The sequence below is a fragment of the Ctenopharyngodon idella genome, chromosome 1 (assembly GCF_019924925.1).
Source record: "Ctenopharyngodon idella isolate HZGC_01 chromosome 1, HZGC01, whole genome shotgun sequence".
NCBI classification, from domain to species: Eukaryota; Metazoa; Chordata; class Actinopteri; order Cypriniformes; family Xenocyprididae; genus Ctenopharyngodon; species Ctenopharyngodon idella.
This window is the reverse complement of record NC_067220.1, coordinates 39,687,144-39,809,312: the sequence shown is the minus strand read 5'-3', so window position 1 is coordinate 39,809,312 and position 122,169 is coordinate 39,687,144. Positions and strand designations below refer to the sequence as shown.

The 122,169-nt window shown below is 36.7% G+C and overlaps 5 protein-coding genes across 10 annotated transcripts; 2 read left to right on the top strand and 3 right to left on the bottom strand.

The window, feature by feature from the left end:
- Positions 1-1,678: 1,678 nt before the first annotated feature.
- mast1a (microtubule associated serine/threonine kinase 1a) lies at positions 1,679-62,287 on the bottom strand. Of its 3 annotated transcripts, none has more exons than XM_051892073.1 (27): positions 61,505-62,287; positions 52,137-52,168; positions 28,248-28,336; positions 28,082-28,157; positions 23,646-23,718; positions 20,955-21,112; positions 20,767-20,842; positions 20,153-20,362; positions 19,098-19,199; positions 17,952-18,084; positions 14,504-14,571; positions 14,121-14,197; positions 13,824-14,032; positions 13,595-13,733; positions 11,892-12,024; positions 11,648-11,813; positions 11,266-11,367; positions 10,029-10,151; positions 9,834-9,943; positions 7,880-8,040; positions 7,485-7,750; positions 7,116-7,364; positions 6,606-6,835; positions 6,375-6,497; positions 6,074-6,207; positions 5,797-5,984; positions 1,679-5,686 (listed from the first exon to the last, which is right to left on the bottom strand). In XM_051892073.1, exons 1-27 carry the CDS (start codon positions 61,553-61,555, stop codon positions 3,912-3,914), a joined length of 5,253 nt encoding a protein of 1,750 aa, XP_051748033.1. In that variant the 5' UTR covers positions 61,556-62,287; the 3' UTR covers positions 1,679-3,911. The 3 variants fall into 3 exon arrangements, with proteins under 3 accessions (XP_051748033.1, XP_051748038.1, XP_051748039.1); XM_051892078.1 differs by having other exon boundaries at positions 52,137-52,165; XM_051892079.1 differs by lacking the exons at positions 52,137-52,168; positions 61,505-62,287 and adding an exon at positions 44,874-45,124.
- A 14,689-nt stretch (positions 62,288-76,976) lies between these two features.
- kif16ba (kinesin family member 16Ba) lies at positions 76,977-98,477 on the top strand. Its single transcript, XM_051892733.1, has 31 exons — positions 76,977-77,307; positions 78,776-78,845; positions 78,929-79,042; positions 79,475-79,591; positions 79,757-79,854; positions 80,535-80,644; positions 81,945-82,087; positions 82,256-82,424; positions 82,551-82,682; positions 83,424-83,599; positions 83,754-83,819; positions 84,819-84,878; positions 84,962-85,081; positions 85,215-85,266; positions 85,581-85,718; positions 87,398-87,480; positions 87,929-88,017; positions 89,728-89,781; positions 90,006-90,207; positions 90,495-90,718; positions 91,693-92,077; positions 93,031-93,291; positions 93,490-93,827; positions 94,147-94,305; positions 94,422-94,528; positions 96,456-96,466; positions 96,667-96,822; positions 96,902-97,024; positions 97,164-97,253; positions 98,060-98,143; positions 98,248-98,477. The coding sequence occupies exons 1-31, from the start codon at positions 77,261-77,263 to the stop codon at positions 98,407-98,409; spliced, it is 4,140 nt and encodes a 1,379-aa protein (XP_051748693.1). The 5' UTR covers positions 76,977-77,260; the 3' UTR covers positions 98,410-98,477.
- A 1,292-nt stretch (positions 98,478-99,769) lies between these two features.
- On the bottom strand, positions 99,770-105,038 carry ndufaf5 (NADH:ubiquinone oxidoreductase complex assembly factor 5). Of its 4 annotated transcripts, none has more exons than XM_051861131.1 (11): positions 104,731-105,038; positions 104,606-104,646; positions 104,038-104,101; positions 103,636-103,680; positions 102,949-103,052; positions 102,833-102,872; positions 102,555-102,752; positions 102,413-102,473; positions 102,248-102,331; positions 100,158-100,240; positions 99,770-100,046 (listed from the first exon to the last, which is right to left on the bottom strand). In XM_051861131.1, the coding sequence occupies exons 1-11, from the start codon at positions 104,896-104,898 to the stop codon at positions 99,945-99,947; spliced, it is 990 nt and encodes a 329-aa protein (XP_051717091.1). In that variant the 5' UTR covers positions 104,899-105,038; the 3' UTR covers positions 99,770-99,944. The 4 variants fall into 4 exon arrangements, with proteins under 4 accessions (XP_051717091.1, XP_051717023.1, XP_051717181.1 ...); XM_051861063.1 differs by having other exon boundaries at positions 103,636-103,683; positions 104,731-105,032; XM_051861221.1 differs by having other exon boundaries at positions 103,636-103,683; positions 104,043-104,101; positions 104,731-104,805.
- Positions 105,039-105,684: 646 nt separating this feature from the next.
- On the top strand, positions 105,685-112,220 carry esf1 (ESF1, nucleolar pre-rRNA processing protein, homolog (S. cerevisiae)). The gene is made up of 14 exons (XM_051860840.1): positions 105,685-105,844; positions 106,324-106,783; positions 106,975-107,282; positions 108,706-108,819; positions 108,922-109,031; positions 109,404-109,556; positions 109,753-109,867; positions 109,957-110,113; positions 110,251-110,409; positions 110,839-110,963; positions 111,051-111,147; positions 111,240-111,328; positions 111,398-111,547; positions 111,726-112,220. The coding sequence occupies exons 2-14, from the start codon at positions 106,360-106,362 to the stop codon at positions 112,026-112,028; spliced, it is 2,304 nt and encodes a 767-aa protein (XP_051716800.1). The 5' UTR covers positions 105,685-105,844; positions 106,324-106,359; the 3' UTR covers positions 112,029-112,220.
- A 1,799-nt stretch (positions 112,221-114,019) lies between these two features.
- btbd3a (BTB (POZ) domain containing 3a) lies at positions 114,020-121,238 on the bottom strand. Its single transcript, XM_051860951.1, has 5 exons — positions 121,122-121,238; positions 120,279-120,482; positions 120,061-120,151; positions 119,468-119,586; positions 114,020-118,508 (listed from the first exon to the last, which is right to left on the bottom strand). The coding sequence occupies exons 2-5, from the start codon at positions 120,419-120,421 to the stop codon at positions 117,476-117,478; spliced, it is 1,386 nt and encodes a 461-aa protein (XP_051716911.1). The 5' UTR covers positions 120,422-120,482; positions 121,122-121,238; the 3' UTR covers positions 114,020-117,475.
- Positions 121,239-122,169: the final 931 nt, after the last annotated feature.

Below are 122,169 nucleotides of genomic sequence, written 5' to 3'. Positions count from 1 at the left end.
CACAGCCTCGTTTTCACACCTATCATGGCGCTGCTCTGAAAAAGGTCTATTCCTGCCACACCTAAAATCGTCCTCATCATGATACATTTGTGTTATATTTAGTTATAATGCTCATTTATACACAGCATTAATAAATAAACGAATTTAAAGCATGAACAAAAAACACTGCAAAAAATGACTTTCTTACTTAGATTTTTTGTCTTGTTTCTAGTGTAAATATCTAAAAATTCTTAAATCAAGAAGCATTTTCTAGACAAGTAAAAATTACTGCATTGTTTTCAGAAAAAAAAGTCAAAATTAAGTAAGTTTTTGCTTAAAGGAATAGTTAACTTTCAAATAAAAAATTTCCTGGTAATTTACTCACCCCCATGTCATCCAAGATGTCCATGTCCTTCTTTCTTAAGTCGAAAAAAAATTAAGGTTTTTAATGAAAACATTCCAGGATTATTCTCCTTATAGTGGACTTCAGTGGTCTCCAAACGGTTGAAGGTCAAAATAACAATTTTAATGCAGCTTCAAATGGCTTTAAACGATCCCAGATGAGGAATAAGGGTCTTATCTAGCGAAGTTTCTAAAAAAAAAAAAGAAAATGTATATGCTTTATATAAACAAATGATCGCATCACAAGTGCATCCACCAGAACGCGATTCCGTATTCTTCAAAAAACTTGCGCTGAATGTCCTACGCCTTCCCTATTCAATTTACGGAAAAAACGGAAGCACTTGTGATGCGATCATTTGTGCCTATAAAGCATATACATTTTGATTTTTTTTAAGAAACTGACCGATCGTTTCGCTAGATAAGACCCTTATTCCTCAACTGGTATCGTTTAAAGCCATTTGAAGCTGCACTAAAATTGTTATTTTGACCTTCAACCGTTTGGAGACCATTGAAGTTCACTATAAGCAGAATAATCCTGGAATGTTTTCATCAAAAACCTTAATTTCTTTTCGACTGAAGAAAGAAGGACATGGACATCTTGGATGACATGGGGGTGAGTAAATTATCAGGAAATTGTTATTTGAAAGTGGACTAATCCTTTAATACAAGCAAAATAATCTGCCAGTGGGGTAAGCAAAATAATCTTGTTTTTGGTTTGAAATAAGATTATTTTGCTTACCCCATTGGCAGATTATTTTGCTTGTTTTAAGCAAAAACTCACTTAATTTTGACTTTTGTCTGAAAGCAAAATAATTTTTACTAGTCTAGAAATCGCTTCTTGATTTAAGAAGTTTTAGATATTTAGACTAGAAACAAGACAAAAATTCTAAGAAAAGCATTTTTTGCAGTGCAATAATGTCCTCATGTTTTATAATTTGACTAAAGTGTCAAAATCTGATAAATGACTGAAAATGCTTAAAAGCAGTTGATTCCTTTGAATACACAAACATTTTTGTCTTCTAAATTTGTTTACAAATTAGATTTACTTGATAATACTGAGACAAATGCGATTTATACCATTTAGTTATTTTATGCCATTTCTTTACCATGTTTTACTACTAATACCATACATACAATATGGTTACTGTAGTAAAACCATTGTTCATCTTCACGTTCAAATGATGTTTGAGGCTTTACACAAAAAAAAAAAAAACGCAGCAAAAAAACATCAGTCACATCTCTACAAACATTTTTGTTTTGCATATGCTGAAGTGAAAAAAAAAAATTACTGACAAACAAATGTTCACTGATATTTTCTTTGCATGGTAGTGAACAACATTCAGATCACAAAGAAACGCCAACAGACGGCAGGCTACACCAGGTTGCCATGACAACAGTGACATTTACTGATGCTTGACTAACTATAGAATATATTTACCATACAATCCCTACAACCATCATAAATGTGCTGATCCAACAATGTCTGTAATCAGAACCTGTTATGACTCATGAAGGATGTCATTTAAAATTGTGATATGCATTATCACTTCAAAACTTAAGGTTCTTCATTTATGGTCTTGTTTTGAATAGTCACTGCACTTTAAACATATCCAGTGCCTTGCACAGATGTTCAGACCCTCAACCAAATTCTCTCACTTTACTGATTTACAAAACGTATTAGCATTAATTTCAATACACAGCTATTTTTGAAATGCTGTCAAGGGAGAAAGATGTTCTCTTTGCAGCCAGATGCTGTAGTTATTACATGTATCAGTAGAGGCTAACTGCTCCATGCTAACCGGCCAAACCATGTCCTCTTGCTCTAAACAGATAAGAAACCCTGCAGCTCAAGAATTATTATTCAGGTAGTGCATATGACACTTGAGCGCTAGAGTCAGAGTGAGGTCAACAAGGAGAATTCAGTAGCACAGAACAGAGTCAAGAGCTGTGCATAACACTGACCTACATGCGAGAAAGAGTCAAATCTGTCTTTTAACAGCTGCTGGATATTTACAGAGAAACTGTGAGGCTTGAAATATACTCTAGGCAAGTATGCAAACATAGAGATGCCTGCTTGACAGTGCATTGCAAGTGAAATCCTGCTGAGCATCCTGCAAGCTTTATTTGTGCATTGTGTTCTTAAATGTGATTACAATTCATAATGCTGCACAAATATGCATTGCACTCTGTTGCTGCAGGATGCGCTATAGTGTCCATTAACATAACTGTCTTCTATATGATTAGATAAACGATTTTAACTACTGTCACATTGCAACCATGTCTTTTTAGCTTGGCCAGATGGCTAAATTTAGCCAAAGAAGTGACATTTGTGATATTCAACTAGATAAAAGCTGCACTTGCGTGGCTGCTGAATGCACCAACTTGCCTTAAAGGGCCTTTGATATGTACCTCAGAAGGCATCAAGCTATCATTGCAGAAAAAGATGGCTCAAGCAAACATTAAATTGAAGACTAAATGCTTATGTAAACCTTGCTTGGAAATTAAAATAGCAAATCAATAAAATGTCAACAATTTTAACATTTAGCATTTGTAATTAATGAGAGAATCTGTATAATGAGAGAATTGGCCAAAGGCCTGTTCACACCAAGAACAATAACTATAACAATAACTATATTAGCGTCCACAACAGCGGACGATATCGTTCTAAGCGCGTTGCCTGCTGCTTTAAAAGCTCGAGCTCGTTTAAAGTTGTAATTGGATTCTGATTGGCTGTCAATGTTTTTATCATTCATCAGCTGGAAAAACTCGTTCTGAAAGTGATTCCAACGATATCATTTCTCTGTGCCGTTATTGTTATAGATGTAGTGTAAACTCTGCTATTCTTTTGTATTTAGAACGATTTTTAGAATCTTTATCATTATCTTTATAGTTATCATTCTTATTGCGAACAGGCCTTTAGAGTGAATTTAATAAGGGGAATGAATCTACAGTTTAGCCAACATCCCCCACATGGCTTAAGTAGTATGCGCTAGCTGCTAATGGATATGCTAAACCTGATTAGACACTCCCGAATAAGGTACAAGCCAAATAACAGCTACGGAAGTGTCCTTGATGAAGTTCTGTCTATGCCAAATACTTGTCATTACCTTGAACAACTCTTTTCAGTTTTTGTGTTTTAAGGAAACTATGTGATTGGTCACCTTAGAAAATGTAGGAACATTGTTTTGGTGTTCACAGTATTCAGCATTGTTTGATCTGTTAAAGCACTTTGCGCTTGTCATTTTTTTTACCTTGTTGCATAAGCACCACGAAACATGCACCCATTCACCTTTTCACAAACACCCAACACACATTCTTGTATAATACATCTATCATAATTTTCTGACACAGCTCTGCATGTACAATAAATAACAGCCTTTAAAATAACCTTGGAATTGTTGTCCTTTGTTCAGCGTAATATGATTTAGTCACTTGTTTTCACTGGCTGGAATGTCCACTAAATGTCTAAGTGCTCAAAAACATCAAATTCTGCTAAACCCCCATTAAAGGCATTTATCTTTCCAACTAGCTCAAGAGCCATTCTTAGGAGTAATGACAGTCTTCACCTGTGGAGAGGTGCTAGTAGGACTCTGACTGGATCCTTTGGAGCTTGGCCTACTCCCAGAAGCAGGCTCAAGTCTTCCTGGTGCAGAAGCCTGGGTGACCTCCAACAATTTGCTGGTATCTTTGGCCTTGGGCCCCTCCTGAGTTCCACCTTTACCAAGCCCTATAGATTTCCCTGTGCTTGTCGACTGCGTAACTATACCAGGTCTTTCACCAGGAGACTGAGGCTGAGATCTGGGCAGATCAGGAGGCACTCCAGTTGGAGAAGGAGTAGGAGATGGAGAGTGTTCTTCAACAACCTCCAAGAAATATTTGTCCTCCCAATCAAATGTTCCACGGTAGCAGCTGACCGGAGCCAGGCCCTTGTCCTGCCGAAGTTTTCCCAAAACAGTGGACTGCGTCTGGGGTGGGTGGGATGGCACAACCCCTTTGGATGGAGCTACGGCAGTTCTCACCCTGACATCTGAAGTTCTGGTATGGGGATCTAATACGCCCTTTTTGAGACCCTCTCCGTCACCTGATCCCTTACTTGCTTTGGTTACCTCTGTGCTTGTGGTCTTCCCAGGAGCACTACATGGTATACTTGGCTTGACTAAAGTTGAAGTCTTCCCAACTTCTGGTTTCACTTCTTTCTTCCCAGTATCCTTTCCCCCTTCTTGTTCCAACATGTTTTTGCTGATAACACCTGATGTACTCACTGAGCATGAAGGCTTAGTAGTTCCTTGTGCCTGGCTTTGGGGAATCTTTGTAAGACTTCCTTTGTCATCAATTCCTGCTTCCCGGATAAAACTTGGATCTGTTGTTTTGGCAGACGGGGAAGACGCTGTGGTCAGAGGTGATGGAATAGAGGTAACTACACTATACTTTGACTCTGATGCTACTGGAGAAGATTTGGTCAATGGAGGCTGCCAAGTTTGTGGTTTGGCTAGGCAACTTTCCTGTAGAGTAAAAGGGGGCCGCTGAGATGCTTCAACACTTGGAGATTTTTTACTACCAGGTGGAGTAATGCCACCAGGAGGGAGTGTCTCTTTGACCACCCCTGGTTTAACTTCGCTAGCTTGACTTGGTTCACCAATCCTCTCCTTGTCTCTATCCCTTTCTCTTCCAGCAAGCAAAGCATCTCTACTCAAAGGTGACTCCTGCCTGCCCAGTTTCCTGACCGGCTTCAGAACGCCTGTTTCAGGTGGTGACGGAGTCGGTTGTGTTGGTGAAGGAGAAGTTGTTGGGGCAGATGCCAGATTCTCACCCTCAATTTCCACCAAACTCTGCAGGCCAAGCTCACAGTGGAAACCATCCTTTCTATAATCCGAATGTCCAACCTCCAAACTGTGCTTCCTCATCACCCCAATCCCACCTTTCTTTTCAGATGAAGATGAAAGCGGTGACCCAAGTTTCTCTGCTGACTGCACTCTTTTGAGTAGCGGTGATCTGGGTGGCTCTGCACTCTTGGGTCTAGGCCTTATGATCGGTGGGGACGAGTGTAGTTTGGCAGGAAAGGTTTGGGTGGTGTTGGAGCTTCCCACTGTGTGCCCAGGCAAAGGAGGTGGCGAGGATTGAGTTGGGGATGGTGTATGAGCCAGCGGAGACAAAGGAATGTTGCCAGCAGACTTGCAGCGAGCTGAACGATATTGGCGGTGTAGTTTGGGGGAAAGTCCGTGCAGGGAGCTAGGCCTCATATGCTGGGTTGTTGCGGGGGAATTTGGGGTACTGGTGGCAGGAGAGCTGTTCTGGGAGGAGGCACCTGGGTCAAGAAGATCAAAAGCCAGAGTAGGCAATCAAAATTGTGTCCATTAAACATTTTCATTGTTGGTTTTCCATTTTATATCATAAAATATGCTTTGATCTACTCACCAAGGTGGGACGACTCGGGGGTTGAGCGGTAGCTCTGGGTGGGGGAGTGACCGGACAGGCTGTGAGTTGGAGAGCCAGGAAGACTATCGCTGGACGACAAGGACCGGTTCAGAGAAGACAAACTACGGCTTGTATGCAGCAGGTTGGACTGCTTAGTTATTTTGCGGAACAAAGATCCACGCCTCTTACTGTGAATGATCATGGAAGGAAAAAGACAGAGGTAAGAAAAAAGATTCTCTTTATATTGACGATCTTAACAAATGGAGGCACATCATACCTCTCTTGTCCCTCTTTCACCGTCCTCTTACTGCGTCTAGCCATCTTGGACTTGTAACTGGACTTTCGTGCTGGTCCCACTTTAATGGATGTGTTCTCAAAGGGTGTGGTGGTCAAGGTCACCTTGTTTCCACTCTGAACGAAGAGAAAGCAAAGAAACAGATTCACTGATAGAGAATCAAACGGGTGAACATTTCTCAAATCATGTGGATTCATGGAGGTGTGTTACTACTTTTCCAAGTGGTCTAACTTGTGATTTTTGTCTTGCTGATGAGAACATCTCATGCAATCTCATGTCTCACCTTAAGTATAAGCTCTACCACCTCAGTATGGACCAATCCATGCACAGATTCACCATTGACATGAGTGATGAGGTCACCAGCACATAGTCCTGCCTCCTGGGCAGGGCCTACGTCCTCAACATGCTGTGATTGGATAAGGACAGAATTACTAATTATTGCGTCAATAAAACTATTTCTGCATTTCTGTTCTGTACTCATCCAACTTTATCTCATGGTCTGTTGCTTTCTCACCCAGACTATGTGGTGCACACTGTAGACGTCAGTGTCTCCAATGTAGACCCGAATGGCACGGAGTGTGAACCCATACTTTTTGCCAGAGCGGTGGATGGTGATTGGTGAACGGAGCACCATGACTGTAGGGCTGTAATCACGGCTGGGAGAGGAGTCTCGCGATGAGGGGTTGGACGAGAGAGACCGTGGAGACATAGGACTGGCCAGTGGAGAGCTACCGTGCTGCTCAACTAGATATAATATAAAAATGCCAAAAGTGAAAAGCTAAGGTTTTTAGCATTATGTTATAAGCTATATATATATATATATATATATATACACACACACATATTTGCTTAGTTGTTCTGAGTTTTTTTTTAGTTGCTCGTAACAACTAAGCACAGAATTTCTGCATTACGGTAATGAGAATTAGAGGAAAAATGTATGGAAATAATGTCACAATGTGAAATCTCATAACAGTGCTCACAAGGAATGGATAGCTCCCCCTTGTGTTTGGAGGCTGAACTTTACCTCCGGGTATGATGACAGACAGCGCGGTGGCAGATGCAGATTTGATGACCTTGTTGCTGGGACGTGAGGTGCGTTTCTCCCCATCGCTAGACAGCTGCTGATGACGCGCTCGTCGAAGTACCAGATCCTTGGTTGCCCGCTGACCGATGGGATCACCGATGGCAACCACGTCCCTAGCGACTGCTGCTATGGCCCCTGTAGAAGGTATGGCCTGTGGTGCTGATATCTCACCTGGCCTTGATGGCTTGTCTGCCAAATTTACATTCACAGAAAAAAACGTATAAGCAAAACTCTATATTCTATCTATATTCAAATTAACACATACATACTGTACATACATCTTTTTTCATTCAAGTTTTCTTCCCTCACCTGCCCCTTTACTGGCACTGGTTGACATCACTTCCTTCCCAGCACTTCTCTGTTCGTTAGCACTGGGCGATGATGGAGCAGTGGCTCCCTCTACTGATGATCCAGGGGCTTTACTGGCCCCCTGTCTTGCGGAGAGCTCTCCATTGTCTTCTTGAGTAGCGGCAAACCGGTGTGTGTCCATTAGGGCTGAAAAGCGGCGCCGGGCACCCATCGGAGGACTGAAGTCTCCCTCCATATACAGTGACTCAGAGCACGACAGACGTTTCCTGTGAAAAATATTGGAACGTGCCACATAATTGCCACCTAATTAAAAAAGCATCTTTATGTGCCATATTATACTGATATATCTAACAGACATGGTTTGTCAGGCTGGTTTGAATCAAACTTTGACATACATCTCAGGTGAGCTCGTCCTCCAGCTCTTGTCCCTCATGCTGAAGCTTCCCAGACTCTCCCGCTTGGCCATCTTGTCATCGCGGCGACCTTTGTGCTCTCGACGGGTGACTACAGGGGACTTCTGCTCCAGCTGGGACAGGTGCTCCATGCTGCTGTACACCTGAAAGACAGAGAACAATGCCAAAGGCTGCTTTGTTTACACCTCACATGTGGTGTAGATGTAAACAAGAAGTCTGATTTTTTTTTTTTTTTTTTTGAAGAATATCCTGGATGCAGTTTTCTATAGAATGAAAAGGATTGGGGATTGGGGCTGTCAAGCTACAAAATGTCCATATGACTTTTGTGGTATTTTACAAGTCTTCTGAAGCCATACAATAGCTTTGTCTTGGAATATAGAGCACAAGTCACATGGTCACTACTATTCAAAAGTTTGGGGTCAGCAAGTTTTTTGTTTATTTGTTTTTGAAGGGAATAATACTTTTATTCAGCAAGTGCACATTCAATTTATCAAAAGTGACAGTAAAGACTTGTTACAAAAGATTTCTATTTCAATTAAATGTTGTTCTTTTGAACTTTCTATTAATAAAAATCAGTTTCCTCAAAAATATAAGCAGCACAACTGATTTCAACATTGATAACAATAAGAAATGTTTCTCGAGCAGCGAATCATATTAGAATGATTTCTGAAGGATCATGTGACACTGAAGACTGGAGTAATGATGCTGAAAATATAGCTTTGATCACAGGAATAAATTACATTCTAAAATATATTCAATTAAAAGTTCTGTTAAATTACTGACCCCAAACATTTGAATAGTAATGTACAACTGCATATACTTATGTGGGGCTTTTTTGCTACTATGATGCTTGAAATCACTGATATTGTTCATCATCCAGTCATTTTGCTGTTTGCATAATTGTGTTTGTCTTGTTGTTTATATAATCCAAGGTCTTTGTTCAGCAAGTGCTCCTTAAGAGGGTCGCGCATCTTGAGAAGAACCCTCAGCATAAAGAAGACCAGAGGAGGTTTATTATGTAAGTGTGTGATTGTGTTCGCTTATCTGAAGGCCACTGCTTAACACAAGTGTTTGTATCATTTACCTGCGTTCAAAACAAACACATTATAATTCCTGCCATTCGTGGGAAAAGAAGGTTTATGCAAAGTATATTAACTGGAAGAGGAGATTTTTTGAAAATTGTTTGTTTAACGCCTTTTCAATAGATACATGTAGGACAGGTGGGATTAGTTTTCTAGGTCCTCGGTCTCTGCTAAAATGAATTTATAAAATTAAGACAGATAAAAAGGATGAGTGTTATTAAAGACTTTATATATAGAAAGACGGTGCACTCGCATTTTTATGAATGGGAGAATGTTCAATGCGCAATATGGCGGAATAAGTCCCGCCTTCTAAATAAGAGCCAATCACCGATTGGTAAAGTCATTGCATCACTGCAGCTGCCGTTAGAAGCTCCGGTTCCTATAGAAACAGTCAGACGCACGCTTCCTATAGAGACGCGCAGTTAGGACTGCACATTAGCTTGATCCAGCCTGAAAAATGCAGTTTTTTGTCATGATTTGAGCTTTTAGAAACAAAATTTATGAGACAGTTGTTGTCAGATTTCATTGGTGATTTAAAATATAAAATTTAATCTAAAGCTTGGCGAACAGCATTGGAGAATTTGATGTTTCCCTATTCAAAGAGACAGAAGCTGCACTTGCATGCCCGAGAGGCGTTACAAAGATGGCCGCCGAGTGAAATGACTTGTCTTAAAGGGATTTTGGTGTTATTCAATTCAATTCACATTTATTTGTATAGCGCTTTTTTTACAATACAAAAGCAGCTTCAAAGAAAATGTTTCAAATGTTGTTTCAGTGTTAATGAGTGTGTTTACGCATGCGAGTGTTTCTGAGAAAGAACACATGAAATATGGATGCAGCCATGTGTTACTGACCTTGCTGAAGCGCGGCGAGCAGGAAGAAAACTGTCTTATCTCCACCGGCTCATCGTCATTGGTGTCGTCCTCGTCGTAGGAGTTGATGTGCCGATAGCGCTCGGACCGGGCTGAGACAGAGGGAGAGTGAGATGATGGTGAGAGATAGAGACGCCAAACAAGGGCAGACTCAAAAACAAATGTGAGTGTCCTCACTGTCAAAATAGCTGGTGTCCTCCTCAGACTCTAGATTAGGGATGAACTCGGCCTTTTGTCGGAGTAAACCGTTCCAGTCCAATCCCGAGAAAAACGAGTGCTGCTTCAGTTCAACAGCTCCACCTGTTCACAAGGGTAAAAAGACATACATTTATAGACAATGTAAACAGATAAACATGCAATCTTGGTAAGATATTAGGTGTTCTGGTCATGGATTGTGATGCAAATCACTCAAACTGTCTGACTTGCTGTCCCTTTCTTTTTTAGAAATGTTTTAATTTATCAGAATGTCCAAGTAATCATTTTCCATTCAGTGAAAAATACTAGGGACTGGGACTGTATTTATATTGGTCGCTCAAGTCTAAGTCTTCTAATGTCATACAAAGTTTTGCATTGATTCAAATATGATGCATCAAGATAGAGTCAAGGCAAACTTGAATATACACAAACACAAATGAGATTTAAGAATTATGGTGAAGTGCAAACTTTTCTGTACTATTTTCTGTAAATTTCAGTTTTTCATGTCCAATTATTTTGATTGTATGGTAAACAGTGACTCAAATTTCATATTCTGTGACAGAAACCATCATGAAACTGAGTAAACAATGACAGAAGTAAAATTTTTTGGCTGAACAATAATATATACCACTGTTCAAAAGTTTCGGGTCAGTAAGATTTTTTTTTCAAAGAAATAGATACTCAGGAGGATTCAGCAAGGGTGTATTAAATAGATCAAAAGTGACAGTAAAGACATTTATAATGTTATAATAGCACTGATAACAATAAGAAATGTTTCTTAAGCATCAAATCATCATATTAGAATGATTTCTGAAGGATCATGTGACACTGAAGACTGGAGTAATGATGCTGAAAATTCAGCTTTGATCACAGGAATAAATTACTTTTTAAATCATTTTAAATAGTAAAAATATTTCAAAACATTACTGTTTTTACTGTATTTTTGATTAAATAAATGCAGCCTTAGTGAGCAGAAGAGACTTCTTTAAAAACATTAAAAAAATCTTACCAATCTCAAACATTTGAATGGTTGTGAAACAAAAAAATTCCACAAAAAAGTAAAAATGTAACAAAAAAAAAATGAAATAATAATATGCACAAATGAATTGCTCACAGTAAGACCAAGAACATGTATTAAATTAAAAAGGGTCCAATTTGATTTCATGTTTAAGTTGTCACGACAGATCACATAAGTTTGTGAAATCGTGGTAATGTGTACCTGTGCCCAGTCGCACTAGTGGGTTGGTTTGCAGCAGGGCAGAAATCAGGCTCTGAGCATCACTAGGCAACGCTTCGTCTCCCTCAGGCCACTCAATATCATCTGCACAAACAAACACACAGAAATCTGTTGGCAGCACTGAAGCTCTTTATCCCATTTCAGTTTATGGAATTGCAAACCATTTTAAAATAAAATGGAGCACTTTGGAAGAGGTCTCTGGAGGAGAAAACGGGTTTGTTTTTGCATTAATCAACACCGCTGTTGCTAATATTAGCACAGGTGTTGCTTTTGAAGCCAGATTAGCAGAAGAGACGTGTCAGGACACAATGTGTGATTAAGCATTAGGATTTACCTCTGCGTGAGACACAACATTCAGACTCACCTGTGATCACCTGACCAAAGAGCTCTTCAGGCGTGTCTCCGAAGAACGGCACACAGCCAACTAGGAATTCGTAGAGGATGATACCCATGGCCCACCAGTCCACTGGTTTCCCATAGCCCTGTCTGAGAATGACCTCTGGGGCGATATACTCCGGTGTGCCGCACACCTGAGACAGAGACAAAGACATCACGGCCGTGTGTGCACCTGGTTTGTAATCCCTTCACAATAGGACAAGCTTCCTTACTTGTTTGTCCAGGAACTCCCTGGCGTCCTTCTCAACGTGTCCCTCGTACAGGTTAGTGGTGAGATTCATGAGCCCCATCTTTGACAGGCCAAAATCAGTCAGCTTAATGTGACCCATCGACGTGATCAACAGACTGTGAAAAACAACCGGCCGTGAGCGTTCGCTTCAAAAAGATGATGACGAGATGAGCCTTACACAAGTCAGGGGTGGCATCTGTTTTACAGCTTGTAATGGAGCGCAACAGTTGGTTCTGGAAGTAAAAATCCCATTCATCTTCTCCATTGGGGAAGTGATTTTTAACGATAATTTATTCAACTTTAAACACAGACCTACTGTGAGCTATGATGTTGTAAATGGATGGTATATGCTTTTGTTGAAGCCATCAGTCCATATTATTTCAGCCTATTTTTTAAATAACATGTCTAACAGCAGAATTCCTAGTGAAAAACTACATTACAAATGATTCTGCAGAGAAATCTCCACCAATTAGAAGTGAAACAAGCAAATCGTGCCAAAAGAGCCATCCACTCCCATGAAGCACTGCGAATGACCGGCATCAGCCTCCCAGCGCTCTCAAACTACTTAAATACTTGAAAATGTCAATTTTTCCATTTGTCAATTATGACAATTATGTAATTCACAATGCTTCATGGGATTGTAGTTCTTTCCATCATTAAACCCCTTAAGTGTACAGTCTTATACCTTTCTCATTTTGTCCGATTTTCAAATACTTTTTTGCTTTACCCTCTGGTGCTATTCGTGTGTCTGTCAAAAATTACCAAATTTTTTATTTCAATGAAATGATTGTACTATATTTTAGTTCAATAATATTTTTTATTTAATATTTTGTATTTTTAGGGGATTTTATGGTATTAAATTATATTTATGCAGTAGTTATAAGCTATTTATTCACTTTTTGAGCAATGAAATGAAAAAATTAAATTTCCCACTTAAACTGTCATAAATCTTGAATGCTTTGGAGCACAGACTGAAGCTTGGTCTCTTTTTAAAGACGACACATGGCAGATTATTGCTGAAGTGAAAGAAGTTATACAATTTTTTGTTATGAAAAATGCACAAAAATACAATTTTTATATGAAATATTTATTTTCCAAAACACATTTTACTCTAAAACTGTGAAAATCAAAGCCATTGATCTAAACAAGTTGTGCTCCAAATTTGAGGTTGATATTTCAAAAAATGAGCTTTCAGTAAGATTTTGTTTGGGCGCAGTACCAAACATTTTCAATAGATGAAATTCGTCTCACATTCATTTCAATGTGGTCAAAAACAATACAAGTGTGACTATTTTTTTAGGACCATTTAACCTTTTCGAATCATGTCCTTTACCAAGTTTCGTACCATTCCAATGAAGTAAAAAACTCCAAAAAACAAAACGTAAAAAAATGACCCAATAGCACAAGAGGGTTAAACCTCGTAGTCAGGGTTGTGATTCACCTCGTAGCTGGTTGGTTTGGCTTATAATTCTATCATGAGGATTTTTTTTTTTAAATTCCTATGAGAAAAATACTTCCAGAACCAAGGCTTCTGAAAAAATGTGGACGGGAACTTTTTAACATATTTGTGGGATACATGCGCTTGTCTGTTGGCATTATAATAAGTAAAACATCTTTTTTACTGACTGTACTTTCACTATTTTACTTAACAGATGACCTCCACTCCAGCAGGGTGCGCTGACTTACTTGTCTGGTTTCAGGTCTCGGTGTACGATGCCATAATTATGAATGTACTCCAGCGCCAAAACAGTCTCAGCAAAGTACATCCGAGCCATCTCCACAGGAAGTGCTCCGATATTCTTCAGAAGGGTTGCACAGTCGCCGCCTAAATGGGAAAATAAAGGGGATTTTAAAATGGCAGAATAACATCCGTACATGTTCTAAACCAATTGCAGTGTGTGTGATGTTTTCTTACCCTCTACATACTCCATTACCATACACAGGTGACGGCGTGTCTCAAAAGAGCAGAACATGCTGACCACGAAGGGGTTCTCAGCGAAGGTCAGGATGTCCCGCTCCACGAACGCCTGCTGGATCTGGTTCCGCAGGAGCAGGTTTTGTTTGTTGATCTTCTTCATGGCAAAGCGCTGCCGCGTCTCTCTGTGTCTGACCAAATACACAGCTCTATGATCCAAACGAGAGGGAGAGATCCATATTTACACAATAGCTTTGCGTAATTTCAGACTGAATAACGGTGTTAGTGCATTCTCACCCATACGCTCCGTTGCTGATGAGTTTGATAGTCTGGAAGTCTGATTCACAGGGCGGTTTGATGGCTTTGAGCTTCCCCTGAGAGATAAAAGTGTAATTCAATGCAGGGGAAATAAGTAGACTCACTGATGCATAATTTCACTCCCTATGCCGTTTCATTTCTACCACTTTCATCCTGAATCCCTGCCGCTGCAGTTGTGCTTCAAGAGTTAGCTGAGTCCTTAATTAAAAATATGTTTCCATGTTGAAGAGTGAGAAAATTGCAGGCTTATATAACACATCTTATTTTCTTTTTCCCCCTCTTTGCTTGAATCACACACTTTACTCTAGTAGGGAAAAGTTATGAGCAAAACAAAATATACATGACTACATCAGTACACTCACTTCAGCCGAGTCGTCCGTCTCCGGCGTGTGTGGGCCCTCACTGTCGTAACTCTCCAAATTCACCATTTCTGTATGGGAGGATGATTTTGGTTAATAATTTTATTTTTATGTTTTTCTATGCAATAAATATGTACTACGTTTGAGGAATTAAAATTACATAAATGTGTTGAGAAACAATTTTATGTTTTGAACTTGTATAAACAAGTTTTTAGTCCAATTAATGGCCTAAATTTCTTGTCAAATGAAACTAAATTAATTAAATCAATATATAATTCATGAATATATTAATAATATACACTACCATTCAAAAGTTTGGGGTCAGTAAGATTTTTAATAATTTTAAAAGAAGTCTATTCTGCTCACCAAGGCTGCATTTATACAGTAAAAACAGTAATACTGTGAAATATTAATACAACTCAAAACTACTGTTTTCTATTTGAATATATTTTATAATGCAATTTATTCCTGTGATCAAAGCTGAATTTTCAGCATTACTCCAGTCTTCAGTGTCACATGATCCTTCATTCTAATATGATAATTTGATACTCAAGAAACATTTCTAATTATTAACATCAATGTTGAAAACAGTTCATATTTTTGTGGAAACTGTGATGCATTTTTTCAGGACTCTTTGATGAAAAGAACAGCATTTATTTGAAATATAAATCTTTTGTAACAACATATCCTGTCACTTTTGATCAATTTAATGTGCCCTTGCTGAATAAAAGTATTTATTTAAAAAAAAAAAAAATCTTACTGATCCCAAACTTCTGAATGGCCAAAAATGGTACATTTGCATTGTAATTCTATGGTATATGTCCAAAATTGTGTACTTGTAAGCATGAGCAGCATGCACAATTTATCACTCTCAACAAATGAAGAGTTATCTAAAATTAATAAATAATTAGCCATCTGCCTTCCCATGAGCAATTCAGCAGCATATTGCCTAATCGCGTCTAAAAACAACACCTCCAGTCACCACAGCAACCATCCATTCTAGAGAGGAAAATGAGGCATCGCTGATCTAAATAAAGACTATGATATAAATAAACATCAACAACAAAAACTTAAGAAAACACTGAAAAACACTCAAACAAGCACTAGAACAGCAATTAAAACAGCACTTTCTTTATCAGCCTCTAGCTGAGTTCAGCATGTGGAAAAGAACATCTTCAACACATCTGGGATTTTAAAATTCATTTTCTCTGGCAACTTGTGAAGCCGGAAAATTAAGTGAGGTGACTGAAATGAGTCTTCGCAATTTCACACTAGATTTGAGTGACCTGAGGTAAACCTTGCAGGGATACAGTTTCACAGTGTCCAACTCAAACTGGATGAAATGCAGAGTGGCAGGATTTAAATCTGCATCCGGATAAATGATGTGCTGGACTCTGAGATGGAACACTGACAGAATAACAATAAACACAAGGCCAAACGAGACTGCATTACTCTGTGTCCCTTTTTCACAGAGCTGAAGTGCAGGAGGTGGAGAGTGGGGTTGCTGGAGGTGTTGATGGGTGTATGGAGAGAAGGTCAGAATGGGTGTGTCATGTGAGACAGGGTTTCAAAACTGCAATAAAACTCATTCAAATCAACGGCCAATGGTTGATTCGACACAGTGCTGTGTTGTAATTGGTGATGTATTTCAGGCCTTTACACATTGATGCAGGGTCGTTGACTGAAAAACTGGTTTTTCAGCTTTTCAGAATAGTTCCTCTTAGCCACACTATTCTCACTCGATAAAAACGCCAATGTAAATGATTCACACAGTCCCAACAGAAATGGATTAGGTATACATTTTATACTCACTGCATGCAATGAAATTAAGTTTAAAAAGTTAAAAAAATTCAATCTAAAAAATTTAATTAAATTAAATTGTGCAATATCTGTGCCAACAGTGGCACTACACTGAATTGCAAAAATAACGACTGTTTTTCAAATGCTACGTCTGTCTGCCATTGGTTAGACAAACAGATAGTCCCGCCCCAAACTTACACCATTGGTTGAGCCAATGCTAATAATTAGGGTTGGTGGGACGCTGAAACTAACAGACCAAAATCGCATATTGTATAGTTGGTATCACATTTTGTTTTAAACTTCAAGACCGTTAAAAAGTATGTGCTATGTATGAATGAAATTCGGTCATACTACATCCGCCATGTTGTAATTTAATGTGACCTACAGTGTCAGATATCCACCATCGAATGAGCACTTCAGTATTTCGGTGGAAGTAATAGGTCATCCGGGTACTTTTCGCCTGCTGTTTTTCGAATACTGCGAATTGAAATATACTACTCTGTTGGCGTACTTTTGTTTGCATACTATATAGTGCTGGGTAGATTACTTACAAATTGTAGTCCGCTACTAATTCCAAATTACATGACAAAAATTGTAGTTAGTAATGTAATCCATTACATTACACATTTTAGGTAATATATAATCGAACTACTTTTTTAGATTACTTTTGACCTAACTCGATTATCACATTGAATGGAATTGAATAGGATAATTCTGTACCATACTGAGCATCCCAAAGTCATAGCAATACATGGTTAAATGATTTACTGAGTGATAATTTAAATAATAATGAATGTGTTTGTCAGGAGTTAATTTGATATGCAGTTGCTGATTAAAAGTGAAATGATTTTTGTAAATCCAGGCATCAAATGCTTTGTGGCCTATCAATTTTCCATGTAATTATTGCCACCTGACCAAAGACTTTCTGAATGTATATAAACAATATGCTTTTTTAGAAAGGAAAATATAAAACATGAAAAAGAAGAATCAGGGAGAATCAATAAATTTGAATGATTTGAATGCCATTGTGTGAATAACATGTAATCAATAAAAAAGCAACTGTAGTCTGATTACGAGTATTTTAAAACATAATATAATCTAATTACAAGTACTTAATTTTTGGAATCTGATTACGTAATCCAGATTACATGTAATCAGTAACTTCCCAGCACTGACTATATAGTAGGGAAGTATTTGATTTCGGAAGCAGCGAGAGCATTTACACTGCTGGAAATCAACATACAAATGGCTTACATATATCTGTAAATAAATTATTTTAACATTCACTCTTCAGCTTTGACTAAATAGACTGAGCAGCATTCAAAAAAATCAGAGTGGATTTTTTGCCAGAGAAGTGTTTTATTGTGTGTAGTTCTGCAGTGAGAGAGAGAGTAAGTGTATGTTTTTATCAAAAGCCCCATTACTCTGAGCCGGCTGCTGTTTGCCAGGTTCACAGCAGTGCTTACACATTTCCCTGCGTTCTTGGCAGGAATACAAACTTCCCACTGCTTGTGCGTCACCTTAACCTGTTCCATAATGTCTCTCAGTATGACCTACATTTCCCCTCCGCTCTCGGCTTCTTCTACTCTCTTTCCCTCTAGAGACTAACACGCTCTTTGTGAAGATGTTCAGTCGTCTTCGTCTCTCTCACCTTCCAGAGGGTCTCTGGTCAGGCCGAGCTGGCTGATGATGTATCGTGGGATGTCTGCTTTCATTAGCTGGCCCTCTTTAGCGTGATCTTCTGCTGCCTCAAGCAGGTGGTAGAACTCTTCAGGGTTAAACTCCTGAGGAAACAGGGGGAAATGGCATTTTTGGTCAATTGCAGTATTCTGTAGTCAAATAAACTACTGTTCTAAAGTTTGGGGTTGATATTATTTTTTAATGTTTTTGAAGAAGTCTCTTCTGCTCAAAAATTCTGATCAAAAATTCAGTAAAATCAGCAACATTGTGAAATATTATTACAATTTAAAATAACTGTTTCTATTTGAATATATTTCAAAATGTAATTTATTCCTGTGATCAAAGCTGAATTTTCAGCATCATTACTCCAGTCTTCAGTGTCACATGATCCTTCAGAAATCATTCTAATATGATGATTTGATGATCAAGAAACAATTCTTATTATTATCAGTGTTGAAAACAGTTGTGCTGCTTCATATTTCTCTGGAAACCATGTTACATTTTTTTCGAGGATTCGTTTATGAAGAAAGTTCAAAAGAACAGCATTTATTTGAAATAGAACATTTTATGAAAATTAAATTTCCTTATAATGTGAAAAAAACATACCTATTCTAATATTTCTAATGATATAGTATATCATTAGTGTATATATACAGTATATAGTATAGTTTTGTTTACTATGCATCTTGAATATTTGTTTCTGATTGCTTGCTGATTTTTGTTGTTTTGTTTTGTATGATTGTAATGGACTATTTTTTCTTCAGTGGAAACTTTAAACTTTATAAACAGATAAAATAATTCTCAACCCAACTCAGTATTTCATGTCCACATATGTATTTGTCTGGTGATCCATATTATTTATTTATCCAGTGATCCATAGTTCCAGTGGTCGCACTACTGGAGGTCTTTTATGTTTGATAATACCAGTCGAGGGTTTTGTTACGTGGAAGCCTTTCAGCACACTGTACTTTCTTCTCCTGACCCTTGGTGACCCCATCAGCCAGTTGCTATGGCGACTGCACAACGTAGGCTGAAGAAGCGACCAAGCCCAGCGACAGGCAGATCAAGTGTGTGTGTGTGTGTGTGTGTGTGTGTGTGTGTGTGTGTGGACTCTCACCAGACATTCAAGCAGTCGGGCAGGGCGGGAGATGATGATGAAGAGTTTCTTCACCAGCTCTGTGATGAAGGTCAGCTCCGAGCTCTCTGATCGCTCATAGGCCTGACAGATAACAGAAGAGCATTAAATTAAAAGGAGCATATATGGGTGATTCTTCAATTAGGACCACTTTTAACTACTTACAATCTTAACTGGAAAATTAAACGTCTTTAGGCGATTTCATCTGACCATCTACATAGTCAATAGTTTGGACACACTAGAGTGAATTTATATTTTTTTCTCAGGACTCTTAAAATTAGGTTTGTAGACAAACCTAATTTCGTATATAATTTTATAATATTATATAATAATTTATAATATTAATTTTGTATATAATTTCTTTACAAAAATCTGAAGCTCAAAGAAAATATTTGCTCATGGCTGTAGTGAAATGCAGGGCCAAATTAATCAAAATTAAATCATTAAATAAATATTTTCAATGTTTAAACAAATGATTAAAAACATAATTAAATACTTAATAAAAGTATTATAATAATAAAATGAATGATTGAATTAATTATTAAATCACCAAACAAATGAATAAATATCCTTTGTATTTAATTTTAACATTATCTAACAATGATCAATGATTAATTTTTATCATTATCTTTAAATTAATTTTTCATTGAAGCATGAGCTTGTGATGTTTCATTTTCATTTTCAGGGTTATAGTTGTCACCACATCAGTCAACAAAATTTTAAAAATCTAAATATTTAATTTAATTATTTACTTTTAAGTAAAATGGATTTTGAATTAAATTTATTTCTTAAATATTATTTTTTATGTTTTAAGAAGAAGTGAACAGTAATTTAGGCAAATTCTGATATTTTAAACCAATTTAATTTAATTTAACTAAGTAGAGATGCAATAAAATAATACACAAACATTGAGCTAATGAAATGTTATGGTACTAAGGAACGGTTTAATAATCCAGTTAAATGAAGTGATATGTTAATTCATATCAGTTGAAAGAAACATACTCATTTCCAGCCCACACATTTATGCTCATGCTCACTTCATGCAGTAGTTTCTCGAGATTTTCCTGCAGCTCATAGAAGTAGACGGTGGTGATGAGGCCTTCACGAGATTTGGTCAGGCAGTTTCGGGACAGCTCTGCGATCTGGTGGTGGATGAAGCTGAGGACCCCGTCGGCCAGCGGCAGCACGTTCTCAGGTGAGTACGACTCGATGAAATCAGCCAAACGCTCCTCCATCTGAGCCGTGGCCTGAACGGAACGGATAGACAACGTTTAAATAATGTTATAATAGGGAATATATTGTGGACTGCAGTTGCAGAGACAAACTAGGGGTCAAAATTAACACCTGACAGTATTTCTGGGAAATAATACAGTGCAATCACAATGCAAACTCTGGATTTTCTTTATTCAAAATACGATTTCATATTTTTTTCCCCCTTTTGATTTTAGAGTGAAGCATGACCGGGACATGTTTTTTGACATGTTTTATGAAGTTCGCCCTTTGACTAGTGTGACAAAAACGTATGTGCAATGCTCAAGTAACGTTTAACAAATACAATATGTGCTGCAAGTGCATGGAATCACAAATGATATGATTTTAAAAACACTGAAGTGTCTTAATAATCTGATATTAGTGTTTGTGTTTTGCTAACCTTAGGGAACCGCTCCTTATAAACATGGTTCATCATAACAATCTCATTGTCGTAGCAGGAAGGTGATCGCCCTGGACTGTCGAGAGAAAAAGAGAGGATGAGAATAAAGCAGAAGAAAGAAGACGAGTAAGTGATTTTGGCATATACTGGTTTTAAAGTGCTTAAGACGTTTATGTGAGTATGTGTACCTAAGACTCCGCGAGCGTGGCCGCACATGTGGCGATCTGCGTCCGTCATCATCAGTGATGCTCTCAGTGCTGCCAAAGTGTTTGGACAGGAAGTGCAGCTCATCCAGTGTGGGCTGGAACGGCAACTGATGGAGCCGCTCCTGAGACGAGCTGGAAGACTAAACAAACAACACAGCCGAGTGACAACACATTTATATACTTCCACTGACGCTCAAGACATGGAACAAAGCACGTCTCACAATGTTACCTGCCATTAGGTTTGAAAATAGCAACAATTATACATATAAAAAATAAGAAACAAACCAAAAACCAGATGTTCTCAAAGCATAACTCACTCAAATTTCACTTAAACTTAGGAAACAGAAATAGAAACGTGTCTTTCAAAGAAACATTGCTACTAAAAAAAATATATATCTTTATAAGATTTCACAGCCATGGCATTTTATAAGGTTTAAGGCACAATGCTGTTATTAGTGTATGTTCTCCTCTGTGTCTTGTGTGCAGTAAATCCAGGACAGACTTCTAAAAGAACATTACCGACCCAAATGAGTGGAGTGAATTGTAAACGTAACACAGGCCTGTTGTAATGATTTTCATTACCACTGGACATTCCCCTGTGTTAGTGAGGGAATGACTTTGGTTTTAACAACAAATATGCCACTGAAGAGTCAATAAGAGGATGAAAATCAACTTAAGTTTATGAGAGAAACCAGATGAACCCTCTCTCCTCCCAAGATCACACAGCACAACACATTCATCAATGAACATCCACCAATTAAACCATCATTTCCACTATCCGCATCCTCTGAAAAGCATTTCATCATTGAATACTCAAATACACTAACATGGTTAGAAATTATTATTTAATGACAAACAACAACTGAGCAGTTCAAACAGCACTGAAATAAATGAATAAACTGCTTTCCTGAGTGGACACCAATTGTGAATTCATGGTCTCATTAAAAAATGTAAAAGAACAAGAAATGAAAGAGTTAATATGTTTAAGGCTGCTTGTGTTGTTTACTGGATTTTCTTGGCTTCATTCTATCAACTGTGGACTGAATCTCCTCCTCGACTTAACATTGTGTTTCTCTGACAGGTGCTGCTACAGTCAATCAGCTGATATATATATGTGCAATTATTGCATATTATATGCAATTAATGACATTAATTTGTTTTTATATAATTTTAATTATAATTAAAAATTCATTTTAATATTTAATTATATAATAATATTATATAATTATGATGCAAGACAGAGGCATTTTTACTTGTGGCTTCACACTTTTGAATATAATAATGTAACTTCACTCAGATATCCATATTTATGAGTGGAATGTGAAGTTGAGCTCATTATTTTCTGAAGTTTGAGAAAATAAAAATGTTTTTTTTTTTTTTTTTTTTTTTTTTTCAGTTTTAGAATTTTTATGTAATTATTGGGGCCAAGCACAAAAAGGAACAATGAGATGGCTGGGAGCTTCAGAAAAACTGCAACAATAAGTAATTAAAGATGTTTTTAGGTTATTTTAGTCAAAATGGCTGAAAAATCACAAATGCAATCACTTTACTTTTGACCAATAGGTGGCGCAAATGGATGATGTGTGGTCAGTGTGAGGAGAGAATGACACATAAAAAGTCTGGTCAGAGTTACAGCCTCAGAATCAGCTTGGCACCATGCCATCAACCAATCTATAAATCACTAAATCATTAATCATTAAAATAGCAAAATTATTTAAAAGCTATTAGCATTTTTTAAATTTCATTATAATTTTTGACCAAAAGGTGTTGCTGTTTTTGAGTACCTTTAGGGCATGGTCCCGATGACACATACCGAGTTTCGTAATGATACACTAATGCGTTCGCAAAATACAGCATTTTATGTCCAAATTTAAAATGGCCGACACCCAGAATGGCCGACATGGGAACATTCGAAATTCGACAGAAGTTATAAGCAAAAATAGCCATTTTTCATATCTCCTGACCAGTAGGTGGCACTGTGCCGAAACACAGCATGTAGCCTCTGGTCATGCTTGTGATTACATGTACCAAGTTTGGTCTCAATACCCTAATTATATACCCGAAATATAGCCTCGCATCCAATTTGGCGTGCTTTTCGTCACATTCGTTTGTGCGTTATTCGAGAACAGTTAAGTTTATCAAAAAAGGTTTTGATAACTTTTTGCAAGCATGGTCTGAAGATGATACGATTCAATTTCCATGAAAATTGGACAAACCATCTAGGAGGAGTGGAAAAAGTAAAAATTCAAAATGGCGTAAAAATGACATAGGGTGCATTAGAATCGGTTCAAAAGTTATTAGCATAAACGTAAGTGAAAATTTGGACAGTTGGTGGTGCTAGAGGGATCGAGTTCATATAAGTAATTCATATAAATTTACAATAAATATCTGTTAATGTAACCTTTTTATAAAATATAAAATTTAGAATTCTTGCATTGGATCTAGACAATGCACTATTTATTTTACGTTTTCCCATCTTTGTAACTCTTCATTCATCATTCTCACCCATTTGATTCATTTGACTTTCTATTTAATATATATCCACATATGCTTAAGCGATGGCAGTGGTGTAATTCAGTGTCTGCAATAGTTTGCAGCTTACAGCACCTTTAAGAGACTGTTTAGCCAAAAATATAAAAGCAACAGCATTTTATGAATTCGTTTCTCATGTACCGTTGAACTGGGTGTGTTGGTCCCATATCCAGAGGAGGGAAGAGAGGCCAGAGACCAACGTCTGCCATCAGCCCTGTGGAGAGAGACAGAGTCAACCTCCATAAACCTTACCAACATCTGCCAGACTTTACACAGTAACCATAGTTTATCTGAGCTTACATGAAAATCAAACAAGTTAAACATGTTCATTTCAAGCAAACGGAATGTTTAAAAGCTAAAGTTTAGATAAATGATTCATTGTCCCTCCCACAACACAATGAAATGAATACAATGAAATGACTCTGTAGATGAATCATGATTATTTAAAGGCTTTGCAAGCATCATCAAGTACACTACTGTTCAAAAGTTTGAGGTCAGTGAGATTTTTTTAAAAAAGAGAATAGTAATTCAGCAAGAATGCAATAAATTGATAAAAAGACATTTGTAATGTTACAAAATATTTCTATTTCAAATAAACGCTGTTTGAACTTTCTGTTCATCAAAGAATCCTGAAAAAATGATCATGATTTCCACAAAAATATGAAGCAGCACAACTTTTGCAACATTGATAATAATCAGAAATGTTTCTTGAGCATCATATTAGAATGATTTGTGAAGGATCATGTGACACTGAAGACTGGAGTAATGATGCTGAAAATTCAGATTTGATCACAGGAATAAATTACATTATAAAAACATATTAAAATGCATCAAACAGCTACTTGAAGTTATAATAATATTTCACAATATTACTGTTTTCTGTATATTTTTATTAAATAATGAGACTTCCTTGAAAACATTAAAAACTCTCACTGACCCCAAACTTTTAAATGTCAAAGTATAATTTATTTCAGCTTTTTATAAATTAAAAGTAAAGTGTGTAGTTTATGTGCCACTAGCAGCAACAAACAGAAACATGAGCTCAACCAGTGGCGTCAGTTTGAGGCTTGGCTTCCCGCTCGGCTGAATAATGGCAGCGCTTGAAACTTGTTTGTGTTTGATATTTCTTGTGTAAAACATTAAATGTGACCCAGTTATCACAGTGCTTTGTGGGCAGAGTTTATAAGTCATGTGGCGGCATTCTTGTGCCGTTGCTAGGCAACCGTCACATTTCTACACGGTTTAGTGCATATTTCGGTGCCGGGCAACGTTCCCAGTGGGGTCATTAAAACTGTCATCCTACAACATTAGAAGAGGGCATGTTCAAAGAAGAACCAGTGTGAGCAGAACCAAAGGTTTCACATAATGAAAGCATGAAGAGAGTATCTCAGCAGGGACGAGGTTGGCCCGAGAGTTTCAGGCCCTGTCGTACATTTTTGATCATGTACATGTGTTTTTATGGCTTGCAAACTTTTGTTGTGATGTACTGCTGCACTGGGCTGGCTTGTGTCTTCTTTGTCAAGCACTATATTTCATGTTCATGTGTTTGCTGTGAGCAGAAGCTCTGTGCTTTGGACAGAATTGATGATGCATGCTGTGCAACCATCTCGCTGCATGAGATTTATATTGGCAAAATCCAATATTAGCCCTCGCGTCAGACAGGAAAGAACGCACGGATCAATCGTCTGTCTCTCGTCCCTCAATCTCTCCTTCGCACTCGTCTTTCAGACAAACGGCTGTGTGATGGGCTGTCGTTCGCTGGGGAATGATGCTGAGATGTGTGTGTTAGCCGTCTGCTGCTCACTAACAGATACGTTTAATTTCCCCAAACCTCTGAACCAGAGCAAAAGAAGACTTGATCTTTACAATGAAGAACCTCACTGACCTGAACAGCTTTAATAAAGAAATCGGATTTAGAAAAAATATTATGCACATATTGAAAAAATATGATTTCACTTTAATTAGTCCTTATAAATGTACCCTTAATCAAAAAAAAAAAAAAAACCATCAATAATTCATGCTTTATCTTAATGTTTCAATGGCATTTTTTCAACTATACACATGTACATGTACATTTCCATGTAACATAGACAATGAGAACAAAAACAAAACAAACAAACAAACAAAACAAAAACAAAACAAAAAGAACAACAAAGCTTCTCAGTATTTTACATTGATATTCGATACCACCTCCTTTCTTAGTCTTCTATTAACACCTTTCCAACTCCACCACGTTTTAAGAATGATCTGAAAGGTCCCCAAACCCCAAACTTTTCCATTGACATATTTGTTACCATTTCTTTTAGCCAATGTCCTATACTTGGAGCACAAATACTTTTCCAATTTAAAGAAATAAGCCGTTTTGCTTGAAGAATACCTATATTTATAAATATATAATCTTTCTTTTTTAACTTGATTTCTTTAGGATATAAATGAAATAGAAAAAGTAAAGGTGACAGTGGAATGTTAACATCTAGGATCTTCTCTATCATTTCTTTCACACCTTTCCAAAAATTCGTAACTTCTTCGCACTCCCATATGCAATGATATAATGTACCTTTAAACTTGCTACATCTCAAGCAAGTGTCAGGGACATTTTCATTATATTTATGTAATACCACTGGAGTTGTTTCAATGGCAATTTGTTGTGCTAGTAGGAGTAGCAGTAGAGCATTGCTTAATGCCATGTCAACACCAACGGCTATTTTATAATAAATAAAAGTTAATATAAAAGTTAAAATAAAAAAAAACTTCCATTTCAGCACCAATGGCTATTTTCATGACAAACAAACAAACAAATTAATAAAAGTTAAAATAAATAAACTTCTTAATGCCATGTCAACATCGAATGCTATTTTCAGGACAAGAATAAATAAATAATAAATAAATAAATAAATAAAGTTAAAATAAAAGTTAAAATAAGTAAATTTTTTAATGCCATGTCAACATCGAATGCTATTTTCAGGACAAAAATAAATAAATAATAAATAAATAAATAATGTTAAAATAAAAGTTAAAATAAGTAAATTTTTTCAATGCTATGTCAACATTGAATGCTATTTTCAGGTCAAAAATAAATAAATAAAATAAAAGTTAAAATAAGTAAATTTTTAATGCCATGTCAATATTGAATGCTGTTTTCAGGTCAAGAACAAATAAATAAATAAATAAATAAATAAATAAAGTTAAAATAAATAAAGTTAAAATAAGCAAATTTTTAATGCCATGTCAATATTGAATGCTGTTTTCAGGTCAAGAACAAATAAATAAATAAATAAATAAATAAAGTTAAAATAAATAAAGTTAAAATCAGTAAATTTTTAATGCCATGTCAATATTGATTGCTGTTTTCAGGTCAAGAACAAATAAATAAATAAATAAATAAAGTTAAAATAAAAGTTAAAATAAGTAAATTTTTAATGCCATGTCAATATTGAATGCTATTTTCAGGTCAAGAATAAATAAATAATAAATAAATAAATATTAAATAAATGAATGAATGAATAAATAAAGTTAAAATAAAAGTTCAAATAAGTAAATTTCTTAATGCCATGTCAGCATCGAAGGCTATTTTCATGGCAAGAATAAATAAATAAATAAATGAAGTTAAAATAAATAAACTTTATAATGCCATGTCAGCTCAGCACCAAAGGCTATTTTCAAGACAAGAATAAATAATTTTTAAAATAAATACATAATAAATAAAAGTAAACAATAAATAAATAATCTTCATTCAGAAAATATTTTTCAAATGTAGTTGTGCTATTATTTCTATAGGGAGAGTGATGTAAATGCAGAAAGCCACAGCAATTATAACCTGGGCTTGTAAAATTTCTGAAGTTTACCCCATCATTTCTTTCTGAAAAAAGAAAAAAAGTATATTTTTAATATTACAAGAGTTTTTTTTATTGCTGTTCAAAGTGTAAAGGAAGAAAATAGCAACATCTAAGTCTGTATTGATTTTGAGATTGCTCTGGATGTTAAACATGTTGAGTCCTGAGAGAGTTGTTGAAGAGAACCGCTCTACGTCAGGGAAACAAGATCGAATAAATGCAGCAATATGTGCAATTTCAGTCAGGCCTTGTTCACACTGCACTCAAACCCAATGTGTGTTTCAAATCTGATGTCCACAAGTGATGAAATCATCTTTTGTTAAGACATCAGTGTAAGTTTCTGGCATCAGCATGACAGAAAGAGACTCTTCCATAAGAGAGTGGCAGCCAGTGAGGAAAGAGAGCTGGGAAAACTGGGATGTCCATCATGACATCTTGCCATCATGGTACTAAACTGGTAAGAGACATTACTTTATTCTGAATTCGTTCACTTGTTCAAGATGGGAGATTTCAAATTGCACACTTCAGAGGGTGCATGCGTGTCCCAGCCAGATAACTGCCACTGAGATGAATGAGAATGAGAGCGGGTAGCTTTCTCTAGGTATTACAGACCTCTACGGATCAGACAACAAAAAACTAATCCGATTTGAGACAGACATGCAAAAAACATCAGATTTTTGCAGGCTGTCTGAACAAGGTCTGACAGCTCAAACTAAGAACAGCTTTTGCTTATTTATTTATTACCTCCTGGATGATGCAAAAGAGAAATGGGCCGGTGCGCTGGGGGAGAACGTCCTAGGACTGTCCAGCGGACTGCTTCCTGTGAGATGGACAGAGACAGCGAGGATGAGAATGACACATGTAGAGACTGAAGTACCTCGAGATCATGTGATCAGTGATGAGTGCTCACCTATGTGTCCCGGAAGAGGAGAGTGAGGCCGAGGAAGAGTGGGCGATGTACTGGTCAAGATCAGACTCTTCCGGTTACTGGTGCGACAACTGAAAATCAAACAACACATGATCATGACACTCACCAAGGGAAATCACACATGTTCAGATGAGGTATTAAAGAAAATGGCCAATGATTTACTTGTATTTAGTATGCAAGTTGTGCAAGTTACATAACGTAACGATGGAAATGACTTAACATGATCATGTTACTGATATATTGCTGTATGTTAAACAGAAATTATATATATATATATATGAAATCTATCTATAATGAGTAAATAAATAAGTACATACACTTAAAACACAGTTTCTAACCTCAGAGAACTGCTCAAACTGAGGAGTAAAGTTACAGAGTGAAGCCGGACACAAGGGACAAACAAGAAAATGAAATGGCATGCTGCCACGGCAACAATGCCGACAGCCTCCACAGGACAACACAGCATTGCGATTGGCTGGTTAAGACTTCATCACGTCCAATAAAACTCCCTCAGTCACAGCTGGAGATGGCAGCCTCATTTAAAGACTTGATGCAATAATAGGAAAGTTGATTTGCATAGTGTGAAGAACTTGCTCATCACACCTGATCTACATGTGTGTGCATGTCTCTGCGAGTATTGATTGAAATCTCAAGTGATCCTCCCATTTTATCCCACTGCTCTCCTCCCTTCCGATCATCTTTTGTGTCTCTTGTTCTCTTTTATCTGTTTCTTGTAGTTCCTAAGGCTGCATGTCATCCTATAGATGCGTGCGTGTGTGCGTGTGTGAGTATGTAGCAGAAAACACAAAAAAATACAAGTGAATTTGAGTGAATCTCATGAAACGTGCCAAGAACTGATCCAGGTCATTTTTAACTTCAGAATGAAAATTCTGTCATTAATCACTAACCCTCATGTCGTTCCACACCCGTAAGACCTTCGTTCATCTTCAGAACACAAATTAAGATATTTTTGATGAAATCCGATGGCTTAGTGAGGCCTCTATTGACAGCAAGACAATAAACACTTTCAATGCCCAGAAAGCTACTAAAGACGTATTTAAAACAGTTCATGTGACTACAGTGGTTCAACCTTAATTTTATGAAGCGACGAGAATACTTTTTGTGTGCCAAAAAACAAAATAACGACTTTATTCAACAATATCTAGTGATGGGCGATTTCAAAACACTGCTTCATGAAGCTTCGAAGCTTTACGAATCTTTTGTTTCGAATCAGTGGTTAAGAGCGCCAAAGTCACATGATTTCCATAAACAAGGCTTTGTTATGTCATAAGTGTTTCGAAATTTCAATGGTTCACCACTGACTTTGGCAGTTTGATACATGCTCCGAACCACTGATTCGAAACAAAAGATTTTTAAAGCCTTGAAGCTTCATGAAGCAGTGTTTTGAAATTGCCCATCACTAGATATTGTTGAATAAAGTCGCTATTTTGTTTTTTTGGCGCACAAAAAGTATTCTTCATAACATTAAGGTTGAACCACTGTAGTCACATGAACTGTTTTAAATATGTCTTTAGTAGCTTTCTGGGTGTTTGAAAGTGTTAATTGTCTTGCTGGGAATGGAGGCCTCACTGAGCCATCGGATTTTATCAAAAATATCTTCATTTGTGTTCTGAAGATAAACGAAGGCCTTACAGGTGTGGAACGACATGAGGGTGAGTAATTAATGACAGAATTTTCATTTTTGGGTGAACTAACCCTTTAATTACTATTTACGAAATGATCTGTAAATTATAAAATTGGCAGGTAAACTGTTGGACATGTTTTGTCCCATGTATCAGTAATTAGTGACATTACTTTTACTGCATGGAAATAAAAACCTATTATAATGAGAACCCCTACTAAGAAATGAGAATTAAAAAAAAAAAAAACTATAAATATCCTTTCTTTCTTGTGATTTAGTGGTGAAATATGACCTGGACATGTTCTCGACAGGTTTGGTGAGATTCTCCCACACATGTGTCTTGAGTTTGACGGGGTCTGATCAGTATTCATGAGCTCTTCTTACTGCTCCATATAACTTTGCAACTAGTTGTGCAGTGTGGTCCGTTTATGCTTTAAACTCGGAAACACACACTCACACACTGTGTTTGAAGCTTATATAACATCTTACATTTACATTTCTCTCAGTAAAGAAGTCTGTCTCTATAGAAGTGCTCTAGATTTTGGTGTTTTTCCTTCACAACACAGTATAATCCTGTGGCTACTTGTCCTGATTCTGTAGTACGCAATAACCGTGCACAATATACAGCAACTTTAGAAAAGAAAATGGAAACGGCCTAAATCTGAGTCTAATTCTCACAAAATTAATTCCCACAAATGAAATGTTTAGTATTCACTTCAAAAGGAGAATATCTCAAGATGTGAGGGGAAGGCATAAAGGCATAGAACTTTCTAAAAATATACATATGAAAATGGAAACAGTTGTCAGACTGAATGCGATTCTTTCCTCAGCTTCGCTCTCATCATGAAGAGTCTAATGTTCGGTGACAAGAATGTAGCAGAACAGACTGCATTGTGAAATATTTAACAGAAGTGCATTAGCATCAGACTGCAGGAAGTAGTAAGTAATGTTCTTCCTCCAAACCCCCTGTGAGAGAGAGAGAGAGAGAGAGAGAGAGAGAGAGAGAAGGAACCCAGCGGAGATAAAATGTCTAATTGTTCTCCACCTTCCTGGTTGGCGTCTCTCTGCGTCTCGGTTTCACTGTCACACACACAGTATCACAGATCACAAAAACATGACAGTGTGTGAATATTCATAAAATTATTTTTATGATCTTCTGCCTGCAGCCACAAGCTTTATTTTTAAACCTTTCACATCTCTCTGTCTCTCTCACTCTCAAATGAAGAGATTACTTTCACAAAGTAATGTTACAAAGAGGCAACGAGATGGAAGAATTGTTTTTGAATTTTCACACTCTCTCATTTATACACATTTGGGGGAAAATAATAACCTTCAATGACTTGCATTCAATTTAAGAAAAAACAAAGAAGAGAATTAAAGTTATTGTTAAGTTATAAGGTTTTCAAAAAAAAATTTTCTGAATAGTTAAATTATGACTGCTTTCAGTTATTTTTTTTTACAAATCCTAAAACATCAGGTCATTTGGTACAACCGCTATAAAACATGGAAAATGTTGTAATATTTTAAAAACTTGTACTAAATATAAAATGTTTGCTTGTCCTTTTGCTAGGTAGCTAGCAAGCTAACTAACTAGCTAGCTAGATATCAGCCTGTTAGCATTGTTTGAAAATATCGTCATTCAGTATAACCAAAAGTGTCATTTGGTAAAACCGAAATTGTGTCCATCTTGTAAAAAAAAAATGACAAAAGCAGTGTTAATTGATTATAAAAACCACATAATCTCATTGTTAACACTTAATAAAACTTCAAAATTAATTATATCTCCATTATGTTTTTTTTTACACTTTTAAAAACCTTATTCGTCAATGATCCATATACAAAATATATAATACAGCTTTAATTATTGAGTTTAATTTAATTAAATGAGTTTGTTCCCGTTCGACCAGCAGACTAGGAACTTCATACAACGTCGCATGTCTTTGATATCAGAACATGTGGACGTGATTCCATCAAAAATCTCTCCAACCGGTGAAGGTACAACTCTGTGGAAACCCAACTCAGATTAAGTAGAAAACGCTCACGCTCCCTCCAGTCTACCAGAGTACGTCGATTTACCCTTATTAGCTGATAATTCTGATTATGTTCAAAATGGACAAATTTCTACCGTAGCTGTCTTCAGAGAAAACAAGAAAAAGAACAACAGTCACAGTGGTAGTATGAATTGTAGCTGAAATATAGATAGTGATGAATGATGTCCAATTTAGTGGACAGATGATTAATCAGAATTTCCTTCCAATCTAAAATCAATACTTAGAAAATTTAACAGTGATATGACTCCTTTCATGTTACTTGATGCTACAACATTTTTTCTCCTGCAAGAGTCTCCAAGGAAAGAAGGAATTAATTGATATTCAGGAGCAACTTGGCATTTCTGACTGGCCGTCGGCCATCTTGGTTTGGAGGGGGAAAAAATCCACATACAACAGCTTGCCACTTGGTGGCAACGTATAGGATGATGCACTAGTGTCCACTCTAGAGGTTGATGTGTAACTATGCCATCAAAATCCATGCATATGCAAGAAAATGGCTTTTTTGAATAGCTGTCCACTGTAGTGACCTCTATGTGTGAAAGGGTTAAAGAATGTGTAAAATTCCCAAATTCTCTCTTTTTTTCCATTTCTCTCTCTCTCTCTCTCTTTCTTTGCCTGTCTTTCTCACTTTTTGCCCATATCTCTATTCCTTGTCTCTTTCTGTACCTGTCTGTGTCTCTTGTCCGTCTCTCTCTCTCTCTCTCTCTCTCTCTCTCTCTCACTGTGATTCTTGATGAGTTTGTTAATTATGTCTGGTTGAGAAATGACTTTTCTAATCACTTTTGCTCTTTAAAACAGAAATGAACCTCCTGGACCATACAGTTCAATCTCTTTAGTTAAATACTGTGTATTGTGCAGTGAATATCACTTTAAATCATTTACTACATTAATAACAATGGAAATATTCAAGAAAAGTCTATTCATACGCTGACCAGTATAAGTGAGATCATCTAAAAAAGTCAACAACGAGTAAATAGTAGTATTTATTAATATTTTTATTTGTTTTAGTTAAATAAGATAATTTGTTATATGTCATTTTTATTATTTGTTGGTAACACTTTACAATAAGCTAACATGAGCTAACATGAACCAACAATGGACAGTTGCATTTTTAATAACTAACATTAACAAAGATTATTTCTTATTATTATTGTTACTTATTTCAGTTAGTTGGCAAGGCATCATTTCTAATGTTCATTTAAGTTTATTTTTAAGCTTTTCATCTAATATTTCTATTTTATATCAGTTTTATTTCAATAAAAAAAAAATATTTTTAATAGTTATAGTTAATAACAGCACTGGTATGAACTGAAAAAAAACAAAACAATCTTTGGCAGAAGAATAATAGAAAGTAAACATGTGTCTGTAAAGAAGAGAAGGTTGGAGGTCTGGTTGGATATGGTGTGGTATTGCTTTCATATAGCTGGAGACAGGAAGTGTCTTATAGACAGGATGTGTTCATATCTCTGAAACACAAAGCATGACTGACAGGCGGATCTTATATCCAGTTTCTGAGGTAATAGAATAGTCGAGAGAGGCAATGTGTGTGTCTGGGTGCATATGCTTGATCTATGCTGGATCTTAGCTGAATCCAAAGAGGGCAATAAATCAAAAACACCTCTGACAGACAGGCGACATGCACATGTGGCCACCCGTGGAGAAAACAACAGCGTCTGATGCTTTTCTGATGCTGCCAATCATGGCATTATACAGATCCAAAAATAAAACACACACACATACAACTGCCACAATAACACTGACGTTCAGCAGCACTGACCCATTTAGCAAACTCTCTTTCAATAACTCCCCTTGCCGTTTCTCTGTAAACAAACAGACTTTTTTCAGTGTTTGTGAAGCGAATTGCTTCAATAGCAGAGAAAACATCTGATTTATTGTTTATGGCCTCTGCCAGGCCATTAGGAGGAATCATTGCTGGTTTTTAACATTCAGTTTATCAGGAAAAGTCAATCTAAATGCCCTCCCAGGGATGTCAAAACAAAAGAAAAAACATTTTCATATTATTTGACTGGAGGAAAGCACGCATTTCATGGCTTCAAGGGGAACTAAAGCTGCATATCAAAGAATCTGACTACAGTATGCTCATAAAATGAAGATTAATAAAGCTGGAGATGCAAGTCTGCCATTGCATTCAGACTCAAACACAAGGGATCAACAAGCTGCAACTGGATAAACAATGAAAACACTACAATAGCATGAAAAGTAAAATGAAAAAAATGAAAAAAGGAAAATTCTCTCTTTGGCTACATTTAATTCTCACACAAGCATCACTTTTTAAAACAGAATTTGGTTTATTATAACACAAGTTATAATCGGATGAATTAGAACCTCATACTCAACAATGAAAAAAAAAAATTACGACTGGACCAAAAAGTTATACATATAGTAATACTCGTTATTATGTACAAAATCCATGAACTGACACGTTAGATTTAGGGATTACGTCAAAATATGTGAAAATAAGTTGATTTGAGTACTTCAAAATAGTAGAAAATTGTGTCTATAACCTAATTAATATGCATGAGGTTACCATTCGCCATTTCATGACGTCACAAATTACATATTCATTATGAGAAACTTAAAACAACTGAAAAGACATGCATTACTGAAAGAAGCAATCTTCCATAGGTTATGTTTAGCTAGCTTATTAGCTAGCTAGTAGTATATGTAAATGAAAAATGTTTTCTCATTCTCTGTGTTACCTGGCCTGAGAAATTCACGTTTGTCAGCCAAAGTCCGCTGGGTGAAGCAAAACGCATCATCCTGTGGAGTTTTGACAGCTCCAGGGATTTCGTGAAAATACAGATTATACTTCCGCATTTTTGTATCCCCACCAACAGACAGTGGGATCGACAGAGGTTTATTATCAGAACAGTTATTGTAAGGGTAGGTTTATCACTGAAAATGTAATCGTACTCTGTCTACTCTTTAAACAGCATTATGGTAAAAATGGAAAACTATGGCAACAGCTTTCTTACCTGTACGAGAAAGTTGGGCGGAACAGACGGAACGACAGTTTTTCCACTCCGTTTGGACTAAAACACTGTGTTCGTGGTCATCCAGTTTGAAATGTTGACTATAAACACAGATTTTTTTTCAGATTTTCCGTTGCACTGCTCTCTCCGTATTTATGATTCTTTGAGCCTTTAGCCGCTGCCCACAACGCCCTGAATCCTTCACTGGAAACCTGAAAGTAACTCACTCCCGCAAAACGATTACTCTTTGAATTCTTGCACAAGGGAACAATACAAGTTGACACCATTATGACTAAAAGTTTGCTAAGCAGTATTTCCTACTAAAGCAAAACGGTATTTGACTCTGGTTAGTGTATCCATAGCAGACTAGAGGGAGTGGCCTTGGACGGCAACACGCCCAGTGCATTATGGGTGTTGAAGTTTTCCTACCTATTTGGCAAAAGGGAAGACAACAGCCTTTTTTCTCAGTTTTTTTCTCACTAGTCAGGTAGCACAGAAGAAAAAAAGCCTTTCTACTGTATAGGCAGCCAAGTTTTAATGAAAGTCCATTTTGCCAGCGGTACTCAGTTAAAGTACAAATCAGTTTGACACCATGTAATAATTTAAAATCCTGAGGTTTATTTTATTGTAAAATTCAATTAAAGTTAATAATTTAACAAAACTGGAAACTGTCTATTCACAAGAACGCAGGCTGAAGTTCATTTATCCAGCTATCAGATTTGGACACGTGGCTTGCGATAAAGGTCTCTAGTCTCTGCTGTAATGGACTAGCAAAAGCACAAGCATCTGTTTATACACATCAATAATCCTTAAAGCTGTTAAATCCCACCAATTTCACATGCTTCACCCACATAAGACCACGCTTTGCAAACAAGACTGCTCTTCACAGGGATGTAGATTCTCTGAACCTTTAACACTTAATGAGACGACAAGACTTGAGAATCAACATTCACAACTGGTCCTGTGTGGTGGGCTGATGTCATCCGTTACCATAGCAACCACTTGAGTAGAAACGTAAAGCGCTTGTTTGTGAGCAAAACGTCTGCATCACTTATGGCACATGACCTGAGAACCTTTAGAGAGTGAATCCCACTAAACCTGTTAATAACATGACCAGGACACATTTCACCCAAAAAAACCAAAGAAAGAAATCATGGTAAAACACTTTAGTATAGGGAACACATATAAACTATTAACTACGATTTTTCCCTCAATAAACTCCTAATTTACTGCCTATTAAAGGTGCAATATGTAAGATTTTTGCAGTAAAATATCCAAAAACCACTAGTTATACCAATGTTATATATTTTGTTTACTTGAGTACTTACAATATCCCAAATGTTTACAACTATTTGTAAATCGTGAGAAAATTGCAATTTTAACCAAGGCTCCGGGATGTGTGAGGAGTCGCCTGTCAATTGCATCATATCCACGTTACCCTCGGTTTCCGATTTCGGTTTCCTAATTGTTGTTATATAGCTCAACACGTTTAGTCTTATTGTTTAAATCTAATTTTCTTGATTTTTTGTGAGTACCATGCTTTACCATGCCTCAGAGAAAAACACTATTTTGTCAAGTGGCTAACATAGCATAATCAGATGCAGCTTTATTTTTAGTAACAGTAATACAGAATTTTCTCCATCATACAATACGTTTTAAAATGAATTGCATGCCATTTATCAACACAAGCCATCCAGTATTTAATATGATATTCTAAAATCGATCTATCTTACTTAAGTGTGTCTCAGCAGCCGCCGAGCGAACGCACAGAGTAATGTTATAACATTTTCAACACACTCAAATGTATCTAATATGATAAACAGCGCTGCGTTACCTCATACTCATGACCGGAAAAGCGGAAGTGGCGCCGGCGGCATAATAAAAGTTCTGCTGCTCGTGAAGCGTGTGTTGCGCAATCGCTCCAGCGGCCTCGTTCAGCTCCCACAACACTCGGTCCTGCTCTGCTTCATACTACAATAACGTTAATAATCGCATCCATGAACATGATTTTATCTCGAGTCCTATCCCTATTCTTTTGCACCATCCGTTGAGGTGAAGACCACATGTCCCAAGATTCCGCGCTCAAACTTGGCGTCATCAAGCTACGCCTTTGTTTTGAATAGGCCTCTAGCGACCTCTAGCGGACAGAATTCTTACATACTGCACCTTTAATAGTTAGTAAGGTAGTTGTTAAGTTTAGGTATTGGGTAGGATTAAGAATGTAGAATAAGGTCATGCAGAATAATGCATTAATATGTGCTTTATAAGTACTAATAAATAGCCAATATTTTGTTAATATGCAAGCTAATAAGCAACTAAAATAAAGTGTTACCGAAATCATAAATTTTTAAAACAATTCTGATTTGCATTGCCGCATTATTATTTTCATGACAGTCAACCATATTTTTACACCCAAATTCTGATTACTATAATGCAAAAAAACAAACAAAAACACCTCAACAAACTCGCTCTCTTTAACTGAGAGCAGAAAAATTTATTATTATTTCAATTGTAAAGTATTTATACAAGTGTTTATGGCAGTATACATTGTACTGACTTCAATTTTAATTACAATACATTAAAAATGTATGCAATTTTACAAAAATAAAACATGGATGCATTGCAGTAATGAGAATTTGGGGTGAAATGGCTTATCAAATAAAAAAAAATGTCACAATGAAAAATTTCTATTTCAAATAAATGCTGTTCTTTTGAACTTTCTATTCATCAAAAAATACAGAAAAAAAACAAATATTTTAAGCAGAACAACTGTTTTTATCTTTGATAATAACCAGAAATGTTTCTTGAGCATCAAATCATCATATTAGAATGATTTCTGAAGGATCATGTGACACTGAAGACTGGAGTAATGATGCTGAAAATACAGCTTTGATCACAGGAATAAATTACATTTTAAAATATATTCAAATAGAAAACAGTTATTTTAAATTGTTTTACTGTACTTTTGATCACATTAACGCAGCCTTGGTGAGCAAACACAAAAGTATGCAGTGTGAATAAGTGATAACTTTAAATAGCTTATGTTGTTTGTTTAATATCCAGCTCATTTTCCTGCTGAATGAAGTCTGTCATCACAAGGTGAGAGGGTTAATTCAGAGGTTGCCATGGAGAATGACCCAGCCAGCTCCCCAATTAACACCTGCTTAGACTCTCAAATGACACAGAGAAACTCCCATAAAGACGAATAATCTAATATTAGACTACAGCGAGTAAAACTTAAAAGACTAACAACTAATAAACCCAACACACCGCATAGAGATTCACTTATAGCAACACACACAACACTTGCTTGCAGAGCAGCAGTCAATTTACTAATGATATCAGAGCTGCTCAGCAGCGGGACACTTAAAGCAGACTACTTCATCATCCTTACAGCACACCTGTTACATTTCTCATCTTCATATGTCTCTAGAGCTCCCTCTCTGATATTTCATCTGTTGCTCCAGCATGACTGGTCACTAACATATGTTGTGTTTAGATGCAGGTGTGCTGGTGTCCCCACAAGACTGCGTGTAGTTTCTGCACCCCTAGTGTCACCAAATAGAGTCACAAAGACAATGAGAAGCTTTCAAACTAGGCAATAGGATGTGGGTACTAGAGCAGATACTGGTTTGCACACAGTTTAAAGAAAGAGAAGAGAAGGCAAAAGGTGAAGAACAGATGAATAGGTGAAGGAGAGGCTCAGAGGATACTCTAAGAGGAGGTGAATGGGATAAATATAGACTCTGATGGCAGTGTGAGAGAGCAAAGCTCACAGAGGACCTTCACTCCTGTCTCTGCACATGGCAGGAGGAGGGAAACGAGGACAAAAAGGACTGTGAAACAGGGTGACCGGATGTCCTGGTTTTACTAGGTGGGTCCCTGTGTCCCAACAATACATTAAAAATCTAAATATGGCCCTGTTTCAGATGTTAGACTCACTATCTCCAGTGTCCTCTAGCTACAGTATCTGGTATCATTGTTTGTTCTCAGCTGGATGACACTGCAGAGAAGAAAATATATCCCTGAATTCAAATTAGGGATTTGCAATTTTTAAAAAGTTAATTCAATTAGTCTATAAAAAAAATAAAAAAATAAATAAAATAATAAAAGACATTAAAAATAAAATAAAACACATAAAAAAACATTAAAAAAATAAAAAAGTATTTTAATTTATTTATAATAAAATCTTGAAAAGATAAGCAGAATGTGGTCAACGTTTAAAAATAAAATAAAATAAAGAGGCATTGATTAGGACAAATTCTTTGTCTTTGTTCTCATCGTGAATCGAGAATTGATGTGTTGTCCCAGCCCTAAGCAGAATGGGGTTAAAGTTTACACTTTCAGCACCATGTTACAACAAATGGGGACCTGATGCTTCTCTCCACAGAGTTCAGTGCATTGGCCAATGTTGTAATGAGTCATGAGAGCGTTTGAAGACCTGCCTGTAATGTGCAAGTGAACCCTGAAACTTTGATTAGCTGGTCAAGTGTGTTTGATCAGAAATCTCCAGGAGAGGGTTTGCTTTAATATAAAATGCTGTGATCTTCAAAAGACTAAAGTAGGCAATCTTTAAACCTCAGCCAACTTAGCTGTAATGTCAGGTTCACATAAAAATTCATTCCAAATCAGTATTGGCGTATTGAGCAGTGCTGAAGTCTGTTTCACTGGGATTTAGGTAATACGATTCATTCAATTCAGCATGTGGGCTGCATTTATTATCTATAACAACTATCGGCTAGATTAAATTTATGGACAAAATTTAAAAGTCAGCTCAATTCCAGATAATTCTCTGCACAGACTGAATTGAAATATAGTTGCCTCTAATGCTGCGAGACCACAAAAACACTAACATCAGCAGTGCTCGTGTCTGAGCTCAACTGCACTACATGATAAAAATGGTCTGAAACAAAAGCTAATGCTGATAAACCTGATCTTGATTGTGTTAATTTGATTGTATACATCAATTTCATTATAATAGCAACTGAATCTTTTAAAAACAGAACAGTTATTGTTTGTGGACAGAATGTTATAAACTGGGAATAGCGAGATATAACTGGGAATTGTGAGTTATAAACAGAATTACGAGTTATAAACTGGGAATTGCGAGTTATTCACTGGGAATTGAGAGTTACTAACTGGGAATTATGAGTTATAAACTGGGAACTGCAAATTATAAACTGAGAATTGCAAGTTATAACTAGGAATTCTGACTTTTTTTTTCCTCAAAATTCCCAGTTTATAACTCGCAATTCTGACTTTTTTCTCAAAATTTCCAGTTTATTACTCGCAATTCCAAGTTTATAACTCGCAATTCCCAGTTTATAATCCCAGTTTATAACTCGCAATTCCCAGTTTATAGCTCGCATTTCTCAGTTTATAACTCGCAATTCCCAGTTTATAAACTGGAAACTGAGAGGAAAAAAGTCAGAATTTCAAAATATAAAATAGGAATTGCGAATTATAAACTGGGAATTGTGAGAAATGAAGTCAGAATTGAAAGATATAAACTGGGAATTGCGAGTTATAAACTGAGAACTGCGAGTTATAAACTAGGAATTCCAAGTTATAAAATGGAAATTCGAGTTATAAACTGGGAATTGCAAGTTATAAACTCAGAATTGTATGTTATAAACTGGGAATTGCGAGTTAAAAAAAATATTAAAAAATCAGAATGCGAGTTATAAACTAAAATATTTTTTTATTCCGTGACGGAAACAACCTTCCATACAAATCAGATCAGTCGCTGTCATGTTGGGAATCTCTTTATGAATGAATGTTTTGGATTACTCATATCCTTAGATGTTTAGTCTGTCATCAAACTGATTCCTGAACTCTCCCGCATCACAGGATAAACATCGACTCAAACTATAATCTGACAGATGATCTGAAAGTCAGCGTCGTCGACAAACAAGATTACGCCACAAGCAACCTGTACTCCTCCATTCATCTGCTCGTACATCATCCTTTCATTTTTCCTGCTGCGCTTTCATTTCCTGAGATCTGCGTTTGCTACCTATTGCTGTGAAGTCACAGAGGTGTGTAATTTCAGGCCGTGAGGAATCATCTGCAGAATTACATCAATGTTTTGTGATCTCAAGAGAACTGAATCATCTCAGACAGTGGTTCTGCCGTATGAGAGTTTTGATATAGTCTATCATTTTCATTTTTACAGAAGACTCGAATGTTACACAGCTTTATATTTCCATAGTCCTATTAGAAGAAGAGTTACTGAGTAGGGCAAGGCATAGACATGGTCTGTCTGAATACTCGATTCTGATTAGCTGGAAGGTGTGCATTAAGTAAGGGATAAACCTGATAATCTAACTGTGGATCAAACAATTTTAATGCACAACGTGGAGGCAAAGAACCACCTGACGTGAAAATCTTACCACACTATCTCCGTGTCTGATTCAAAGCTGCAGAATGCTAGATCTAACGAGCCATAACTGACCTTCCTGTCAAATATTGAGCCGCAAACATCAATAACAGCTTTATCTTGTCAGTGCTGGCAAATGACCACGGTATAAGCGGGATAATCCACGGCCAGCTGTGCTTTAAATGATATGCACTTTTCGTTGAGTGGTTCTTTGTCTTTGCCTCCATGTCATTCATTAAAATCGTTTATTGCACAGCTTTTTATGGAGTTTCACACCAGAACATTTTTTAGTCCTTGAAGAATTGCTGTTATAAACTCTTTCTCTTTCCTGTTCTGCCTTTGATATCGGCAGAGTTTTTATGATAAGTTAAAATGCTCCGTAATGACTAACTTCGAAAATGAAGTGCAAGATGAAGAGAGAGAGAGAACGCAAGAGCAGGTGTTTTAGAGAGGAACTCAGTTAACCCACTCCAGCGTCTCAAATATAGGCCAAGACATCTCCTCGGGCTCTACACTTTCTGTTCTCTCCCTCTCATTCATATTCCCGCTCCGTCTGTGTTCATCATAAAAGCATTTGAGGCTCAGAACAGCCCATCCCAAATGACAGAGGAACAGAGAGCAATAAATTCTCTGTCTTTTTCTCTCTCTAAAAAGAGACAGCGACAAAATATCAAAACACACTTTCCTGAGACATAATCTAAACACAAGCATGTAAGCACAAATGCATCTAGTAGCTACGCAAATTTCATTTAATGCACAATCCCAAGCACTTTACTAGTGACTACTATCCCAAGCTATGATATCAAATGCAGCAAACAGGGAAAAATTTAAGTCCATTTCAAAACATAACATGAAACATGAAATATTTGGGATTTATATTTATATAAAAATGTGCACTGTAAACGCTCAAAATAATTAATTGGTTTGAGTAGGGCAAACTCAAATTAAACAAATTAGTTCAATCAAATTAACTTTTATAAGTATTTAGAACTTTCTTTTTCTTTTGAGTTCACGAAACTAACACACTTTAAGTAATCTGAATTGTTTCATTGTTTTGAGTTTTATAAACTTGTTTCTTTTAATTTAGACCAACTTAAATTTACCTGAAACTGGGCTGAGAATTCTTTTTCCCAGCATGCTTTGCCATGACACTAGAAAGGAAGAATAAATGCTAAAATTAAGTCTTATATAATGTTTTTTGTGCAAGAATAATGTTAAGTGGGGGATTTTTTTAATGTAGGGATGCGCGATATATCGGCCGCCATATCGGTATCGGCTGATATATGTTCATTTTTAATGTTATTGTTATCGGCCCGATAAAAAAATTTGGTTGATATATTAAAGCTGATAAATAATGGATTATTTCCTTCAGCTGAGACACTTCAGATGTGCACTGTTTGCCATGATGGTTATGAAATGCTTGAAACATGATTGGAATCACTTCAAAAAGGAAAATACAGTTAAGTGAAACATATGCAGCACAAGTCTGTCATATAGGCTACATAAAATTATAATGAGAACATTTTAATTGTGTTCTTGGGACATGGCTTTTAATGTTTTTTGTAATCAGCCTCTCAAAAATAATATAAGAACAGATTTATCGGCCAATATATTGGTTATCGGCTTTCAAATATAAAGAATTATCGGTTATTGGTATCGGCAAAAATGTTCATATCGGTGCATCCCTAGTTTAATGCTTTGCTATCGCAATTTAGAAGAGTTTCTGTTATGTGGGTTTTTTGGGGAGTTACCATCATGATGACAAGTGGAGCATGGGCTTAGTTTGAGAAACAGTTATTTCATAAATGTTCTATATTGCCGTACTCTTTTAACAATTGCTATGCTATGCTAATGTTACCAAAGCATTGTGTTACCAATTAGCATTTGCTGAATTAGCTAGTTATAGCTAGCTGAATTTCCACTACTATAAATATAATTTAAGGCTGATAGCTGAAATTTGATAACTGATTACCTCAAATTTTTTGAGTTTTGCCAACTAATTCGGGTTTACAGGATGTGTATGCAATAAATTCATTTCATCAGAACACACATCCACATTTGAATGGCCAGTAATGATGAAATATGATACAGAATGATACAGTTAGACAGTTAACCAGTTAAACCCTTTTGGTCAGGTCAACGTCTGTCATGACAGTTCAAAGAAAATCTCACTGAGCAAATCTTATAAACACGAATAATAACACATCAGGTTGTATGGGGATTTGTGGGTGAACTACTCCCTTAATATCAAGTAAATTTATCTTTTTTCAGTGCAGAAGAAAATAATTGAACTTTAACTATTCATAAGCCTGCTCTCGCTCACACACGCAGACACACACTCACACACACACACACACACACACACACACACGCAGACACACACACAGCAGAATGTGACTAATCTGAGCTCAACAGCGTCAGTGCAGACAGAATGGAGCACCATGGGGGACAGACAGAGATGAAGAGAAAGAGAGAGAGAGAGAGACAGTCTGTTATTAAGGCACACTGTGAACACACACACACACACGCATGTTCAAAGCCACTTTAATCTCTTCCGTCACACACAACAACACACATTTAAGCACACAACCAGACGCACACTCAACGACCACAACATATGTACAAGATATAGGCACACATATAAGCAGCTGCTCATGTGTTCATGCCAACACGACCAAAAGCATGTGCGTATGTGCATACAGAATGCACAATTTACCAGGAGTTTAGATACATAAATTCAATCAATAGCAGTTTTAAACAAGTGCTTAATCAATATATGAGATTTCAGCTTCCAAAAATACAATACAGAACACAGTAGCTGATGGCCAATATAATTAGTGTTAGGCCAATAAACTATATCAGAGAGGCTGATTAAATATGTCCATAATGCACAATTTTGAGATTATCAGCACCGGTCAATATCTGTGTCCAATCGGATGATTAACAGAAGTGTCGGTCTTTTATACTTTCCGTTTGGTGTCGGTATAATTTGAAAAAGGCTGCATTTATTTGATCAAAAATTCAGTAAAGCAGTAATATTGTGAAATATTATTACTATTATACAATAACTGTTTTCTATTTGAATATATATTTTTAAATGTAATTTATTCCTGTGATCAAAGCTGAATTTTCAGCATCATTACTCCAGTCTTCAGTGTCACCACCATTGGCAGGTGTGGCAAAAAGTAAATTTTGGAGCTGGTTGTTGGCCAATGCCGATAATCTCAAAATGGCAATGTAACGAACGACCAATTAATCACCCTGACCAATATATCAGTCTATCACTACTTAAACAGAAAGGTAGATCTCATGAGTTCACGCACGCAAACACACTTGCAAAACACAAGCTGTCACCCCTCCACGAAACAGGCGAGAGACGATGACATCAGTGTAAACAATCACAGTGCATCATCATCACCATCATCATCACCAAAAAGAACAAAATCATCATCATCATCATCAGATCAGCAAAAATCAAACCAAACACAAGCAGCACATACTGATGAGTCATAATTGCCAAATAATTCTCTCTCTCTCATTTACCTCTTGGTTCGGCGGAACATGTTGCTAGCCAGGACGGCCGGTTGGCAGGCGCACACACGGCGACGAGAGTGACAGCGGCAGTCGAGTGTGTCAACACACACTTAAACAACATTCACATAAAGCAGCCGACTACGCCATGACACATCTCGTCCTCCCTCACACATGCTCCCGGTTCATCTGAGTGTGTGTGGCTGAGTGATGGAGAGCGAGCGAAGATACAGAGAGAGGGAGAGAGGGAGGGAAGGTGGCTCTCAAGGGTAATGTGCCAAGCCAGGAAGTAAAGGCAGCGAGAGAGAGAAAGAGAGAGGGAGGGAGGAATCATAGGAGGGCTGTCAGCATGTGTGTGTGGCCATTAAAAGCCTATCAGAGCTCAGGGCTTAGGGCTGTGCCAGTGCTAATGGAAATCTGAATGACACATGGGAGGGATAAAATGAAACAGAGAAAAAGATTATGTTGATATTGTTCATAAAATACACCACAGGTTATTTGGGCCCTTAAACATGGGTGCTCAAAATGGATTGGTTGACTTAGTTGCACAAGCTTAAACAGTATTTCAATAGCTTTTTGATGTCATTGAATATATCTTAATATCTAAATATATACCTTAATATTTTCAAAGAACCCATCATTTTTACCAAACACTCTAGACCCTCACTCTGTTGACCAAATGTCACTCTAGCAGAGCTATTTTGACCAAACATCTAAATTGTTAATACAAGAATACAGTAAAAATCGAATTAAACATAATCAATGTATGTTTTGCATACAGTTTTGAACACAATCTAGATAGATAGATAGATTTACACACACATTATAATATGAATTTATAATAATAAAAATATAAACATAAGAAAGAAAGATGAATAAACATTTTTTGAGACAATGCAAAAAGAACCTACGTTTAAATCAGACACATGGGAAGGGTGGAAAGAAGAGAGACAGAAGAGTTTTTTTGGGAGCTTGCCGCACTTATACTTGGATGCTGACATCTGATTGGTCGATTTCATTGCGATGTGACTACAGAGCTCCACCCATCTCTCTCTGTATGCCAGGGAATATAAGAACTGACATCATCTCTGTGCCCTAGATAGCTCACCACAATAAACCTTGTCTGAACCTTCAAATCGCGTCATGTCACAGTCGGGAGGGTCTGCTGGGACTGGGGAGGCCGTCTCCCAAACCACACACACACACACACACACACACTCAGCTGCATACAGGCCCAGACAGACATTAAAAGGTGCTCATTTCAATAATAAATGATCTGGATGGTGGAAAGAGAGATGAAATATAGATGAGAGACAGACGCAGATTAGCTTTTAGAAGTTACTGGGTCAAATTCATAGAGGGGAAAATATGACCAGGAATAATAGATGGAAGGAAGACCTGTGACCTGCCCAGTCTGACAATGGAAACATCACTCAGATCTATCTCTCCATCTATCCATCATTCATTCATTTCATAATCTATCCATCATTTGTTCCATCCAGCCATTATTCTATCTATCTTTTGTTTGTTTGTTCCATCCATCCATCTTTCTATCATTCTTTCCATCCATCCATCCATCCATCCATCCATCCATCTCATCCATCCTTTGTTTGTTCATTCCGTCCATCCATCCATCCATCCTTCCATCATCCATCCTTCCATTGTTCCATCTATATATCCATCCATCATGTGTTCCATCCATCCTTCATTGGTTCCATCAGCCATCCTTCCTTAGTTCCATAAATCCAAATGAATGAATGTTAATCGTTCCATCGTTCCATCAATCCATTTCAAATTATGTTATTAAAGTAATAACATACAGTAAAAATGTTTCTGCAGGTTTTCATCCATCCATCCATCCATCCATCCATCATCCATCATTTGTTCCATCCATATATCCATCCACCATTTGTTCCATAATCCATCCATCATTGATTCCATCATCCATCCATCCAACCTTCATTTGTTCCATCATCCATCCTTCCCTCGTTCCATCCACCCATCCATCATCCTTCCATCATCCGTTCCATCCATCCATCCATCATTGGTTCCATCATCCATCCATCCATCCTTCCTTCATTCCATTAATCCATCCATCTACCCATCCATCATCGTTCGTTCGTTAATTCGTTCCATCATCCATCCTTCCTTCTTTTCATCAATCCATCCATCCTTCATTCCATCCATCGTACATTCCATCCATCCATCCATCTCAAATTGCCAAATTATGTTATTAAAGTAATAAAATAAGTTAAAATGTTTCTGCAGGTTTTCCACTAAGCATTTTACAGATTTACTCTAAATGAATACACACACACAAAAAAATATTTAAACGGTTAAACACCTCATTTAAAAAATAATAAATAAAAAATGTTAAATGCAACAATCAGTGTTGGGCAAAGTTACTTTTAAAAGTAATGCAGTACAATATTGTGTTACTCACAAAAAAAAAAAAAAAAAAAAAAAAAACTAATAGCGTTACTTTTAATGAAAAGTAATGCGTTACATTACTTTTGCATTACTTTTTTCTCATCTGGGCTGGGCTGTTTGTTTTTACAACAACAACAAAGTTCTATTTTTGGCAAATGTAAAGGCCCTTTCACACCAAAAGTGAAATGAATAAGCCTCAGGCTGAAGGAAATGCAAATTTACGCCTGAACAGTAGAGGGCGCAGCTCAAACAAACCTTTCAGCTGTGCTGCCATTCTGGATTACAGAAGAATAGGATGCAGGAGAAGAAGTAAATGGGTAAACAATGCTAACATTTAGTCTAAAACTACAATAACCACATGTTTACAAAACACCTCTGCACTTACTCTCAATTTCTCTCAAGATGGGGGAGAGGTGTCAGTCGATAAATGGGAAAACAAAGTAACGTGTTACTTATTTGAAAAAGTTACTCAGATATTTTGTTGTAAATTTAAAATTAATGCGTTACTATACTAGTTACTTGTAAAAAGTAATCTGATTACGTAACTCACATTACTGGTAAATGCATTACCCCCAACACTGGCAGCAACATGAAATATATTAAATTTATTCATTAAAATCATTCAACGGCTGAAATCACACCTTAAATCTAAATATGAAAATTAATCTGAAATTTTTTTTTTCTCAAAATAAAATTACAATCTCATTAAAAAAAACATAAAATAAAAAAAGCCAAAGCCACCAAAAACATCTGATAACCAAGGCCAAGGAAAATGTTGCTAGAGTGACTGTGTAGTTTTGTGGATATGAGACATTCTGAAAGTCATGGCGGTCCAGACAGTGGTGAGATTGTATCCTGATTACAGCCAGCGAGGTTCAGCAGTCCTGGAAATGTCATATTGATCGTCTGCTGATTAATCTACTGTATCAGCCCAATTAAACAGCGTGACCTGTACTGAGCACAAAAGACCCATCCGTTATTAGCTGCCATAAGAAACTACAAAAGCCCTTTCACATCTCCTTGTCTCTTCACACACCTCCCAAGAGAGCTCTATTCATACACACAAATTCAAGCACCTGTATTGTGTGTGTCTGTCTGTGGAGAGGCTCTTTAGCAGTTATGTTAAGGCTACTAATGTGGTGGCACTGCCCACAACAGAGCCCATTACTAACAACAGCCATTCTGATCTGATCAGCGTACAAAAAGACAAAACTTTCACAGGAGATAATGAAGCCCACACAGTCACACACTCTCTAACACCAAATCTGTGAAAAGGAGGTGTTGTGATTCTATATATAGGGAATAAACAGACAGAAGTTCACACACACACACACACACACACACACAAGTGTTCAGTATAGACAGACAGGGAGACACAAAGGAAACACACACAGGGAGTCTCTCATGCCAGAGAAGGTTCAGCACCAAGGCCAGCGCCTCATTCACTGTCTGCAAGGCTCAGACTCCACAGCACTGGCTCTACACTGGTTTTGAGTCATGATAATGGGATTTTACATTGGACAGCAACACAGTGCTAAAATTGGATACTGTTGAAAAGTTAAAGGGTTAGTTCACCCAAAAATGAAAATTCTGTCATTAATTACTCACCCTCATGTCGTTCCACACCTGTAAGACCTTCGTTTATCTTCAGAACACAAATGAAGATATTTTTGATAAAATCCAATGGCTCAGTGAGGCCTGCATTCCCAGCAAATTATTTTAGACTTTCAAATGTCCAGAAAGGTACTGAAGACATATTTAAATCAGTTCATGTGACTACAGTGGTTCAACCTTAATGTTATGAAGCGACGAGAATACTTTTTGTGCGGCAAAAAACTAAATAACGACTTTATTCAACTATATCTAGTGATGGGCGATTTCAAAACACTGCTTCATGAAGCTTGGGAGCTTTACGAATCTTTTGTTTCGAATCAGTGGTTCAGAGCGTCTATCAAACTGCCAAAGTCACGTGATTTCAGTAAACGAAGCTTCATTACCTCATAAGTGTTTCGAAATTTCAATGGTTCATTCATGAAGCAGTGTTTTGAAATCGCCCATCACTAGATATAGTTGAATAAAGTCGTTATTTTGTTTTTTGGCGCACAAAAAGTATTCTTGTTGCTTCATAACATTAAGGTTGAACCACTGTAGTCACATGAACTGTAAATATGTCTTTAGTAGCTTTCTGCGCGTTTGAAAGTCTAAATTAACTTGCAGGGAATGGAGGCCTCACTGAGCCATTTTTATCAGAAATATCTTAATTTGTGAAGATGAACGAAGGTCTTACGGGTGTGGAACGACATGAGGGTGAGTAATTAATGACAGAATTTTCATTTTTGGGTGAACTAACCCTTTAACAAAATGTCCTTCAGATAAATACTTTGTCCTTCAGATAAGCAATTAACTCTTTAATTTCAAAGTTTCATGTTCTTGGAAGCCAATAATTCACTCTGACATTATGACAAAATACCATTGGGTGATTGAATGCATGGTGATTGAAGTCAACAATAAAAGATATAGGAAGCGTTTTCTCCTGTGTTTTAAAAGTTAATAAGACTATTCATTTTCCTGTTCTAACTATGCATAGTTGTATGGTTGGTTGCATTTTATTATTTGCATGTAGCATTTTCCCCCTGCTGTCTGCAAATCTATAAGGACAGACGCAGTTTGGGGTCACGACAACCAGTTGAGTTGTTCTCCAGTACTCCTGTCCTGCAGCCCCGCAGTACTTCAAAATGATCTTAAACATTGGTGCATTGATGCCCTCATATATCACTGCAAGCCTGTACTGCATTACTGAACCCCATACTGTTGCACTCTACCAGTACTGCACTTAAGTATTACTGCATTACTGTGTTTTTGCATTGCTGACCTAATGTATTACTGCATTACGTCTCTCCATCACTGCACTAGTGTATAGCTGTATGCCTGCATCACCGTACTAAAGTTTTAAAGCACCTCTGCATTACAGAAATCCTGCATTGCTGCACTGATATATCGCTGCATTACTGCACTAGTGTATTGATGCTTTCCTGCACTGCAGCACTAAATGAAGTTCCAAACGTAGGTTCGGGAGGAGCCTAATCATTCAGTACTGTCAATCATCATTACGAGCGTATATAAGCAGCAGTCACTGTGCCGTCCCAGTGACAATTCTTTCGTCATCCCTCCACCTTCCCATCTCCTGTTTTCCTCTTATTCTCCCTACGCAGTACCGATATAGGAGGGTTGAGCTCGGAGCTTGAGCCAAGCCTCAGGTTTGAGCCTCCTTTTAGGACATCAAGCCAAGTTTGTTTACCACTGACTATTAAAGTGGACATATTATGCCCTTTTTCACAAGTCTCTGGTATCCCCAGAATGTGTCTGTGAAGCTCAAAATACCCCACAGATCATTTATTATAGCTTGTCAAATTTGCCCCTATTTGGGTCTGAGCAAAAACACTCTGTTTTTGTGTGTGTCCCTTTAAATGCAAATGAGCTGCTGCTTCCGGCCCCCTTTCCAGAAGAGGATGGAGCTTTAACAGCTCGCGCTTCGGTTGCTCAGCAACAACAAAGCTGGAGAATCTCACGCAGCCAAAATGAGGATTGTCAGTAACGGTGTTCAGCCTTACATTGTTCAAACCGGAGTCGGACACTGATGGAGAGACTCAGGAAGAAGTTACAACTTTTTAACTAAAGTTAAAAAAGTGAAATCATAATCAAGTACCCCTTTAAGGCTACATTCACGGTGAGCCTTAATGATTAATTTCGATATTTGCTCAGACCACTTTTTTTTGTATAGCTGTTCACATTGTTGTTTTAAATGTGGCTAATATCAGATTTCCAGTGTGAACAGATCATGGTTCTGAACTGACCTGCATGCGCAAAAGAACGGGGTTGCCAGGTTTTTACCACAAAATCCACTCAATTGCTTCTCAAAACTAGTCCAAAACTAGCCCAATTGTGTTCCGTGGGTATCCCGGTAAAAATCATGTTCCGGGGGTTAAATATTGCGTTAGTGCGGTCGCTGCAACCCACGGAGTTGCAAAACAACCCGCGGCAACATTGAAAAAGTAACCCAATTCTGAGGAAAAAAATCGCAGACTTGGCAACACACACAGCACGCTGTCATATGGAAGTAAACACGGAGGACATTAAAGTAAGCGATTACATGTTTATAGTGTGATCTGGCACAGATCGGAACTGAAAAGATCAGATTCCATGTGGTTTGTACTATTCACACTGTCATGTGGAAAACAGATATGAGTCACATGTGGGCAAAAAAATCAGATTTGGGCCACATTTACCTGCAGTATGAACGTAGCCTAGACTGGATGGGCAGGCAAACTCGTGAAAGTAATACTGCATCCCTGCATTACTCTGCTGTGTTCCTGTATTACTGCACTGATGTAATGATGTGTTCCTGCACTGATGTATCACCGCATTCCTCGCTGCATTACTGCACTGGTGTATTGCTGCATTCCTGCATTACAGTATTACTTCCTGCACTCTTGAACTACTGTTTTCTGCCACACTATTGCAGCATGATATTTGTGACCCTGCATTATCTGTTCTGATGTCATAAAAAACTGCCAATGTTGGGAGTGTTACCGTTTTCCCTGCGTTTACATAATATCTTAGGATTCTGACTTTCATCTGTCAAACTTTCATTCAGCACATCAATTAATTTCAATGTTGACAGGTGTAGTGAAAAATCTGGGGATGTTTGTTTAGAATTGGGTTTGGGAAAAGTGCTTTTACTCAGTACCACATTATGCTAGGTCCCAGCAAAAAAAAAGTCCACAGACAACATTTGGACAAATAAATGCAGAATCAAATCAAGTAAAGCAGATTTGCTACACTCACCCACTGCTCTTCCTGGGCAGGGGAAGATCCTTCTGGAAAAGAGAGAGAGAGAGAAATGATAGACTGAGTGATTATATTACCCAGTGTAAAATGATACTATCAATAACTGCTCAATACTAGTTTTCTTTAGGACATAAATATCTTGATGAATCCAAACTGAAATAATCTTATGCCAGCTGACATTCATTATGACCCATAATGCTCTTCAGATCTCTGAGACGGAGGACAGCACTTAGGGGAGAACAATGCCCAAAACATTAAACTGGCCAATTACACAAACAAGGTCACTGGAGAAGGAGAGAGAGAGAGAGAGAGAGAGAGAGTACATGTTAGACAGCGGGAAAGAGGCCATGCTGGTGCATGTGATGGTACACTAAGGGCTTCTGTCGGGGGGAAATGACTTCACCCACTGTGACTCACTTTGATGACATTGTGTGTGACAAGGGCTTCCCTGCCAGCATGATTGGCGCCACTGAGCAACTAATGGAGGATTAAGTGGACAAATAGTCTGTGGCCACTGTGTGTGTATACGTGTGTGCTACATTCTGCATTTTAAGTAGATACTTTAATTTTTGAATTTATGACCATAAAACCCTCTCAAACAAAGCATGTTACTTTTCTATTTGTTTAATATATTAAACAATATATTAACTTCCAGAAATGCGCTTCATCTTTACATTTCTGAATCTTGACTGGTAAAAAAAAAAAAAAAACTCAGTGACCAACAAGATATCTGCATTAGAAGTCTTAAGTAATATAGTTAGTCAGCTGTCAATGGGAACTTAGAAAAGCAGTAACAAACAAGTGTGATATGAAAAGCAATAGATGACAAAATGACAATGTGTTTAATATAGATGTGTTTATACCCGTGTTATTATTGTTAACTAAAACTAAAACCTTTAAAAATAATTTTTATTAATTGAAATAAAGATGAAATATAAATAAAATCTAAATATTAGACGAAAAACTTAAATTTAAATGAACATTAGAAATGTTGCCTAAAAATTAAAATAAAGTTAAAAAGAAATATAAAAACAATACAAATGACAAAAGAACATAAAATTACTACAACTTTATTTAATTACTAAAATTAAAAGTGAAAATATATAAACAGAAGCTAAATACTAAATTATAGTATTTAATTAATTATTAATAAATACTATAATAGTATATAAATAATAATAAAATTACAGATTTATACATCATCTACCTAGCACCATTTCATTACAGCCCTCACAACATTCTCACACTTTAATGCAGACAGACAGACAGACAGACAGATAGACAGATAGATAGATAGATAGATAGATAGATAGATAGACAGACAGACAGATAGACAGACAGATAGATAGACAGATAGATAGACAGATATACAGACAGACAGATAGATAGAGAGACAGACAGACAGACGATAGATAGAACGATAGAACGATAGATAGATGGAATGATAGGATAGATAGATAGATAGATAGATAGATAGATAGATAGATAGATGGATAGATTGATTGATTGATTCTGGATGCATCTAAAATCAAGTCCCACAGAATCGCTACATTTTAAAGCATTACAAACCCAAGAACTGAACCCCGAAAAAAGTCCCCCTCAGTCAGCTGGTTCTGAGACTTACTAACCTGACTAACTCTACTAACACCAACCAGTCTCAGACCAGCACTGCTTCTCATCCAAACATCAAAATAAACCAAATTATCAAACAATCTAAAAATACATATCTGGAACATTGGGATCAGGAAACTAAAACACAAAGTAAATTATAATTCTATCGAACTCTAAAATCAAATTATGAATTAGAAGAATATCTCCACGGATCCTGACCAAGTACAGGCTCAGTGAGCACAGTCTAGCCATCGAGACCGGCAGACACAGAAAGAGCTGGTTACCCAGAGAGCAAAGAGTGTGTGTTCACTGAAGGACAGGAGAGATTGAGACAGAGAAGCACTTCCTCCTTCACTGCCACAAATACAATCTATAAGAGATCTCTACTTAAATAAATTCAGTAACTCAATAAAGAACTTTACAGCCATGACAGAAGTAGAACAAATAAAGATAATATTAGGAGAAGGACAGACAGCAGCACTGGCTGTGAGATACGTGTGGACGTGCCACAGCCTGAGAGACAGCAGGTGGATGTGTGTGTCTGACCTCAGTGTGTTTCCCTACCATCCACCACAGTGACCCTCAGTACGTGTGTATATGTTTAAACACTGTGGTATCAAATGTTCAGACATGTTCTAATTTGTTACACAGTTAATTTAAGTTTAAGTTATGTTATAATATTTGATCATATTTTCTTCTATTATACAGATGTTTTTATTATTGTTTTATGTATATATGCTTTGGCAATATTGTATTATTTACAGTCCTGCCAATAAAGCAATTTGAATTGAATTGAATTGAATTGATAAATAGATAGATAGATAGATAGATAGATAGATAGATAGAAATACAGACAGACAGACAGACAGACAGACAGATAGATAGATAGATAGATAGATAGATAGATAGATAGATAGATAGAAAGAAATACAGACAGATAGATAGATAGATAGATAGATAGATAGATAGATAGAAACACAGACAGACAGACAGACAGATAGATAGATAGATAGATAGATAGATAGATAGATAGATAGAAATACAGACAGATAGATAGATAGATAGAAATACAGACAGATAGATAGATAGATAGAAACACAGACAGACAGACAGACAGACAGATAGATAGATAGATAGATAGATAGATAGATAGATAGATAGATAGATAGAAATACAGACAGATAGATAGATAGATAGAAAGAAATACAGACAGATAGATAGATAGATAGAAACACAGACAGACAGACAGACAGACAGACAGATAGATAGATAGATAGATAGAAATACAGACAGACAGATAGATAGACAGATAGATAAATAGACAGATAGATAAATAGATAGATAGATAAATAGATAGATAGAAATACAGACAGATAGACAGATAGACATACAGACAGATAGATAGATAGATAGATCTGATCACACTCATGTCAAACTGAAGGAAGAGTCTCCATAGCTACTCCACGGAATGTAAATGAAGCAGTGAGAAAAGAGTGAGAAAAACATGAGTGAAGAGCCAGAGGAAAGAAAGATGAATAGAAAGGATGACAAATGAGACAATGAGGGGGAAGCAACAGTATTAGAGAGCAGATCAATTCATTACATTAGAAAACCCTTCAAAGGACTGATGGATGTATTATTTAAAATGGCCTCTATTTTCATTTCGACTAGATTTTTACATTTTCTGAAGAAAATGTGTGAAGTGTCTGTGCAAAACTCGCTAGGGAGTTGAGGGTGCTTGTCACGGCATTGCTATGCAGTTGCTAGGGTGTTCTTGGTGGTTTCTTACTGGCCCAAGTCCAAGTTTTGAATTTTTTATATTTTTTACTTCATCGGAATGGTACAAAACTTGGTGAGTTTTGTGGCTAAATGAAAAAGCTACATAGAATCAGATAGAGTAACAATTATCTGGTCTGTTTTGACTGCTGACGATCACAAGTATGAACCCTAAGTGAGGAACACCAGAGCGGTAATACTGAGGGTTAGAGGTTTGCTGAAACCCCTGACCCTATGAGCTAAAAATAAGGAAAACCGCACAAAACTGAGCTCTGATTTTCATTCCGCTGCATGCAGCTTTATCTCTTAGACAAAATCTTTGAGTGTGTCTTTCTGCTTATCGACTGTCTGCACTCTACAGGGAGCAAGAGAGCAGGAAAAAGAAGCTGTTATTTTCTCTACAGCAGCACTTCATTTACATTTTCATCCTTGCGTTCTCCTCTTTGAACTCTATTGGAACTGTGAGAGGAAGAGATTCTCTACTCTTCTGATCCTAGTATTTCTTAATTTATTCATTAGAACATGCACTTTGTTTGGAAGTTTAGGTCAAAGGTCAGGGTTGAAAAGGGCAGTAAGAGCGTCTTCTCCCACTGTCCTCATTGTCTTTAGCGAAGGCTAAAGGGACATTTGATATTTTAACCCAATCTCGGTTACTAAGTCATTTAAAGTTCGCCAATCCCTAGTGGCTTTGAATCTTCCGGTTATCTGCTGCTTGACTGTCACAGCATGAATAGCTAATGATCAATGATTTGAAATCACCCAGAATGCAACTGGGTCTGCAACATCAAATTTGTTTAGTTAGATGCTAATGCTAATTCTGTGATATCAATACGGAGACAATTTTATGAAGTGACAGCATATCCCTCCCATTACTGCTGTACTGTCTTACTACACACTCAAGTATGTACTCGTAAGTGTGTAAACTGGGATGCAGCCACCTTCTCAAGCCTGTGTTTCTACTTTTCTCTCATTCCCAATGGAGTGGCCACAAACTGAAACAATATAAGACACAGAAAGTAACATATCCATAGCATGCACTTGACATAATGGCAAAAGAGCGATATTGACAAACACTGGGCTCATTAAGTCTGTGAACTTCCAGACTGGTGATGAATAACATTCAGCCTACAGCTGAGACTAATGAAACAGACTGGGCTCAACGCCCAGGAGAGAAAGCCCCCTCGTTCTAACAGGAGATAAAATGAGGGATGGAAAAGAGGGATGAGGGTAATAACGCAGTCGCCACACTGCCAGACCAGGCTGTCAATCATAGGGCAGCTAGAGAGATTCAACAGACAGGCTGAAATTACTCCACAAATATACACCAGTGAGTATTTACTGAATCATCCAGGATTCAGTCTTTTAGCAGCCAGAATATAATACAAAAACATTACATACCTACATATGAAGATATAAGCTGAGACTTTCTGATCAATATTTTTTTGCTTCGTTTTTAAAATATGATCACATAACTGGTGCGCATGCGTGGTAAAAATAAACGATGCGCACCAGAAAACGTGGAGGGAAGCGCTTTTAATTAAGGATTTTTCTCCATCTCTGGTAAGATAGCTATCATGATAATAAATGTGTTCTTTAATTATTAGGGGTGCAACGGATCGCAGTTAATCGGGGGAAGCGTACGGATACGGCTTAACGTTTTGGCACGCATGTGATTCGCGAATTAACTGCTAAGTTTAACCATCATAGAGTGAAAGTTTATCATTTGGACGTGTTTTGTCTCGCCAATTAACACATTCAATCGATTTTAAAAGCGGAAGAAGAGGCGAAAATCGGGACTCGCGAACTGTTATCTGTGCGCACAGCCTCACACACCTAAGCGCGCGCGCGCACGCAGAGAGAGAGAGAGAGGCGCGTTTCCGACAACGCTTCAATTCATCGCTTGAAGGGACACACACATACACACAAAATTATGTCAAAATACCTGTATCGGCAAGTATTCTCTCGGTTATGTATGTTATTAGCGAACAGTTGAGAAAGAAACCGGATGTGTGTCAGCATATTCGGTCCGTACTTTCCTTCTTAAAGTGACAGCGGCCTAATATTCTTGATGTTGTCTGTGTCATTAGTGTTAATTAAAAAAAAAATCGTCATCATCTACCATGTTCGAGAGAAAAGAAGATAGTGAGGAGAGCAAAGTGTGAGTACCAACATCTCCAGGTGTTCCCTTGAGAACCAGACCAAAAAAAGTTATGTGCGCCCTTAAATATGATTCAAATAGCTACTTCAGTGTCATCCCTTATAGTGTATAGGTTAAGATTAACATAATGCTGTTTTATAGTAATAGAATATACACATAATTATGCTTATACAGGTAGCCTATGATATATTTCAGTGAACCGTGAACAGATTTACTGAAATATCATACCTGTATAAGCATAATTATGTCAATGAATTTATTCAAAACTCTTTTCATTTGAATCATGATTCAATAAGGGCCCAGTCTCCATGTGAGATTTTTGTGTGTTTTGGTAAAAATACACTACTGTTCAAAAGTTTGGGGTCAACATTTAAAAAAATAAATAAATACTTTTAATCATCAAGGATGCGTTAATCACTGTTTCCACAAAAATATGAAGAAGCACAACTGTTTTCAACATTGATAATAATCAGAAATGTTTCTTGAGCATCAAATCAGCATATTAGAATGATTTCTGAAGGATCATGTGACTGAAGACTGGAGTAATGATGCTGAAAATTCAGCTTTGATCACAGGAATAAATTACATATTACAGTTACTGTATTTTTGATCAAATAAATGCAGCCCTGGTGAGCATAAGAGACTGTTTAAAAAAAACAACAACAACAACAACAAAAAAACACAACTAACCAACCCCAAACTTTTGAACGGTATGTGGTATTGCTGAACAGTAATGTAGGTATTGCTGTTTTTACAGTTTTCTTAAATTGGTATCTATAAAATAAAATACAATAATAAAATAATAAAATATATTTATTTTTATTTAGTGACAAAAGATTATGGAAAATGCATGTATTATTTTAATTACTATATTATACTTTTGCATTTACATAAACATCACAATATATTAAGAGATATATTGAATATTATCAGAAGGAATTTTTTTTTAGTTATATTACCCAACGCTTCTTTACATACTCTCATATTTATTCTGCAAGGCCATAAGCTGTTAGGCTGCCATTAACTGCCTAATGGGGCTTAAAAGAGCAGACCGAGTCTGTCCCAGGAAAATCAGACCCTCCTTATATCCAGCGCTGGGGGCTCAGATAGCCTGATGGAATGGACTTGAATGTGTGTTGAGGAGGAGTTTGTATGTGTCTCTCTAAGCATTTCCTGTAAGCCTATGCCTTGGTAAGCATTTATAAGAATCAAAGTGGTCGCTAGTGAAATCTATGCATCCTGTATGTACACACACACTGATCCATGCCGTATACTAACTGACTGTCGGCTTTACATCGCTTTGATGCACCTTCACACAATAAAGCTGCATCCAATCATTAAGCTTTCTAGAATTCCTGAGAGGTCAATTCCCAAGTGGACATATTTCTCAGAAGTGCTCCCTAAAACAAAGCCTTAGGTTGGTCAAAACTCCCTGGCATCCCTGAAAGCAACCACTAATTTGTGGTCTACATTTAATCACTCATAATGCTTTGCAGACTGAAAGCTGTTCCATCTTCGCATCTCCTAGATCCAGATGGCTTTTTGGCAGAAAGCAGAGCTGCAAACCTGGATATGTGTCTCCCGGAGTGCAGATCCTGAATATGACAGTGAAATTATGCTTTTTTTAATATTTTCATTAAAGGGTTAGTTCACCCAAAAATGAAAATTCTGTCATTAATTACTCACCCTCATGTCATTCCACACCCATAAGACCTTCGTTCATCTTCGGAAGATATTTTTGATAAAATCCGATGGCTCAGTGAGGCCTCCATTGACAGCAAGATAATTAACACTTTCAGATGCCCAGAAAGATACTAAAGACGTATTTAAAACAGTTCATGTGACTACAGTGGTTCAACCTTAATGTTATGAAGCGACGAGAATACTTTTTGTGCGCCAAAATAACGACTTTTCAACAATATCTAGTGATGGCCGATTTCAAAACACTGCTTCGTAGCTTTACGAATCTTTTGTTTCGAATTAGTGGTTCGAAAGTGCCAAAGTCACATGATTTCAGTAAACGAGTCTTCGTTACATCATAAGTGTTTCGAAATTTCAATAGTTCATGTGACTTTGGCAGTTTGATACACGATCCGAATCACTGATTCGATACAAAAGATTCGTAAAGCTTCAAAGCTTCATGAAGCAGTGTTTTGAAATCGCCCATCACTAGATATTGTTGAAAAGTTGTTATTTTGTTTTTTACCTATGGTATTTGGATTCTATCGGTATGACCTTACAGTGACTGAACAGGCCAGGTTACTGTTCATTGTGTTCAAATGGCAAAATTTGCGGAAGAAAGCAATGGAACAAACCATTTTCACAATTTAGTTTCAATAAATACTCTTTTCTCTAAGGAGGAAGTTTTAAGTTCTGAAACTGAAAGATACAGAATTAATACCGCTTTTTAATGATACAATGAACTCTTTTATCTCAAGGAATACTTTATACTTCATTGGAATGACTCATTTCATTTTACAAGTAACAACAATGAGTATAGACATTTTGAAATGCATTATGGGCTTGGCTTAGAATAGAATAGAAAACCTTTATAGTCATTGTACAGCTGTACAATGAAATTTAGTCTCATTCAAGTGCACACACATACGAAAATGTACAATTTAAACAAATGTAACCAGTGCCAATATGACATATGTACAGTAAAACAGTGCGATGTAAATGGATATGTATAGAATGTGATGAAAAAGTTACTGAAATTGCTGTCAAAATGAGCCGCTAATACTGATGTCCAGCACTTTAAGTGAAAGTATAAACACTGAATTCTCTTATTTTCCAGTTAAGGAGCTGAAAAGTGGTGACCCTTTTGCGAAATGTCCAGCTGTTTGGGGTGGAGTGCCTCTGAAACCCAGATCAGCTGGAGCTTGAAAATGGCTTGTTTATTTTCAGCAGTGAAAGAGGGGAAGTGAAAGTAATACGCACACATTTTGTTTTGACTTCATAGAACAGCAGATGGTTTCCGTGCTGTACCAACAATAATACGACAGCTCAAAACTTCTTTTATGCTTTTTTTCCGTTTATGTTGCTCTGGGCAAGAACCGGAGACATGAAAACAATAACTCCCAAACCACAAAGCAAATATGAACTCCTGTGAGTACGCTGAAACCTAGTGAGTAACTGACAATGAAAACAAAACTAATCCTGTTATGGTTTAGATAACACTTCACATTTACTTTTTGTTGGGCAAAGAATTAGTGTTAAGTAAAGTGTTTAAGTGTTAATCGCACTGTGCAAACTAGATTTTAAATCAGTTCTATTTACAATGAACAATCTTAGCCATCTTTAAGTGAAAAAAAAAGTGAAGTAAAAAAATAAATAAAACAATCTACTTTAGCATTCACACTGTCCCTGGCCATGAAAATGGATTCAGGTATTTTTGGTGCCCTTCACATTCACACTGTCATTTTATTTCTTGGAATATAACTCATATGGACCAAGTATAAGATACTTTTAATGTGTTTTTGTTTGTTTTCTTATATTTTGGAGCTTGAAAGCTCCAGTCCCCATTCATTGGAATGACATTGAAAACAAATTTTCAACCGTTTTGCTAATTTAAATGACACGCCCTCCCCAGAACCCCGCCAGCCAACCCGATGTCCGCAAACCCGAACGCTCTAAATAATTGACAGACAGCGGGAGCTTCTGATTGGCTCCAGCGTGACAGCTGTGATTTCTCAGTCAGGACGTCGATTTCAGTCATGTAATGTAGTAAATACGTTTTATATGAGATGTTAAAAAAATCGATTGCAACAGCTTTAATGTGAACCAGTTTGTGAATAATAAACTAAACAAAACGTCTCACCTGCATCCTCCGCCGGCGGATAATACCGGAGTCATCCATGGCATCGCTCATCGTGTCTGTCTTACTAAAACCCTCCACCGCTCACATCTGAGTCCACGTGGTGACAGACGCCTACAGGCTGATGTTCAGAAGTTTTTCTCCGTTTGTATTTCCCCCCTCAGGTAGAGACGATCATGGGCGTTGCAAAGAGATGCGCGAGACACATCAACAACAAACACACCGCTGATGGAGAGTACACTAGTAGATAACCGTTAAAAATAAACCGGAATATCGTTTTATAATGATTAAAACGCTCCGGTCTCAGCGACCAGGGTCAAAGTGCCTGGTTTTTACGGTCAGAAACGAGTAAAAGATTCATCTCGAGTCATCTCGATCTTCACTTTTTCTGTCCGCGCGGGCACGACCGAGGCGCGTCCTTTCGGAGAGAGGTCTTTTTGGACATCTGGAGCACTAACGAGGCATCCAGCCCGCACTAATGGACCACGGTCTGTCCCCCAGAGGACATCGCCATCATATCATATTCGCTGGCTGGCAGCTGGATCAGTAATGGCTTCATTTATGTGAAATGCATCCTGCTCTGATTGTTGCCGTGAGCTTCTTTCTGAATGAAGTACAGTAATCATTCCTTCCTGTGGTACACTGATGAGTGCACGTGAAATCTGCACTAGCTACCGCCTCGGCTGATAGATCCAAATACACACTCTGTGCTACCCTGGAGAATGCGCGTGTAATGAATCTGCTCACTCTCAAGGAGAAGCACGTTAACCCTTTGAGCTCTGAGCTGAAGTAAACATGTAGGTGGCGCCCATCAGAAGTCAATCTCACGAAATCAATGCAGAGCTATTTTGGGACCGTTAATATATAATTTTATATAAAATAATGGTTCGTGTAATGCGTTTATATATTGTGCCTAGTTCACATTTAATACATTACAAATATATTTTATTATAATATAGCCTATTTGTGTGTGTGTATGTATATATATATATGTATATATACAGTGGTGCCAGGAGGGACAAACCACAAACCGGCGTCAGGGTGTTGGATGCCCAAGGCTTGTCGATGCACGGGGGCAATAAACGCTATCCCGTCTGGTCTGAGCCAACAGAAGGTCTACTGTGACACAAGTCACACAAAATTTTAGTGATGGTTGTGGGAGGAATGTCACTACATACAGTACTGTACATCACACTCTGCTGCGTATGATGACCCCTGTCCACCGTCGAAAGTGCCTACAGTGGGCACATGAGCGTCAGGAGCTGTGGTAGAAGGTCACCTGCTCCGATGAGTCCCATTTTCTTTTACATCATGTGGATGGGAGTGTACATGCAGCGCCGTTTACCTGGGGAAGTGATGGCACCAGGATTACTGTGGGACGGCGACAAGCCGGTGGAGGGAGTGTGATGCTCTGGGCAATGTTCTGGTGGGAAACTCTGGGTGCAGCCACTCATGTGGACGTAAATTCCATACGTGCTACGTACCTAAACATTGTTGCAGACCAGGGGCCGTATTCACAAATCATCTTAAAGGGTTAGTTCACCCAAAAATGAAAATAATGTCATTTATTACTCACCCTCATGCCGTTCCACACCCGTAAGACCAAATTAAGATATTTTTGTTGAAATCCGATGGCTCAGTGAGGCCTGCATAGCCAGCAATGACATTTCCTCTCTCAAGATCCATTAATGTACTAAAAACATATTTAAATCAGTTCATGTGAGTACAGTGGTTCAATATTAATATTATAAAGCGATGAGAATATTTTTGATGCGCCAAAAAACAAAATAACGACTTATATAGTGATGGCCGATTTCAAAACACTGCTTCATTAAGCTTCGGAGCATTATAAATCTTTTGTGTCGAATCATGATTCGGATCGCGTGTCAAACCGCCAAACTGCTGAAATCACGTGACTTTGGCGCTCTGAACCGCTGATTCGACACGAAAGATTCATAACGCTCCGAAACTTAATGAAGCAGTGTTTTGAAATCGGCCATCACTATATAAGTCATTATTTTGTTTTTTTGGTGCACCAAAAATATACTCAGTTGATCCGAGTTCAAGTTCCGACTCTGACCTTTCCCGATCCCATCCCCCCCTTCTCTCTCCCACTTCGCTTCCTTTCTACTCACTGTCCTATCATAATAAAAAGGCAAAAATAAATCTTTGAAAATAAATAAATAAAAAAGTTGTGGCAGTTGTTTGACGAGTTCATGCTTATAAATGATTGAATAGAGTAAAAGAGTAAAATAAGCATATTTGGCATGCTGTCTGAGGGAAGCTCCGAGCTCGGAATTTAGCTCAAACCCAGAGAACTTCCCTGTATCCTAGGAATAGGAATCAGCCTAGATTGAGGAGTCAGGGTGGTAGGGGAAAGCAGAAAACTGTCAAAGTAACTAGGTGAGTCGGCTGTGTATATATACAGTGGGTACGGAAAGTATTCAGACCCCCTTAAATTTTTCACTCTTTGTTATATTGCAGCCATTTGCTAAAATCATTTAAGTTCATTTTTTTTCCTCATTAATGTACACACAGCACCCCATATTGACAGAAAAAACACAGAATTGTTGACATTTTTGCAGATTTATTAAAAAAGAAAAACTGAAATATCACATGGTCCTAAGTATTCAGACCCTTTGCTGTGACACTCATACATTTAACTCAGGTGCTGTCCATTTCTTCTGATCATCCTTGAGATGGTTCTACACCTTCATTTGAGTCCAGCTGTGTTTGATTATACTGATTGGACTTGATTAGGAAAGCCACACATCTGTCTATATAAGACCTTACAGCTCACAGTGCATGTCAGAGCAAATGAGAATCATGAGGTCCAAGGAACTGCCTGAAGAGCTCAGAGACAGAATTGTGGCAAGGCACAGATCTGGCCAAGGTTACAAAAAAATTTCTGCTGCACTTAAGGTTCCTAAGAGCACAGTGGCCTCCATAATCCTTAAATGGAAGACGTTTGGGATGACCAGAACCCTTCCTAGAGCTGGCCGTCAGGCCAAACTGAGCTATCGGGGGAGAAAAGCCTTGGTGAGAGAGGTAAAGAAGAACCCAAAGATCACTGTGGCTGAGCTCCAGAGATGCAGTCGGGAGATGGGAGAAAGTTGTAGAAAGTCAACCATCACTGCAGTCCTCCACCAGTCGGGGCTTTATGGCAGAGTGGCCCGACGGAAGCCTCTCCTCAGTGCAAGACACATGAAAAAACACCTGAAGGACTCCAAGATGGTGAGAAATAAGATTCTTTGGTCTGATGAGACCAAGATAGAACTTTTCGGCCTTAATTCTAAGCGGTATGTGTGGAGAAAACCAGGCACTGCTCATCACCTGTCCAATACAGTCCCAACAGTTAAGCATGGTGGTGGCAGCATCAAGCTGTGGGGGTGTTTTTCAGCTGCAGGGACAGGACGACTGGTTGCAATCGAGGGAAAGATGAATGCGGCCAAGTACAGGGATATCCCGGACGAAAACCTTCTTCAGAGTGCTCAGGACCTCAGACTGGGCCGAAGGTTTACCTTCCAACAAGACAATGACCCTAAGCACACAGCTAAAATAACAAAGGAGTGGCTTCACAACAACTCCGTGACTGTTCTTGAATGGCCCAGCCAGAGCCCTGACTTAAACCCAATTGAGCATCTCTGGAGAGACCTTAAAATGGCTGTCCACCAACGTTTACCATCCAACCTGACAGAACTGGAGAAGATCTGCAAGGAGGAATGGCAGAGGATCCCCAAATCAGGGTGTGAAAAACTTGTTGCATCTTTCCCAAAAAAGACTCATGGCTGTATTAGATCAAAAGGGTGCTTCTACTAAATACTGAGCAAAGGGTCTGAATACTTAGGACCATGTGATATTTCAGTTTTTCTTTTTTAATAAATCTGCAAAAATGTCAACAATTCTGTGTTTTTCTGTCAATATGGGGTGCTGTGTGTACATTAATGAGGAAAAAAAATGAACTCAAATGATTTTAGCAAATGGCTGCAATATAACAAAGAGTGAAAAATTTAAAGGGGTCTGAATACTTTCCGTACCCACTGTATGCCTCCTCTCGAGCTGATAAGATAGACCATTTGAACGTGCTCCTCCCAAACTTTGTTTATAAAACATCATTTGTCGCTTGATTTTTCCTCAATCTGTCAAGATGCAGACATGTAAGAGACTGACAATTAGAAATCATGATTTAAAATCTTTATTTGAATATGGCAACGATACCTCGTTCAACAATATTTATATGATTAAATCACTGACAGAGACCCCTCCCCTATCAGCCAATCACTGTGGGCATATGTGCTGACATCATCCATAACAACAAGGTCAATCCTTTCTCTTAGCTTAAGACTTCTCTCTATTCCTCAGTAAAAGTTTGTCTCAGCAGCTTTGTGAATAAGTTTTAGGAGAAAACTCTTAGCTAAGAACTTTTACTGCTATTAAGGAGAACTCTTAGTGGTAAGATAAAATGTTTTATGAATACGGCCCTGGGGGAAGTGGCCTCTTAGCAAGTACTGCACTCTGCCACACTGCACACATTGTTCAGGAATGGTTTGAGGAACAGTATGAAGAGTTCAAGGGGTTGCCCTGGCCTCCAAATTCCCCAGACTCAATCCAATTGAGCATCTATGAGATGTGCTGGACAAACAAGCTCGATCCACAGCGGCTCCACCATCTTGGTGCCAGATACCACAGCACACCTCCAGGGGTCTAGTAGAGTTCATGCCTCAGTTGGCGCAGTGTTGGCAGCACATGGAGGACCAACACCTTATTAGGCAGGTGGTCATAATGTTTTGGCTCATTGCCGGTGTATATTGTGTCTACATATAGACAATTTATATATTAGAAAGCAGATATGTCAGTGAATTGTATGTCATTGAATGTGCGCGACTGTTGAATGTTTGTACTGATTGTACAATAATATTAATAAATAAAACTGGACAAGCACATTACGGAGCGTTACATTTCATCTTGCATTATTCATCCCTTCACGAGCTCCTTTACAGTTTTTGTGAGGGGATTCCATTCATTTCTGCAGCTGTTGAGCAAACATTACCAATACACATTTTACAGCAAAACCACATGTGGTCCAAATACAACAACCAAACTAACATGTTAGAGACATATAGAGATCTATATAGTGGCCAAAAGAGATGCAGCTATACAGTAATCAGGAGATTCTTTCTTACCAAAGGATCTTACAAGTAAGGGCTGTATTGTGTTTGAGGTTATAAATTAAATAACAAGATATATATAATAATAATGTCCATGTGGGTGTGTGTGAGTGGAAATATTAGACTTCCCCCAAGCTAAAGCGTTGGTTCCTTGTTTAGTTTAGATGAAATCTGTTATCTATTTCATTGAAAGACAATATGTTCTTTTGAACAGTTTAAGTGTTGATGGGGGATTGTCCACCTGACAATGACAACAGTGTCAAACTAGATGGCAGAGCGTGCCGTATCCTAGAAACATGTCAGACACAGAAATGAGCCAAAACAGCTGCTATTCTCTCTCTGAGCAAAGTCCATTATGACATCACAATACAGCTTCATACAACCACTTTGCTGGATCATGGTGGGAATATCACAAAATCTGTCAAGAATGTCATATTTCACCCCAAAATTAAAAGAATGACATTATGCTGAAAGAAAATGATGCACATTTTAAGACAATTACGAAATGTGACATTTATGTTGATATAATATATAACCCAACGTGTGTGTGTGTGTTCCTGTATACATGGTTTATGAGGACACAAATGTGTAAATAACATGGGTATTGCAACGTAAACATGGTTTATGAGGACACTACCTGTGTCCTCGTAAACCAAATGGTTTACAAAACATACTGAAATTCAAAAAGTTAGTGTAGGGGGATAGAATATACAGTTTGTACAGTATAAAAAATCATTACGTCTATGGAGAGTCCCCGTAAACCACATACAAGTATGTGTGTGTATACTCTCTATACAGGCTCAGACTGTGTAATTTCTTAACTGAAAATGATGTGTCAATCCAGTGTGTTTCTTTTAACATTAAATGGCACACTGACTCTCTCACACATATTCTCTCACTTTCACACACAAACATTCAAAAGCTGTAGAATCAACCATACAAGAAAAGATGCACCCACAAGGAATCTGTAATCAAAAGCTCTGCTGCCGTAGAAACCATTACATGAGAGAAAGACGAACACCACAGGAAACTACATCAAATCATCCACAAACACTGAGAAACACACCAGTAATCAATTTATAATGCTTTTCACAATATTTTATATCAGCACCGCTGCTTTCTATATAAAACAAGGTATGAAGTATGAAACAGATGAAAAGAGTTCTTATGAACTCACCTGATTCTATGCTTCTCAACTGGTGGGTTGCAAGCCAAAATGGGCCACAGATCTGTTCTGATCAAGGACAGTGGAGGAAAAGCAATGCTAAATGAAAATAATAAAATAATACTTAAAGGGTTAGTTCACCCAAAAATGAAAATAATGTCATTTACTACTCACCCTCATGTCGTTCCACACCTGTAAGACCTTCGTTCATCTTCAGAACACAAATTAAGATATTTTTGTTGAAATCCGATGGTTCAGTGAGGCCTGCATAGCCAGCAATGACATTTCCTCTCTCAAGATCCATTAATGTACTACAAGCATATTTAAATCAGTTCATGTGAGTACAGTGGTTTAATATTATAAAGCGACGAGAATATTTTTGATGCGCCAAAAAAAACAAAATAACGACTTATATAGTGATGGCCGATTTCAAAACACTGCTTCATTAAGCTTAGGAGCATTATAAATCTTTTATGTCGAATCATGATTTGGATCACGTGTCAAACCGCCAAATTGCTGAAATCATGTGACTTTGGCACTCCGAACCGCTGATTAGACACAAAAGATTCATAACGCTCCGAAGCTTCATGAAGCTGTGTCATTGCTGGCTATGCAGGCCTCACTGAGCCATCGGCTTTCAACAAAAATATCTTAATTTGCGTTCCGAAGATTAACGGAGGTCTTATGGGTGTGGAACGGCATGAGGGTGAGTAATAAATGACATTATTTTCATTTTTGGGTGAACTAACCCTTTAAAGCTGCAGTCCGTAAGTTTTGCCTCTTTGCCTGTTTGAAACGTGCAATTGCAGTTATTTGCGGAATTATCATCTTTACGTGGGTTGTGCATCGGCACGGCTCCTCAGCGCGGATGAATCTAATGTTTGCTGTCAGTCACCACATCGGTTTGGATACTGTACTTTGGAATCACAGATTTTACGTCTTGAAGTATGACCAAAGTAAGAATTTTCACCGGAAAATGTCTGAACAAGTAAGTAACATGTCTGCCACTTTTGTTCTGACCAACTGAGAAAAAAGAGAAAAGAAAAATGCATTACAATAAATCTCGCTGCCAATGGTGATTAAATCTAACGAGCGCTTAGCTCGATCATGTCAAACCATGCAAATTATTATTATTGTTATATTTTGTTCTCAAATTGTTAATGTTAACAACATCAGCATTATGTGACTATGTGTATTTAGTGTTACCTGTAGATTTCCCAACAGTGTCGAACAGAGGAGAGTCTGCTGGAAAAAGGCAACGTGACAGAGGTCGTAATAAAACCAGAATCAACATTGGCTTTGCTTTTCAGAGATGGCTAGAACTGAGGAATTTGAAATGTTATCAAAGTGACTTTTACTCTATTTTTTTTTCAAGGAAGTACCGTGTTTATTAATGAGTATAGATACAGTAACGTCTTCAGCTAGTCAGCTTGAGATCCTTCTATCTAAACTGGTTATATCTCTTAAGTCTAGTTAATGTTTTATGAGCAGTAAGATAATCATATTCATCCGCACAGTCACACAGAGCCGAAGGACAACCAAAACAATGTTCTTACGCAAAATGCATGCAGTTTTGTTTTCTAACCACTAGAGGGCCAAAAGTTACTGTACTTTTACAGCAAAATGAATGTTATCAAATTATTAATTATTATCATTATTATTATTAATAATTTTAATATTTTGTAAAGATACTGACAGGACACTTCAACATAAAAGCACATATTAGAGTCTTTACAAGCATGTAGGTCTGGCTTACCATCAGGTGAAAGAATTAACATTGACATCTGTTGGTAGACAGTGGAAATGACACTGTCTCTGGTCTTATTAAATATCCAAGGTATTTCCACACTTGAGCCCTCAGCACTTTGAGAGGCATTTATGGATGAAATTTAACTTGTTGGAATAAAAAAAAAAGTTTGGAGTATGTCTGTTTCTTCCTGAACTAAAAGCCATAAATTACTGATTAGCAATTTGTAAAGTCATCCTAATGACTGCAAAGAAGTCTCTTTCTGTTACTAATTGCTGTGTCATGCGACGAATTGTTCTTGAGGTGAGTTGGCGGTGAAATAATGTCTAAAGCCGACAGTGCCAAGGACAGACTGCTCTCATCAGCCTCGGCTGGTGTAATTTACTGAGACAGATCATTAGATTTGTCACAGGTAAATTTATAGCTAAATTAAAACATTTATGTTTTTGCTCCATTAAAGAATGGGAGTCGACATGAAACCTAATTAGTTTAGTAAAAGAAAAATTAAATAAAAACAATACCCTAGCTAACAGAATTTTGTTATAAGAACTTTCTCTAAATATTCAGTGTTGGCTCTGTGAACGTAAAAAACGTTCAGTTTTCTTGACGTTAGAGGAACGTTTTTTATAAGGTATAATGTTCCTCAAACGTTCTTTCAACTTCATTTTGATCTAAAATTCAACATTCAAGGAACATTTATTTGTAACATTCCAAGAACATAAAAATGTCCAGTTTCCTTAATGTTAGTAGAATGTTATTTAAAGGGTAGTATGATGTTCCTGAAACATTCTTTCAATCATTCAAACACCTGCTGTGAACGAAGCACTGAAAGAAAGAGAAATAAGAGCACAAACTACAACTTTCTTCAGCCACAGCCTTAGATGAACTGCAGATAAAAGACATTAAATCTCTGAAGATCTGATTAAACAACTCCACAAACAGCATTACCAGCTTCACTTATTACTAACCAGACTGACTTTATTTCTGTCAGACATCTACAGAAGCTCTTATTGAGAATTAACAGAGGTTTAGATGTTGATGTCTTATTGAAAATGTTTCGTTTGAGGTCACCATCATGGAGATCTGCTTTATCAATGCAGAAATGTTTTCTGAAAACACCCGCAATTGCTGATAAAGAAGCAACTCAACAAAAGTCAAGGGTCAAGAGCTCAACTAAAGTGAACGCTGATCTCCATGGTGGTGACCTCAAACTAAACATTTTCAATAAGACATCAACATCTAAACCTCTGTTAATTCTCAATAAGAGCTTCTGTAGACGTCTGACAGAAATAAAGTCAGTCAGGTTAGTAATAAGTGAAGCTGGTAATGCTGTTTGTGGAGTTGTTTAATCAGATCTTCAGAGATTTAATGTCTTTTATCTTCAGTTCATCTAAGGCTGTGGCTGAAGAAAGTTGTAGTTTGTGTTCTTATTTCTCTTTCTTTCAGTGCTTGTTCACAGCAGGTGTTTGAATGATTGAAATAATATTTCAAGAACATCATACTAACCTTTACATAACATTCTACTAACATTAAGGAAACTGGACATTTTCATGTTCTTGGAATGTTACAAATCAACGTTCCTAGAATGAAAATGAAGTTGAAAGAACGTTTGAGGAACATCATACCTTTAAAACATGTTCCTCTAATGTCAAGAAAACTGGACATTTTTTACATTCCCAGAACCAACACTGAATATTTAGAGAACGTTCTTATAACAAAATTCTGTTAGCTGGGTCACTGATACATGAATATTATGCAGCTCCAGTAATACCCCTGGAGAGAGCTATAACCATCATAACGTTCCCATTCTCATTTACTACAATAAAAAATATTTTGTCATAATGCACAGCTAAGAGTGATGGAAAAAACAGTTATCCAATTAGTCCTATTGATTGTGAGAAGTGGGTCTCAGTGAATCAACAGCAAACAAGATTAAGGGTTTAATGGGGACTCGTGTGTTTCCTGCAGGATCACCTGATTATTTACAGCAGTGTGGCCTTGACTGACATCACCTGTTAATGTCCTCAGTCAGATCAATCAGACATGACGTATTTAAAGAATCTACTGATGAGTCAGATTCTTTATTTACTATACGTTCAACATTCTCAATCCTAAATCAAAAGATTAACTTGATTGAATGCATGCAAATAGTGCATGAATTTTTTCCCTATGAATGTATTTATTTATTTATATTTTTAAAATATTTATTGTATTATTTGACACTATTTCACATCACATTTATTATTTATTTGACACATCAACAGTGGTGGACGAAGTACACAAATCAAGTACAAATACGTATAAGAAAATATAACTCCAGTAAAAGTATTTAGTACTCCTTTTCAATTTTACTTCAGTGAAAGTACAAAAGTACTCGATTTTTAATGTACTTAAGTAAAAAATATTGATACATGTTTATTTTATAAACATTCATGTTGGGCATCCCGAGATAAAATGCAAATGGAGAATATCTAGCATAGCTGCTGTTCATAACATTAGCCAAAGATAATCATGTGCAATTTAACTGATACTGTGACTGGAGTACAAGGACATGAGATGCATTAAGTGAATGCTTGACTAAAGAGATGTGTCTTTAATCTAGATTTAAACTGGGAGATTGAGTCTGAACCCCAAACATTATCAGGACAGGAAGGCTATTCCAGAGTTTAGGAGCCAAATGCGAAAACGCTCTCCCTCCTTTAGTGGACTTAGACATCCTAGGTACAATCAGGATTGGATTGTAGGGCGATTGAAGATCGGTTAAATACACAGGAGCTAAACCATTTAGGGCCTTTTAGGTCAGTAGCAATACTTTATAGCTGATACGGAACTTTATAGGTAACCTGTGTAGAGATGATAAAATTGGTGTTATATGATCATATTTTCTTGACCTAGTAAGAGTGTATTTTGGACTTTGTAGCTTGTAGCTTGTTCATTGAGGATGCAGGACAACCAGCTAGTAATGCATTATAGTAATCTAGTCTAGAGGTCATGAATGCATGAACTAACTTTTCTGCATCAGAAACAGATAACACGTTCTGCGGCTTAGCAATGTTTCTGAGGTGAAAGAAGGCTGTTTTTGTAACATCTGAAATATGATTTTCGAAGGACAAGTTGCTGTCTAATATAACACCCAGGACTTTAACTGTAGACGATGAAGTAACAGTACATCCTTCTAAATGCAGTTTGTAGTCTAAGAGATTCTGTGTACAGGTTTTTGGTCCAATAAGTAATACCTCAGTCATATCTGAATTTAATAGAAGAAAATTACTGGTCATCCAATATTTTACAACTTTAAGACACTCTGTCAACTTGGATATTTTAGAGATTTCATCCTGTTGTGATGAAATGTATAACTGAGTATCACTGACATATAGCACTGGAAACTAATTCAATGTTTTCTTATAGTATTACCAAGTGGCAGCATATATATTGAAAATAGCAGAGGGCCTAAAACAGACCCTTGCAGCACTCCATAATTTACTGATGCTATCTTAGAATTTTCCGTTTAAATAAACAAAATGGTAACGGTCTGACAGGTACGATCTAAACGTGTGTGTGTGTGTGTGTATATATATATATATATATATATACACACACACACACACACACACACACAGTCAAACCAAAATTTATTCAGACACCTTGAACATTTCGTTCATTAATACAGTTTATTGACTATAGTTTTAAAAAAATGGTAATAAAATATGACAAGATCTCAGAGTTGAACTGTGTCAGAAAAAAATAATCTTAATTATGTCAGATAACACTTAAGCAAAACATGGTCAGGTCAAAGTGTCTGAATAATTTTTTTTTTCCAAATTCTTATCAATTTTACTGGTAGTCCACTGTATGAAGAATTTTTGGGTATAATATGTCACAGTTTACTTTATTTTGCTATCCTCACTTACATAAAAGAACTATACTGTCCTGCACACACTAGTAAAAAAATATCAAAAATGTCTGAATAATTTTTGGTTTGACTGTGTGTGTAATATATATATTTTATATATATATATATGATGTTCCTGAAACATTCTTTCTTTTAAGAACACAAACTACAACTTTCTTCAGCCACAGCCTTAGATGAACTGAAGATAAAATACATTAAATCTCTGAAGATCTGATTAAACAACTCCACAAACAGCATTACCAGCTTCACTTATTACTAACCAGACTGACTTTATTTCTGTCACATGTCTACAGAAGCTCTTACTGAGAATTAACAGAGGTTTAGATGTTGATGTCTTATTGAAAATGTTTCGTTTGAGGTCACCATCATGGAGATCTGCTTTATCAATGCAGAAATGTTTTCTGAAAACACCCGCAATTGCTGATAAAGAAGCAACTCAACAAAAGTCAAGGGTCAAGAGCTCAACTAAAGCAAGTGCTGATCTCCATGATGGTGACCTCAAACTAAACATTTTCAATAAGACATCAACATCTAAACCTCTGTTAATTCTCAATAAGAGCTTCTGTAGTCGTGTGATACACACACACACACACACACACACACACACACACAGTCAAACCAAAATTTATTCAGACACCTTGAACATTTCATTCATTATTACAGTTTATTCACTATAGTTTAAAAAAAATGGTGAATAAACTGTAATAATGTAGTAAAAAATTACAACTGTGTGTGTAATATATATATATATATATTACTTTTTTTAACTGTATACTTTTTATTTATTTCTAATTTATTTTAAACTGAAATTTATTTTCTTTTGAAGTCCTTCAATGCTGTTGAAAAAGTGTCCCAGGCACATCAGAAAAACATAATAAAAAATAAATTAAAAAAATAATTTTGCCTTATTATTTGTTTCTTTATTTTACTTTTACTACTTTTTTACTACTTTAATTGTCAAAAATCTCATTTTATATTTAAATTTATTTTTAAATGGAACAGTTGGACCAGACAGAGAAAGAAAGGCATCCAGATACATTCAAACTTCTTCAATAAGGTTTAAAATACACCTCATGAAATCATCTTAGAGAATGTCCAGGGTGTGCAGAGCTGTGATCTTGACAAATAGTAAAATAGTTTGGATTTGTTTAACAAAGTTTTGGTCAGTGGTTCCTGTCACGTTCTTTTTAGACTAATATTGTTAGTGTGAGACTTCCCGTCGCTCAAATCCCTTCTCTGTATTACAGAGCCTCCCTTGGACTCCTCTAAAAGAATTAAACTCAGACGTGTCTGACTGTGTGATCCCAGTTTAGCTGACCTCTGTTGGGCTATCTGTGCCACATCCCATTGACGCACACAGACACTGGGCTAATTTAGGGATTTAATGCGTGTCATGAGGGCGGGATGGGGCAAGAATTATAAAGGAAGGAACAGACTGAAGGGACACAGTCTTAATGAATGGACATGTGTCTGAAACTGAGCCTGAAACTTGACTGATATAATATCTGCTATCTTCAGCTCAAGCCTGTGAAGCTACTTCAACTTCTGTAACTTCAACTCTCCCGAAGAAGAGCCAAGTGAACTGAAATTTTCCGCTGACGGGAATCATGGAATCTGTGTCGCATACGTTACCTCGCGCAGAAGGATCCGTACCACGGAGAGCCCTAAAGGTCCCGGCTCGTGGGGCCTCCTCACATTTTGTGGGCTCCACCATTGTCATCCTCTCCTCTTACGCTGTAGCGACACTGGCTATGAACTGTGGGAAAAAAATCCAGATCAGCGAATGGGCACTTTAAAAAACTGAAGCAAGAACTGTTATTCAGGACTCGGAGCACTTTAGCTGCTAATGGTTCAGGAATTGCCTTATAACTCTGTAAACTCAGTTCATGTGAATGAGCTGATGTTAAGAGTGTCTGCTGGCTCTGTCAGTGCTGCTGAAGAAACATAACAACGAATAGAGCTGATATTACCATCATGTTGACGGGACAGCATGAATGGATTCAGGATGGCATCCGAGGAACCATCATTCCTGTGGACGCTCAGCGGGGAGCAGCAACAACATAATACAACAATAATGTCACAATTTATTTTTCTTCTGAATGTAACATCTAGAGAGATCCATTACTAAAGAATCAATTTGTAAATTTAATGTTTAATTTGCAAGTTAGATAATAAAGATATTTAATAATGTCATTATTTTTTGTCTGTCCTTATTGATACATCATGACAGAATAAATACCAGTAGTATTATTTATATACTATTCTAGCATTATATTATACATAATACTATTGTATTTATTAATATTTTCAGTTTTTCTGAAGTTTTAGTAATTTTATGAGCTTTTGACATTTTTATTTTTTAAATATTTAATATTTACCTTTATTTTTATTACAGTTTTAGTATTTTAAGTACTTCAACTTTAACATATTTTGTCAGTTAGTTGCCAAGACAAAATGTTCAGTTTTATTTAAGTTTTTCTTCTAATATTTATATTTTATTTCAGCTTTGTTTTAATAAAGAAAACAAATGTATAGGCCTATTAGGTAACAATAATGTCACTGATACATATGTAATTCATCAGTGATTGTGTGTTTAAAATGTCTAAAATATCTTATTCATCATGAGGTGTTATAATTTCATGCCTCACATTGTGCGCTCAATGAATAAAGTTAGATAAAAAGAAAATCAGCCTGTTTAATCTTATTTAACAGAGGTTTTAGAATAGAATAGAACTTGAAGATGTGACCTGACTTGGCATAAATCATAAATTAGAGCAAATTAATGGAAATGCAGGTTAAGGTTGATAATAGTCTAATTATATGAAAGGTCCACAACCTAACTAAGAGAACAGACTGTTATTATTGGATTAAATGCAAACCTGTAAAGACTAAAGTAGAATAGACTAGAACAGAGAAGATTAAAATAGCATATGACCATATAGACAAAAGCAGATCTTCACCATCATACAAATATTAATGAATAAAACAAGGTAGGAAGGCATCAAGGCACTTCCCAACCCAATGTTAGCTTCTCTTCCCGTCTCCTGAGATTTTTGAAGGCAGCATAGATGAATCCTTCGCTGCCTTTGATATCCCACAATCCTGTGCTTTCCATTCGGTGACAGTTGAGCTAAAAAATAAAGATGGTGTCTGAAAGTTGCGGTTGGTGGTCGGTTTGTGTGTAACTATGTTTTTGACCGTTTTTCACCTCTGAACGCATTAATAGCGAGAAACTACTATTGTAGTAGTTAAATATTCGTTTAGTTATCACCAAAGCTCTCTCTATTTTGCTGTAGATCATTAAACTGCTACACTGCCTCAGAAGTTTGTCCGAAATCAGTTTCGCTGAAAACGCTGCCTACTAAGTCACAGCGAGGCAACAAGTCAACTGCCCATTTTTTTTCGGACTCAGCCTATCTGTTATTGTTCCCGGCATAATCCATGATAATTCCAGGCCGGGAGGTGGCAGTATCGCGTCTGCTATGTGTTCTGTATGCCGCCCTACAGCCAGCAAAGAGCAGGACGTTGTGAATCACTCCGGGAAAATAAATAATACGAACTGAACATCAGCGTCCTGGACAAATTCGTCTTCTTGCATGATGACTGTTGAGTGAACACTAGACGAGGGTTATCTGCTCCTCTCACGGACACATTGGTCTGTTTTACGCGAATACAGTCACATCATCCGGAGCCGGTTCGAGTTGTGTCAGTCACCTATGAGAAGTGACTGAAGTGAGTGTGTGGTTGTGATCCTCAGGGATGTGTCATGGCATCGGTTCGGGTGGCAGTGCGGGTCCGGCCCATGAACAGACGGTGAGTGCGTGTTAAACACAAATACACCAATTAACATACACATAAACATGTTCGCGTGAATGTCGAAACAGCTGCGGAGTGAAATACAATGACACTAGTAAAGCACAAATGTTATTAAACCCAACTAAATACTAGTGAGCTGTATTTATTATCATTATTAACATTAATAATATAAATACATTATTAATACTCCGTTTAATGGTTTATTTCTGTTTTATTATTATTGTTATGATTATTTTTATCCATTGGGAAGTTGACATGACGCAGGGCAGATTCGAACCCGACTGTCCGGTTACCCGCTGCGCCATGACTCTGACCAAATCTCTGTGCGTCATAGGCACTTTCAGAGTCAGCATGTCCATAATATTATGCAGATAAGTGTGATTTGATACTGGAGTGTAATTAAAAGCATCAAAGAGATCATAAAGTGAACCAGATAAAAATGACACACTTCTCTTTGTTTTCATACTGTCTGGCCTTGAAAGTGAACTCAGATCTATTTTTAGTCCATTTTAGCTGTAATGGGGCCTCAGTTCAGTAACTTTGCTGTGAGACTGTTGTTTTTTGGATCAGGTACCAAATATTTATTATCATAATATTTGTCTAATATTTTGTTATTAGTGTTTATTTCTGTTAATAATGATATTAATAATGAATAATGAAAACAATACCTCATTCACTTAAGTATCTCAATATTAAATTTTAAAGTATTTATAAATATTGGTTATTTTATTTAGTTATCTAATTTCTGGTTAGCTAGGTGTGATTTTACTAGTCTATTTAAAGTCTGTTTTAAAGAATCAGATTAATTAGTGAACTGAATGGAAAATGCATTTCTCTTTGTCTTATTATCATAATATTTGTATAATAATAATATATAAAGTAAAATCATTATAATATATAAGTTGTAAAGTATTTATAATAATTGGTTTTGCCTTTAATTTACATTTACAATATACTGATTTTAATGAATGTATTAAAGTAATGCGAACATACAATCATTAATGAGAATTAAAAACAATTTGTAAAGTAATACTGAGAATTTATGGCACTATATGCAAACAATGGATTATAGAAGAGCAGAAATATGTGTTTTATTTTATTTAATATTTTGTTCCTGTGTTTCATTCGAATGTTATACAGTACAGTTGTATCCAAAAGTAAAATGAAAATTAATTTTTTATTCCAAATGTTTTCACTCATAATCGTTATGTTGATAATATAATTTAAAATGAAAAACATTTTTAACCAGTAAAAATTTTTTTGAACCCTATATATTCTGCTTTCCATCTTAAACAGCTCATAAAAGCTTCAAGTTGACAATAGACTCCTGGTTTGATCTGTTGATTGCTCTAAATTAAATCATCAGTAAATGCCTGTGGACTTACACAGATATACTCTGTGCGTCAATAATGAATGAAGTACATAAATATATGTTTTATTCATGTATTATTGATTTTTCGCACAGGGAGAAAGACTTGTCTGCCAAATGCATCATCGAAATGGAAGGCAACAAGACCACCATCACTAACTTAAAAGTATGTTGCATTGAGCGACTCTAAATGATTGAGTTCCACATATGAAACTATAATTTTAGACTAATTGTTGTTTTGTACATCAGATACCAGATGGAGTGACTGGAGACTCTGTGAGAGACAGAGCAAAGACGTTCACATATGATTTCTCTTACGACTCATCGGACTGTAAAAACGCCAGCTTTGTCTCACAGGAGAAGGTCAGTGGAAATATGAACAGACTGTCTGCTGAAAATTGTATAATTGTTTGAAGATTGCAGTAATTTGTTAACAGAACATCAGCAAGCATAATAATGCATAATAAAAGAATCAGATCTGATTAGGAATTGATCCTCTTAGCGTTTGTGTTTAGAAAGGTATGTAACTTGGCGCTAAGATGTCTCAACAATCTTGGGTGTTGTGTTGTAGAGGAAAAACTAAAATATTGGTATGGTTTCCCAGAGGCAGATTAAAACAAATCCTGATCTTAAAGGAACTGTAAATGCCCAGCTATTACTAACAGTACAGTTCAGCTTAACAGTACATAGTTTGACTTTATGATTAGATTTTAGCTTTTTTTTCGGTTTAGCTTTGCATTGTTGCATATAAAAATACTATAATGTCACAGTCATGATATATGTGTGTGTTTTCAGGTGTTTAAGGATCTAGGCACTGATGTGTTGAAGGCAGCATTTGAAGGATATAACGCCTGCATCTTTGCTTACGGCCAGACTGGATCGGGGAAGTCACACACCATGATGGGCATCCCTGTAAGCTCTTCCTGTTTAAGCTCTTTCAATAATACAAGTGTTTTTCCTTTTTGATTTTGTCATTTCAAATATGCTTTAGTAAATCTCTCAGGCAGCTGATTTATACCCTCGACTGCTTGTAGATTGTTGAATATAGGCTCTGAATCATGACTTGCTGTGCCATAGGGTGACGTCGGGCTCATCCCACGGATCTGTGAAGGATTATTCAGCCGGATTTCAGGAATGACTCGAAGAGATGAAGCCTCTTTCCGTACAGAAGTCAGGTAAGTCATTTGTGAAAATCCTGCGCTGTGCGATAGCTGAAACATGATAGTCAAATGATAGCCACTCTTTACAGACACAGATTAAAGAGGCCATGTTTGCCCTTTTACAAAGTCTTGATTTTGTTTTTCGGGTTTACTAGAATAGGTTTTCATGCTTGAAAGTTAAAAAAACACAAAAACACATTATTTTTCACACATTTGACATTGTTGCAGCACCTCTCTTCCCAGTCTCTTCCCGATCCAGTATCGCTCTGTTTAGTTCCGGTCTCTGTGAAGCCCCTCCTTCAATGTTCTCTGATTGGTCGGCCGGACCAGTGTGTTGTGATTGGTCAACAATTTGAGCGTGTTTGGGAAATGTCACGGCCCTTATAACCGCGAGTTTCAACACACTACTAACTAACTAACCAGGCCTCGTCCCTTTATTTGCGTATGCCTTGGGTGGGAATTATTTAAATAAGGAATATTGTGACGTGATCGTTCCATAAACATGACTGTTTTCAAGCAGTCCTGTCCCAAACTCATGCATTTATTGTTTGAGCCAGTGTTGCTGTGTCCACCCCAATTGACATTTGATGCTGCTAGTAGCACAGAAATGATACACTTCACATTTAAGTCTTGAAAGTTAAACCAGTTGCATACAGAAAACCTGTCCTACTCTTATGTTTTGGTTATGCTGGCAGCTATTTGGAGATTTACAATGAACGGGTGCGGGACTTGTTAAGGAGAAAAATGGCGAAGACGTATAACCTCAGAGTCAGAGAGCATCCGAAAGAGGGACCCTATGTAGAAGGTAAGACCATGACTTCAAACCTTATCCAGATCTCTGCGAATCAATGCATAATCATAAACATTGTCACAGTAGTAAAATTTCCGTATTAATTTTACGATTCTCATACTGTTTTCAATGTCACAGCAAAAATGAATGTTATTGATAACACTCCTCTAATAAGAAAAAATTAAACGTTAATATAAATAATCAAAACAATAGTGTGTAGTCTTCTAGTATTGTTTATTTAAGTAAACATTGCTTGAATTTTTCAAGTACTAGTTTAAAGTAAATATTAAATAAATATTGAGAAAATATTGCAATATAAATTACATGAGTATACTGTATATTATCATTTTAAGTGAATTTTAAGAACATTTTAAAAACATTTTAAGTAAAAATTAAGTAAATATTAAATAAATATTGAGTAAATACAATATCATGTAAATACTGAGTAAATATTTATTAAATATTACAATATTAAGTAAACATTGAGTAAATATTGCAAAATCATGTAAACATTGAGTAAACAGAGTAAATATTGCAATATTTAGTAATCTGAGTGAATATTGCAATATTAGGTAAACATGTAAGTATTGCATAATATTGCAATATAAAGTAATCTGAGTGAATATTGCAATATTATATAAACGTAAATATTGCATAAATATTGAATAAATATTGCAATATTTAGTAAACATTGAGTAAATGTTGCAATATCATGTAAATACTGAGTAAATATTGCAACATTGAGTAAACATTGAGTAAATGTTGCATTGTCATGTAAATATTGCAATATTAATTAATCAGAGTAAATGTTACTGTCATGTAAATATTGAGTAGATATTTATTAAATATTGCAATATCATGTAAACATTGAGTAAATATTGCAATATTTAGAAAATAGTGAGTAAAATATTGCAATATCATGTAATCATTAAGTAATCTGAGTGAATATTGCAATATTATGTAAATATTGCATATTTATTGAGTAAATATTGCAATATTAAGTAAACATTGAGTAAATGTTGCATTATCATGTAAATATTACAATATTAAGTAAACATCAAGTAAATATTGCAATATCGTGTAAATATGTAAATACTGAGTAAATATTGCAATATTAAGTAAACATTCAGTAAACATCGAGTAAATATTGCAATATCATGTAGACATGTAAATATTGAGTGAATATTGCAATATTATGTAAAATAAGTAAATATTGAGTAAAGATCAAGTAAATATTGCAGTTGAAGTAGCATTCAAAGGTGTCTGCATTTCTAGCTGCTGTGAGTTCTTACAGATGCTTCCTCACTGATTTCAGACCTGTCAAAGCACCTGGTGCAGAACTACAGTGATGTGGAGGAGCTGATGGAGGCGGGAAACATCAACCGCACGACAGCCAGCACCGGCATGAACGACGCCAGTAGCCGCTCACATGCCATCTTCACCATCAACTTCACACAGGTGACTGTAGCGCATTACACATGGAACTGCACCTGGAATGTCTTGTGTGAATGTGCATTTGCATGAGCTGAACCAGCTGAAAAATACTGCTAAAGAAACAAGATACTTTTACTAGTAAATGCTGCTACAGCAGTAGAATCATACATTTTGTTATTCCCTTCTTCTCAGGCTAAGTTTGATGCTGAGATGCCGAGTGAGACGGTCAGTAAGATTCATCTGGTGGACCTGGCAGGAAGTGAGAGGGCAGACGCCACCGGGGCCACTGGTGTCCGACTCAAAGAGGGCGGCAACATCAACAAATCACTGGTCACTCTGGGAAATGTCATCTCCGCCTTAGGTGAGAGGAACTGTTGTGCCCTATTGCCTTTATGTATGAACATTTAGGTGCAAATGCCAGAACTTTCTTGAACACAAATGTAGTCTGTTTTAATTGGTATTCTGATGGCTCTTTGTGTCTTTATAGCTGATCTGTCACAGGAAGGCGGGAACAGTCATTTGAAGAAGAAGCAGGTGTTTGTTCCTTACAGAGACTCAGTGCTCACATGGCTCCTGAAGGACAGTCTGGGAGGAAACTCAAAAACCATCATGATCGCTAGTGAGTGAGCAGTCATGTGACACTCATTCTTATGTACATTTTTAAATCTTATTTAAAAATGTTATGCATATTATTTCTTTTTACTTTAAACATAATGCAAATACAATATACAATACTGTTCAAAAGTTTGAGGTTGGTAAGATTTTGTAATGTTTTTGAAAGAATCTCTTCTGCATTTATTTGATCAAAAACAGTAAAATTGTGAAATATTATTACAATTTAAAATAACTGTTTTCTATTTTAATATATCTTAAAATGTAATTTATTCCTGTGATCAAAGCTGAATTTTCAGCATCATTACTCCAGTCTTCAGTGTCACATGATCCTTCACAAATCATTCTAATATGCTGATTTGATGCTCAAGAAACATTTCTGATTATTATCAATGTTGAAAACAGTTGTGCTGCTTAATATTTTTGTGGACACCGTGATACATTTTTCACAATTCTTTGATGAATATAAAGTTGAAAAGAACAGAATTTATTTAAAAATGGTTTTTTTTTGTAACATAATAAATGTATTTACTGTTTCTGTTGATAAATTGAAAGTATCCTTGGTGAATAAAAAATGATATATATATTTTTTTATCAATTTCCAAGCTTTTGAACCAAAAAGAACCAAACTTAAAAAAAAAAAACTAAAAAAAAAACATACAATGCATAATAACATGAGTACAAAGAGTATTTCTGAGGAATATCACTACTATGAGATCTTACCTTATTTGCATATATTTTTGTCCAGCTATATCACCTGCGGACGTCAACTACGGGGAGACACTGAGCACACTGCGCTATGCTAACCGTGCCAAAAACATCATCAACAAACCCACGATTAATGAAGATTCCAACGTTAGACTTATCCGTGAACTCCGGGCAGAGATCGCTCGGCTGAAAGCACTGCTTGCACAGGGAAATCAGGTCTGAACGTGAACTTGACAATTGTTATCTACCCTAAAGGATTATGAGCCTTTTAATTAACTTTATATTGTAATTGCCTAATAATCTTAATTTCTTACCTCAGTATCAGCTTTAATAATTCTTTTCATTTGCTATTATATTTTGTCTTTTTCAGATAGCGCTGCTCGATTCCCCCACAGCGTTAAGTATGGAGGAGGAACTGCATCATAATGAAGCCAGGGTAACATACACCCTTTCATAATCACATAGCAACAGCTCCTGTTCAAGCTCCTCTCAGCTGATGCAGTCACACTGAAAAAGCAGTTTCTAAATCTACTCATTGTCATGCACTCACGCCCATAATGTGCTGGACAGCAGGCTACATTTTTGCTAATACAGGGCTTGATGCTTACTTTTTTCCCAAGAAGAACATGTGCTCCTAATTTAGTAGTGCATAAAGGACTTTAGGGGTGCAATTAAATTTTTTTCCTTAGTAAAGGGATACAAGGAGATATTTACAAGCAAAATTATTTAATTTATTAAATACAAACTAGGTACACTATAGGTTTTAAAATAATAATGCTTCAAACTGTATTTATTTAATAAATATAGAATTGTGTATTTTCTAAATATCAAATTAAAATCCAGATACAGTTTATTTTGTAATTGAAATACCAATAATAATCCTAAAAAAATATGTTCTGCATGATGTGGGACTTTTAATTATAAAGAAGTCCGAAACACACAGGGACTCTTATTTTGAAATATCTTTAGCTGCTCATTCAAATATATGAGGGAGATTAAAATATGCACTTTTAATTGAATCATGCAATGTGATTTACTAAGGATTGCGGTAGTCAATTTACTGGTATTTGCGCCATTATTTACTGCCCAAAAAAAGGTCCTAACCGATTTAATAAAATTATTATTAATACTTTTGTCATACCATTTAAGATATTTAAGACTTTTTATGACTCTAAATTAAAAAAAATATATACTTTTTAAAGACCCGTGGGGACCTACTTTTTATTCGCACAAGTACTCCTAAATAATCAAATATATAGTTTGCACACATCTATTTTTAGTCGCAAATGAGAGTGAAATTCTCGTACTGTCAAGCCCTGTAATAAATGCTGTGTGAAACTCTATTCTCTATAAAATGAAGCCAGTATACCAATCAAATGTAGGTTTTGGGATATGAAACAACCCACACAGTCTTGTGCATGTTTTTCTGTCGCAGGTGTTGGAGCTGACCAAGGAATGGACGAACAAATGGAATGAAACTCAGAACATCCTGAAGGTTTGTCGCAGTGAACACACAACACGAGCGTCTTATTTTTGTCACCTCATCCACTGAGTGTTTATGACGTGTGTGTTGAACAGGAAGAAACTCTTGCTCTGAGGAAGGAGGGAATCGGAGTGATCTTGGACTCCGAGCTGCCTCATCTTATCGGGATTGATGATGATCTGCTCAGCACCGGCATCATTCTCTATCATTTAAAGGTAATGGACGTCACAGAGTTAGTGCAGTCAGCCCTAATTTTTACCTGCCACTGCAGATAAAAGTATTCATCAGTCTGTAGTTTACAGTAGAGTGAGCATTGAGTGAAACTGATTGGTTTGTGTTTGTTTACAGGAGGGAAGGACGTACGTTGGCCGTGATGATGCCACTAATGAACCGGACATCAGTGAGTTCTTATGTGTTTTCATTGACTGAACTCTCTCTGCTTCAGTTCAGTTACTGTTGGGTAAATGATGACTTGATTTTCATTTTAGGGTGAACTATCCCTTTAAACTGTGTAGGTTTTAATAATATATTTAATTTTCAGTATTCAGGATTACATAAATTCATAAATTACCCATGCCACTTTTTTGTCAACACGTGTTACTTCGCATTTAAAATAAAAAGAAAATGATTTTTCCTGTCATTCCAATTCAACATCCTATGGATCATATCATGTAATTTAGCCTGTGTAAATGTTTTCTCTCTGTCTCTGTGCAGTTCTTCATGGTCTGGGTCTGGAGAGTGAGCACTGTCTGATAGAGAATCGGAACGGGACGGTCACTCTCATTCCTCTGAATGACGCTCAGTGTTCGGTCAATGGAGTTCAGATCACTGAGCCCTGCCAGCTCAACCAAGGTCACATATATATACCCCTATCTGATATCGAAAACTAGAATCTTATAAAATAAGGATTCTCATTTATTAAGGCAAGACACTACAAGTGAATATAATAGACATATCCATACAGTCCCTCAAGTTTTTTACGTCCATGACCACTCAATACAACACAAAATCAACAAAATGCCACTTTTTTTGTGATCCTGCACAATTCATTTTACTGTGAAATAATCACAAAAATCAAAAAGGTCTCACAAAAAATTATAATTATCTTATTGAATTGAATTTAATTCTGCATTATTTTCATGAGGATACAGTATGTGATGTCAGTGAGTGGTCTTAAATTTTTTTGTAGTCCTATTTCCTGTAAAACATATGTAGTCCTATATATTTTCATATTTATCAGGCTATGTAGCCTATAGCTTTCAGTATTATTATAGTTATTAATACACATACATTAGAGCGATTAACAAACATGGATGAATGACAAAATAAGTATGATATGCCGGAGTTATTAAAAGTGCAGTATACTATATTTTATGTGAATACAATTGGTTATGTCCAGTTTGGGACATATTGGATCCCTGCATTACTGTATGTCTTAAAGTGACAGCAACCTAATATACCTACTGCTGGTACAGGTGGATTGAAATGTCACCTGCTTTTTTGCGAATGTATGAATTGGATTTACACAGTATGCACAGTATAAATTACTACACATGCTATTAGTGCTATTAGTGTTTACATAGGTCAGGTGGGAAAATTGTCCATAGGTTGTTTTAAAAGTTAAAATATAGGCTGTCAGAATTTGGTAAGAGACAAAAATAAACAAGCTTTATGGATTTTGTTTGTTCTTTGTATCATGTATGACTATTGTGCATCTAACATAATACACAATATAGCATCCTAATTATAAAATATATTATCGCAATTTTTTCCTAAATTTCTGGAAATTACCACCCCAAAATCATTTTGGTAATTTTAATTTCAAAAGTCACACACACACAGACACACATCTTGAAATCCTGGTGGGACTGACTTTGCTTATCCAGTTTTTTAAATCACAGTACAAGACAATTGTTTTGTATTACAAGTTTAAATATGCAAATGTGGCATTATCTAATTAGATATGCACGAATTTGCATACATTTCCAGAACAGAATTCTGAACATTGCATAAAGCTAGACTCAAAATTCTTGGTTAAATTTGGTTAGAGTTTTTACAGAGGGTATTTTAGATCTCTCTTATTTATAACTCCATAAATCATACTGTCAACAGCCAGAAAAAAAAAGCAAAAAAACAATTTTAACATGTTTATAGTAATAAAATGCAATATAAATCAGGTGAATTATACATAAACAAAACCCTACTGAAATAACCTTCAGAATATATATAGGAATAAAACTAGTTTAAGTGGAGATTTGTGGTTCAGTGCAGGTGAAAAGTTCATTTTGAGAAAATGGCCTTCGAAGATCTGTATTGTAATTAAATTCTACAGATGCAAAGAGATAAAGTGTAATAAAATAAACTCTTAAATGTGTATTATGTGTTTTTTTTCCCCCACTAGTGTGAAAAAAATGTTATGAACGCAAAATAGCCAAAAATCTCAAAATTGACCAGTGCATGAAAAATCAATAGTTTTGCTTTAGTGTCTTTCTTTAAACAGCAGTTTAATTAGTGCATTTGTTTTTTCTCAGGTGCTGTCATTCTCCTCGGCAGAACCAATATGTTCAGATTTAATCATCCTAAAGAGGCGGCTAAACTGCGAGAAAAGAGAAAGGTGAGAGAAATTCACACATGAAACTTAAGCACTAGACACACGTGTGTGGAAGTCGGCACGAAACGAAAGGTGTGATAGTATTTCTTTCCCTATTGTGACGTATATCCGAGTGAAACGGTGGCTTGAACAAGAACAAATATTGGGCAGGACTTTTGTCCATTGTGAATTGATTGGATGCTTGTGGTTTGCTATTGGTGGATCTCATGTGAGTGACAGGTTGCCCCGCCCTCACTGCAGTAAACGCATCATCAGAGAAGAGAGAAGAGATGAGCTGCAAGAGGGAGGGGAAGTTATTTTGATTAAAGATTACAAGGGCAAATGAATTTAAAAAATAATGACGTGCACGGATAATTCATTTATAATAAACACTGTAATATTCCATAACAAAAAAATAAGGATTGTCCATTTTGATTTTATGGTGACTTTTTTTTTTCCCCCTGTTCTCCAGAGCGGCCTCCTAACCAGTCTGAGCTTATCCATGTCTGATCTGTCCAAATCCTGTGAAAACCTCTCCACAGTCATGCTGTATAACCCGGGGTAAGCCATTGCCTGTGTGCGTATACATGTGCCTTAGAGCGAGTGGTATCTTCCTGCCCACGCCGCCTCCTCTTCCTCAGCCCTCATCCCTCTCTTCCTTCCCAGGAGCCTCCTCTTCCCTCCTCTCTCCATCCTCCTCTCTCTTCATGCCCTCCGGCGCCATTGCTGGTACTGCTGATGCCCAGCTCATTAAAACAGCTGACAAAAAAGTCACTAATTCAAACCCCCGCTTGCCAGATCACCAGAGATCCTTCCCCAAAAACAGCCAATAGGGATGCACAATATATCAGTGACCAGATTGGTATTTACAAATGGAGGATAATGCGCATATAGAAGTTTCCTAAAAATATGAATTGGACAAGTATACAACAATGTTGTGAATGGAGTTTGGTTTATACACAAGAGTTTGATATCAGTAAGATTTTATTTATTTTTTTAAAGAAATTAGTACTTTTATTCAGCAAGAACACATTAAATTGATCAAAAACAAGACATTTATAATGTTACAAAAGATTTTTATTTAAAATAAATGCAGTTCTTTTGATCAAAAATATGAAGCAGCACAACTGTTTTCAACATTGATAATAATCAGAAATGTTTTTTGAGCAGCAAATCATCATATTAGAATGATTTCTGAAGGATTATGTTTACAAGTTTTCAATTTTTTGAGAATCATCCTAAATGTTGATCTATAATGATTGATTTTAATCTAAATAATCAACAGTGGTTTGATTTGGCCAGTAATGGATGAAAATAACATTACTTTTTACAATTCAAACAATGTTTTATCTGTGCCAGGTTTCAAATTTGCTGTACATATTTTAATATTTCAAGCATGTATAATTTTAGGTTGGACTAGGTTGCTCTAGTGAGAACACGTTTACAAAAATAAAAACAAGCTAAACCACAGATTTATCGGCTATAAACTTATATTGATGCATCCCTAATAAACAACAAAATGCATGTTGGCTTTTTGCATCGTCAGATTAACAGAAGGATAAAAAATGAATTTTATGATGGTTTTGTTGGTGAAGTTCTGATCTTCGATCACGCATGATGATAACCCTTGTGTTGTGTTGTCATGACGGATCATGAACCTGGGCGATGACCCACTACACCAACTTCATGTCATGAATGAACGCCAACCACTCTCCACTTTTACACAACTAAGTGTTTATTTTATTTTATTTTATTATTTGTTGTTCACCCAAAGAATCTGTCATCATTTATTCTTTTGAATTGTCTTCAGAATTCAGACTAATAGTTAGGATTTGTGCAGCAGTATTTGGTAACATTTGCTCTTTCTGAACTTCTTCATGACAGTCTCTTCACTGAAAAGGGTCCCATCTTTCTCAGGTAGAACCAAAGCACAACTAGTGTTGTCATGTTAACTGTCGTGTATTATATGTATATTAATCATCAGTATTTGTTGGTTTAGTCTCTCCACTTCTCGTTCATCATGCTTGTGAGGAGCACATCATCATCCTCATAACACTTTAGTTGAGCGTGTGTGTCCATCTCTTTTTTTTTTAAGTTGTGTGTTCTGCAGCATGTGCTTATAGTTGCAGCGCATGCCATGTGACTGCTGGATGCTCATAATAATGCAGACCCTCATCCCATGTGCTGGTGTGAGTTTGCTGTGGTGTGTGTGTGTGTGTGTGTGTGTGTGTGTTCTAAGCGTGGAAACTAATCATGTCTTATATGTCCCAGACTGGAGTTTGAGAGGCAGCAAAGAGAAGAACTGGAAAAACTGGAAACTAAAAGGTGTGTCTTGTGACTTATCAACTATTAATATATGCAAAACACTTCAGTGAAACATGTTATTGACATAAAGCATTCCTGCCCACTAATTTACATTTCATTTAGCATTTTATCCAAATGAACTTATGCAAATATACAACATTTTTAGTAACACTTTACAATAATGTTTTTGTTAACATTAGTTAACTACAATCACCTTCCTTCCCTTTGTTTTGTTGTTGGTCCAGGCGGCTGATAAAAGAGATGGAGGAGAAGCAGAAGTGTGAGAAGGCGGAGCTGGAGCGTATGCAGCAGGAGGTGGAGTCTCAGAGGAAGGAGTCTGAGCAGGTGCAGCTGCGCATACTCAGACAGGAGGAGAGTCTGCGCAGACGCAGTCAGGACATCGAGAGTCGCCTAAGGGACTTGATTGCTGAGAAAGAGCGATTCCAGGTCAGACTGCGTTTTTATGGTTGTCAGTTTTAATAACAAGATGATAATATATTTCATTGCGGTAAAGCAGGAATTGTTCTGTTCTTCCCGCTAATAAAATCATAACAGTTATTTCTCCACAAGGCAGCACATAAACGCATTAGTTTGTACTTGGGTTGTCTAGTCTAATCTAATCTCCAGCCATTTCCACACCAAGAGGCAAAATTCACCTCAAACAAGAGTTTAAATCGAAATAATGCTTTCTTATGAACCATCTTTGAATGTCAAGGCATGTCTGTTTTGTTCAGGAGGAGAGACACAGAGATCAGAAGGAGCAGGAACAGCAGAAGCAAAGGAGACTACAACCGAAGCAGAAGCTGGAGGACAAGGAGGTGCAGGAGGAAGATCTGGAGGAGGATGAAAAGGCTCAGGTCCAGCGAGAGCGAGCAGAACAAACCGAGCTCTTCCGTGAGCTGGAGCGGCTCAAAAGAGAGCGGGAGGAGCAGGCCGTCAAACTCCAGCTAGAACGCAGGTGAAAAAGTCAAAAACATTTACCTGTTGTTAATGCCCGATTTGGAAAATATTTTTAATTATATATCTATATCTATATATCTATATGTCTCAGTATTACATATTAGTGTGAAAGCAATCCCAGACTAAATTGCAGACTAAATTGTTTTTAATTATTTAAAAATGAAAATCATTTATTTTTTTCTTTTGTAACTTAACTACAAAAAAAAAAATCAAATTAATTATATTTATATAGTAGTATAAAATATTTAATTTAATTATTTAACCATTATAATATAATAATTGAATAATTAAAATAATTAAATTAATAATAGTAATTAAAAATAATAATTAAATTCAATTATTATTATAACTATATATGTATATGTGTGTGTGTGTGTGTATGTATGTATGTATGTATGTATATATATATATATATATATATATATAGTTAAATTTATATACATAAAATTAGTATCACATAACATTAATATATTTAATTATTTAATAATTATAATAATATAATAATTAAATTAAATTAACAATAGTAGTTATTTAAAAATAATAATTATTATGATTATATATGTTATTATAATAATAATAATAATAATTTGAATTATTTATTTATATATATATATATATATATATATATATATATATATATATATGTGTTAAATGTAGTGCTGTGTAAAAGTAAATGTAATAGTTTTATCAGTTAAAGGTATAATCATATTATTTTAAAATTTATATACATAATAATATTAGTATCACATAATTAAAATAACTAAATCAGTAATAGTTATTTATAAAAATAATGATATATATATATATATCTATCATTATTTTTATTTGTTAAAGTTATAATCATTATAAAGTTATATTAGAAGTGCTATACCATATATTTTAAAATTTATTTACATTTAGATTTTTTTTTATATTGATATATTTGTATGGTGTGCCTAATTTTGAAACCATGTCGGAATGAATGTCTTCCAGACGTCTGGAGGAGCGAGAGAAGGAGCAGCTGAGTCTCGTCGGGCGTCTGGAGGAGCAGCTGAGGGAGCGCAGCGAGGAGGCGGCCGCCCTGCTCACTCCAGATGAAGCTCGGCGACTGGAGGAGGAGAGACGGACGCTCACCGAGCTCAGGGAGGAGCTGCTCAGAGCGAAGGAGGCGCGCATTGATGGAGAGGAGGAGAGCGGGGAGGAGGCCCGGAGGAGCGCGCAGGCACGCTATGAACATTTCAAGCAGATGCAGGTGGAGGAGCTGGGTTTGCTGGAGGAGTCACTGATCCAGCAGAAGGACCGGCTGGAACGGGAAGTGGCCAGTGAACGCACATCTCTCGGCTTGCTGCTGCACGCGCACAAAGACAAACAGAAACAGGTAAAGCTGGACGTATTTCAAAAGCACACTGAAACCAGATATATAACTTTGTGAACAGGCCTATTATTTGGGTATTATCTAGAGTGTTGTTATCTTTAACTATTGTGATAAGAGTGTGGCACATTTCCTGACACTTACATACTGTTGAATATGGTAATGTTGTTTATTTTTATTTTAAAATATATATATTCAAATGTTTCTTCTAACTTGGTAGAAAAATAAATTACATCGTGACCAGTACAGTCGAATTCATGAACAAATTGTGCAGTTTGTACAAGTTCTTTTTAGTGAATCAATAAAATGGGTCGCACACCAGATGAGAATCGCAGTACAGACATTATCTTAATATCATAATGTCCTTAAATATAACAATATTGTTGACCACAGACTGACAATAGAATGTGCGCGTCTGGTATGCGATACCTCAAAGTTGTCCTAGACACCCTTAGTGAATCGAAACATGATGCAGTTCAACCTGTGTAGGTCAATTCACAAACAAATGATTCTTTTGAGCTGGTTCTTTTTAGTGAATCTATTTTTAGTGAATCTATAGCATACAACACAACCAGTGTAGTATGATTCACAAACAAATGACTCTTCTGAGATTATTCTTTTAATCTCATGATGCAGCATGACCTGTGAAAGTCAATTCACGAACAAATGACTCTTTTGAGCTGGTTCTTTTTTGTGAATCTACAACATACAACACAATAACTGTAGCCCTATTTCTGAAAGTTTGACTCACACAGTTTGAATCAGTCTGAAAAAGTTAATAATTTAAAGCATTAGCAGAAAGAATTTCTTTCAAATGTGAGTAAAAAGAACTTTATAACCAAATAACCAAAAAATAAAAATAACCAAAAGAATTGGAATCAAAATCAATATGAGATTTAAAATCTAATTGAATCGAATCTGATGATTCACTGTGTCTCATCCTCTTCTCCTCTCTGCAGGTCCGTGACATGATGGAGCGTGGCGTTCAGGACGTGTCCTCTCTGGGTCAGGAGGAGGTTCTGATCCAGCAGGCCGAACACAGGCTGCAGTTTAAAGAGAAACAACTCCTATCTATCCGTGAGAAACAACTCCCTGCCGTCTCCGAGGAGCGACAGAGAGCCAGCGAGCTCCTGGAAAGAGTGAGAGGGGGAAGAGGGTCTCCTAGTTTGGACAGAAGTTCAGAAGAAAAGGACAAAGAGCTGGATGAGACTCTGTATCAGGTAACACTCTGAAAACTCTGGTTAAATGGGATGATAAAAAGGGGCAAAACAACTCCTGTAGACCTTGAAGGAGGAATTTGAGCAATATCAGAATATCTGAGACGTGTTTAACTTGTTTAAACTCAAGATTTTCACCCAGAGAACTTGTTTTAGTAGTAGCATCTCAAACTTTTCATTATCTTTCTTTGCTGTCTGCAGGTAGAGAAGGAGCTGGAGGAGAAGGAAGAGCGCTTGTCTCAGTACAGCGCGAGCGCTGAGCAGTTGCAGCAGCTGCAGCAGTCGTACGAGTTCACGGCAAACGTGGCCCGTCAGGAGGAGAAGGTTCGCAGGAAGGAGAAGGAGATCCTGGAGTGGAGGGAGAAACAGCAGCGGGAGGCTCTGGAGCAGGCGGTCGCGCGTTTGGAGAGGAAACACACAGCCTACCGCAGGAGCCTCAGCCTGGAGCCGGACACTGAAGGGCCCCGCAGGAGGTCACAATCCGCACTAGGACAGAGCACTTCCAGGTTTACAGGAACACAAGACCTGGACCAGGACAGGTGAGGAGTTGGTTTTTAGGAGCACACTAACACAGGGGGTTTCATTTTCGAACTTTGTGATGCTAAGGACCCTTAAATACGATGATCCTCTTGTGGGACCCTGTTCATAAATATAAAGGTAGCTGAGCTGTATATTTTTATGTATAAAATCCATTTATACTGTGTGAGAAAATTATTAAGGTATGGTAAAAACTTTATTAATCCCATTAAGAACATTCTTAACCCTAGGGACCCCTTTGCGGCCCCCAGGCGTCTCTAGAAATGAATGTGATAAATCTAGAGCTCTTATCCTTATGATTTTGTTGTGGATGTTTCTCAGGATGGAGCGAGAGATCGCCCAGCTGAAGCAGAGGATCAGTGAGAGTGAAGGAAGTGTGCGGAGTCTAAGTGTGAACGGGGAGGATAAGAATAATGTGAACCAGTCTCCCGTCAGCCCCATACAGACCCTCCCCACTGTACTGTCGATAGGAGACGAGAGGTGCACACACTGCTCAATGCTCTCAAATGAGCAACATGTAGTACAGTTTTACTGCTTGGTTGTGATTTGGTCAGAACTTTCATTTTTGACTGAACTGTTCCTTCCTAATCACTCAGGATAAATGCGTATATTGAAGAAGAGGTGCAGCGGAGACTACAGAAACTGAACCTGCTGAACAGAGAGAATAACAACACACTCTCACTGTCCTCAGGACTCACTGCAGGTATATGACTACAGCTCACTTTAAACTGAAACAACCATAGTCTGGAGACTAAAGGTGATGAGAGACGGGGCAACTTTTTGAGCAATGTTGCCGGGCAGTGTCACCAAGCGATAATGCTTGGGCACTTTCCCATTGAGAATGGGAAACAAATTTAGATCTAATGTATCCAGATAGAAATTTGTTGCCCATTCTCAATGGGAAAGTGCCCATGCATCATCACTTGGTGACATTGCCCTGCAACATTGCTCAAAAAGTTGCCCCGTGTCTCATCACCTTAAGAATTAAGGTGAAGAATTAAGTCCAAACTCTTTAAAGTCTTTTGCAGTTAACATGCGTCTTTTTTTCTCAACCTGTTTTTTTTTTTTTTTTTCGGTGACCCTGCTGTCCCAATGAGCAATTTTTCCCCAGTGGTCAATTTCCAATTTCTTGTCCTTAATTTTGCAATTTCTATAATATTGCATCCTTCTCATGGGCATTTAATAATTTTTGACTTTTCAGTGTGATCTAAATCTCTTTTTTGGCCCATTTTTCTTGTAAAAGAAAACCTGCTTAATAATTATGCACATCTGAATATAAAGCGTTTTTTTCATTTCCAGCCCTCGTTAACAATTATATATCACTTATAAATGATTATATACAAAATAGTATATAGTAATTATTAAGATTGATGTGTTTGGAATTGGTAAAATGTGCTTGGAAAAAAATATGATCAGAATATAAATATATATTTAAATAAACATATGGATTAAAATAAACATGAAATAAAATAAAATCACATGAACAACTTAAACTTAAATTAGAAATGTTGCCTGTGTAACTAAAATGAAATTAGTTTAAGTTGAAATAAAAAAAAAAAAAAGCTAAAAAGATATGATAAAAATAGATAAATAGACAAAAATGACAAAAGCACATTAAAATTATTCAAACTTTACAGCAGAAAAAAACATGTTTACAGCCTGGTACAAAAAGTGGTTTTGGTCTATAGCTAATTTTTCCCTTCATGACAGCTGTGAGGGGGGTGAATGTATTCACAACTTATCCATTTAAATTATATTAAGCCATACAGTTTTGCATAATTAAGGGAGTGGCCACTTGAGTGACAGGTGGATTGCCGCTGCTGTCACTACTAGCCGTTTGTCTGCTGTCTATTAGCTCCACCCACATCCCGCCTCTTTGCCCATTTTCCCATCTCCGGGAGTGACGCGCTGTCAAGATGGCGACGACCGGCTCCGCCCACTTTGGGCTTTAAAAATGCTCTTCAGAAACCTACGGGTGACGTCACGGACACTACGTCCATTGTTTTATGCAGTCTATGATTAAAACCCACAGGATTGTTTTTGGCACCAACACAGTTGTTTAACTCTACAGGAGGAGGAGCAGGATAGTGACGGTAGCTCTGTTAGATTGACGGATGAGGTAAGCACAGGCGTCAGCCAATCAATGCCAGCTGAGTGGACTGTGATTTGCATGATCTAGCCTTAATAATTTGCATATCGCTCACAATCTCTGATGTCAGTAGATTGGGTCTTTCCTCTGCGGTTTTCCACTTTGGGAGCATGCAGCCTGCCCACCGATATCTTGCGCAGATGCATTTTCACCTGTGTTCACCTTGCTCTCTAGCTATGTTTCCATTCGCTCGCTGTGATTTTTCCAAGTAAGACATGCTCCTGGATCAACATCTTTTGTTGATCCTGGAACAACATTCCTGTCCAAAAACATAGTCCTAACCCTATCCCTACCCCTAATCCTAACCCTACCCATAACTTCTCCCTAAAATCAGAGGGAAATGATAGGTGAATAACACTGATGTAGAAGCACCTAACCCTGGTTGTAAGCTTAAACTTGACATAAACTCTAAACTTTTCCCTCAAATCTGATTGATTGTTTGTAATGTTGTTCCAGGAGAGTTTCGTCTGCACGCTCTGAGACGCTAGTCATGTATGATGTATAATAAAAAGCCACAGTGGCTTCCCCGATTGCAACAACTTCCATTTTTATTACAGATATTTTGCGCCAATTTCCCAGGAAGTAATGATTTTGTTCTCTTGAACACATGGGATGGAAGCGGTACTTTATTGGCAAATGTTTTATACAATATTTTCTAATTTAATTTTAAGTTAACTTTGATGGAAACCTAGCTATTGATGGGAAATGACAAAACAAGTGCTTGCTTGACCCCTGAAATCAGCTGCTTTAAGTTATGTGTTAGTAATTTTGTGACCCTTATAAACTCTATTTCAATCTCTCAGGACAACGATAAAAAACGCATCGATCTGCGCAAACTGAAATACGAGGTATGATCTTATGGTATGGGTTTAGGGAATGTCATTTCTTCTTCATGTTTTCTGACTATCAGTTGCCATCTTTCCACAGCGGCTGGTGTCGATTCCTCTGGATCCGAGTCCAGAGAGTCTTAAGGATCCGGTGAAGATCAGTATTCCGCGTTATGTCCGGTGTGGACAGGGCAAAGATGAACACTTCGAGTTTGAAGTCAAGGTTTGTCTGCATTTTATACAGTCTCAATCAGTGCATTAGAACTGTTGAATTGACCATCCGGCGACCTCCAGTAAATAAAAAATCTCTGTACATGAAAATCTTTGATGTTTAAGATATGGGGTTTTGCATTTGTATTCAGATCACTGTTTTGGATGAAACGTGGTCGGTGTTTAGAAGATACAGTCGTTTTCGGGAGATGCACAAATCTCTGAAGCTAAAATATCCAGAGGTATGACATACATGTACATATGGAAACATATGTGACACAACAAGCAGAGCATGACGCTAGCAACGGCAAGGTTATGGGTTCGATTCCCAGAGGATGCATTGCACATACTGATGAAATGTATACCTGGAATGCATCGCAATTTTCTTTGGATAAATGCATAAATATAAAAGATTAATTTCAGATCAAATTCATGTATGTACCTTGTCAATTTGTAATGATTTTTATTATTTTTTTTATTTTTTATAAATGTATTTCAACCCAAAATAATTATATATTATGCTTAAAGAAATTAAGCACATTTTTAGGACCACCAATTTTTTTTTTATTTTCATTCATGCAATAAGCTTGTTCTGGATAAATGGAAAAAATTAAATTAAATTAAATTTTATATATATATATAATCTCACTATTTTTATAAATATATTTCACCCCCCAAAAATCTATATTTTGCTTAAAGAAAATGTAAGCACATTTTTAGGACCTTCGTTTTTGTTTTTTTTGCATTATTTTCATGCAATAAGCTTGTTGTTCTGGATGAATGCAAAAGATTAAATTAATTTTAGATCAAATTTATTTTTGAAACATGACAATTTTATTTTTTAAAAAAATTTCACTCCAAAATAATTCTATATTTTGCTTAAAGAAAATTTAAACAAGTTTTTAGGACCATCAATTTTTTTATTTTATTTTTTATTTTATTTATTTTTGATTTATTTATTGATTTTGTGGTGAAATATGATCTAGACATGTTTTCGTGAGAGTCACCCAACTATGGCATATTTTAATTCCTAAATGTCTTGTTCTAGCTCGCATCTTTGGACTTCCCTCCCAAAAAGATTTTTGGAAACAGAGATGAAAGAATGATTGCGGAACGCCGGAGTCAGTTGGAGGTAATTAGATGTTTACTGTTATTCACCATTGAATGAGAAACTTCTGAAATTTACAGGGATTTCTCCTAATCTAAGATGCTGATGATGCCATTGTGTTTTCCCAGCAATACCTGCGGAACTTCTTCCATGTGATGATGACATCATCCTCCTCTTCCCCACTGAGAACGGATGAGTGTGGATTAAACCTCTCAAAACACGCCGTGTGCGACATCTCTCCTTTCTTTAAGAAGGGAGTGTTTGACTACAGCAGTCACGGGACGGGCTGAGAGACACACACACACACACACACACACACACACACACACACACACACACACACACACACACACACACATTTCATATAAACACTCATTTACATGCACTTTATGCAGCTCTCTGATACACACACATAAATATCAACTGATTCACTCACAGACAGAGACATTTCACCCTAAAATCAAAAGGACAAAAATAAGAAATTATATTCTGCATTAAAAAAACATTGTGACATTATTTGCATGACAATTAAGCACATTTTACCTTCAAATAGCATTGTTTTTATTTGTGAGTTGTTGTTTTTTTTCAGAATTTGTGTTCTGTATTAAAGTTAAAAAATTACCCAAAAAATTATTATAAAAACACTACCATACTTTACAATCAATTTAAACACTATATCATTTAGTTTATTTGCGTATTGTCATGAAAATAATATCATAATGGAAACAATCCTAACAATACAAGGTTTTGAAGTGAAATATGACCTGGTTTTACTCGTATACTCATGAACACTCAGGAACGTTGGAAATCAGGTGAAGCAGGAATGAAAAAAGATCCAAAGTAGATGTAAATAGTTTTGTTAGTGCCTTGTTGGCAGTAATTGAGCTTTAAATACTTCAAAGAATCAGAAATATGGAGTTAATCTGACAACAGATGGTCACCTTAACCTGCTTCAAACATCTTGTTTACATCGAGGACCATGAAGCCTGTTTCTGTGGACAAACAGGACGTCCTGTAGCTGCTACTTGGGTTTGAGATTCACTTTAGATCATGTTCATGTTTAAGTTGCTGCATATAATGAATCGCCACTGCTTTACTCTGTACGTAGGAGTTGTAACTGCCATTAATGAGAACGGAGGCCTGTGATTGGCTCCAATCCATATATACTCACCATTATCCATTATACTCATGCTAACATTTAGCAGATATGTTTTTTTAATAACCACTAAGAGGTCAAAGCTCACAAAATGGCACATGTACTGTGAGCCAATGTCTTCCAGAAAAGAAAACTAATGCATGTGATTCAGAATTATTGTCCTGCTCACTGCCCTGGACGCAGTTAAAGGGCTTTTAATGTAGAATATGCTGTAATTTGAACTCTAAAGAAGATTAATGTTCAGCACTATAAAGCCATATGTATATGCAGAATGTATATGTATATGTAAATGTATTGTACACTTGATCTGTACAGAGGAGCTTGTTCTCGTGATGTTTGGAGGAAAGGGATAGTACTGCTATATTAGCCGCTAGGATTTTCTTGAGGTAGTTGAATAGAAGGATGTATACATTTTTAAAACAATATTTTCATTTGATTTTTTTTATTTCTGAAACTGAATGTAATCATTTGTGAGTAACATGATTTGGTAACTGTTTCGCGCCATGTTAAATTCATGGTTTATTTATGTTCGAGTACATTTGTCAAACAAGCTTTTGCAAAAATACAGTTTGTTGATGCAACATTTCAGTGTAATCATGTTCGTATAAGTAAAGCAGATCCTTCAAAGCACACAAGTTGATTTGAGGGATAAAACTTCTTCTTTCTGTCCTAGGACTTGTCATTGGTTTTCAGGTGGTCGGTCGTAAGTTTGCCTATTTTTGACAAATCGGCAAACGAGACATTCGCTGAACCCCGTTTTGCTGGTTTCGCCTGTAAATTCATCACAAGATGGCAAAGTCAGTATCTGAATATTGTTCCACTTTTGGAGGAATGTGATTGGCTGTGGTTTGTTCCATTCTGACCAATGAAAATGCAACAGACCTGAGAGTCATGAGGCTTCCAGCCAATCATGTAGAGGATCTGAAACGTGGCTGGAACTGAGCCGTCTTTACTGCCGTACATCTCTAAAAGAAATGATGTTAATAGAATTACACTATATCTACGATCATCAGTCTCATTTAGGTAAACGAAACACAATTTAGCATTCTACATCAGTGGTTCCTAACCTTTTTGAGACAAGAAGAATATATGAAGGTCCAAGATACTTCTGCTATAATGACAAAAATGCTATTTTTCAAAAAAATAAAATAAATAAATAAATAATAAAATATTAAAATAACTAAATAGCCTAATTATAAATAAATTCCATAATTCCAATAACTGATTGTTCTTCATATACTTTTTATTACCAATGACTTTTGTTTAAATAGCATTTTCCTACCCAATAAAAGGTTTAGGGCTTGACTAAATTTATATAAACATACATATATAAATTATACTGGTGTAACCAAACCGAACCGAAAAACTCAAGGCGTACCGAATGTGCCCCGCCCAGCCCAGCCCTGGCCCATTGGATCTACACCAGTGTTGCCAAGTCTGCAGTTTTTCCACGGAATTGGGCTACTTTGACACTGCTGCCACAGGTTGTTTTTATGTCCGCGGGTTGAAGCGACCCCAAATAACATGATATTTAGCCCCTGGAATGCAAATTTTACCAGGGGAACCACGGCAAAAATACAGATTTTACCTCAGGAATGCGATTTTTACCAGGGGATCTCCTTGAAACGCGATTGGGCTAGTTTTGAGTAGCAATTGGGCGGGTTTTGTTGTGAAAACCTGGCAACCCTGATCCACACGACGAATACAGCATGTAGCCTAACCGTTAATAATTGCAATAAGCTCAATGTTTTGTTACTTTCGATAAGAAACAAAGTGTCATCTTTCTAACAAAAAATAATAAGACGTGACAGATCACTGTATAGGCGCCTCATTTCAAGCTGGAGCACAAGTGAACATGATCATCTCTTCCTCTTTAATACTAGTTACAGAATAAACATGAATGAAAATCTGAAGGTATGTTGAAAGATACAGTACAACTTACTGAAACGAAACGTATAATATCTCGTGTAATCGTTCAATCAGTGTTTCAACGGCCGAAAGACGTCAATAAAATGTCCTCATATACTATAGCATATCCAGGTTGTCCAAAATCATGAGAATTACACGATTACATCTTGATTTTTAACTATTTGGGCTTTTTTTTTATTGTTTTATCTTATTTTAAATAATTTTAAGCTATCTTTTCTCAAGTGTTGAGAACCACTTCTACGTAAAATTATTATTGTTGAAATAATAAATATATAATAAAATAAATACTATGGAAATTTAAGTTGTCATTACAATGTTAATTTAAAATAAACAATACTTAAATATCTATTAGAGGTCCTGCATTGCAGTGAACCACAATAGCTATGTTTCCATCAGAAGTTGCGAATTTAACTTGGAATTAAATTGGAATATCGCATAAAACATTTGTGAATAAAGCAACGTTTCCATCCCATGTGTTCAAGAGAACAAAATCATCACTTCCTGGGAAATTGGTGGAAAATATCTATAATAAAAATGTAAGTTGCTGCAATTAAGGAAGCCACTGTGGCTCTTTATTCGTATATCATAAATTACTGTTTTTGTACATCATAAATGACTTACTTTGCCTCAGAATGCGCAGACAAAATGCAATAAACGCTGTCATGTTATTTCAGAACAATCAAACCAACATCTGAGATGTTGTGCAATGTGATTGGTCACTGGTTTGTCCAGTTATCCAATCGAGTTCACTGTTGAGGCAAAGTCACGTGAGTTTTTTGTTGCGCATCGAGGGATTTATTCACTAAATGTGTTTCCATTGTAGTTTATGTGCATGTCTTCTTATCTGAATTAAAAAATGTATCCGCCTCAATTGAGCACATACATTTATTATGTGCATTTTTAGAAATTATGCAAAATCTTGCCGTTTCCATCCAGCATTTTTATGCGATATCCCAAAATTTGCATAAAAATAGGTGTATGGAAACATAGCTATAGTTACATTTGAGTGTAAATCCTCCAAGCTTCTCGGTTTGTGGTCTCACCTTTATAAATGGCAGCTGCCGCCAGTATAGTGTCTCTTTGTAGGAGTGACTTCCTGTTCCACGCACAGTTGCTCTCACCCATACCTGAAGTGGATGAATAAGCCGTAAACACATTCTCCTTCAACTTTACAACAAATCACCAGATTTATAAGACACAGAGTTTACCTTGTAAATCACTCATGACCTCCAGCATACCAGGGTAATGGACCTGAACTTCATCAATGTCCTGGATTACAACACAATAATAAACCTCAGTATGATCACTCATACTTCAAATCAAACAGATTTATATATTTGACTATCATACCACAGTGAGCATGTTGAAGCCGGCCTGGCCCAGCAGGTTGCCCAGGTCAGTGACGGCTGTGTAGGGTGAGATATGGGGAGCAAACCCGCCCTCCCTCTCCAGCTCAGCTAACTGCAGAGAACATCGCAACTCGTAGAGCGTCTCACCGCCGATCATTGCTCCAATGAACACGCCATCTGGCTTCAACACCTGCTGGATCTGAATGTCAAAAAGAGGGTATTGTGGTTTATTTATTAGTTATGCACCACAGAACGGCACAATTGCTTAGATTCTCACACCTGTCTCAAAGCTCCAGGAAGGTCATTGATCCAGTGCAGACTGAGGAGAGAAATACAGGTTTATGAATGAGAGTTCATCCTTAAATTTCCCATCAAGCACTGGGGTGGTACAATACCTCAGGCTGCTGAGCACTAGGTCAAATGTGTTTTCTTTAAAGGGCAGGAACTCCTCATCTGCCAAAACACAGTGAGTAGGAATCTCACATTTCCTTTTGTTCCTCTGAAAAACAAAGAGAAAGACGTAAATGTGTGTTTAAAAGTTTGGGGTCTGTAAGATTTTTTTCAATGTTTTTGAAAGAAGTCTCTTCTGCTCACCAAGACTGCATTTATCTGATCAAAAATACAGTAAAACAGTAATATTGTGACTATTATTACAATTTAACAGTTTTCTATTTGAATATATTTTAAAATGTAATTTATTCCTGTGATCAAAGCTGACTTTTCAGCATCACTACTCCAGTCTTCAGTGTCACATGATCCTTCAGAAATCATTCTGATAGCTCAAGAAACATTTATTCTTATTCTTATTCTTATTATTATTATCAATGATGAAAACAGTTGTGCTGCTTAATATGATGAAAATAAAGTTCAAAAGAACAGCATTTATTTGAAACAGAAATCTTTTGTATCATTACAAATGTATTTCCTGTCACTTTTGATCAATTTAATGTGTCCTCGCTGAATAAAAGTATTGATTTCTTTAAAAAAATCTTACTGACCCGAAATGTTTTTATGGTACAATCATGGCTTATACAATAAGTTCCAACTGCACATCAATAAAATAAAGACGTGCAATCTCTTACCAGGGAAGAGTCAGAGATGTCTGTTAAGAAGAGACGTTCAACAACCTCCTGAGAAGAGAGAGAATCAGTGTCACAGCTGAAAGGAATAATTTATTTGCCTTCATGTCATTCCAAACCTGTACGACTTTCTTTCTTTTGAAGAACACAAAAGGAGATGTTGTAAAGAATGTTCATGCTGCTCTTTTCCATACATTAAAAATACACAGTAATGAGGGAATTTCAATCTTTAGTGTCTCAAAACCAATACAGCACTCTAGGAGCTTGACAGCCCTAGTCTCCATTCACTTTCATTATATGAAAAAGAGTAATGTGAACATTCGTCAAAAACATGAAGGTAAGTAAATTATGACAAATTAAAATTGTCCTTTAACAATGTCATTCACTGTATAAGAACAGTTCTACCTTACTTAAGTGCTCTGCGATGTGACTCTTCCCACATCCTACATCCAAAGCCAGAGAGAAAGTCCTGCAATTACATTTTGTTATTAATTTCTCACCCTCATGTTATTCAACACCCACATGACTATATTTGTTTTGGTTAACACAAAATGAGATATTATTTGAAATGTCAGAATTGCTGTTACAATGAAAGTGGATGGGGACTGGAGTTCTTGAGCTCACAAAATGCAATAAAAAAAAGAATAAAATTGTCTGTTCATTACTCAGAGTTATCGTATGACTTCAGCAGACTTGAAATATAGCACACAAGTCGTATGGACCACTTTCATGGTGCTTTTTTGGAGGTCAACAGCCCCAGTCCCCATTCACTGCTATTGTATGGTAAACAGCAGATCGGACATTCTGCTCGATATCTCCTTTTCTATGCCGCAAAACAGAATAAAGTCAGAAGGGTCTGGAACGACATGACATTAAGTTAAAAAAAATACTGAATTTTTAATTTTTGGCTGAACTGTTCCTTTAAGAACGAATGACAGGATGTTTAACATGCATTTAATATGTGGACAGTGACCTTGAGACATCATAAACTCTGTCTGCCACTCTGCTCCCCACCTGCAAACACAACGAAAGCAGAAGTTCATATATACACTTTGACTTCTCGTAAAAACAAACGCAGGTATCAGGAAGTCATCTCACCTCGTCTCGAAGGTAATCGTACTTGTCGCTGTCCAGTAAAGATGATGCCCATTCCTTCTGTCTGCGCTTCATGTTCCTGTCAAACACGTTCATCGCGCCTCCCTGCCGGGACGAGAAACACCTCCATCCTCGAGACAGACATCGGAGGCTTCTCACACTGATATTCATGCTTCCTTATTAATTCTCATTTTAACTTAAGGACCACACATTTTCAAACACATTCATCCGTGTGCCTCTAAACAGAGCGCAGCTTTGTGTCAAACAAGATGTGAGGTAAAATGTGGAATGGATCAAACCCGTACACTGGACTGGAATATGGACTGGAGTCAGGAAAGGAAAAAACGTCTAAATATACCGAGCAACTGACAAAAATAAAAAATGTGACTTTATTTCGAACTTAATATTTATTCTTTAACAGTTAATAATAATAATAATGGAAATAAATTATTATAGTAAAACTGCAAATATTAAAATTAGTGATATTTAGGAGTTGTGGTCATATTTTTCTGATTTAAAACTGATAATGAATAATGGAAGTGAGCGAAGATTTTCTTATTTGTACATTTATTTATATATTTCCAGCTACAATCTCGATTTAAAAAAAAAATCTGTTATTTTAGTAGCCAATCTAATATAGTTTTTATTAATATTTTGAATTAGTTATAATTTTTTTTTGTTTGTTTGTTTTTTTTTTTTTTTTTTTTCAATTTTCATTTAAAGTTTTGTGTGTTTTTGTGAGTTAGTTTTTTTCTAAATATGTCTATAAAGTTTTTATTCAATTTTTATTTCAGTCATAGTTTTAGGCTAGTTATTTTAATACATCAGTTTAAACTAAATGAAAATGAGAAATGTTGCCTTGGCAATTAGCTGAAATAAAATACGTTTAAGTTGTTTATATTTTATTTCGAAAAACGAAAACGCATTTTTTTTATGGTTTCGAAAAGCTACAAGCTTCCCACAGAGCATGTAAAAGAGGAAAGTCTGGTGTGTTTTGAGCTTTTCGTCGCGCCGTAGGAAAAAGAAGGCGGGGTTTCAAAGAGGTCACGGCGGAAGTAGTGAAGCATCACGGGAAAACACGTGTGGAGCTGTGAACCATCGCATGAAAACACAGTAGGTCAGTATTGGCCTTTAAATAAGTGTTTTTATTTGTTGTGCAGTCCGTTTTGTACTGAATTCTTGTTTCGTGTCCTGTGCTGTAAATGAAGTGTTTTAGTTACTTGTTATTACAGTCATATACAGCTATACAATGGTACAAAATGTGTGACAAGCATACATTATACAATATAATGCTCTACTATTGAAAACAAAAAATAAATCTACCCTAAGAAGTACTGCAGTAAAAATTGTGACAGCTAGCCCCACTCGACCCTATTTTCCCTTAATTGTCAGTTTGTTTTGCTGTAACATCACTTGTTAAAATCAGTAGTTGATTTAGTTTATAAAACACTCAAGAACCACATTATTTGGGGTTGTCTGTAATAAAATATTTTGTGACATGTCTTTAAATGGATCTACATTGACAGGTATTTCATATAATTCTAGGCAACTGGTTTCACATGAACCAGAAGTGAACCTCTTTTGTGTTTTCCACAGGTTAATGCTCTCATCTGGTTCTTCCAAATAATCACCATGACTTCCAAAAACACTGTGAGCGGCGACGACCGCTTCTCCAAGATTAAAAAGGACCCTCGCTTCTGGGAGATGCCCAACAGAGAGCGCAAAGTCAAGATCGACAAGCGTTTCCAGTCCATGTTCCACGACCAGCGCTTTAAGCTGAAGTACACAGTGGATAAACGCGGCCGACCCATCAACCACACGTCCAGCGAGGACCTCAAGCGCTTCTACAAGCTCTCTGACTCCGAACAGTCAGACGAAGAAGAGGAGGACGAGAAGACAGAAAAGGCCGAGAAGGAAAAGAAAGAGGCTGATGAGGAACCTCAAGTTGAGAGTGATGAATCTGAAGAGGAGGAAGAAGCCGAGAAGGTCCTGAAGTCAAAGGAAGCTAAGAAAACTAAAGAGCTGCCAATAAAGGGAGTGAGAGTGTTTGAAGAAGGTACTGCTGCAGAAACCTTTCTTACTGGGTTCATTTTCATTGTTGATCTGATTTTAACTTATGTAATGTTTTGTTTTGGGTCAATCATCTTAAAGTCATTTTGACAAGTGTTTATATTCTTCTGAAGACAATATGAGTGGTGTCAGTTTATGTTATTTATGACTTGATACCATTTTTATTGGTTTTATCAGATGAAGATGAGAAATCTGATGTTGAAGAGGATGATGAAGATGGTTCTTCTGAAGGTGATGATGATGATGAAGATGATGAGGAGGAGGAGGTTGATGAAGAAAATGATAGTGAGTTAGATGAAGAAAATGATAGTGAGTTAGATGAAGACAGCGACAATGGACCGGATCTGGCCAGAGGGAAGGGTAACATTGAGACCAGCTCTGATGAAGATGAAGATGAAGATGATGATGATGATGATAAGTTGGAGGAAGAGGAGATTGAGCATGACTGGGGAGAGATGTGGAAAGATGCTCCACGCAGTGACGATGTGAGATTTCATCCAAACACTTTATTAATCATATTAATTTTTCAATGTTTTAGTCTCTTCTGCTCACCAAAGCTGCATTTATTTGATCAAAAATACAGTAAAAACTGCAATATTGTGAAATATTATTACAATTTGAAAGAACTGGTTTCTATTTTGATATGCATTAAAATGTAATTAATACCTGTGATGTCAAAGCTGAATTTTCAGCATCATACTGTTTTTTTTTTTTTTTTGAAAACGTGATACATTTTTTCAGGATTCTTTGATGAATAGAAAGTTAAAAAAACAGCACTTATTTGAAATAGAAATCTTCTGTAACATTATAAATGTTTAATGCATCATTGCTAAAATAATAGTATTAATTTTTTTCAAAAAATAAAAAATAGCACTGACCTAATACTTTTGAACAATAGTTTATTTATTAAATTAAAAATATATTTTATATTATTTGTGTTATATAAAATATATTTAACAATAATTTATATTATATTAAAATTGAAAATAATAAAAAAAAAAAAAAATGTTTTCCTACCAAATTTATGTTTTAGCATAATGCAATTAAAAGAGGCAGCGGCTATTTGCACTAAGTGAAAATAGCTATATATTCTATTTACACTAGAGGTGTGACGAGATTCTGCGAGATTAAAATGCGACAAGATTTCTCGTTGAGGTTAAAGCTGTCTTGCGATATTGCCATGATGGAGTGTGAGGGTGAAATTAGGATAGAATTTGCCACCGCTACATTTACATGACGCCTCCACTGTCGTTTCGCCTTTTATAGAAATAAAAAACATTTAATTCAGTTGGATAACGGTCGCTTCTATCCCATCCAGCTCATCTAACACGAGTCGTACGTAGTGCAGCGGGAATCACGAGTTCACCGATCACATGACGAGAGTAAGTGACGAGATGACTGACAAGACCATGGCGGAGAATTCGGTGTACAACAGAGCCTAAGCGTCTGACAAATGTCTTGTAGAATTTGCGCTCAGTACCTACACCTACCCCTCCCGATAAATACTTTATTATTAAACACTCGTTACACACTTTATTCCCACTTTTCAAATATTTTCATAATTTTTATCGAAAATAAATGCCTTTCCGATCTGATATGTGATGGGAAAAGGGAGAAGAGCGAGTTCAGCAAAAGGCAGATTTGAACTCTGGTTGATTGCGTCAAAAACTACTTCCACACACCATAATCCCTACGGCCTACACCACTGCAGACGTTTGTAATCTTGTGTGGACCAACCAGACGTTGATGGGCGGAGTTAGTGTAAATAGCCTTTGCCAACAAGACATGCTATTTGCACTTAGTGTAAATAGACACTCTGTTTAAAATAATTACTTTTAAAAAGTATTTATATATATTATATTGGTGTTTGTTGCTGATTTGTTTTAGTGTGTTATTTTCTGTGTTTAGACTTCACGGCGGTTGGCAGTTTGTAACATGAACTGGGACAGACTGAAAGCTAAAGATCTGCTGGCTCTCTTCAATTCATTTAAGCCCAAAGGAGGAGTAGTGCTGTCTGTAACGGTAACTATCCCTTTTCTTCCTGCTCTGGTTCCTCCCGCAATCGCATTATCATTTCCGTTCTGCTGCAGAAGTGAGTCTGAATTGTTGGCATGCATTTGTCAGATCTATCCGTCTGAGTTTGGGAAGGAGAGGATGAATGCAGAACAGACCCAGGGTCCGCTGGAGCTCGTCAGCCTCCCGGAAGACCCCGAAGCAGACACAGAAGAGCAGAGGTACTGGACACGATCATCATCTGGAGGTTTTACATGACCTTTTAGTGGCTCTTATTGGTGTTTTTCCAGCCAAGATTTGCAGTACACTACTGAGGGCAACACCAGAATGCATTGCAAACAAACTTAGTGACGAAAAAAATTTGATACTGATTTAAAGCATACTTCTAATTCATTCAATACTAAAAACCAGTCTATAAAAATAATTCAGGCTAATTAAAATGTGACTTTTTTTACCCAGTTAAAAATAGTATAAAAAACAAAATAGTATTTTATTTTTATACTCACTCTGGATTTAGACTGGATCAGAGGAACCATCATTTTAACCAAATATTTCAGGCCAGTGTTTCATGATGGTCTTCCATGTGCTTTCAGGATCTACCGAGAGAAAGTGCGTGACTATCAGTTCAAGCGTCTGAGGTATTACTACGCCGTGTTGGAGTGTGACTCTGTCGAAACGGCGACAAAGATATATGAGGAGTGTGACGGCTTCGAGTACGAGAGCAGCTGCTCGACCATCGACCTGCGGTGAGTCCCTCCCATCTCCAGAGACATTCGATCAAAACTTCGGTTGAAAATGGTATAAATGGTTTTTAAAACTGAAACCATTAAGAATACAAATCTGATTACATTTCTTAGCACTTAAATATTTTTGAAAATATCTCTGAGAGATTTATTTGTCAGTTGTCATTGTCTCATGTTGTTGGGTGTGGGCGTTTTGCAGGTTCATCCCTGATGACGTGACGTTTGACGATGAGCCGAAGGACAGGGCGACGGATGTGGATTATGGTTCCTACAAGCCCAAACTCTTCACATCGATGGGCGCCACCACAGCCAAGGTCTGTCACACTGAACATGACACAAAATCTGAGCGTCTGAACTCGATGTACGGTAACGTCTGTCTGCTGTGTCTGCTGTCCGTCATCAGGTTGACCTGACGTGGGATGAAACGGATCACGACCGGGTCACGGCTCTCTGCCGGAAGTTCAATAAGGATGAGCTGTTGGACATGGACTTCAAGGCTTACCTGGCCTCTTCTAGTGAGGAAGAAGAGGAGGAGGAAGAGGCAGAGAAACAGACAGAAGGTTAGTGATGACTAAATCTCATCTATCGAATGGAAAAGAGCAGCAGCATCAACATCCTTTTAAACATGTCCTTGTGTAGGTGAACTTGAAAGTCTTGCTGTCCTTGAAATGTTTTGTTGTCTTGGATGTTCTCTCAGCTGAGAAGCCGGCTCAGTCTCTTCCTGAGGAGAAGAAGAGCAGTAAAGGGAAGAAAAGCACAGAGCAGATCGCTAAATACAGAGATCTACTGAAGAGCATTCAGGACAAAGACAAGGAGAAGGACAACAACATGGACATGGAGATCACATGGGTACCAGGTATCAGAATTTCCTGTGCTGTTCCTCTCCTCCTCATCTAAAAAGTTTATTTATTGTTATGTTTTATATTATGTAATATTTTATTTGTAAAAGAACGTGTGTGTGTGTGTGTATATATAGTATATAATTAATACAATAATATAATAAATATAAAACAAAAAATTAACAATTATACATTTTATTTATATATTTATATATATTTAACTTTTTAATGTATGCATATAATGTATTTGTGTGTGTGTGTGTGTGTGTATGTGTATATATATATATATATATATATATATATATACACAATAAATAAAGTAAAACTTTGTAAATATAAACTATAAAATACAAAATAAATAAATGTATAATTATTTATATAATGTATATCATTTATATATATAAATATGTTAATAATTATTTGTTTTGTTATTTGATTGTTTTTAGGACTGAAGGAAACAACCGAGAAGCTTGTGAAGAAGAAAATGATGGGCACAGATATACTGACTCCGTGGGAGGAGTACCTGCAGAAGAAAAAGGAGAAAAGGAAAGAAAAAAGGAAAGGAAAGAAGGTAAACGTGTCACTGGGGAATAATTATTCCATTTGCCCTTCATTTCTGTACTTCTGACTCACTCATACACTGTCTTGTGTGGTGCAGGATGCAACGAAGGCGGAGCCTGTGATCAGTGATGATGAACTTCCTGCTGATGTTGACCTCAACGACCCCTTCTTCGCAGAGGAGCTCGGTGCGACAGGTTAGTCTGCGCATTATTCCCCTCAAGCTTTTTTATAGTCAACATGAGAGAGATTAAATGATGAGGTCTATGTTGTCTCAATTCTATTGCAGCATCCCTGGAAAACAAAAAGAACAAGAAGAGCAGGAAGACGGATGAGGAGAAGACACCAGAAGAACAGAAAGAGCAGGAGAGACAGAGGGTATGTTTCTGTGACAATGTGTGTTTATGGGTAATGTATCATGGTTATTAACTGTGTCGTGATCTCTAGGCTGAGATGGAGCTGCTGATGGATGACGATGAAGACGAGAAGCACCAACATTTCAACTACGACAAGATCGTAGAGCACCAGAACCTGAGCAAGCAGAAGAGGAAGAAGCTCCTGAAGAGCAACACACCACTGGAGGACGACGACTTTCAGGTCAGAAACATCACCTTCACTTTCATTCTTTTAGTCATTTGTGATTTTCAGGAGAGCAAAAATGTGTTTTTTGTGTATGTGTGACTCACTCAATCAGTCTTGATTGATTCTCTGAACTGATTCTTTGAAATGAATCAAACTTACCAACTCTGAATCCATTTCTGACATTGTTCTCCAGGTGGATGTTCAGGACCCACGCTTCCAGGCTATGTTCACGTCCCATCTTTACAACCTGGACCCGTCCGACCCGGCCTACAAGAAGACCAAAGCAACGCAGAGCATCTTAGAGGAGAAACTGCGGCGCAGAGAGGAGCACCACAGTCAGGACGAGACGCTGAAGAGCAAAGCCACACAGGAGAAGCTCGAACCAGAGACTTCATCCGCCACTAAAGTCATGGACCCTAACTTATCACTGCTTGTCAAATCCATCAAGAATAAAACTCAACAGTTTCAAGCGCGCAAGAAACAAAAGACAAAGTAGACTGAGAATGAGAAACTCAGGTTTGGAGTGGATTATATGCTGATTTGTGCAACTTTTCTAGATGTCTTTTTGCTTTGCCTCATCTGTGATAGAAGACAAAATGAAAAGCTGTTTGATGATAAACGTCATATTTTGTATGCTATAAAATCATCTCCTAGTTCAAAATCATTAAAACATCTATTCAGACATGTATCCATGACTTCCATGCTTGACCTGCTATTTTTGGACAAAAACATCATGGGTTTGTTCACATTACACACAAGATTTTCCATTGTTATCTTTTTACAGATATTTTATGCTGCAGAACACAATTTTTTGATATTCAGTATTGTTATTTTGAATTCTAAATATATATGACGGTCTAATGTTTGAGATTATCACGATTTTTAATGTCTTTGAAAGAAGTCTCTATTATAAGTCTGAGATACCTAAAACCTTCAAATTTAAATCCTTTAAACTTCAAGATTTTAAAACTGCTTCAAGCTTTTTAAACTATCTTTTTCAATTTAAACTATTTCGCAATTCAAGCCTTTACAGTTACTACTAAACTACTAAACAATCAAATAACAAAACAGGCTACTAACAATATAGCTTATAATTGGCAAAGTGAAGGCTCAAGACAATGCAAGAAAGGATGACAGACAGAATCGCAAACTATCCAAGTCTGTTAAAAGTATGGTAGAGGTATAAAGTGATTATCTGACAAACTCGTAGTAGTGCGCATACGTCCATCTCGCGAATGTACGGTCTTCTTCTGCCATCTTCACCCATTAGCCGCTTTTCCACTGGTCAGCGCGAGCACAGAGGCCGAAATCATGCCGCGTTTCCACTGTCGGGCCAGTAGCCTCGCGACACTCCTGTAAAACCCGCCCTAAACACGCCTTTACTGGACTACATCACACAATACAAAAGTTACACACCAGCGAGAGGGAGATGAATGAAATAAATCAATAAACAAATATATCAGAAGCTGTCATTTAGTCTTAATTTTCAAACTTGGACACCACACGCGGCTATTGACTGACCACGAACAGGTAATAGAACTTACTTGCGGCATTTTTCATTCGTTAAAGTCCACTTTCTAATAAAAATTTCCTGATAATTTACACACCCCCATGTCATCCAAGATGTCCATGTCCTTATAGTGGACTTTAATTGGCCCCAAACGGTTGAAGGTCAAAATTACAGTTTCAATGCAGCTTCAAGGGGCTTTATCTAGCGAAACGATCGGTCGTATTCTTCAAAAAGCTTACGCTGAATGTCCTACGCCTTCCCTATTCAACTTACGTAACGAACGCGGCGCCAGTTCTGTTTTTTCCGTAAGTTTAATAGGGAAGGTGTAGGACATTCAGCGTAAGCTTTTTGAAGAATACGGAATCGCGGTCTGGAGAAAGCACTTGTGATGCGATCATTTGTGTCTATAAAACATATACATTCTCATTTTTTTAAAAAGAAAATGACCGATCGTTTCGTTAGATAAGACCCTTATTCCTCGTCTGGGATCGTTTAAAGCCCTTTGAAGCTGCACTGAAACTGTAATTTTGACCTTCAACCGTTTGGGGCCAACTGAAGTCTACTATAAGGACATATTGGATGACATGGGGGTGAGTAAATTATCAGGACATTTTTATTAGAAAGTGGACTAATCCTTTAATGTCTCGCGGTATTGCTGTTTTTTTTTTTTTTTTTTTTTTTTTTTTGAACAATTAAATTTTGGGCCAAAAGTGTGTTGTAACGCAAGCGTTACTGAACATGTACCGAGTAAAATATTACTGAAAATTGATTAGTAATGCCTTACAATACTGCGTTACAGCAAAATGTAATATGTTACTGTAATGCATTACTTTTGTAACGCGTTACTCCCAACACTGTCCATATCTGATGAGCGCCACCCCCCAAAAAGATGTTGGTGCATGTTTGAACATTTGAACAAAACCTAAGAGCCTTATTTCAGAGTGACACTTTTACTAAAAGACAAGACATGTAAAAGCTGGAGTTAAAGTTAGCTTTATTCATAATGACACAAACGCTGCTCACACATTCAAATAAGTCTGTTGGCACTTTCACGGGCACCTCATGTTCTACATAACAGAAGAAACAGGCTCGCTCACGTGCCATATATCAAAATACAGCTGTGAATGAATGAATGAATGAAAACCTCTCATCACACTTACATTTCCAGTGAATACGACCAGTGCTCAGAGCATGTAAAAACATCTCAATTCATGGTCCAGGAATATAAAGTGTACATGTAAGAACCGCTTGGGTAGTTCACACCATCAAAACCAATCCAGAAAAGGCACAAATTGCAGATTTTTTTAAGTTTGATTTGACCAAATAACACGGAACTCCAGTCTAGATAACAATGGAGCATTTCGAAAGTGAAACCAGCAGAATGAAATGATTTTAGATTGTGCCACAGTGTTAAAAAAAAAACGGAGAAATAGTGCAATTAAGGTTTGACATCGACATGTACGCCATCTGAAAAGCTTTAATGTAGTGTCTTGTTTCAGGTTGTTTTCCCACAAATTTTTATCACCACAGTATCATTTTTACAGTTTCTGAAGAAGTCAAAGATCCCACCAATTATGACATTCTGGTCTCTCGATATGGCTCAGGACCATCCTTCAATGTCTATGTTTGCCGTTTTATGGCAAAGTTTCTAAGTCTGATTGTTCGGAAAAGCGTCAGTTGTGCTTAATACTTTAATAAAATCAAAAACCCTAAGTTTGAGCAATAGTAATAGTGATTTTTGTCTTAACCAGCACCTCTAGTTATCTCTCTCCTAGTCTTTTCTCTTTGTCTTTGTAAAACCCCTTTTAACTTCATTCCACTAACATACAATGTTATGTTGCACCAAAATGCTATAAAATATAGGATTACATGAATATTAAGTAGAGAAAATAAGTTCTTAGCGAAACGCTTCAGGACAAATTGTGCTTCACGTGTCGAGTAAAAAAATTATACAAATACTTTAGAGTTCAGTAAAATACAGTTTCATTACGATACGACGCACAAGGTGATACAAATATGATTCTGTAGAATAAATCAACGAGTGACTTCACTAATAAGAGTTAAAGATATTAAATCATCTTTCTCACAAGAAACACAACATGTCTGCTGTTAGTCAGAGCAGACGGTAAACATCAACGGAATGACAATTCAGCTTAAACGTCATCAGTCACGAGATAATCAATCATGTGACCTGTAAAACAGAAAGAGACCCTGTGTCTAGAGGGTTTTAGGCCCGGTTTCACAGACAGGGCTTAGACTAAGTCAGGATTAGGCCTTAGTTCAATTAGGGCATTTAAGTAGCTTTTATACGTACCCTAAAAAAAAAAAACATAAATGGTGTGCATCTTTGAGACAAAACAATGGCAGTGAAATATTAAGATGTTTCAGAGCAAGTTGCTTTCAGTTATAACAGCTCAAACATGCATTTTAGTCTAGGACTAGCTTAAGCCTTGTCTGTGAAACCAGGGGTTAGTGTTTATGTGGATTTATTAGCATTTATGTGATCTAGATGTTATTTTTGTTTCAACTGTTAAGATTTACATATTTTTTTAGCCAATTTGTTCTTACTAAAGTCATTTTCATGAATGCTCTGAGACAAAGATGTGTCCAGCTAAATCAGTGGATCTTAATCTCTGCTCTTAACAAAATACGTCACACAGAAATGAAAATTAGGTCATTTGCTCAAGCTCATGTCACCTATTTGACTTGTGCACCATTTTTTCCCCATGTGATCTGAAGTTGTATGATAGCTTTATGTGAGGAAATTCAAGTCATTATTAATTAAGAGCCATTCCTTCCAATCTCATTTGCATATGCATATTTAAACTTGGCATCACATTTAGTTGCAAACCTTGCAATAACCAATTGCCTTCTGCTTCAACGATGCCAAAAATGGCAAGACACGTCTTGACACACCAAATTTGCGAGACTGGAAATTAGTTTTGAGAGCTTGAGGGCCTCAACTGAGCAACAAACTTATGAACAAATAACTTCGCACTACTGTTTAAAAGTTTGGGGTCGTTCAAAACTGTTCAAAAGTTTGAAAGAAGTCTCTTCTGCTCACCAAAGATCTATTTATTTGCAAAGCTGAATTTTCAGCATCATTACTCAGTCTTTAGTGTCACATGACCCTTCAGAAATCATTCTGATATGATGATTTGATGCTCAAGAAACATTTCTGATTATTATCAATGTTGAAAACAGTTGTGCTGCTTAATATTTTTATGGAAACAATTATTTTTTCAGGATTCTTTGATGAATAGAAAGTTTAAAAGAACAGCATTTATTTGAAATAGAAATATTTTATAATACTTTAAATGTTTTTACTGTCACTTTTGATCAATTCAAATCATCCTTGCTGAAAAAAGTATTAATCTTTCAAAAACAAACTTACTGACCCCAAGATTTTGTACGGCAGTGTATACTTCACAGCGCATATTATAGCGCACAAGTTATATGAACAACTTTTGAGATGTTTTAAAGTGGGTTTTTTTTTTTTTGCTCTTTCTGAAGCCTGACTATGGAAGCTTGTTTCCGCTACTAAATTTTAAAAAAAAAGAAAAAAAAAAAAAGGTAATTTTGCGATTTTTTAACTCACAATTCTGACTTTTCTTTTCACAATTCTGAGTTATAAATCAGAATTGCGTGATATAAAGTCAGAATTGTGAGATATAGTCGCAATTCTGACTTTTTTCTCGCAATTGCATTTTTATCACACAATTTTCTAACTTTATATCTCAGTTTTTTTCAGAATTGCGTGATATAATCAATTGCGAGTTATAAAGTCAGAACTGCATGATATAAACTCGCAATTCTGACTTTTTCTCAGAATTGCGAGTTTATATCATGCAATTCTGACTTTATAACATGCAATTGCAAGTTAAAATGTATTTTTTTTTTTAATTTATAGAGTTATAAAGTCAGAATTGTGAGATATAAATGCAATTCTGAAAAAAAAAAAAAAAAACGTTAGTCTTTTTTCCCTCACATTTGGACATAACATGCAATTCTGACTTTATATCATGCAATTTTCACTTCATAACTTGAATTTGTGAGTTTATATCTTGCAATTCTGTGAAAAAAAGTCAGAATTGTGAGATAAACAGTCATAATTACCTTTTTTCTTTTTTATTTCATGGTGGAAACAAGCTTCCATACCTGACAGCCCCAATTTTCACTGACTTGGTTGAAGAGTAGCATGAACTTTTATGTTCTACAGAAGAAATAAAGTTGAACACATTCGGAAGGACATGAGGGTGAGTAAATGACTGAATTTTCCTTTTTAGGTGCACTAACAATTATAATATAGTCTATAAGGATTGTCAGTAATCTCTAATATTCTTTTTGCAGCCTTTGTGCAAAATCTGAGCAGCACTTCATTAAGGAACAAAACTGTTGGTTTCTGATTAATCAGTTGTGAGCAGGACGCTCTCTCAAGCATAAAATATGAGTTCAGGTATCTGCCCCCCTTGCACACCCGTCCCGTTGGTGCTGTCCGACGAGCACTGGAACTGGAAGGTCACCTTGCCACACTGGACCTCGGTCATGCCCTCCTGGCCAAAATAACTTAGCTCGTTCCCGTCCAGAACCACGCTGGCCGTGTAGAAGGTGTCGGGTTCGATCTGCACCGGGTACTCGAAGAACACGGGGAAGGTGTTGCTGGAGCCATCGGAGAAGTATTTGATGATGGCGACACCGAGCGTCACTCCTTGGCGCTTCAGCTCGATCTTGGCCTGGTACTCCGCCGAACCGCAGCTGGAGCCGTACAACCCAAACCCGGCGATGAAGACCCGCTTGTCCACGGCGAACTGGATGCTGTCGCAGCGCCCGCGGTACCGCCACTGATTGCTGCGGTACGCGCACGACTGAAAGCGGTGGCACTTCTGCGGCGTCAACCCTTTCCGCGGTTTGCAGACGAACTTCAGCTCCGGTTTCTTGGCCGCCGTGTACCACAGAAAAATGTCGTTGGTCTCGGTGAGCGTCAACACGCCCGACTGAGCAACGCCATTAGCGAAATCATCAAGCGCCATCGCCGGGATCCGTATCAGATAGATGGCCTTTCCCAAAACAAGCCGTTTATTCTCGATGGTGGGCTGGAGTTCCTGTCGGTGACACTCGGCCTCCGCCCAGCTCAACGCCGCCTCGAACACCACCATCTCCTTGGCGTTGAGAGTCTCACGGCGCAGGATGCTCTCCAAAGTCTGAGTGTCGATGTCGCAGAACCCCTCCGAGCGGAGGGCGAGTTCGGCTTGTGCGTCGATGACCTCCCAGCAGCGCTGAGTGAGGTCGGGCTCCTCGAACAGGCAGCTCTGAGAGAGCAGGACGCAGGCGTTTCGAGCGCTCAGGCTGGTCTCCAGGAAGTTGACGCAAGCGCGGGCCAAGTGGGGAACAATGTATTTTTTGGCGGCGTACAGTGTGGCGAGGACAGTGTCTGCACACAGGTCGATCTCATCACAGTAGATATACCTGACAACAGAGTGCAAAAAAATTCTATTAAATTCTACTCAATGCTGCTGTCATTGAAGCAAATGAAATTTATGTTAATTCACTCATTTTAACTAATTGTTATGCTAATGACAATATAATTTGTAATGCTGTATTAGATTTATAAATAAATACATTTAAATGTGTTTAATATAAAATTATACTATAAAAATTATTATATATATTATATATATAAAAACACTAGAGATCTCAGACTTTGGGACCCTACCATAACATCAAAATTGGAGTTTTTGTAATAAAATAAGAGTAATGAAAAAAGTAGAATTTATTTAATAGGGAAATTAATAAATAAATATTGCTATAAAATAAAATAAAAATATATAATGTATAAATATTCACTAGTGGTCTCTAGTGGACTATATTCATCTATAAAGACCCCATGACATCAAAAAAAAAAATTATGTAATGGAAAAAAAAAAAGTTTTATAATAGAAAAAAGTATAGTTTTAGATGTATATTATTTATTCTTATTTATTTCTTATTTATTAGAAAATCTATAAAAACACATATAAAATATAAAATCATATAATTATATAAAATATATACATATTCACTAGTGGTCTCAGACTTTTGGACCCCACATTATTTTTTACTCTTTAAAGACTAAAATATATTTTATTAAAAATATATAATATAAAATATTTTTATTATATATATTAAATTTTTTATAAATATATATATTATTTTTATTTTAATATTATTTTTATATAATATAATATAATATTATATAAAATTATATAATATTAAAAATACATTTATTTTATTAGAAAAAGAAATTCTCTAGTGCTCTCAGACCTTTGGACCCCACTTTATATATTCATTCTTAAAGACCCCATGACATGAAAATGTGACATTTGGATTTTTTAATTCATGTTTATTAGCTTTGTGGCTACGTATATGCTAGAGTCTGAAAGTCGTACTTTAGCATGGCAAGGAAAGAAGGTGGCTCCACATCAGGGATCCGGATCTCATCCTTATCTTCAGCCAGTTCTCCGTAGAACATGGCATGAAATACAGAACTGCCCACAGCCAGGACATACTGAAAGAGTGAAAGAAAATGAATTCAAACAGAGATTGAGTATCAATAAAAGATTATGAGCATCACTCATTTTCCTGCATTTGCTAACAGTGAATCTCATGAAACCTGTCAAGAACATGTCCCAGTCCAGTCAAAAAAACAAAACAAAAAATTATATATTGCATTAAGAAAATGGAACAAATGTAATAAGTAAATGTAATAAAAATATCATTTATTGTATATATTATATATATATATATATATACACACACACACACAGTATACACAGTATATTAGCAAATGTTATGGTTTAATTCCCAAGTGGAAAAATGTATAGCCTGAATGCAATTTAAGTTGCTTTGGATATAAGTGTCTGCCAAATGCATACATGTAACCATATGGACACGTTTTCATGAGATTCTCCATTCTGCAACAAACTGGAGTGATTTGATGCCGTTATTTTTGTTGCATGGCTGAAGGTTGAAATTTCTATACCTTGTGTCCCGGGACTCTCTGGGTTCCTCCAGGGGGCCCCACCACAAAATGAATATCGGCCATCAGCTCGTTGTTGAACATGACTGAGTTTCTGCAGAGGACAAATGAATAATGAAAAGACCCTTTAAATACAGTGCCATCAGTGCAACATCACATGCTGTCTAGGTAGGCAGCACACTAGGCTGCTGAACAGAGCTACAGGAGAAAGAGAGAATTACCTCTCTCTGATCGTGGGATACAAGCCTTGCCAGTTACATCCCTGAATGGTGTTGTTGTTGCTGACGTTCTGCTGTTGGTACTGCTGGACAGCGGTGGCTGTGACAGTGGGCAGTTTTTTGGCAGGAAACAGCTCAGCGGCCATTTTACCAACACGTCAATTAATCAGGAGGATTTCATGGCAGAGGATCTGGCAACCTGAGAAACTGGAAATATTGAGGGGGAGAAAAAAAAGACAAAACGCACTCCAGATAATCTAAATTACACAAAAGGCATTTTTAATATACCATTTGAATACAAATGCTTGAAATTATTATTTTTTATACATTTACTTATCTTATTAATAACATGGATGCATAGGCTGCTATGATATTGTCAATCTTTTAACTGCTATTAGCAAACAATTTCATTATTGATTATCATGATCTCATAACTGTCATTACAGTCTTTTTTATTTGATTTTTCTCATCCATGCGGTCTTAAACTTGTTTATTAAACAGAAGCAGTTCACATACGAAACGAAGTTAATTCACATTCATTGCTGGACTCACATAAACACAGTTAGCATTCACAGCTAAATATGCGATAATCATCCAAATATTCGCAGAACAGCAACGAATATAATTAAGTGAGGGTTTAAATGATCCAGAAGCACACGCATTTCGTAAATTCTTTGATATCTGTAATAACAGATGCTGATCTGAGATCAGATGCAAGCAACAGGAAATAAACAAAAACAGCCACCGGACTCATAAACCTAAAAAAACACCCAAAACATCAAACTAAAACACCATCACGACATGCCAGCGCTCATTAACCAATAACAGTTCAATAGTCGTAATTACCAGAGGTTGATTAATGCTGCACGTTTAGTGATAGAGTGAGGAAAGTTTGCAGCTGGTTTGCATATCAACATCCTCCATGATCGGAGGATCCGCCTGACGGACTGCGCAGTGCGCATGCGCCATTCAAACAAGCACTTTTTCCAAATTTATTATTATTATTATTATTATTATTATTATTACTATTATTAAGAAGAAGAAAGAAGAAGAAAACACTACTTGCAGCTAGGTGTAGGTACTACTAACTTTTCATCCTTTATTCTTTTATCTATACATTTAATCAATTATATAGCCTAGCCTACTGTTGCAATACATTTTCGCCCGCTCAGTAATTATTAAAATATTTTATTTGGGATGTGTTAACATTTAGAGCCTAAAAACTGATGTTAAGGGCAACCACAGAATAAATTTAATACAGCTGTGCCTTGATGTAATAAGGTGGTTATCGCGACCCAAACTAAAAATATTTGCAATATTGTAAGCAAAATCGCTGCCAAATTATTTACTTAATGCCAAAGAAAAAAATTAAGCAAAGAAAATATTTATTTTTATATAGCCCTATATCTTTTATAGATGCTGACAGAGCGAATAATGACCAGCAGGTGGCACTCGATGCAAGGTCTTAGAATATTTGATAACCTTTTATTGACTTATGCATGTTTTTTTTTTTTTTTTTTGTTTTTTTATTGTATATTTATTGTATTTATTTTTGTATTATTAGTGTATTACATTCTTTTTTTTATTATTTGTCATTATATTATTATAATTTGTGTGTATATATTATATTATATTAGATTAGATTAGATTAGATTAATTTCTTTTCTGCTCAGTAAAACTCGCTCAACGTTAAAAGTTTTAGCCAGAATTTATCAAGCTAAAATTCTGAAAACTAAATTATAGATTAGTATATTTCATTTTGAGTTTTTAAAGTGCAGCTGCAAATAATTGTAGTCTTGCATGTTTGAATCTAGTCTCTCTTGCCATCATTGACAAAACATGCATTACAAAAAGGTATTGGATTTTTGCACCTTACACACCATCTTCAACCTTA

Excerpts from the sequence above, each read along its gene's own strand:
- ndufaf5 (XM_051861063.1), bottom strand. The coding sequence starts at position 104,898 with ATGAATATCAGTGTGAGAAGCCTCCGATGTCTGTCTCGAGGATGGAGG. Across the intron at positions 102,332-102,412 it reads GGTCATGAGTGATTTACAAG|GTATGGGTGAGAGCAACTGT; the intron begins GTAAACTCTGTG and ends CATCCACTTCAG. Across the intron at positions 100,241-102,247 it reads GGCAGCTGCCATTTATAAAG|AGATGTACGGCAGTAAAGAC; the intron begins GTGAGACCACAA and ends CATTTCTTTTAG.
- btbd3a (XM_051860951.1), bottom strand. The coding sequence starts at position 120,421 with ATGGCCGCTGAGCTGTTTCCTGCCAAAAAACTGCCCACTGTCACAGCC. Across the intron at positions 119,587-120,060 it reads AGAGAGTCCCGGGACACAAG|TATGTCCTGGCTGTGGGCAG; the intron begins GTATAGAAATTT and ends TCACTCTTTCAG. Across the intron at positions 118,509-119,467 it reads TCTTTCCTTGCCATGCTAAA|GTATATCTACTGTGATGAGA; the intron begins GTACGACTTTCA and ends CTCTGTTGTCAG.
- mast1a (XM_051892073.1), bottom strand. The coding sequence starts at position 61,555 with ATGAGCGATGCCATGGATGACTCCGGTATTATCCGCCGGCGGAGGATG. Across the intron at positions 23,719-28,081 it reads TCTTTTGCATCATCCAGGAG|GGCTGATGGCAGACGTTGGT; the intron begins GTAATAAATAAA and ends CTCTCTCCACAG. Across the intron at positions 9,944-10,028 it reads GGACACCAGCTATTTTGACA|CCCGGTCCGAGCGCTATCGG; the intron begins GTGAGGACACTC and ends CCTCTGTCTCAG.
- kif16ba (XM_051892733.1), top strand. The coding sequence starts at position 77,261 with ATGGCATCGGTTCGGGTGGCAGTGCGGGTCCGGCCCATGAACAGACG. Across the intron at positions 85,082-85,214 it reads TCATTCTCTATCATTTAAAG|GAGGGAAGGACGTACGTTGG; the intron begins GTAATGGACGTC and ends GTTTGTTTACAG. Across the intron at positions 88,018-89,727 it reads GTCATGCTGTATAACCCGGG|ACTGGAGTTTGAGAGGCAGC; the intron begins GTAAGCCATTGC and ends TATATGTCCCAG.
- esf1 (XM_051860840.1), top strand. The coding sequence starts at position 106,360 with ATGACTTCCAAAAACACTGTGAGCGGCGACGACCGCTTCTCCAAGATT. Across the intron at positions 107,283-108,705 it reads ATGCTCCACGCAGTGACGAT|ACTTCACGGCGGTTGGCAGT; the intron begins GTGAGATTTCAT and ends TTCTGTGTTTAG. Across the intron at positions 108,820-108,921 it reads GAGTAGTGCTGTCTGTAACG|ATCTATCCGTCTGAGTTTGG; the intron begins GTAACTATCCCT and ends TGCATTTGTCAG.